This window comes from Oppia nitens, unplaced genomic scaffold (assembly GCF_028296485.1).
Source record: "Oppia nitens isolate AA-2021 unplaced genomic scaffold, nextdenovo-longstitch-racon4-pilon3 scaffold4_pilon_pilon_pilon, whole genome shotgun sequence".
Lineage (NCBI taxonomy): Eukaryota > Metazoa > Arthropoda > Arachnida > Sarcoptiformes > Oppiidae > Oppia > Oppia nitens.
In genome coordinates this window covers 5,120,821-5,238,040 of record NW_026533232.1, presented here as the reverse complement: position 1 = coordinate 5,238,040, position 117,220 = coordinate 5,120,821, and the positions used below count along the sequence as shown (strand labels likewise).

Below are 117,220 nucleotides of genomic sequence, written 5' to 3'. Positions count from 1 at the left end.
AAATTCTAATATGAAATGTAATACTATTAAATTAATTTTATTTTTATACTAATCATAAAATTTAGTTTGTAAAAAAATAAGCAATATATAAGTGATAAAATATAGAAATAACATCAAAATAATATAAACATTGAATAAAATGTTATCGGAAAGAATATTAAACATTATATATACTGTAAATAATGTTATATACGATTTTTAGTAAAATAAAACTTGATTTTTATGATCATATTATAACTATAAATGTACAGTAAATAGAAATAAATAGTAATTTAAGAAAATAGCTAATCTTTACAGTCGTAAAATGTCTAAACGATGCAAATTATCTCATATTAAATTATATTTTATACAATTGTTTGTTTAAAACATTAAGTTTAGCAAAATATGTGACGCAAAACATGTATAAAATAGATTTTTATATAATATAGTAGTTATACAGTGGTTTTCATACGGCGGCAATGATTTTGACATAAAACTCTTAAAACCAATAGATTAGTGACTGAAACAAAATTTACGTTAATATTAAATATTGTTTATCTAAAACAATAAGATTCTCGTTGTGTTTCACTGTTTTATTATTGTTAGCTCTAAAACACTCAACAATGGATTTATATCATCTCATAAACTAATGATAACAAAAGTACTGTATTTGGTTTTATGTGAAATATTTTACTCTCTTAACAAACAATTGTTTGATAAGTTTATATAAGAAACCGCAAATAAAACCACTGTTTTAATGTAATAAATTTTTTTTAAATATATGCTATATCACTAAAATAAGTGAATTATTTATTTACTTATATGTTATTATTATAAATATTTATTGACTCAATTTTTATTGCTATATTGTAATTGTATATGCAATACAAATATAATAATAAATTAATTCAAACATTTTTATATCAGCTCTATTGCATTAAAATAAGTTATTATTAAATATACTGTACACAACTATATTATAAATTGTTTATTGTTATATACTATAATTTTATAATACAATATATTTACTGGTATTTAAATGTTAAAAACATTTAATTAAATTATTATAGCAAAAAATAAGTAAGTTCTATTTATACATTTAAAAACATTTTTTAATAATATAGTACTTTTTCATAAATAATATAAAAATTTAAATATTTTGAGTAAATATTTATTATAGAAAACATTTTTGAAAATCTTAAATTTTTTATAATATATAAATCTTTATTAAAATTGAAAGTCACTGAATGTTTAGGAAATTTATTGTTGAATATTTAGAAAATTCAACTTAATATTCAATGAATTCAAAATAAATAAATTGATTTTCAAATTCCTTTCAAAACAACATAATTTACAGTGTATTTGAATCTTTGATTGCAACTAATTGTTTTATTTAAATTTAGACTATAATTACTATTAAAATTAAACTAATCAAAATATAGCATCAAAATTAAATTATAAAAATTGAATAAAATTTATCTTAATAAGAATAGTTTAAGAATTATTTTCAAATATTGTTTATTTTTAATTTAAGTGTATACTTCTGTAATAATTTACTGTAAGTAAACCACTGTAAATAGTAATACTTTTATAGAATTTAGAAATTTATTTATTTAATTAAAAATTAATATTATTTTATGATTTTTATTATTTATAATATTTTTAATATCACTGTAAAAATTAAAAATTAAATTAATTTTTTAATTTACAAAAATGTCAGTTGTATATTCAACTTTAAATTTTATAAAAAAATAAGCTTAATTTAAATAGTAGAGAGAATTAACATTATTTTTTTAAATATCAAAAATGTTAAAATTTATATTTCAAACTTAAACTAATTCTGTAACTATCAGAAAAATAAATATATTATATTAAATATAATGTATGAGAAAATAAGTTTATTTTTGATGAGTAATTCATAAATTTTTTGATATAATATATATTAGTTGAAAGAGTCTTGTGTTCAAACATCTGGTGCTTTATTGCTGTAAATAATTTTGACTTTGAAAGTAAGTCCTTATTTTTTGAGAGAGTAGTTCAGCGACTCTGGTATGAAACTTAGTGTCCTTCGACTGTAGCCAAGCAGTCTGTGATGTCTGATCACCGCTTTGTAGTAATTAGTGAAATACGAGTCTAACTGTTGGTAGGGGTGAGTGACGAGATGTCTGTGCAGTCACTGTAAATTGGATCCGATGTTTGCTGTGAGAGACCGAGTGTCGGCACTGAGACATATACACAGATCACCAAAACCAGGTGTCCTCTCAACTAATACATTATCTGTTCTCTGTTTGGTGTCATTTCTTAACCATCACTGGTGTTTCACTTCTTTAAACTTAAGCAAAAATATTGAGTTATTTGTGAGATTCATATCTTAAGTATCGTCTTAACTATTACTGGTATTTATAACAAGAAAGTCTTTACAAGTGATGTCTCACTAAAACATTATTTCTTTTTAAAGTGTCTTCCGGTAGTTCTGGAGTAAAGACAGTCAGTGGTGCACATCATTGCACCACAACATGACTTTCTATAAGGCATATAATATTAGTTTCTTTAACTGGGGATCACCACTACCATCAATGTGTCAATCGATAGCATTGGGTATTCACTTGTTATAATCAACAAAACTTTTAAAGACATTGAATTGCAGTAAACATTTTAGCTATCCTTTTGTTACCACAAAATTTAAACTTAATTAATAATTAGCAATAAATATACCGGTTTGTATAGTATTACTGATGAAATTATATATTTAATACAATCACATTAATACTGGTTTAGATTACGTTTACTGTTTTCTTATTGACCATAAATTTACACTATTGTATTGTACTTAAGTAATAACTTATTTGTTTTCTTAACGTTTATTAACGTTTTAAAGATTAGATGGAATTTTGGAAATGATAGGCTTATTATGAATATGTTTACTTAATTTTAGTAATAGTAAACCAAAAAAATATTTTATTGATTATTTTATAAACAAGATCTTTAATTTAATAGTTATATGATATAATAATATATCATAATATATGAATAAAACAACATTTGTTTTATTTTTTGTATATTAACTTAGTTTTGTATACAACTGAAGGCAGGTCTGTATGTCGTATTTCGGGTCAATCTATTGAATATACATATAATGTAGAAATACTATGGGATTTGTATGAAAGAGATGGAAGAGCTGGTGTGGTAATGGATCAGTAATAAAGGATCCAATTTTGCGGACTAAATGAGCCAAAACCATAAATACATAAAACTGTTTGTATGGCTTAGAGAGTGAATGACTTGCTGTCAATTATAATCAATCGCTAACTATGTTTTGCCAACAGATTTTAACATGTTTTTAGATATAAACAATAATTAATAATATATTTATGTTTATATAGTTATATAGTTTTTAGTTTGTAGATATTTGTAATACAAATTTTAAACCTATATATATATTTATTTGAGTTAAAAATATTTGTCAAATGATTTAATGTTTTCTAAAATAAAAATATAAATAAAATATTTATGTTTCAACTAAAAACTGATGGACACTATGATATGTTTTTTTGTCAATTAAGTTCTCAGAATTCTTTATAACTTAATCTGAATTTTTTTCGGTAAATAAAAAACAAACTTAAATATTGTAAATAAAAAATGACATCATTTTTCATAATACATATATAATAATCGCTTGAATTCATAATGAGTGAAGCGGTAATCATTAATGGATACAATTAGTTGTTGTAAACCTGACCGATGTTTGGCTAACAAAATATATATTTCCCGGTATTTATGTAACACATATGCTGTTCTCATGTATTGCTTGTGTTTTATTGAAAACAACTTTTTTACAGATTTTTCAAATCTTAAAAATTATTAAATTGTCGTTAATTTCAAAAAAATACATTTCATTGAATATTTATGTAATTATTTTTATAATTTGTTAGATACATTTTATCGTTTAATTTAACAGTAAATTATTTTTTTAGTTGAATATATTGTATTGCGATTTTCTTTGTAATTATTAATCTTACTAATCATTTAAGTCAAAGAGTATAAAAACTATTTAATTTTATTTATATCTCTTATCGTAAAATTGCGGTAAAACATAAAACCTATTGATATATTGATAATATATATATATATAATATAATAAATCCTGTGTCTAATTAACAAAATAGCGGCAAAATATATAATCTCTGTTAAAGTAATCAAAGTTATTTAACATAACTGTGTCAGTCATAGTGTTTGTATAGTAAACACAGTATCAAAAATATTGTTATAACAATTTTACAACAAAAATCTTCTAATATGTACTTTTAATAAACGCTTAATGAAAACATATTTTAATCCAATATTAAGTATATAACTCAATCCTTATTGTTTGGAGAGAAAACAATGAGTATTTAGTATTTCTACTAAACAAACAATAAGACTGATTACATGATTATAAATGTAATCTCTCTCTCTCTCTCTCTCTCTCTCTCTCTCTCTCTCTCTCTCTCTCTCTCTCTCTTTATTTATTTATTTATTTATCTGATTTAAATCGTAACTCATTTTAAGTTTAATTTTTGTTGTCTCCGATATTGATTTTACAAATGTTATAAGTTTTAATAGATTTGTAAGTTGTAATGTTATGTACTGAATGTTTAGTACAAATATTTAGTCACAATTTGTATCAGTGGATAATTATAACATTAAATCTAGCTTTCATTTCAAAATTTTAGTTAAATAGTTATCAGTTGTTTTAATACATAAAAATATACAAATAATAAAAATTTGTGTAAATTATAACATTTATGAGCGTATGGTTTGTATTTGTGTGTCGACATAACGGCAATGTATGCCAAATGAGGTTTTGCCAAACATTTAATCCAACGTCAACTCACATTCAGATACTTTTTATATTAAATTGCATTTTAAAAATCAAAACTTAATACAAATATAACTCATATAATCTCTTTGTATTAAATATTGAATAAAAATTTTTATTTTTAAACTAAAACAGTACATAGTATAGATATAAATAATTAAATAACTATACAAATAATTTATAATACAGTATATTAATTTGTATAAACTTTATTTTATAGACATTAATACAGTATATTAGATGTTTAATAAGATAAAATTTTTAGAAATTGTATTTTATAAAAATTATTTATATTACCTCATTTTATAGACTGTTTATAAAGTATATAGTTTTTTATAAGTGTTTCAAAAATAAATCTCTGAAAAATATAGAGAAATATTAAATAATAAAGACATTATAAAAATAAACATTTGACAAACAAAAACAAATTATTTTTAAGCGTAATCTTTAGCACTCAGTGTATGAAATTGATTAATGTATACAAAAATATTTGACTTATAGTTACATTAATTAATTAAACACAAATAAATAGCAACAAACTTTTGCAACAAAACTCAGATAAAAATAACAAATATGAAAAATAAATTTCAACTTCAAAAAATATTTCAAAATAGTTATAAGTATTTTTTGTTTAAATAAATAGTTGATTGAGATCAAAATGTATACTATGTTTTGAGTATATATGTAATATTACAGATCAAAATGTTACTATAAAATTTAAATTACGATTGGACTAATTTTTAGTGAGTAAATGAAAAAATTATATTGTAATTGTATTGTTTGATTTTAAATTAATAAATATCAATGTCATAAAATACAAAATACAATGTGTCAAAAAATAATATATTAAACACAATATATAAAAATATAAATAGATTATACTCTATTTAAACAGTAGTAACAATTGTGATTATCAATATACAGTAGATATAGGATAACTAATAACTACAGTGGAGTCAGAAACCAATTTTACTTCAAAGCGTTTAATGTATATAAATAAATACTCGAATTTCAATAATATATTTATCTTATTTTGAACAACAAATATTAAATAATACATTTAAGTATAATATTACATAATATTAATTTTATATGAAAATAGCTAAAACATACATAAAGTTAATTACAGTATTTAAACAAATACATGTATGAATATATTGCTTAAGAAATAATGAGTAAATATCGTGTCATTTATTTTTGTTGTATTTTATTAATACTGTACATTGCATTCAACTCTATTAAATTACAGCAGAAATGTTTGTCATATCATTTATATTATTTGTATATACAGTAAAAGGTATGTCTTTTCAATAGCTATATAATTAAAGCTTGAATTTGTTTGAATACTGTTAGGGAGTCATCAGTAAATTTGATGAAAACAAAATCATTGCAAATGTAATTATCGTTAAACTGTTTCAAATGAATTTCTGCTTTAATTAACATATTATAAATTAATTAAATCTTTGTTTAATAAGTTACTTATGCAACATAACTATAATTACTATATTTACACTTATTATTTGTTATAAAAGTAACAAAAATAATATACTAAATACTAAAAAATAATGTATTAAAACGCATTAACACTTTTATAGTTATAAAATTGCATAAACTGTCATTTATTTATCTTTCAGACAATAGATATCTTATTGTATTTTATGAGAAACTATTTGTTTCTCATAGTTTTTTATTAAAATTATTTTCTCATTTTTATATAAATGTGATTTTATCAATAATATGTCAATTTATTATAATCATATTTATTTAAAGATTATATTTATATATTCTGTATTTATAAATTCAATTATATAAGATAGGATATTGCAAAAAAAAACTTTATATAATTTATTGTTAATATTATTATTATATTACAGATAATTGTTATCAATATTATTATTATTATAGTAATTTATAAATATAGTATTATTTATAAAATTACAAATTTATGTCATTAATTAAATTTATTGTATTTTGTTAATTATTAAAATTTAATTGCTTAGATAAATACTAGATATATAGTTTTTATTAACTCTTTATATAATAGTGTGTATAACTTAAGATGAAATTTTAATCAAATTAATACATATCTAATAATAAGTTAAATTTAATAAAAATAATAAGTTAAAAATACAAAATTGCTAAATAAATGTTTTATAAAACAAATCAATACAAATAATTTTATCACCTATTGATATATTATAATTGTTTTATTTTAATATAATTACAAATTTAATACTTTGCATTAAAGTTTATAATTTTAATTTATTAATAATAATTAATTGTATAATGGTTTAAATTATTTATATAATGAAATGAAATTTATGTTTTATATCTTATACCGTAGTATCATATAAATATATATATATAATTTTTTGTAGTATAGCTTACAATTAAACACTATATAAGTGGCAATTTTAACTCATATTTTTGTAATTTAAAGCAAAGTGTTTAACACATAGACTAACTCAATAATGTAATAATTGTGCCCAACTTTTATAGTATTTATTTACTATGTTTTATTCTTACCATTTTATATAAACTGCATGAATGTATTGATTAAAATGAATAAATTTTTAGATTATATACATTACATAAATATTAATTAAGAATTAAATATATAATCAAAACTATATATAATATATATATAAAGATTTATAAAAAATTAATTACAATATTTACTTTTATTTTATATATTTATTCACATATTGTAGTAATGATTGACCATTTGATTAGTTATTAATATTTAAAAAGTTTTAAATTTGAAAACTCATCGCCAATTAGAGGAAAGAACTTTTTGTTCAAAGTTGAGATGATTTGCAACACTTATATTGTTATTAACTGATGCCTGAAGAAGTAGTAGATGTCTATACTTTTCCATATCAAGCGATGAATTCATGTCATTAATGTTACCATTGTTTGGTATCAGAGGAATATCATTGCGACCAAACATTAGAGACATATCTCCATTATTTCCAACCAATGAAGAAGAATTGATCGGTAGTCTAGAAAATTGAGTCAGTATTGTATTATGAATCGGAAGCACTGGTGGCCTAATCATTGTATCGGAGCACTGATTAGGTCGTGGCGTAAATTGAGGACAACTTATCATATTTGATGAATAGTTTGTTGACTTGTTTTTAATTTCATTTAATGATAGCTTATTAGCGCCGATAAGACTATCAATTGAAAAATTAGATTTCGATTTGGTTGGTGTCGTCACTAATGATGGCGAAGATGTATGCATTATATTTGATTGTGTCATCGGTGGTGATGGCGTAACATTTGGAGTCTCAATCATTTGTCCCATCAAATGATTTGTCATCTCTTGAGATTGGTTAATATGACTACTTGTCGGCCCAATTGTGAGGTTAATGGGTTGAAGCGGAGGTCGAGTTGCAAACTCATGAGGTGATAATAATGGTATTGATGGTGGCAATGGTGCAAGAAAAGGATAACCACCCATAAGTGCCGGATGATTAATAAAACTATTGGTTCGGTAGGGATCCATACCCGGCAAACAAAAGCCATCTCTCATAAACTCATTTTGATGTCGTTTGTATCGCTTTCTTCTTCTTAGAAACGATCCGTTATCAAACATGTCTTCAGATGCCGGATCCAGTGTCCAATAGTTGCCTTTACCGGGATTTCCCGGTTCGCGAGGAATTTTGATAAAGCAATCATTAAGTGACAGATTGTGTCGTATGCTGTTTTGCCACATCGGGTACTTCTCCCGATAAAATGGGAACCGACTCTTAATGAAATCACAAATACCACTAAGAGTTAGTTTCTTTTCAGGTGATTGAAGAATAGCCATTGTTATGAGCGCTATATAAGAATAGGCGGGTTTGACGACATGAGACTTCTTTGTGCCCGACGTTGCAGTTGTTGATCCCGCGTCTGATTCATTCATCTCTGATTTGTCTTTAGATTTATCATCAAAACTGTTATATTCTTTATCGTCAAACTCGTCGGTAATGTCAATATCAAGTTGTTCTTCGTCTTCATTTGAGTCGACGGACACCTCATTGTCGTTGTCAGCCATTAGAGTCATATCTCTGTGACCGGTCTGTCGAAACATTTCAAGAGATTGATTATAAGTGACCATATTTGTGATGACCATTAAAAAGTTGTTTTACTATTTGGCTTTTACACAAACTTTTTTAAAAGTCACCAAATTTTTGTCAGATAAGTGCAAAACTAAACAATTAGTTAACTTATACTAAAGTGTTTGTCACACATCAAGAATATATGGCATATATATTACTAAACACATACTACAATGTACTGTATATACTCTATATCAGTATATTTAAGTTATAAATACACACATTTGTAATACTGTTACAGAAGCCAAGCACTGGTAATAACAGTTTAGTTTAAGCTTTGGAGAGCCCACCCACTTGATGAACACCACCTCTTTAAAGATGGGAATCACCAATCAATTTATAGATGAGGACTGACATCCAGACAATGGTGTGGGTATGCGTTTCAGTATATATTTTCATTATTTTTGGCCTCATATTAAACGCTTGAATAAAAAGTAATGTTTATTATAACAATGATTACAATCATTAGAATCACAAATAAGAGAAAAATATGTGTAATTATAGCACTTTTGAATAAAATTTGATACTTTATTGTACATTGTTTTTGCTTGTCATCAAAGATGCCGTCTTTTGCTTAAATAAAGATATTAAATGGACAGTTGTGTGTCCATTAGGTGTGGACCACTACTACAATACTATATATAATGACCACTATTGGGATTCATTAGTTGTTGAATTACTGTATTTGCTAAACCCTTTCCCTAACAATTGTTATGAATTCTTAACACAAATCAATCTTTTGTATTGAAATATCAATAAATACGTTATGCGTGTTATGCCTTAAATGCCTGGATTACTACCAATACAGACCATTATATAAAGACCTCCCCATTGTTATCGACTCAATGAATACTATCAATGACCACACCGACTATGGGCACAGTCACCACAGATCCAGACATCACAAACATATTCATCATATAAATAATTTTACTTTTTTTAATTCATATTTATTTGTTCAAATGTTCAATCATTTTGCCAATTGCTTATGTCCATTCATTTTCATATAAAAATAATTTTTATTATATACATATTCTATAATCAATTATATATATAATTTTGAATTTTTTTTATAATATTATATTATTTAAAAATCAATTTTGAAGCAATCGATGCCTATTATAGATATCGATAAAGATAACGGTGTAGATAATTGAAATGCATTAGAGGAACAATTCAACATTAATGGAGACAATTATTTTAGTAAATTTATGTCACATAAAACATGTTTGAATGAGAATTGTTAGCATTTTTATTTGGTTTCAATAAAAAGTATTAGTCGTTTGAAGTAAAACTTTTGATTGTATGGCAAAAGCAATGATAGGAGAGATGTGTGTATTTGAGTGAATGGATGAGTATATATATCATGAATGTGTGTGTGTGTGTGTGTGTGTCTGTGAGTGTGTGTGTGTATGTGTGTCACATAATGTTGTTCTCATGTCTGTCACTCTACTTATACAATAAAATTTAGTAGCATTTAGTATAAAAGCTATATCTACTACTAATATATAGATATCCATAAATCTACAATATATAAGTACAGTATTTGTATGCTTTTATATACACTACTCAATAACTACAAAGCCATCTCTCTCTCTCTCTCTCTCTCTCTCTCTCTCTCTCTCTCTCTCTCTCTCTATACAGTAGATTGTGTGAACTATTTATTTGATTGTCAGTTTTGACTGAATAATGTACTTAAATAACTAATGATATTATATTGTAAATAATGTTTACAACTTTCAAAATATCTTTATATCTATCCAATCAATGATCTGACATTCAAGTCTTGACGATAACTTTACACAAATTTTGTATATAATTTTGTATATAACTGATAATTATCATTAAATAATTGACTATATTGTATATTTAACTTATTTCTTGCTTTTCTAATAATTAAAAATATCTTTATTATAGTTTGTATATAATATAATAATATACTATAATACCAAATTGAATATTAAAACATTAAAAAATAAAGACCTGACAAATCAAGTGGTATTTGGCAACTCTATGACACAATTGATTAAATCTATATTACTTCAACTAGTTTTCAAGTTAGTCTCAAAGCTTTTCACAATACAACAATGAATAATATTAAAAACATTTAATAAAACAAAATTATAATACTGTATTATACTGTATATAAATATTGTATATTTAATTTGGATGATTGGATTAGTCATCACTTAATTAAATTAACAATATATTGACAAAAAGCTAATAAAAATTTATATAAAATTGTGTTAAATTTGATACTTTTGACTGTAGAAAGTGAACTTTGAATAATAATTTTTAAAATATTTAAAATATTATACTTTTAAAGCATTGAATGATATTGTATGGTATGAATTGGTATGGTATGTGTGAATGTAGTATTGAATTGTGAATATTATTACAACAATTGTATAAATTGTATATAAATATATTTATTGAGATATCTGGCCCTCAATTCTGGTAACACGTCCTCAAACATGAATAGCATTGCAGGTGTAGTGAAGTGTTGTCTATGAATGGCTGTCAACTAATTTCAATGGTCTCCACAGCAACTCCTCGTCAGCGATGGTCTTCATTGCCGCCGGAATGCAATCATTGACTGAATACCAAAATTAATGTCATTTGACTTGACATCAAAACAAGTGTGTATATCCTCTAAGCTTTACATTATTAGTACTTTCAAACAGCTTATAAACCAACATTACTTTTATTTATATATATATATACTAAATATAAATATAACTCATTATTAACCATTGATGCAAATCTATTACATAGGATATAATGTATAGTTAATATTGATAATAGAAAAACATATATGAATTTGTGGTTATTTGACTAAATATTGAAAATCTGACATTTATTTGTCATTTAATTGGCGAGAATCACTATTATTATATAAACAGTTTATTGATTAAATGCAGTTCAAAATCAATTAAAAAATTTATCTAATGTCTGATACGGTCTAATGAATACTATTTATACAAAGTTTAATATATATATATATTATCATAAACTAAGAAACATCTTTTATTTAGTCTTATTTTTAATCACATATAAATATTTATATAATCTTAATAATAAATTGTGTTATACAGATATATACAGCTTTAAAATAATATAAATTAATTTTCAATTTTAATAATTTGAACAAAATTAACCCATTATTAAATATTTAAAGCACATATACTATATAAGCAATAAATATGGTGTATGTGTGTCGTATAAAATTGATAAAATGTATGTCAATAATGTGAATAATGTAGCCTAGAGTCAAGTAAAAGTTATTTCTAGTGACAGTTTCAATATATATTTTATTAAATGGTGTAATAAATGGTTGAAAAGTATATATTGTCTTAGAGAGAGATTGAGAGTTTGATAACATCTTTGTTGAGCAAAACATTGTATATATAGCCTAAAACAGCTGAGATTGCCTCCAATGTTAAGCAGTTTTATGTTTGCTCTCATATTCATCAATATTTGTTTTATCCGTTCAAATGTGTTGATTAAAAAATTAAATGATGAAAAAAGTGGCGGAAAGCCATTTATTAGTTCCTATATTATGTAACTAACATTATATGTATTTGCCATTTGCACTACAATTCATACAATTTCATTGTTGTTTATACTTTCACTTTAGCCTTTAAGGCATTCACACACATATTATATATAACTAAAAGATTATAGACTTTTAGACGAAATTAATTTTGATAAAATGCGATTTGACAAAATCCAAAATAATCAATAATTTTAGCAAATAATATTATTTCTATAAAAAAAATTGTTTTATTTTTATTTATATAAATCTATTGTTTAATTATTATAAATAAAATTTAGCACTAATAATACATGTAATTTAATAAAACACTTAAAATAAATAGTCTACACTTTAATTAATAGCACATTAGAATAAATAAAAAGCATTTACCAAATTATTTTCGTCCAAATGTAATAATACTTTTTTCCTTAACTAAATATAGCACATAATATATAAATTCTGTATATATATATATATTCTGATATATAGTATACTATATATTGTATATACAGTATATTATTTGGTAACAGATTATTACTTAATAAAAATTGTTATATTTACAAATAAAACTAGATTGAAAATATCAAGTGAAGCAAATATTGATAAAAACTTTTTTTTGACAAAATATAATATTTATTGAAGTAATTAAAATGGGAATATAATGTATATATAAAATGAGTGAAAACATTGTTTCCTAAATTTTCTCATAAAATCTTTTGTTATTATATGTCTTAAGCTAAGATTATTTAAAAGATTGAGATTTAGACCCAAACGGTTGAGTGGGTGAGCGGGTGATTGTTTGACAAACGAGTAAATAAGTGGTAATAAGAGAGTGGCTAATCGGCTATTGTGTTATTAAACATTTGTCACACTAAATAACTACCGGTGAAGTCGTTCAAGTGATAACTTAATATACTGTTAAATATTAGTCTATAGTATATGTGTACCAAAAAAAGCCAGTCCTTTGGTCCTCCAAAAAGTATATACAGTTTATTGATATGTATGTACAGTATGTTGTGATACTATTATTACACATTTAGAGACATACAATAAACTATTTATAAAATGTTGAGAGACTGCCATCAACTTCTGTAATATTCAACTACTCTTAAAGTTTTTATGAAACTTTATTTGAAGTGTCAGTTCCTCAATAAAAATGTATCCATACATTCATTTGAGTACTGGATTAATGTAATAATAGCACAGCACTCGTATTATATCTTCCAATAGGAACAGTAGGGACAGGTGGCCATAAGTGAGCTAAAAGTATAGCATTCCCGCTGATTGCATGGAGTGGTACTTTATCTACAAGTGCTCGGGGATTGGACTATACAGTATATATGTATATATGACTCGGACTTATTTTCATAATTTACTTTTATTTGATATTTTTGTATAAATTTTGTATCAATACTCAAATATTTTTTATTTCTTAGTATTTTTACACATAACAATAATATTTAATTCAATGCTCTAAATATCTCAAGTGATGTATGAAAATAAATTTATCAAAAGATCAAAATATAATATATGTTTAATAAGCCTATAGATTAACGTATTTGCAAGTGATTTGAAATAACAGGATATTATATGTTAAATATTATTTATAAAAACATTATTATTTACTTACATAATTTATTTTGTAATAATATATTGTATATATATATATCACATTTTATTATAGAATCAACTTGTTTTACAATATGACATACCATATGCGATATTATATATAACAATATGTATTTTATGTATTAAAATATATCATATTTGATATAATGGATTGCATGACCGGAACTACAAATTCATTGATTATTTTCACTACAAATGAAAGCAATGAGTATTTTTAAGAAATGCTTATCACTAATGAAGGCTACAATTTAATAGATGTTTGACATTAGTGTTAACAAATGGATGTGTCATATAGTTAAGCATTGGTCGAAACGACATAACTTCCAACATCTGGATAAGCCATCTAACTTAAGACCCAAGCTTTACATCATATAATAGTTTCATAGCTTTAATTGAATAGTTTGTATTCATCCAAAAAAATACTATAGATTTAGTTTTTTCACTAAACTTACCATTTATTCAAACAACACTTTTCTCTGTTTAGGCCTTATTTGTAAACTTTTTGTGACATTTAAATAGAGTCACAAACGGATCAACTTATCGTATGTTTGGGTCAGTATGTACTATAGATATGCGTTTTTATCCAAACCATTAATAAACGATAAATTATTTATTTGTTTATTAAATAAAATAATAATTCAATTTAAAATATCTTTATTAAATTTATAAACATTTTAAATATTACAGTATAATAAGCTTTAAAAAATAATATATAAAAACTTCCTTGAATTGCTAACTCTAATTTATAATTTTTCTATATCACAAAATTATTTTTATTATTATTAAATGTAAACCACAAAAAAACAATTTTTAAGTTAATTATATCAATAATTAAATGACTGTTTATAGAAAATAATAAAATTGTTAAAAAGTCATTGTTTAGCAAATTATTTAATAAAGAAAACATTTTTATTTAGTAATTAGTAAATATGATTAGTTTAAGATTTTTTTATATTTATAATTAGAATGAAAAATAATTAAGTATTTTATTAATAACTAACTTAATACTGAACTCTAAACATTTAATTAAATTATTAAATCTATTTTAACAATTTTTATAGATTAATATTTTTAAAATTGTAATATTTATTAAATTATATGTTTTATATCATTCATCATATGTTATCAATTATCAATATTATTGATATATAGTTTGGTTATTAAATGCTATAAATCAATATATTATTAAGATATAATATTAATTATATAATATTATAGAGTGTTTAAAGTATTTAAAGAGATTTTATTGTAAATAAGTGGAAAATATATATATATTCTGTATATAAAAAAATAAATGGCGTAATTCATTACTCGTTTTTTAATTACTTAATTATCTTATTTTTCTTATAATTAGATTAAAATAATTTCAAAACATGTTATTATAGTTTCAAAAAATTATTATTTTTAGCAAAAATAAACTGAAAGAGTCTTATGATTTATTTTGCGAACGCTTGTAGTAATGTTAACCCATAGTTCATATAAATAACAATTAATGTAAAAAACAAATTATTCATTAAAATAACTGAATTTGTTGTTCATATGTTTGTTCATTCATGGCTTACAGTCTACACTAATTCATGGTCTCAAATAAATTTATGCAAAAGTCGACAAATAATTTGTCTTAAAAGCAAAAATATTTCGATTTAATTAGCAATTGATGAAAATTAATCAAAACTTACTAACAGTCAAATGCTTTATGCTTTTCAAGTGACTTGAAGTCAACAGTTTTCACTCAAAATGTTTTTAGTTGTGATCTCCACCCCAAACACATAACATTTCGTTTCAAATGCCAACACATTTATATACCGTTCCCCTCGACAGTGACTTTCTTATTATTATAACTAATGAATTCAAAGTCTTTTTTCGCTTTTTAAAAGCCAAATATAAGCCCTATCTCTCTCTCTCTCTCTCTCTCTCTCTCTCTCTCTCTCTCTCTCTCTCTTTCTCTCTCTCTTTCTCTCTTTCTCTCTTTCTCTACTGTATATTTTTGTGTTGTATGGGTGTACAACATTTGTCACTAAATATATTTCACTTTGACTTATACTATGCAAAATTTCTATAAATAAGTTAAATATTATTATATAAGCAAATGTATATTTTTTTCATTTGTCTTTCAATTTTAATCATATTTTATATTTGTTTAAATAAAATAAACAATTGCTTTCATAAACGCATGTTTTTCATTAATAAATATTGATATTTAATTTTTATTTATTAAATAGAACTATTTAATTATTTTATTTGATTATATTATTTTAATAGCAAATTTTAAATACTGTACATACATTTATTAAATAACTAAAATATTTTTAAGTGCAATATTTGCATTATAATTAAATTTTTAAATAATATATCAAATAACAGTTTCTAAAATTTTGTAGAATTATTTAGATACAGTTAACAAAAATTGTTAATTTAAAATATTGTTTTTTATTTATTTAGTAAATATTTATTTAAGTACATCAAAAATCATATTTAATAAATTCACATATATTTAATAAAGTTATTATTATTATTAAATGAATACAGTGTTTTAACTATTATATCTTAAACTGTGTTAAATTTTTGCAAAACCTTCAATTTAATTTTTTATATTTTATTTATAATAATAATGAAAAAATCAAATAATTTTTATATTAATTTATTTTTGAATTAACGAATAAACTACTAAAACTAAGATACTTTTTATTTCAATTATTTCAATTCAACTATTATTTTATATCATTTTATTCTCACTTTATAACTCAAGAATTAGTTTTGGTGTGAAATAGACTGTAATAATAAAGTCCCGAATAAACTAACGAAATAAAAATTGTTGTAATTTTAATGTCCGATCTTTTTCTTATTTTTCTATTAACCAAATGTCGGATCCCTGTTGGACCCAGAGATTGCTATTTAATCCTAAATTAATTTTAATATTTATAATTACAAAATTTACATTAATATAAAGCAATTTATTAAGCAATTAAAGAAAATAATACTATTGTTAATTATAAATATTTATTATTTATTTAAAGTAAAGAATTTTTATTGATTTATGTAATTTTTTTTGAGATTTTATTTCAAATTTATCATATAAAAAATAATGAATTATAATGAAATATTATTCAAATATACAAATGGGAAATGCTTTATATATATTGATATAAACATAAAAAATATAAATATAAGGATAGGAATGAAATTTAGAAAAAGTTTGCACTTCTATAATATAAAATCATTCAATTCTATTGAACACACATTTTGATTAAATCTAACCATTGATTAAATCTTCCTATTGTTGTACAAAATATTTGGCCACAACTGTTAATGTTTGTCGTCATATCATTGATAATAACGATATACTGTATTAGTAAACCTTATTATCATTGCTTTTGTATAATAAAAAGTCATTTGACTATTGACTTGTGGGTCCTATTGTAGTCATGTTTGATGTAATTAAATAACTGCAAACAACACTTATATGCATTCAATACATATTCACTAATATTCTCTACTTTTTTGTTAGCAAAAGTGTGAAGAATAGCTATTCATAAGAATATTTGGGAACATATATTAGGAAAGGGAGAGTGAGGTTAGATATCAAATTCAATGTACCGATCCTTAAATTATTACTCTATTGAAGAGTCTTTCATTTCATTCATATACAGCAAACCCTACTTTATATTCATATATTATCTATTAATTTAGGTTATAATTTTTGTATTTTCTATATTATTTTGATTTAATATTTATATTTATTAGTATTAATATTCTTATATATTTTTTATATTAATAAAATAAATCTAAAGATTTATTTGTTTAAAAGTTTCATTTAAAAGCATTTTTTCAAAAATATAAATATTTTGTTTATTGAACTCTTAAAAATGATAATAATATCGAAAGTATGATGTATTTGAGACATTTTAAAAAATATTTGCATTCAATAAAAATATCATACAATACATTATATATTTGTTTCGTGTGAAAGCATTCAATTTAGTCGTTATAGCCCTACCATTAAAAATTGGTATAAATTAAGACCATATTTCATGCATTGATGCCTTTTTTGAGGGGAAAACAGATTAAATATGTGATTACTTTACAACAAATGGCTTTATTTGATTACTCTATTCATTACTACATTTAATATAATTATTCATATGTCGTACAATTAATTTATAACTATTATTATGGATAACACTTTTTATAGAATAATTCATACAAAAAATAGATAATTATTTAAAAAACGAATTACATTTTAATATAATATATAAATAAATAAGTTATAATCTGTTTTCATAATTCAATTTTTACAGAAAGTGTTATTATTTTTATGAATTCAAAATAATTTTAATATAATTATAAGTACGCAATAATCAATAATTAAGACTATAGATTAGTTATTATTGAGTATTTATAATATTAGTATAGTATATAATTGCAATTGTAAATAACAATTTATTTATATTTATTACACAGAATTTATTTATATTTTTTATATTAGAAGAATCTCTCTCTCTCTCTCTCTCTCTCTCTCTCTCTCTGTGTGTGTGTGTGTGTGTGTGTGTGTGTGTGTGTGTGTGTGTGTGTGTAAATCTCTAACTTTCTAATAATGTTTTACTATTTACGGCTATTTACTCATTGAAAAGATTTATGAGTACTTCAATATAACCAAACTGTTAGGAAATAGTTGTCTAACTAGACATGAATTGTGAGTAAAACTAATCAAAATAAAGTGCAGAATGTTTTACACACAAAAAAGTAAGAAATGAGTGTCAGTGGAGGCGTTGGTATGGATTAGACAAATGTATGTAATATATGTGCTTAACATTGTGTGTGTGTGTGTGTGTGTGTGTGTGTGTGTGTGTGTGTGTGTGTGTGTGTGTGTGTGTGTGTGTGTGTGAGTGAGTGTGAGGTGACTATCAATGAATGGCCAGCAAAGAGATTGATGCGCTGTTAAGCAAATAGTCAATTGTATGGCACATCTGCTACTTGTAAACATACCGCAGATATTTTGGTTCACTTATAATAAGCACTCATTTTTTATGTCCAAACCATATATTTTTGTTAATTTGTTTGTTATAAACAACAAGTTTATAATTTATTTATCTATTAGAATATATATACTAATTTATAATACTTTCCGATGAATATAATGTGCAAATAAAAATGGATTTTCATTTTAAATATATATATAATTCAAAACATTTAAAGCATCACATTTTTTTTATTATTAATTAAAATTTTATAATTTGTTTTACATTTTTATATATAGTATATCTATAACTTTTTTACTTTAAATATTTCAAAAGATAAGTTTTTATTTGTATAAATGATGAAAAAGAAATATATATTTAAGGAGAGGAGAGATAGTTTGCAGAAAATAAAACAACAACTCATTAATCATAAATTGGTGACAAATGACAGACATTTGAGAAATATATTTAAAGTTTAAGAAAATGAGACAAAGATTGGCTGATTTGCAGAAAAAATTGTTTTATATATTTATTTAAATCTCACTGTTTTTCTCAGTTTAAACTGACATAAAGTATACGATAATGTGTTTGTCTCTCACGATCTATAGGTTTACTGTATTTATTCAGTTAGTGTACAATGTTTTTGATTATGTAATTTAATATTCAATTGAATTTCAATGCTTATCACAAAATTGTCTTGTTTTGCAAACTTTTCAAACAATTTTGTTTATTATTGATAACAAATGTAACGTTGATCTAAACCATTAAATATTTATAATACAACTCAACCATTTAGAAGATAATTTTTGTGTAAACTAATCTTTTTGTATTATCTATAATAAAACATTTATATTATGACCGCTAATGAGTTTTATAAATATATTTAAATTGTTACATATTTTTTTGTTTAGTTAAGTTTAATTTTTAAATATATAAATTAAAATGACAAAAGTTATAAGTTTAGTATTATTTTTTTAGTCATAATATGTGTATATAAAACGTATAGTATATAATAATTATAATATCATTAAATTTATATTATACATTAAGAAGAGAGTTTTGCATATTCAATATTATAATTTTATTGATATCATTAGTACCGGTAATATATTTTTTATACTTGTTATATCAATTGAAACTATGCGAAAATAATACATATTATAAGATACTAATCAAATAATATGTATAAACTCATTGAAGCATTTAATAAGCGCACAAACTATTGCAAAATAGACACAAATTTTCAATTAGAGAACACTTTGGTTGTGAAGAATAGGAGATAATGTTATTGTATTAGTGATGTGTGGATGCAATCACGCGATCATCGATAATATGGCAACAAATGTGTGGTATTTTGTGCTTCTGGTTATGTAATCTTAATTAGATTCTCTCAAACATATCTTTAACAGTGATTGAGGTTTGCATTGAGTTACTATACATATCAAGTGGCATCTTATCTGATTGAATCAAATTGTAAAAAGGGATGTAAAGACAATTGTAGACAATTGTAGACAATTGCCACAATTCATAGTACAGTTAGCTTTGAAATAACGTTATACACAACTATAGAAAAATGTTTGGCAAAACAGTTGAGTGCCGCCAATGATTGCAATGATTGGTAAAACTGTGGAGAACTCATTGAAAAGATATCTCGTTTAGCGTTCAAGCGATTGATATATTATTTTCCGCTTAAATAACACTCATATTATGATTCCATGAATGATAACATACCTAACAATACAACAAAACACTCGGAATTTTGCTTTCAATAATACTTTTACTTTTTTAAACATTGATTTGATATTACAATTGTCTGTATATTTTAAGAAATAATACAAATATTTATTGCTATTTGTTGTTAAGCATTGTATTTAATAATAAAATGCTCTAAAAATACGATTTTCATATAATATAACAGTATTTAATATCAAATTTGATTACATAACACGAATAGCAACAAATATTAATTTAGTACAATATTTTTATCAATATTATCATATCATCTTTTATTTATGATATTATGTCTTATTTAATCAATATTTATTACTATAAATATTAAACTTAATTATTCAACTGTTTAAAAATGTTATTATCAAATCATCGCTAAATTGTTGGACAAATTGTTTCATTTTAGCTTAACTTGATTTCTCTGTTTTCGACATTTTTTGAACAAAAATAAATAAATTCTAGATTTTAGAGTTTATAAGATTAAATTTATACTATTTGTACGGTATATTAGACACAATCGTATGATATTTATTTGTGTGATATTTGTTACCGTTTTTTAAATATTATAATAATTATAAAAAGTTAATTTTTAAAAATTATTTTATATATACAGGTATAATATTTATTTAATAGTATTTATTATTAAACTTTATATTCTTAGTTTAGTCATAATAAAGTCACTAAAACTTCTAAATTAATATTCCTATTCCAGTAAATATTCTTAAAAATTATCAATAATTTTGTTATCCATTTATACACAGAGATGGAAAAATAAAAATTTTTAATAAATTTCCAGAAGAAAATTCTTCAGTAATAAATTTCAATAAAAATTTTATCTTATTATTATACTATAGAATCCCCATATTTATAACTATTGAACATAATAAACACTATACTTTTATACAAATTGTATTCCTATATATATATATATATATAATTATAATTATAGTTTTTGTAAAATTTTATTAAATATTAGAATATAATAATAATATTTAGTTATCTTTTTAATTATAATGTATTGTTACAAATATCGGGAGAACAAAATTAACATAAGATTACATAGAAAGAAATTTATTTTAGAAATTTTCTAGAAATTTCTCTATTTTATAAATTTCTCTTTTTTATCAACACTATTTATACAACATATATATCTATATTATCTATTAATAATATTATAAATTTATGTAATATTGTATTACTAGTAATATTATTTCTAATATTAATATACTGTAATGATGTAAGTGATTGAAAATTTTGAATATTCATAAAATTCAAATCAATATTAAAGGGTTTGGAAATTAATTGAGTTGTTTGTTGTGCCCTTTGGTGTCAAACTTTAAATTAAATAAAACTATGTATTAATTTGCGTTTTTAAAAATGTTTTTTAATTTAATATATTTTCAAATAATCTTCTAATTTAATCATTTTATTGTTCAGTTTAATATTTTTATTGATAATCTAAAATTATTTAATATTATTACTGTTTTATAAATTCAATAAAAAAATCTGAATTTTCAAAATTTTCAATTGAATATTCAACTTATAAATAAATTCATCTGAATTTTGCATCACTAATATACTGTTAAAATTATGAAGTTTTTAGAAAATGTTTTAGTGTATGTTTTTAATATTCATATATTTATTTTAAATAACAGTTATAAATAATTAAATAAATAGATAATTACAACAAATACATGTATAATAATTGAATATAAAAAACATTTAAGTGATAACAAACTTATTACAGCATTATATTATTGTAATTACAAAATAATTTTAATAATTGATTTTAGAAAAAATATTGGAGAAAAGTAAAGGCAAGAAAAGCGTGAATTAATATAATAATAATTAATATTAAATATGAAGTTTTAATAGTTTTTGACGGATCGCTTTGAACTACCGGTGCAAATGTAAGCACCAGAACACTACCCGATAGAATGGCTCCGATTGATAATAATATTAATTGAATTAAACGGATATTGATTACCCATAATATAGAAATGGGAACATAGATTGATAGGGAATATCCATAAATACAAATTGTCTCTAATAATGAATAGTTGGCGACACAGCCTCTGAACCAAAACAAGAACCACAAACACACGGGAACTGCCAATACATATGTGAAGATTGTCGACGCGGCTAATCCTACCTATTAATTGTCATTAATATCTTAATTAATACATTTATCATATCATTAAACATAAAAAGCACATTACTTTAGTGTAATCGTAATGCCATTCCTCATGAGTGGCATTGAGTCCGTCTCCTAAAGTCTTGACATAATTAGCAACATTACCACAGATAGCTGTGGCGAACACCAGTGTAATTGATATCCAAACGGGTCCATACAAATCGGGTCCCGACTGCAAATGTCTTTCAACATAATTGCCTTTCTTTGAGCCCAAAGTGGGTATCGATGACCACAATATCCGTTGCAACACTTCATTAGTGGTCACATCAAAGTATTGTCCAAAGTATTCAAGTCTCCAAAAACCAACCGAAGAATATTTAGATGACTTATCGGGACTCTGACCTAATAGTATATCTTCTTCATCGGTATTATTGTCATCAAAAGTGGCCGATGAGTACACCGATGATGTCTTTGTATTAGTTGTTGTCGTCTGAGTAGTCGATGGTATGAATGAATGAAATTGTAATTCATTTTGTGCTGAATTCACGTCAATAGCGGCCAATCGATGGCCCGATCCGTGACTACTGTTGTCGTCTATTACAAGAATTGCCGACTCATTGGCCGATGAGTCCATAGTTGTGGTAAATATTATCGGGTGTCCACCAAAACGTCCAGATGTTTGACAAATCACTTAATAATCAGATGTTTGGTTAAACTAATGATTTGTCAGTTATTAGTATTAATAGTAATAATAATAGCATTTGTTTTCATTATATTTACTTACGATTACATTGAATGCAATGTTTGACAATAGAGTGAGTTATTGTCTCTCTTGTAAAACATTATTAGTATTAATAACTATTATTTAATTTTACTAAAACTTTGTTTAAATTATAATTATTAATCAAATTGTTTTGTAAACAATAATTACAAAAAACTGAAATTATATATAATATCGTATAATATATAACACATATAATACTTGATAATCTATTTATTGTTAAACATTTGATTCAAATCCCTTTATAACTAATAGTACTGACCAGTGATATACATGTGCTTTACAAATGTAAATATTAAACTAATTAAATAAAATGATTATTTAAAAAATACAAGTTTTTAATGTATTACACCGTATTATCGTTATATAATATCTATTTATAATTCAAGTATTATTGATTTAATGTATTAATATTATTTCATTATTATAACTAGTGCGAGATTTATGTATATTTAAAGAAAATTTTGAATCATATTTCTAATATGAAATTTAATTAATTAATATTATGTAATATAAACACATAAAAGTTAGTTATTAGAAAAAATTAAATATTTATATTTAACTATCAAATAAAACAAAACATAAATTTTAAATTAGAAATTAGTTTCAAAATTATTACAATTACGGTATAATAATATGATAGCTATTAAATTTTAACTATGAATATCATCAATGGAAACAAAATATTAACATTTTATAATCAATATACAAAATTTATAAATGAAATCAAAACTCAAAAAATCTATTTTGTCGTAAAGTAATAATCTTTTGGATGACATGAGATGGTGGCTGAACACCGGCTGGTTTTAGAGTAACTGCCGGACGATCTGATTCAACGACTGGCCATTCAATCTCTTCATTTTCTTCCTTTTCAATCGGATGACTGACTATTTCAAGATGTCGTTCACATACCACTGCATTATCTACTTTTGATTCATTTTCCAATCGATTTAATGCTTTTAACTCTTTAAGTAATTTCAATCTTCTAATCTTAACTTCTTTGTGTCCGTCTTTTGCTTGATTTGCACCATTCATTTCTTCAATTAATGAATAGTCTTTCAATGAGTCATTATCCGAGTCGTTCACAATTATCGACGCATTGGACATACTGTCAGATAAATTATCGATATTAAGATCAACAGAACTAATAGAATCTATGGAACAATTGGATTCATTTAACTGATTTTCAGATGTTGTACTCAAATTACAGCAAAATTCTTGACTGTTATCAACTGATCGCAAAACATCTGAAGACTTTTTTAGATTAATTTTAGAAAACGGCGTAGACTTTGGTTTTCGGACACTAACATCAATCATCTCATGATTACTATAATTAATAGACTTATTGTCGATCTTAACGAGTCTTTTATCTAACAAATACTGAGCTAAATCTTGTCCATCGGACAACTCAATCGATCCTAAGAGTGATTTCTTGTCTGTTATAGAGTTATTGATTATCACCGAAACTTCATTATTGTTTAATTTGAAGATATCATTCAATGGCTTCAATGTCTTTAAATCACAATCTTCTTGATTTTGATCTTCAACTCCAAACAAATGAAAATCCATCGCTTGATATGAAACAAAAGCTGTCGGAGAAAAGTGTGCCTTCAGTTCCCGTATGAATGTCCTCTTAACGCATACGTCCACTCCGTAGTCGACAAGATATACATAATATAAATAAGTGCCGACACTCATGAAGATATTGCGAACCAATGCCCGAACCCACAGTTTCGGTGCTTTTGGTCGGTTTGTATACGGATTGAGATATGCGGAGACACACAACCCGATGTCCAACTGATCTCTCGATGACCAGTCGTCGCTCAATGAGTATGTCTTTTGCATCAAATCTTCGAGTTTATTGAACCTCTTGGCGTCGTTGGTGTCATTCTCTCTGACCATATAATGAGTGAATGTCTTGACGTGAAGTATCTTCAGTCGTATAATCTCTTTGTTTGACATTTTGTGACCACTTTTTTGTCTCAAATTTTCACGATTTACTCACTGTTTGTGTTTCGTCTCTCAAAATCACTCAAAAACATGACATAATTTCATACCTTTTTATACTTTCATATCTATTGAGTTCAATGTCTAAAAAGGTATTATTTTAAACACACGTGTTTTGCTTACAAAATAAGAGCTAAATTTAAAATTTTATTTTTATATATAAATAATGAGAAAGTCTTAAACAGCGGTGGAAGCGATGCTATTAATTATAATTATCTGATGAATAATATGTTGGATTTAAAAGTAACCATGGACAAAATTGTTGATAATTTTTAACTCAACAAAATTGTAATTGGTCATTTTTTAATTAATTGTGTGATTGGCCAGATAATTGCAGTCGACTACTATTTTTTAAAAATTTCAACAGTCGACTGCAATTATCTGGCCAATCACACAATTAATTAAAAAATGACCAATTACAATTTTGTTGAGTTAAAAATTATCAACAATTTTGTCCATGGTTACTTTTAAATCCAACATATTATTCATCAGATAATTATAATTAATAGCATCGCCGCTATCATCGTCATCGCCTCTGTTTAAGACTCTCTGATAAATAGTTATTTTTATATGAAAATGAATTTATTTTAAATATTTAAATAAATTTTAACATACGATATAATCAATAAATAATTTCAATAATTTAAATTAATTTAGTTTAGATATACTATTTATTATTAAATAGATGTCTATTACACTTTATAATAATTTTTATATTAAAAACTTGTAAATTTATATTTACTTATAAATTGTTGTAATTTACAGCAATACTTAAAATTAGTAAACATAAAAATATTTTATAAAATCGACATTTTTAACTAACCTTATAATTATTAATAAATTATAACAAATATAATACAATACAATTAGTTTATTCAATATTTTAGGAAATTGTATTAAAGATATTGAAATTATATTTATATAATAAAAAATGAGGAATAAATGGTTGTAAAGCCTCGTGAAAATTAGCATAATATCAATTTGAAAGCACAATATTACGCCAATTTTTACGATGCCGTCAATACAACCATACATTACAATCACCGCACAGACCAACTGTGCTATACATTAGCCTAAATGCTCTGAATCCGAGTCACGGCATAACTAATAATATATATATAACTTTAGCCACAATTTAAGAGACAAGTAGTTGACAGAAACAGATGGTCTACTCTTTCAATTTGATGATTACTATGGAGAGGCTTATCATCGCAAACAAAGTTGACAAACAATGAATTAATTTTCTAATTAATGGCAAAAATGCATTTAATATACAAACAATTCATTAAAAAAGTCAGATTCAAAGTGTTATTTAAAATTTATTTATGATATAAATAATTTCACAAATCAATTACCAACCTTTTAATTTGAATAAATTGAAAAATGATAAATTAAATAATCAATTAAAGTAAATCTATATATTTTTCTATCTTGAAAATTGATAATATTTCTATAAATTTATAAATGCATACATTAAAAATAAATTTTAATTTAATAATGACTATATATTTACTGTAATATAGTATTATTAAATTTATTATATATATGTATAGATAACGAATTTTAAACTATTTCTAAATAACTGAATTTTAATATAATATTAATAATTTATTAGTGTATAGTGTAGTGTATATCGAAAAAATGATGGTTTAAATTAATATCAATAATCAATAAGTCTGTCCACACCTGGTATTGAGTTGATATATTAAGATAAGTAAAAATATTAATAAAACTGTTGGTTATTTCAAGTTTACACAACACTTGAAAATTATAATGAAATATTTGTTACACAAAAAAAACGGTGCCTTATTTACTAAAAAAGGTATTATACTGTACACTACATAACTTATAACTGTATAACTTATTCACAAAATAATTTATTTAACAAAAACTTAACTAAATATAGTTTGCAAAACTTGTGTCCAAACATATGGCAAACTTATCGCATAATTTTATATTTGGATTAACGGATAGATTTTCTTATCACAAATATTTCATTTTTATTGTAAGTTAGTTACCGTTTATTTGATGTAATACTCTGGAGTGTGCTATTAGTAAATAAATAGTATTATAAAAATTGAAATAAAAATAAGTTCTGCCATTTTTAGCTTTTATTAGCTAAAAAATATTAATAGTAAATTATTAAATGTAATTATGTAAAATTTATTTTATATTATTAAAAAAACTATATAGTACTGTTTTATAATATATTATTATATAATGATATTTTTAAAAAGTTTCAAACAGTATCACATCTATAAAAATAAGTATACTTATATTGATACATTATATTAATATAAATGTTAATAATTACAAATTTAACTTGTGATATATATAAAAGATACTTTAAAATATTTTTAAATTAAAATTTTAACAAAATTAACAAATAATATATTTACTCATTTCTATTTGTATTAAAGTATTAAAGTCATATTAAAAAAATATTTAATAACTAGAAACTTTTTATAGTTTTTATATAAAATTATAGATTTTAATACAAATTAAAAATTAAATCATTTAATCTAATTTTAAAACTATGTTATAAAATTATTTTATTATCAAAACTTCAAGAGTTTATATATTTATTATTTTAAAAATATTAAAGTATTGATTATTAATTATTTAAACTCTATCAAATAGTTGTTATAATATTAATAGTTGCTAAAAAAGCCAAATAGTTATTGAAATATTTATTTATTTTTAAAAAATATTTACAAATAATTACATTAATTTTGATTATATTGAATAATAAAATTAAAATCTTAGACGTTTATCACTTAAAATATTTTTTAATTTAGAATAACTTCTCAATAATAATTATTGTATAATAGTTGCCATAAAAAGCCAAATAATTATTAAAATAGTTATTTATTTTTTAAAATATTTCCAAACGATTTATAATTTACTTGTTTTCAGCTTATCTACAAAAATGATGTAAACAAATATACTAATTATTTCTACTGTCAACAAAAATTAATATTAATTAAAAACATTTTACTATTATTTTGTATTTTTACATATATTTGTGCAATATTTTACTGTTTAATGCTTATACTGTATTTTTCAAAATCATTGAAATAGTTATCTATAGTTTTTATAGTTATAATAAAATTTCGGGAATAGCGTCCACTGGTTATGTTTAGTGGACATACTATTTCTCAGTTATCTATATAAGGGCTAAACCGATAAAATAGTTTTTTAGTTGGAAATCAAAACACTATTTATTAAATACGAATTATATACATGTAATGTTACAAATACTGTATAACTATAATAAACAATAATTTACATTATATTGTATTTCATATTATGAGTCAATTTTAACAAAACTTTATTTTAATAACAATTTTAACGTAAGATAAGAAAACAAAAGAAAGAAAAGAGAAATTTGATTCAAAATAATGTCTTAATCTTCAGCCCAAGCGTTCTCTCTCTTGATTTGTATAACTTCTTCAGGACTAATGTCGCACTCAATTCGCCACAATTGTTGTACTTCTTCAGCACTTTTGTCTTTGATTTGATTTGCCGCTACTTTACAGCCGAGAGTTAGCAGTCCTTTAATATTAAGATAATTTGCAGCCAAAAGTAAATCAAAAAGTGTATTGCAATCCATATTTTTCATGAAATTGTTGTCCCAATCACTTATGTCATCACTTTTCTTGATTTCAGGTTCTTCTTCATCATCCGAATCTTTTTCTTCAATTGGGTCTTCACTGTGATAACCGGTGTATTCAATGATTTTATCCAAAACTTTTGTTGATATAAGATTTAATGGAAGAGGCAGTTGTTGGTTGGCTGACAGATCAGCACCGGTAGTATCGAGCATATCCTTGAGGGTCAGTGACATCTTTGCCATCTCTTGTTTAACGACACGAATGTCTCCGTCTTTAGAAATAACTTTAATTAATATCTCATTTTTCTTTTCTTCTGATTCCGAAGTATTCATTTTTTAACTATTTGTAACCGATTTTTAAAAATATAATAAAACTGTTGAAATATTTAATGCAATAATGAATATGTTATTCAATTAATTAGAGAATCGCTAAATAATTATTGTTATTAAATAATTATCATAAATGGAGTTTATAATGAATCAGTAAATACATATAATTTTAATACATTAAATCAAATACAAATTGCACGAGACTATTGGTTTTTAATTGTTTTTTATCTTAATGTATAATACTAATGCTAAATATTAATGTAAATAAAAATTGATGTCTTTATATTTGGGTTAGTTTGGGGTGAAGTGGGGTGAAGTGGGGGTGAAGTGGGGTGAAGTGGGGGTGAAGTGGGTGGAGTGTGAGGTTTGATAGTTGTAATAGAAAGAAAACTTTATTATCTTAGTTTAGTTTACTGTAATATTAAAATAATTTCATGTATTTACTGTCTCCTTATAAACTCAATATTCTATACTAATTGTTGGTATTTCACGCATAAAAAAGACATTAAAATTTAAAACTGCATTTACAGCAAATTATGTATACCATTAAATGTTATTACAATTTGCAAATTTTAATATAATAATCTGCATAAGTTATGCCAGTTTTATGTTAAATTTAAATTAAAGTCAAATACATTTTGTTTTACATTTAGCTTTGCGTAAAGTATCGAACCCTTACATTAAATAATGTATTATATTATAAAATATACAAAGTAATGAAACATTTGCTTTTGAATGAAAAATATTTCCAACTAAAGATACAATTAGTTATAATATTATCACTTTCTTAATATAAATCAATTAATTGTTATATAACTAATTCAAAGTCTAAACTCTAGTTTTTATTTTATATGATTTGCAACAATACTACAGTAAGTTTATACAAGCTATTCTATTAAGCTATAAATTGATTTCAAATTTTAGTAATTTCTAGTTATCCTTAAATTTATAATTGTATGCAAATACTTGTCTAAATGTCACTTATAATTAGTAATAGAAATAATAATAATAATAATAACGAGTCATTTGTACTGATGTTAAACGCATCCATAGTAGCCATTGCTGTCCGCGAAGTCATATTTGAAGTGATTGGCCAAATCACAGACAGAGACCTGATTAATGTGATAATCTCGATATTGACAGCTATTTTGTCATTGTTTTCAATATTAAGTTTTTCATTGACTGACAAAAAGCTAGCAAATTATACTTTTGTTACAACACTTGTAAATATTTCAATTTGGACAGTCATCCTAATCACAGAATATAATTATTATAACTTATTTGTAAATGCAATTCAATATATCATATTAAGTACCTGTGCTCTCATTTTTCATTACAAAGAGATTGAACCCATACAACAATCACTATCTATTGATTTATATGATATCAATGATATCCAACTTATAATATAATCTTCAAAATATTAATTATTTTCTTGTTTTAAAATGTTTTATAGTTGTATTTCTTTTACCAAAAATATTAAGTAATAACATAAATAGATATGCAGTAAATCATTCAAAATAAATCAGATTTTTAATCTAATATTAAAGTAATTTGAATATCCAAATAATTAAAACTACTATTTAAAACAATTTATGTCAATTAAAATATTTATGATTAAAATATAATTTTTTACGTTTATAAATATATAATATAAGTTATTGACTATGATATATAAAATATAAAATAAACAATTAATTAATTTGTGTACTATTAGTCTATATAATTGTCAGTAACTATTGTATGATATTTTGTTGATAATAAATAAAAATATCATAAAAGTATACATTTATTTTGGTTTACAATAAAAGTAAAATAAACAATTAATGTAATATCATATAAACCATTTAATTAGTACATAAAATTAATATTAATTTCATCTGTATGTATGAATTAGTGTAATTTTATTACTTATATACTATTATATAATATTAACTTAAGTTTTATCATATAGTATTTTACTTAAATATTATTATTTAAAATTAGCGCCAAATAAGTGCAAACACTAATATTATTAATAAATTACATTACTATTAATATTACTATTAATATAATATAAATAAAACGTTTAAAATGATATTTAATTAATTTGTATTGTATTGACTATTAATTTACAATTACTTATAATTATATAATGTTTTAGTTTTAAGTTTTAAAATATAATAAAAATTTGATTTATTTAATAAATTGATGAATAAAGTAATGTATTGTATAATAGTGTGTGTAATACATGTGTTTGTCGTGTAATTGATGTCAAGTGTTGTCTATTGAGCGGCAAATTGTTAGTCAAAACAAAAGTCAATACATTTGCAGACAAAACGTCAAGACATCGACCAAAACAAGTAAATTATGGATCAAAGCGGAGGATATTTTGTCAGTCAATTTGATCCCAACACCAATGGACCCGCAAATGCCGGTCAGTCCGGTGGCCAAAGTGGTGATCGCAAGAATTTGGTGGCCGTTTCGTTGTCACAAGTGGTTCACTGCACCCGAAAAGATGACGGACTTGTGATTCACAGACAAAAGGTTCACTCGTTGACCACTATTGGACTTGTCGTTAGTATTGAAGAGTTGACCACTAAAAACATTTACCGAATCGACGATCAGACACGAGGAGCGCCCGTTGAAGTTCAATACTGGAAGAATGATGACAATGAATGTAATGATTATCAATAACTTGTTTTTTATCAATTGTTTTGTATTTTGACATAAATTTGTTTATTTGAATTAAAGCTATGAATAGTCGGTACATAAGTCCGCCGCCGATTAGTGAGAAGACATACGTTCGGGTGATCGGACAGTCCCGATATGATGACAAAAAGCCATTCATTGTGGCCTTTCGTGTCGAACCCATTACAGACCCGAACGAGATTTATATGCATTTTCTCGAAGTGATCACCGATTCAATTGTTCTCCAGAGACGCAAAAATGAGACACTTTCGGCTTCAATGAACAACTCGATGGATACCAACAGCTTCTCAATGAACAACTCGACCATAAATGCCGCTCATATGCAAGGATTTACTCCCATTCAGAAGACTGTTCTCAATCTTATATCAAAAGCAGATCCAATGAGTGCAGGCATTACTCGACAAGAAATTATGAGTTCAATTCCCGCCGTTGGTCCAAATGAAATCACTAAAGCCATTGACTTCTTAGCAAATGAAGGCCATATCTTCAGTACCACCGATGAGGACACTTTCAAAGCAACCGACTCTTAGATTTTTGTTTATTATATCAATTAAATCCTCAATTATTATGTTTTTATTTCAAAATTATTATCTATTTAATGAAAGTTATTAATAAATAAATTGTATTCAAATTATTTTAAATAAATACAGTATATTAATATTCACAATAAATTTTGAAAAATAGAAAAACAATTACCAGTAAATTAATTACATTTGTTTTTAAACTATGAAATCATGAATATTTATTTTGAAACAAAATATTTAATTATCGGTAAATATTGTATGTTTGAAAATTAATTATTAACATTATATTAACTTTGAAAAAATTGTTTTGCAATTACCGGTAATTAGATGCTGTATATGATATTTTAAATGTACAAGTACAAATTATAAATATTTATTATTTTTTAAATATTACTATTTATTATAAAAGTTTTGCGAACTAAAGTATGTATTAAAAGTTATTAAAGTTAATCGATTCAATCAATCAATTTACGAATACATAATTGTTTTCAATTACTGTATTTCATAAGTAAATTGTAAGAAATGCATGCAATGATTAATAATTTTTATTACTAAATAATACGATTTAATTTATAGTTTTGTATTTCATTAAATTTATAAATTAATTGAATATATTTTGTTATTAATATTAATAGAAAATTTTAAGACAAATAAAAATAATGCACTCAAGAAGGACAGGTAGATCAATGTGAAAGATATTATATAATGTATTAACACATATAGGAATCAATGAACAGGTTTGAAGATAGAGTTTAAATCAGACCTGTTTTGTCACTTTCTTTTCATTAAATTTTTAAAAACAATAAAATTTTTTATTAAATCTCATTTAACTTTAAATAATTTAGATATACTACAGTACTGTACAGTATATGTCCTTAAAGAAACACCACTGGAACTGTTGGAACTATATATTGAATTTCATTGGATGACAAACTATAATATATTATCTTTTTCATTATCAGTTTAATTAATTCAATATAATTATTGTATAAATATATTCACTCGACATTTCTCTGCATATTTTATTGAGATTTCTTTAAGTGAGTAGTGTGTATGTGTATGTGTATGTGTATGTGTATGTGTATGTGTATGTGTATGTGTATGTGTATGTGTATGTGTATGTGTATGTGTATGTGTATGTGTATGTGTATGTGTATGTGTATGTGTATGTGTATGTGTATGTGTATGTGTATGTGTATGTGTATGTGTATGTGTATGTGTATGTGTATGTGTATGTGTATGTGTATGTGTATGTGTATGTGTATGTGTATGTGTATGTGTATGTGTATGTGTATGTGTATGTGTATGTGTATGTGTATGTGTATGTGTATGTGTATGTGTATGTGTATGTGTATGTGTATGTGTATGTGTATGTGTATGTGTATGTGTATGTGTATGTGTATGTGTATGTGTATGTGTATGTGTATGTGTATGTGTATGTGTATGTGTATGTGTATGTGTATGTGTATGTGTATGTGTATGTGTATGTGTATGTGTATGTGTATGTGTATGTGTATGTGTATGTGTATGTGTATGTGTATGTGTATGTGTATGTGTATGTGTATGTGTATGTGTATGTGTATGTGTATGTGTATGTGTATGTGTATGTGTATGTGTATGTGTATGTGTATGTGTATGTGTATGTGTATGTGTATGTGTATGTGTATGTGTATGTGTATGTGTATGTGTATGTGTATGTGTATGTGTATGTGTATGTGTATGTGTATGTGTATGTGTATGTGTATGTGTATGTGTATGTGTATGTGTATGTGTATGTGTATGTGTATGTGTATGTGTATGTGTATGTGTATGTGTATGTGTATGTGTATGTGTATGTGTATGTGTATGTGTATGTGTATGTGTATGTGTATGTGTATGTGTATGTGTATGTGTATGTGTATGTGTATGTGTATGTGTATGTGTATGTGTATGTGTATGTGTATGTGTATGTGTATGTGTATGTGTATGTGTATGTGTATGTGTATGTGTATGTGTATGTGTATGTGTATGTGTATGTGTATGTGTATGTGTATGTGTATGTGTATGTGTATGTGTATGTGTATGTGTATGTGTATGTGTATGTGTATGTGTATGTGTATGTGTATGTGTATGTGTATGTGTATGTGTATGTGTATGTGTATGTGTATGTGTATGTGTATGTGTATGTGTATGTGTATGTGTATGTGTATGTGTATGTGTATGTGTATGTGTATGTGTATGTGTATGTGTATGTGTATGTGTATGTGTATGTGTATGTGTATGTGTATGTGTATGTGTATGTGTATGTGTATGTGTATGTGTATGTGTATGTGTATGTGTATGTGTATGTGTATGTGTATGTGTATGTGTATGTGTATGTGTATGTGTATGTGTATGTGTATGTGTATGTGTATGTGTATGTGTATGTGTGTATGTGTTGCATATGAATATCTATTTAATATTAAATAATTGAATATCTGTTAAACAAATGATTTTAACAGTGATCTTGAAATTCCTTCACATAATTGCAGAAGAGGTGGTACTTATGTTATATGTGACACAAGAGTTCGCTATCGAAATGGTTTGTCATTACAATGTATGGGAGTCTCTGCTAACTGAGCCGATGATTGGTTATAAATAGTACTAAAGTGAAGGCGTGTGTCTCGCGTAAGACTTACGTAACGACTGCACGCATTGAGTGCATGATATGCCTCTCTGTGCTCGTGGTCTGTGTCACCGCTTCTGGCATTGCATTGGACAGACAGACTGAGGTAGTGGTACTTCACATCATTACTCAAACAACACATACATAGCACTGACAGTACAGCTCTGACAACTTCTTAACCAGTCGTTCGTCTCCAGTCTGGCTCCACATCCCTTATCCTGACATCAATTTGTGAAACAAGAGTTGTCTCACATTTTTGTTAAAACTCTTCACACTATTTATTAGTGAAACGTGTTTTTCACTGTCGAAAGTCATTATCAGAAGAAATCAATCGCAAGAATGGGATTCAATAAGAATAAGGTATGATATGTGAGACAATCACCAGAATATGGGTTTCAATAGTTGTGTTCAACCATTACAGACACATCTACCCGAAGACTCATTGAATTGTAGTCCAGAGCACAACAATCTGATTGTTGTCGACAATATGATGAGCACCTGGAGTCCCAACAAAACAAATATCAATTCAGGTATTATATTAATATATATATATATATTTTGATTGCCGGCGAAAATCGTTTAATGAGAATATTCTTATGTTCAGAATATTCAATGATTATCTATTGCTTGCTTTTATCATATCATATGTTTTAACGTAATAATACTGTACTGTACTAATCAATACTTGTATGCTTTATATAAACAAATTCAAATTTTTTAATTATCAATTATTTTATTCATAAATAATTATCAAAATTTGTAATATTATGTTTAAACATACGAAATCTTTTTTTATGTAAAGTTAGAGTAAAATTATAATTGTTGTAATTATTTCTTTTATGATATATACTGTATTTATGAACAAAATTATTGACAAAAATCTAACCTCTAAAATCTAAATCAATTCATTATTTTATTTATTTTTATTGTCAACATTTATTTTGATAACAGGAAAAATAATTTTTTATTAGTACATTTAAAATGAAACTATTTATTGATATTTAATAATTTACATTTTATATAAATTATTTGATTATTATTGAATTTAATATTTATAAAATAAATTTTAGTAATTATTTTTATCATTTCAAACTATATTTCTTTTTGCTTATAGTTATTGTCATATCATAGTTATACTAATTAATATATCTATTTATTTTTATTACATACACTACAGTTTATATATATTCTCAGTATATAATTTCTCATTAATTTTATAATTTTAAAAATATTTATATAATCATGGAAAACAAACAATATGTAGTTATATTAGATCAATATATTGTGCACTATTTATAGCATATTTACATGTTATTGCATTATTATACAGTATTTGTGGTAAATTATTGTTTAATATATCTCACAATTAAAATGATTATATTAAACAGTAAATGATTATAATTTACATCTATTAATATGTCTCTTATTTTATAATGATAATGTATTCAGATATTTCCTGTTTATTGCCATTTAAGTTATTAAGTATTAATAAGTTATTTAATGAATGAATTGCTAAATGTGTTACAATATATTTTCTTCATAGTCTTCTTAATTGTGACAATAGTTTAATATATATAGCATTTAAAAAACTATTGCTTAAGTTAGAGATAATATAATTTTTTAAAAGTGTCAGACATAAAAAAATAAAGTTTTTGTCAAATTGAATCCCATTTGCAAACTATTCATATCATAAAATTGATGCGTTGAATGCATTTCTATGTTATAAATACTACAGTATGTATATATAATAATTTTATGTGTTAAATATGATACAGTAGATACACCACTTTAAACTACTCTATAATATGTACAATATTTAGTTAAATATTAAGAAAATGTTAATATATATACTATTTTTAAATACAACTTATGATTTGATGCTTATCTCTGATAGGAATTTCTTTAAATGATGTCTTTCTTAATGTAATAAATTATTTTAAAATATCCTAAAAGAATATAAAGATATTAATAGTAATATATTTAACTAATTGTGAAATACAATTGCATTAGATTTATATTTTATTAATAAAAAGGTTATATTTTGATATCATCACAAATGTCATTATAATATATGAATATATGTTAGACCAGTGTTAAAATAATTATGCAAACATTGGTTAGATTTACATTAATGTAAATCGTTATCAGTCACAGTAATAACTGAATTTTGAGTTTCAAATTACTATATTATTACTTGTATTACAAAATTAGAGTTTCTTTTTTAGTTTTTATAATATTTAAAATATATATTATTTGAAAACTGATTATTAATATTGATTTACTTTGATATACTTCAGTATTTAAAAATTTCAAAAAAGTTAGTAATAGTAATAATGTTAATTACATTTAAGATACATATAACTTGTGTACTAATAAAAATATGATTTATCTATTATTTTAAAATTATAATGTTAATTAAATTTAAAATGTAACAATTTTATGCATAATGTCACTCTATAGCTTATGTGAGAGTTTATAGACAAAAATTAGATAAACTATTATAATCACGTAATCAAAACTATTAAATATACGAAAACACATTAATGATATAATGATATAGCCATACGAGTCAATACCCTTTATTACCAAATTAATGCAATATAATACACAAATATATTACATAATGTGTATTCACTACCTGTCCTATTCCTCGCTATTGATATACAATAACTACTGGTTATATACCGAAATTTTGACACCTATTTCGGTGTTTTAACAGAAATGGAGCCGAAGTCAAGATTTGGAAGAATAGTGACAAATATATTGAAGATAATAGCATTGATAATACTGTTATATTTCTTCATTTGTTCGCTTGACTTCTTGAGTTCCGCATTTCGATTGGTTGGAAGTCGAGCTGTTGGAAGAATAATAGCTGATAGCGAACTACTGAAGAATCCGGTGGTGGGGCTCATGATTGGAGTGTTGGTCACAGTTCTGGTACAGTCATCGTCGACATCGACATCGATTGTCGTAACAATGGTTGGCTCCCATTGTAAGTGATTTTTCACTTATATATGAGGCTTTGGCCTCATTAGTAATGAACGAAAACTTTTAGTAATCAAAGTACGGAACGCCATACCGATTGTGATGGGCGCCAACATCGGCACCTCTGTTACCAATACTATTGTGTCACTCATGCAGGCGACCGATCGAAATGAGTTCCGACTGGCCTTCGCCGCCGCAACCGTTCACGATATGTTCAATTGGCTCACCGTTATTGTCCTTTTACCACTTGAAGTGTCCACTCATTACTTAGAAATTATTACCGATAATCTCATTCAAGCCAATTGGGAAAGAGATACCAATACCAACACTGAGTTCTTGGGCCGACTAACCAAACCGTTTACTAAACTGATTATTGAGGTATTCATTGAATGACAATTACTTCAAACTAATTATAATATATCGCCTAATCTAACTTATTTTAACAAAATTATATCTCAATATACCGTATATATATCATCATATATTTTATTGCAATTTTAATATATTAACAAATAGTCTTCAATTATTTTGCAATTTTCCTCTTTATCAATTATTCAAACTTTACAATCATTTTTATTTTCCAAAAGTAATATATATAAATTTTATAAAAATTGATACTTAAAATAATTTTAAAATATCTAAAATATTACTTATATTATATCGATATATATATATATATATATATATACTGTATATACGTTGTATATATTGTATTTACAGAATATATTATATACTTTATATACTGTATAAAGTATATATCATATATAAATTAATTTAATGTAAAAGTATTAATACTGTAGTGAATATATCTGTAATATAAGTATTAATATTTAGACTAAAAATGCATTGCAATGTATGGCGCAATGTGTATGAAATGGTGAGGACATCATGTCTTCATAACGATTACATTATATTCAAAGCCAAACCATAACATATATTACACGCTTATGTGTATCCGTTTGACTACCCGTACAGACAGTCGCTGTAAAAACTATTGATTTCTTGAGGAAATAAACTTTCAGTTCATATTGAATGAGACAACACGTGAACACTTAATGTTACTAATTCTGTGCCAATACTGACGACATATATAACACAAAATATCATAAAATATTTATTTCAAACACTTTTGCATCACTTTTCATTGCATTTCTCTATTTTCAATCATTTAGAGGCCTCTATTGGGTTCTCTATAATATAATATATAACAATCCCTTATATTTAATATACAATTATATAACAATATTAATAACAGTACTAATGTTATATTACAAATTAATTACTACATAAAGTAAATAATGGTAATTAACATGCGGTTTACATAAAAAGTAATTCATAATAAATTATTCAAAAGTTTTTTGATAATTTTTTAATTTTAGCTTCACTACCAAATATATTATGACTTATTATTTAGTTAACAATAGTAATGAATTGGTTAAATATATTTAATTCTTATAAGTTATAAGTTATAAGTTATTACTATTTTTATTTCATTTCTTAATTATACAGAATATTCTCATCAAAATCTAATAAACTTTTAATATAAATATTTTTTGTTAAATATATTAAAATTAATAAATAATATTCTAGTTTATACAATAAATTGTTTAAAATGAAATGTTAATTTAGGTTTTTATTTCTATTTTAAGTAAATATATATATATATATATATATATACTGTATATATATTAATTTATCTATAAAATATAACTTACATAGTATTAATAGAGCAAGTTTTGCATTACATACTCTATAGTTTAAAAATAATTGATAAAAAGTTATTTATATAATATTAAAAAATAAATGTTAAATATAATATAAAAATTTATTATATTAATGTACAATTAAATTTAAAAATCAATTTAAAAATTAACTTAAGTGAGAAACTATTCATTAAATTGTATTATATTTAAAGCTCGATAAGAAAGTTTTGGCGCAAATCACGAGCGGTCACGAGTCAAGTAATGTCACTCAATCTCTCATTAAAAAAGGTTTGTTTAAATGTCAAACAAGACACTAATTGATCCCATTATCAATTTGAACTAATTTATAATTTTAAATTGTTTATATTTATAAAAAAACATCTAAGATTTATTATCTAATTTATAATAAATATAACAAATTGTAATCTTATATTTGTAGGCAATTCCTTGTTTTATAAATTCAATTTGAGTGATACGATCGCTGGTATTGTATTACTGGCCCTATCGTTGGTCGTGTTATGTGTTTGTCTAGTTTTGATGGTTAAACTGCTTCACTCTATGCTTAAGTAATTATATAGTATATTATAATCTCATTGTTATTTAAAACGAATATTAAAATAGTAGTATAATATAAAACTTGATATAATAAGCATTTTGTGTTAAATCTTAAATACAGTATTAAGAAAGTATAAAACTTTTGTAAGTAGTTTTAAAATAAAGCAAATATTAAATATTTTTAGAGGACAGATAGCAGTCGTCATAAAGAAGACAATGAACAGAGAATACCAGTTCCCATATTCAATACTTGTTGACTATTTGGCAATACTTGTCGGATGTATTCTCACTATTTTAGTCCAAAGTAGTTCAATATTTACATCAGCTCTGACACCATTGGCTGGCATTGGAGTCATATCTCTGGAAAGGATGTATCCCTTGACTTTGGGATCTAATATTGGCACCACTACTACAGGTCGGCATATTTTATACTTTTATTATACTAAAGCATTACTAATTTATTTGTTACAAAGTTTTATAATTGTTAGCATAACTCACATAATCATTTAATTTTGGAAAATCTAACATAAAATGTAATTTCATTGACTGATAGGTCTATTAGCAGCTCTGGCGGCCGATTCAAGTAGTCTGAAAAGTACTCTTCAATTGGCATTTTGTCACTTATTTTTCAACATTTCTGGTATTTTACTTTTCTATCCGATACCATTCATGCGATGGCCAATAGGGTTGGCCCGTATGTTAGGCAACATAACAGCCAAATACCGATGGTTTAGTGTCTTCTACTTAGTGATGATGTTCTTCTTGTTGCCGCTCACTGTGTTTGCTCTGTCAATGACCGGCACGTGGACTCTCATAATCATTGGTGGACCGGTTTTATTGGTCTTCTTTATAGCAATTGTGATAAACTTAATTCAACGTAAGAAACCCAATCTTTTGCCTCTAAAGTTGCAAAACTGGAATTTCTTACCGCTTTGGATGCATTCATTGGAACCAATTGATGAAGTGATTGCCAAATGTGTCGAAAGGTGCTCTTGTCTGGCCTGTTGTGTCGGTTCGCAGTCCAGACACGACGCTCCCGCTCTCGCAGCTCTTAATCAAAACACCAATCAATCACAGCTTCATATTTTGGGTCAGATATCTAACTCTAATAGTAGTACTCAACTCAAACACATCTACGAAAATGATGGTTATATCTTGCACTGGGAGAGTGTCAGACTTAACCAACAATTAAATGATAAAGAAGTTACTAATCTTTGATAGAATTTAATCCACATTTAGATATGATTTGTTAAATTGTAAATATTTTCATATATAAAGTAATTAATTTCATATACTTTATTCATTATATTTAATATTTGATATTTTTTAATTTCAATCAATAATCTCATTATCATTATTTTAATTACAATAATGTTATCATTAATTTTGTCATATAAGTTAAAATAATGTTTGTTTTCACTTTATTAGGTTTTAATAGTTTACATTTAATAATTAATTTTAGTATTATTTTAATAGAATTTTTTATAGGTTTTTTAATTTAATTTAATTCATATTAAAATCATTTAATGTATAACAACACATAATTATTATCTTTACAACACTAAAAATTAACTATTATTTTATATACAACAATATTATCAATTACAATTAAATATATATATAATAATTGTATTGATTATTTTATAATTAATTATTATTATTAAATTAAAAATGTTTATACTGTATATTGTACTGAATATGATAATAGGTGCAAAAACGTTTCCTTGAAGTATAAAAATATTTTTTTTTATATAAAATATGTATTTTTAATTATAAAAGTTTGCAATTTAATATAACTTACTTTTATTTGTTCGTATAATTTAAAATCTGGTAATTTGCTGTTTTTGAGAAATTACTTTTTTTAATTTAATAAAAAAAATCATGTAATGTTTGAGTACATTCCGATAAATTCATTATTTATTTTTTTTGAGATATTGTCTTCCGATTAAATAAAAATAAAACACTTATTAATTATTAAGAATATTTATATTTATTCATTTAATATTAAATTTTATTATCATTATTTACAATATTTAATATATTGTATTGATTTTTAAAAATAAATATACATAATTTATATTAAACCCTAAATTTATACAATTTTATAAATTTTCTTTTTCGTAAACAACATAAAGATTATCATAGCGTTTGTTATCGATAGCCGACCGCATCATTGAATATGGGGTTATATTTTCCAAGTCATCGGCTTTTAAAATAAGAGATAAGAGTTGACCCGAATATCCGGACAGTAATGCGGTTCCCATTTCGTTCATTTGGACGGGTGTTGACATCGATGTCTTATCTGACCTGAGATTCCAGAATATAATTGGAGGCAATTTATAGCCTCTTTTTTCAAACTGTTTTTTGGCCATTTCATAGTTAGTCATCTTTGTATTAGGAAAGGCCTGATTAAACTCCATATCTGTGAACACAATCAAAACTTTAGGTAATTGATTGTTTTTGAGGCGCTGTTCGACCGCTTTGTTTAAAATCAAATTGAATACTGAGTTAAAGTTTGTGGTTCCGCCCCATTGCATGTTATGAAGTGATCTCAACTTTTGAATAAACGATAATTTCTTGTCCACGAAATGAATTTGTGGTTTCTCGGCAAATGTAATACAGAGTGAATTCCACGGTTCAGCCGATAAATACATTACTAGAAGTGTGAGACCAATGGCTGCACTCATTGGTGTGCCATTCATTGATCCGCTGACATCACAAACAGCAATGGCATTATCAAAGAGACCTCCACCTGATTAATGATATAAATTATAGACTTTCTTTAAAAATAACATTAAGTAAAATCAAACCTTTCTTTTTGATGTTTTCGCAAATAGATAGCCATTGTTTCTCAATTACCATTCGCTCTAATTTTTCTTCTTCGGTAATTTCTTGCTTATAAACCTCAAATAAGAACTTATCGCCTCTATTGACGAGTTCGACGGGTTTAAGAACAGCACCGGCAATGGTTTCCTTTGATTTTAAGTATTCTTCAAATCTTTGTTTATCGTATTTAATAAACACAGACTTATTCTTTTGCATACATTTGGAAGCGACTCGACTATAGTCGATGTCTGACCACTGATTTGAAGCCATAAAGACTTCGGGAATCTTTAGATATTTGCGAATCGGAGCACAAACTTCCTTCTGATAAAACTCTGAAATATCTTTCGGTTTGTCTTTCAATTCGAGTTTATTCGTCAGTTGACACAAACGTTTGCCAATCGGTAAACTAATTGAAAGATATTTATCGAAGTGATGGGCATTAGTTGGCGCCCACTTCCCGGCCAATGATATCGATTTGATATCTTTTGCCATTTTCTCCAAATCAATCTTCAATTGATTAGCAAATAAATCAACAATTTTATCATAAAGTTCACGATATTTAACATTAGATTCATATTTCTTTTGTGCAAATATTTTTCGACTCTCTTGTAATGCCTGAGCTCTGTTCGCAACGGTTTGCATAACAACATCGTTCACCGATTCTTTGGTCACATCTTTCATCTCAATGTCCTCTGAATCTGTTTTAGTCTTTTTGATGGCAGCCTTCATCTCTTTCTTTCGTTTTTGTCTTTCTTTTCTGAGACTTCTTAACACCAATCGATCATATGTTGGAAATAAAAACTTCTTTTTTTGTTCAGTTCCTCTTTTGACAGATCGATCACTTGATTTATATCCATCATCTTTGGCCATATACTCGGGAATGTGTCCGTCAAACAGTAAAATCATAAGCAAATGAAGCAAATCTTTCCAATAACCAAATGAAACCAATTCTTTAAGATTAGCCATTAGTGTTGGGAACTGATTGTTGAAAAGCCAAACCAAACACATGTGATATTGTCTGCGAATGCCTTTCCCATTACGACAATCCCTCATATGAGCCATCAGTTTCAAAGTATCCAACGAATGACATTTCCACGACTTCTTCACCAATTTTAATGTCTTGTCTTTTTGTGCGTCTTCTATGATATGGAAGAAGAAGTCAACCCTTGGATCAGCAGAAGTGCCAAAAGTGGGCGCTTTGTTCTCAGTGACAGTCTTTGAGGCCATTTGTGAATCAAGTCTTCAAGTGCTGACAAATGAAGAGAAACCAAAATATAAATAACTTTTTGTATCGTTTAGTAAACGTATAGTTAATATACAGTATTATATAATACAGCAGTTATTACACAATTGTATTGCAATTCTATTATATGCTTATTATTGTTCAATCAATTCAATTGATTGCATCACTCATGAGATTCAATGTAAAAGCAATAACTGTTTTGACATTTATTTAAATCATTTATTAGTATTGTATATAAAAATCAATCTCTAGTTTTGTTTTCAATTAAATATTGAAATACAATATTATAGCAATTGATTCATTAAAATAGACAACAATTCAACAATATATCATATTATAATTTATTTTATATTACAGTAAAATAATGATAAAACAAAATATAAAATTAATAATTTAGTTAATAAATATCATATGATATATTGTTCAATAAAATATATTATTAATATTAATTAACTTTTATGAGATAATATAGATTAAGATATAGATAAATGTATAGATTATTGATACAAATTTTCTAGTTATTTATCTAATTTTATTTAATAATTTAATATAAATTAACTATTTATAATAAATTTAGTAATGATATACAATATTATAAAATAGTATTATTTACATACTTTAATAATACTGTAATAATAATTAATTAATTAATTAATTAGCAAATTATAGTAAAATAAAGTTAGAATTCAATGAAAACAATTGGTCACCAATTGATGTCAACTTTATTATACAAAATGTATAAAAACAATAATTATAATAATTATTATTATTATTGTATTAATAATTATAACGTATTTTATTGATGATGTGTTGTGTCATATGTTGTGTGTATTATTGAAATAATATTATTATAAATGCAATGAATGAGTGACTGATGTGTCACTCAAATGCTTTTCGATATAGAGTTCAATGTTTTGGTACTCAATGTAAACAAATGTCAATAAATATTAATATTTATAATACTTTTGATTGCTTTGGCTATTAGTAGTGATGTACCGATTGCAAAATGCGCAATTGCATTGGTCGGAAATTGCGTGAAATTGCCGCAATTGCAAAAAGCTCGATTGCGAAAATCGCAATTGTAACATAGAACAATTTATAATTTTTTAAAAATTAACAAAATTTAAATGGTAAAGCAATATGAATAAAAACATAAATTAATTATATAAATTTTAATCATTTTATCATAAAATGTTGCCATCTAAAACCATGTTAAAAATAATAATAAATTAGTAAATTATCTTAATCTATAGTAAATCAAATTTTTAACGTTGTCAAAGTTAATTTTTATACATTCCCTCATGCGCGCAATTTCAAGCAATTTCAAGCAATTTTCAGCAATTGCGGCAATCGAAAATTGAATTGCAAAAAATTACCAACACTAGCTATTAGTCTACCATTTGTTTGATTGAATACAATATATAAATACATTCAATGTTTTAGACATTACTTTCACTTTACAACTAATCTCATGTGATATCAAAAACTAAACAATTTGTCATATTTTTAGTCACTTTTCTATAATTGAATATTGAATTAAATTTAGTTTAATTTTTATATTGTTTGATGTATTGAACCAATTTTGGTGATAAACAATGAGTGAGTTGAGTGCGAGTGACCGCAAACTTGTGGACACAATTGAACAATACTATCATCAGTTGGCAGCCGAGGCCAAGAAGAAACACTCGCCGGTCAAAGAGGTAATCATTGGTAATACCAGTTATTAAAGTTAATAATAACTCTGATTGTGTCCAATAGGCGGCCGAATCGGGAATCGTTAAGATCCGCAATGTCTGCAAACGACAACAAAATCTGAAGACCGCTCTTATGAGTGATAGTCCAGAATTAATGGAACCATTCTTCATGGGATGTGATACTAAAGTGTCAAAAGTATGTCTTATTTGTCTCAATGCCATCCAGAAGCTCATCATATTTGAAGCAATCAATCAAGTATTGTCATTAAATCATTTTTATTTTAAACTTTTTATTTTATTAATATTATAAAATTTGATAAATTCAATGTTAGTTATATTTTTAAGCATAAATTATTTTTAAAAATATAATACATAACCAATTATTTGTCGGTAATGTATAGAAGTTTTAAAAACATTTACTTTTAGTAATATTATTACAAGTAATTTAAATTGAAATTTAGTATTATTTAATATTTTATGCAAATTATACATAGATTTAAAACCATATATTAATGTTTAGTTAATTTTATCTCAAAATAAAGTAAAAATGTTTGCAGTGATGAACTAAATTTAGTACTAATAGTCTTGTGATAAAATAATTTGTATATTTTGATGACTGTTAGACTGCGGCTAATAATTTGTTGAACTGTTTATGGAATCTAATGGAAAGCGGTGTCGAAGAGTTAAAACTTTTACAAACCATCACTTTGTTGATCACAACCAACAGTATAGTTAAAGGCGAGAGTTTAGCCAAAGCATTGTCTCTCTGTTTTCGTCTTCACTTTACGAAGAATTCTACCACTAATAACACCGCTTCTGCTACTATTCGTCAATTAGTTTCAGCTATTTTTGAAAGAGTTCAGATCGAAGATAAAACATTACCCGAAGGTATTGAAATAATATATAATTTATAAATTACGGTAATAGTAATAGTGATGTATTGTTTTTAGGGAATAAAAATAATGACATTAAGTTTGACGATATAAAGACCGGAAAATACACTCCAAGTTGTTTAGAGCCATCAGCTTCAGACGCTTTTTACTTTTTTCAGGTATTTTTGGTTTTATAATATATTTTTAATATAATAATTCTAATTAAATCCTTTAAATAAAATAATAATTGTCAAGGATTTGGTACAATTGGTTAATGCGGAACAACCCTTTTGGTTGACCGGATTGACGGAAATGACGCGAACTTTCGGTTTAGAGCTATTAGAGCTCATTTTCTTAACATTTCCGGATGTTTTCTATAAGGTTTTATTAATTGTTTTTATTATCGGTTTATGATTTTTAATAATAATAATAATATATTATTTTATATGAAATAGCATCAAGAGTTTAGTTTCCTATTGAAAGAAAGAGTTTGTCAATTAGTTATCAAATTATTTTCTCCAAACACTAAATTACGGACTCAAACACTGAATTTGCAAACAAATGCATTACAAACTACTGACAAACCCTTTTGGCCCATAACTGTGCGTTTGATGCGAATTGTTTCAGTTTTGATCCAAAAGTTTTATACAATGCTTGTATGTTATTAATGTTATTGTTTAAAAAATAATTAATTAAATATTTTTTAATTTTAAGATAACGGAAAGCGAAATATTTTTGTCACTTTTAGTAAAATCATTAGAGTCTGACAAACCTATTTGGCAACGTATGACATAACTTTTAATTTTAAATAATATGTATTATTATTTATTAAATTGTTTAATATTTAATTATTAGGTTCAATGGCTTTGGAAGCATTTTACCGTATGATTCAACCGAATTTGATAAGGTTTTAAATTATAATTTGATTAAAATTTATTTGTAAATTAAATGTACAGTATATACAGTAAAATATAATCAAATTTATTTTTAAACAGTTGTTTATGTCGCTTCTATGACATGAAAGTATGTAAATTTTATAGTTATATTTTATTATATATAATATTAATAATTAATAGAAATGATATAAACAATATACTATATATATATTTTTTAATAGCCTCACAGCTCAAAAATATTTCGTGATATTGTAAACGCTTTGTGTATATATATAAAGTCTCAGTTCCTGTTTGTTGATTCGTCTACCACTCAAAGTCTAATCGCTTCAATTGTTAACAATAACAACACTTCAAATCCCAGTGTCGTTACATCCAATTCTTCGATAACTTCTTCCTTAAATCCCATTTCAAACACAAATAATTCAAATCCAGCTTTTCTTTTGAGGGGTGTTTATATACCACTTCTTTTCAATACAAATAAACTAAAATATAAGCCATACTTTATTGAACAATTGGACAAATTAGAGGCTCCCACTGCACCTGAAGGACATGGATTATCTTCAGCATTTGCATGTGTTTTGGAAATAGTTGACAATATAACTAATGTTATTGAATCAGATGTAAAAAATAAAGTTAATAACATTAATGAACACATGGATGTTGTCGACACTCTCAATGATGACATACGACTTCTTCATGAAAATCTTTTGAGCGCTTCGTTAGTTTTAAACACAATTTATTTTTTTAGATAATTAATTACAATTATTTGTTTTTAGTTGTTGTGGTATTTTGGGTGCATTTTCATTGCTATTGGATGCCTCTACCGATGAAGCAATAACTGAATTAATTTTAAGCAAAATGAAAAAATTAGGTATTTTTATATTATATCAATAGTTAAAATTTATTAATTGTTTACAAAAAATGTATTTATATTAAAAGCTGGTCTCTACGGGATATACGAATTAGATGAGGCCAGAGATGCAACCCTTACATCAATTTGCAAGTCATCTCTTCCTCCAAATTATAGTTTATCTGTTCTTAATTTAAATCAAAAAAGTGATAATAATTCAAAGTTAACTAATCGTAAAACAAGTTTAGATAAAAGCGATTCAATAAATATAACAAATTTAATTTCTCAACAAAATTCACAAAATACATCTGGAAATCCATATATGGGTACAAATGAGTCGAGTGAGACTCGACAACAGGTGATTGCTGTGGGAACTCCTTTACCGACACAATCGCTTACTCAGAATACCCAACCGGGACCTGTTCTGGTCAGTCATTTATAAATTATATAAAATCCAAATTAAATTTTTATTTTAATTAAAAATATAGCTAACATCGAAAAATCTTCAGTGTATGAATGGTAATATTAAATCTGATTTATAGTAAAATTTAAATGATTATCTTTAACTTATTGTTAAACAGCAATATTGACAGTGGCCAACATTCAGGGATCCGTCTTAAATGAAAACTCGTGGCATATTATTTTGACAACTTTACAACATTTAGTGTGGATATTGGGACTTAAACCAACTAATGGTGGTTCACTTAAAATTGGCAGACCTGGTACTGAAGCGGGTGTTTCGACAAACACATTGATAACAACTGCTGCGATGTCAGATCTACCAATGCTTTCAACAATGTTATCCCGACTCTTTGAGTCTTCACAGTAAGTATTTGAATGCAATCTATGGTCTTATTATTGTGCCTTTCATTTCAATTCTTAAATCATTAATAAATGTTATTGTCTTTAACCCAATCCTATTCCTACTGCCTCTACTCAGCTATGCTTCTGTAGGCGATCTGTTGTCTCAGGTTTTTCATAGTTCCCAGTAAGTGCTTAACGCTTTATACCGGTCATAGGTTTCACAAAACCATTTACATAATAACATTTGCTAATATATCATATAAACTATATTTTAAAGTGTTTATTACATAAAAAGTTTCTTATCATACGTTTATTGTTTCAAAAAAGATACTTAAAAACTGAGTCATTGATGCATTTGGTGAACGCTTTGGTGAAATTATCGCAAGAATCGATGGATATTGCATATAACAATAGGGAACCATCACTAGTAATAATTGATTTATTATAACATTTCAATAAATTATTACTAATTTATGTATCACATACTGTAGTTTGCAGTCGCAAAGCTTATGGAGACAGCTATTGTTAATCTCAACAGAATTGATGTTATTTGGAAACAAATGACTTCTCATTTCTTGGAAGGTTTTAATATATTTTTGATAAATAATATTTAATTTTAATTAAATTTTTTCAATAGTGTGCGCTCACCCACACATTAAAATGAGGGAATGGGGTGTTGAAGCGTTATGTAATTTAGGTAATAAATTGTGTAAAATAATAGAATTATTAAATTAATTGAATGAATAATATTTATAGTAAAGTCAGCTCTTTCTCAAACACAATCGGAGACTAATTATAAACCAGAGTTTGAAATTTCTGAGACAACAATAACTAATTTAACTAACAATTCGGGTCCGACTGTCAAACAATTTATGTTTTTGGCTCCACTTCAGGAACTCTCTGATATCAATCATTCAGATATACGACAAAAACAATTGGATTGTGTGCTTCAGATTTTACAATCAAATGGAGACATATTAACATACGGTTGGACTCAAATCTTTGAAATAGTTGGCGCAATAAATGAAACTCAAACAGAAAATCTTATTAGACTATCCTTTCAATGTCTTCAGTTAATAATAGCAGACTTTTTAGCTTTGATTCCAACTAATTGTTTGGTATTATGTGTGGACACGACCGCCAAATTTGGTTCTCAAAGTCAAGAACTAAATACATCATTAACAGCAATTGGTTTACTCTGGAATATTGCAGACTTTTTACATACCAATCAAAACAAAATTAAGTCACTTATTGAACAAAATGTTAATCAAAATGAGTCCGAAAAATGTGATAAAAATAATTTAAATCTTTTTGATGTCTTATGGATGGCATTATTTATGCGATTGGGGTAAGAAATTAGTATATTTTGCTTAATTGTTAATATTTTTAATTACTAATAATTTCTGATTACTTAATTAGTGATCTCTGTACTGATTCTCGAGCTTCAGTACGTAAAAGTTCAGCTCAAACACTGTTTGCAACGCTTTCAACGCATGGATCCACTTTAGAGGCTAAAACATGGAAATCCGTTATGTGGGATGTCTTGTTCACACTTTTAGATCGAGTTAAACAACTATCTGTTTTGGCATCGAGTGATAAAATTACTGACAGTAAAACTATGGGAAGTGCCAGTTCTACTATTATTATGCATCATTCAAGAAATACAGCACAAAAACAATGGTATATTTTTTTAATTAAAAATATTTTATATAATAATAAACGTTTATATTATAAAACAGGTCTGAAACTCAAGTATTAGTTTTATCGGGTGTTTCAAGGATTTTAAGCTTAAAAATAGATTTATTGGTTAATACCGATGATTTCTACAAGACTTGGATACTATTATTAGAGTTTATAGAGTCATCAGCTCTTAATAAGAATAGTGAGGTTTCTCTTTCAGCGCTTAAATGTTTTCAAGAAATATTATGTTTGACTAAAAGCGCTAATAATAGTAAAGAATCCAATTGTTCGCAAACTTTATGGGACTCCGCCTGGAATTCATGGTATGATTTCTTATAATAAAAAGTTAATAATTTTAATATAAATTAGTTATATATTTGTTTATTTTTATTACCTGTAGGTATAATATTGGATACACAACAACACAAATGTCAAATGATTCATCAGATGCTATAAATAAAAACATTGACATGTCTTTAGTTTATGTGCCATCGCAAGCATTCTTGACATCACTCATCCAATTATTTCCTTATTTGTTTATTTACATAAAACACAAATTTACTGAAAGGTAACAAATATACTGTTATATATACCCACACATTATGACAAAATAAAGATACAATGTTTGCGGTTTTGCACCTCAACAATGGTATTGCTAAATATTATCAAATTATGCTAAGATATAGAGAAACTCCTCATAAATTTACCATAAAATTTTCATAAAATTATAATTGATAGATTTGCAGTAATATAATAATATCTGAAAATTTTCAATAAAAAACAAATGTGACCATCAGTTTAGAACTTTAGTTAACAGCATTGGTCTCACTATTAATTAAATATTAATTTATTCAAATCAAATGTCTAACCCAATGGAGTTCACTTGAGTGCTCAACTGATGGACACATGTTTGTCATTGTTAAGCATTATATTTAATGTAAGTTTTCATAATTTTTTATAATACTCCAAAACTACGAATTATAATTTTATGAAAATTTTATGGTAATTTTAGGAGAGTTTCTCTATATTTAAGCCAAATTTGATAATATTTAGTAATACTATTGTTGAGATATAAACCCTCAAACATATCAACTTGATTTTGTCACCATCTAAATAGAGTATATATATATATATTGATATTTTGCACAAAAAATAAATGAAATATCAATTTTTCAGTGATTTTCACAAATTGTCTCATGTTTTACAAAACTCATTATCGGTGCCATTGGTGAACACCGACGCGAGTTTGCCGTATATGTTATCACTTTCGATGTCAGAATCGTTAACTCCATTACAAGAGAATATTTTATTCGTTTTGGAAACTCTTCAAAAAGAGATATTAGTCGACTCTGATCTCAATTCACTTTTGCCGTCCATTTTTAATCAATATTTAGCCCTTTCATGTTATGCAGTTAACATAAGTAATCTTATTTTCATGAAATTATATAAATTTCAATTTTTTAAAACAAAAATTTCATTATTTTTATAGCTCCGCCTCAACTGCCGGTGTTTGTCAAAACACAAATTTCTCCGCAATTAATAACTGTAACAAAATAACAATTTATTGTTTGAAAAATGAATTAAAATTTTATTTATTTATTTATAATTAGAGTGAACTGTCAACTCTTAATTCAAATACTTATACAGCATTTGGAGAAAGAGCTCTGAAAAATGCATTATCTCTTTACCAGAAGACTGCTAACGAAGAAATTGTTATTAAGTCCCATATTCTTCATTCAATTATAAAGGTTTTATATATATATATATATTAATTATTAGATTATTTTATAATTTTTAAAATTATTTTAAACAGACGTTAAAGATATCATTGTGTCTGAAATATTCTTGTCATTCGCCAACAACTTGGAAATTGTCTGTAAATACATTATTAACTGTATTACAAATAGGATTACCAGTTGCTCGGGCTAATGGTACTATATATGAGTCTGTAGTAAATTAGCGGTAATAATGATTTTAATTTCTAAACATATAGTATCAGATTTTATTGGTATTTGGGCTGATTTAGCCCTTTGTTTTGATGGCTTCCTATTTCCAGTATCGAGACCGCCATCAACTCAGACTCTGGAAGAGCAACAGTTTGATGAATCACTTGACGTTAAAATAGTTGAATTAATTCGTGACACAATTATGCCATTTGCCTCTCAAATACCAAAAGAGTTTGTTTTACAAATTGTTTCACTTCTCAATAAAGGGTCGATTCACTCGGCAACCAATAGTTCACCCGTTGGTCAGTATTTTAATTTTTATAATGATTTTTATTGAAATAATTTCAATATTTTTTATTTGATATAATTATTCGAAAGATACAGAATCGTCACGAAAATTACGCGAAGAGTTTGCGAGGACTTGTTTTGAGACATTACTGCAGTTTTCATTTTTGGCTCAGAAGGACAATCCGGGACTTTTCATGAAGACGTCAGCAAATGAATTAACTCCGGATCACAACATAGGAATTGTCAATAAACTAGCCGTCACTTCAATACTTCAACGATTTAATGATGTGGTTATTAAATATGTAGAGGATGAACGACTTTGTCCCTGTCCTCTACCCCGGTATGCTATTATTATTATCAATCGTTATAACTGTTCAAGTATTTGATTATTTTATATTTAGTCATCGAATGGCGGAAATATCATTTGTTTTGAAAGCATTGGCCACTTTAATCGTGTCATTAAAGAAAGCACCGGTAGATAGTGTGGAACCACATGTTTGGGATCTATTGATTCGATTATACCCTCACATAGTTGACTGTACGACATCTAACTCAGTACAAGTTAATCGATCGCTTCGGGAAGTATTACATCAATATTCAGACCTATTATCACCACCGCATCCTATTCCCCAAAAGTCATTAAACAATGGATGTTAAGTCCCCAATATTATCTGAAATCTCATTTTGATGTAACTATCAATTGCATCAATTTTATAATAAATTATATTATTATTATTATTTAATTAATTTATATGTAAATATTTTAATTATAAAAATTTTATATGTATATTTTCAAAGCAAATTATTTTATAAAAGTTGACTTATTTTTATTACCGTAAATATTATGAAAGTGATATCTAATATACAGTACGTATATGTATGTAAATATACAATAATTATTTAAATAATGAATAATAAACTATTTACGATAATAAATTGTTTTATAATTTGTAATAATTTATATCATATAGTGTTATGCAATACTTACTCAAGACTTCCTAATAATAATAGACGAAATATATATTACCGGAACAGTAATTGCAATTATTGTCAATTGACTAAATTAAATACAAATGTAAATTCATAATAATATTTTGTAATTTACATATTAATAAATAAATCAAAGATATTAATAATATTGTTAAAATTAATATTTATTTTCTGTTAAAAATAATAAAAACAAAACTAAAATCAATATATTAGTTAATTTCATAAAGAAAACACAAAATTGTTATTTTTTAAATACGCTTATAAATATTTTGCAAAATGTATACAATATATTTTAGCTTGTTAAAAATTTGACCTCATTTACATAATAATGACTAGTGATATACATATAAATTTAATATTTACAATTAGTTTATGTTAAATGACAATAAATATAAAAGTTACAAAAAATTTCGGTAAATTTATAGTAAAAAATTAGATTAAATTATAATCTAAATAAAATTTAATTATGTGTATATAAGTTTTTATAATTTGTATTTACAAAATGTATATAAATCGACAAAAACATTCATGACAATTAAACTTTATATCAAATAATTATATAAATAAAAAAATTGCAAAAAAGCACAATAAACAACTAATAAAAAAAGATTTTCAATAATAAATATTGTTATATAAAATTTGTAATAATTTATGTTATATTATTAGTAGTTATCTATAAAAGTATAAAACTTGTGCACCCGATCCTCTATAGTCAGAGAATTTTTTATTTTCACATATTTTTTAGTTTAAGTTGAATATAAATCTATAAATGACTACATTTTTAAATACTATACAATAATTGTATATAACATCAATTGCAACAAATGTTACAAATTAATTATGTTGTATATTATGGCATTTGTTAAGTTAATTAGTTTATATAATAATATCTTACAATTTGTTAAAAAGTGTTTCGCTTCATAAGTGGTTCATAATAACTGTAGAGATTCTCAACATATATATTAATAATTATTTTTTTATTATTAAATTATTAATTTATATAATCTTTGAAATATGAAAACAATTAGGAATGTAATAATTGGTTAGCATTTGCACCAATCGATACTTTTCTGGTGTTAGGAGTGTTGGGTCGACTCGAAGAACTCGAAGAATTGTGAAAATTGTTGGTTTCGTGAAAGTGAAACATTGAATTCACGTGAGTATTATTATTAGGAAGTGGTTGACCTATATTTGGGAAACCATTTCTCAGGTTTGGATTGGGACTATTGAAATGATGGATCTGCTGGTGTTGGGAGTGATTAGTTGAATGAGACTGATGACTCAATGGTGGTGTCGGTATAGGAACTGGTGTTGACAGGGGATGGTATGAGTGGAAGTGATTGTTTGCTTGCGTTGTATTATTTGTGCGATTAGTTATGTAATTATTCAGATGTTGAGGACCCGAATGGACACTATGGCCACTGTTATGACTGCTATTAGTTGAGTGTAGAGTCATAGTCCTGCTGTGGACGGCCTGCCACGATCGCAATCGGGTGTGTAGTTCATGAAATGATGGTCTCTTGTTAGGGATCTCATGCCAGCATTCAATCATTAATGAATAGATATGCGGCGGACAGTCTTCAGGACAGGCAAGTAGTTGTCGCGATCGTATCATATCAATGACATCAGTGTTTGTAAAGCCATAATAAGGTTGTAATCCGTAACTAAATATCTCCCAAAGGACGACACCAAAAGACCAAACGTCACTCTCAGTCGTGAATTTTCCGTATAAACAGCTCTCGGGAGGCATCCATCTAATAATTAATTCATTTATTAAAACATTACAGTATTGTCTTATATGTTTGTCAATCAGTACATACCTGACAGGCAAAAGTGACTTAGACTGGACTCTATAATAATCACTGGAATAGATATCACGAGAGAGACCAAAGTCTGATATCTTGACAGTCATGTGTTCACCGACTAAACAATTTCTTGCGGCCAAATCTCGATGAACGAAGTGATGTCCGGCCAAGTACTCCATTCCGGCAGCAATTTGTGTAGCGATATGAAGAAAATCTTGAATCTCTAAAAGTTGGTGATTGTCATCTTTACGGTTTGTTATGTCAGATCTCGGAGAGTGACAGATGAGATACTCGTGAAGGTCTCCTTTGGACATGTATTCAAACAACATAGACATGGGATCCTCTCTCAGACTGACACCTAATAGGCAAACAATGTTCGGGTGGTGTAAGTCTGCCATAACTTCAGCCTCTCGTTTGAAGTCGAGTTGTGTTTTTGGTGTAGCATTTTCTTTGAGTGTTTTGATGGCAATGGGCACAATGGCACCGGCAGTCATAACCAGTTCTCCTCTATAAACTTTACCAAAGGCTCCCTCACCCAACTCTTGTACAAAACGAATGGATGACATCGAGTATTCTGTGACCCGATTTGTCGTTTGTCTGGTTTGTGGCAATAAAGCATTCATCTCAAGAGTATTGTTTCCCCGATTACGACGGGCACTGTTAGTACTAAACCCAGGACTGGCCAGAGTTCGACCAGTTTTGGTGCCATTAAGTGATACTACCGGTGATGAAGGCTTATTGCGATTACGGCGACGAATACAACAAATGCATAATAAAAGTAAAAATAAAGCCAACGCTCCGACTGTCGGTGCGATGTAATACCAAATGAAGTATTGATCGACTAAATTGACACCAAAAACATATATGAATATAAATTATTGCTTTTATACTAAAAATAATATATTATCCATTTGTAGACACATTATATATACATCTATATTATGTTATACTTAAAGACAGAGTTTTGGGAACTTATTTGACAACAAAATTCCATTACAAACGATAATAATAATCAGTTATAAAATGATAAAATGTGTTATAAATGGAAAATATAATTATTATATTACAATAGAGAACAATAGATATATCTATAAAATATAGTAATCAATACTCACAACACTGAGGAATATCGCAATACTCTTTTCTAACTTCGGGATCATTGATGAAACACCACGGCTTCGACTCCATGTTTCCCGGATTACGACAATAGTTATGACCACCCGTTAGCTCTGGATAGTCGGCAGTCCGTAAAAATATCTGGTGACTCCAATATGAACATTCCTGACCCGATACGGTACGCGATGACGTTCCCCTATAACCCTCACCAATATTTGTATAACATGTATGCTCTATAATAATAGTAACATTGTTTAAGCAATTTTGCAACAAATTATTAATGTTTTTTGTCATACCGGGTGACACCTGAACAGTATTAGGTATTCCCAATCGGACACAGTTTTCACTTTCTTTGGAACCAATTGGTGGTAATTCTTCACAAGCCGGCAGTATCTGCTTCTGGCCTATCAATGGATGCTTTTTAGCGATAGTGTACTCAATCCTACAAATGTTATTTTCAAGTACTTCACACTCGTCCCGACAAACCTGAAGTTAAATAAAACAATTTATATAATATGAGACTTTAAACTTTGAAAAATCTAAAATAAAATCTTAACTAAACCAATATATATTTATTGACTAATTTTATCAGTAATTACTTTATAAATATTCATAGAAATTATAAGCATTTCATTAAATAAATAAATGTAAATTATCTTTTATGTTAAACAAATAAAGAAAAACATTTAAATTATATAATAAATACACAATAAAGCAGTTAATATAAATACAAATTATTCATTTGATTCATTTCAAAAACTCATTAGACTGTTATTACATACTATTTACTATAGAGTATATTAATAGTATAAAACAACATAAAACATATAATTTATAAATGTTTACAATTCTTAAATTTTAGTTAATTTTTATGTAATTAACTTAAATTCTTTAAAAAAATCTTCTATTATTAGTAAAAGTTTTTAAGAAAAAATGTTAACAAAAATTTAATTTAAATGTTTTAAATGATAGCTATATTATAATTAATAATAAACTATTCTGTTTTTGTGAATTCTGTATACAAGTAATATATTGTATATTAATGTTGATTTGTATTAATATTGATATACTGTACACTGTATTAGTATTAGTATTAGTATTAGTATTACAAGTATTAGGGCTTCAAAAATCTATACAGTATTGCAAAGTTACTATGGCTTCATATTTCTAAATAGTTTTATTTATTTTGAAAATTAATATTATGCTTTTTGTATAGTTTCTCTGTTGCATTTAAATTTATTATAATAAATGATAAACAATATATTTTTGTTGTTTGTCTTTTATGAACAAAGTGTATAAACTAAACACAATTGACATATACTGTACACCCACTTTGAAAACAATTATTTCCAATTTATGTTTCTAAACAAATGTCATTTAATTGTTTTTTGTCTCTCATTGTTATAAATTAATTCAAGTTTTTTTTATAGATATTATAGAAATTTTATATAAACTATAAATATATTATTATAAAATTATATTAAATAAATATTTTATATTAATGTAAGTTAATCTATTTATTGTAATTAAAAAAAATAAATAATAAATAATTAAATGAAAAAATAAAAAATAAAAACATGATTATTACAGATAATGAATTTAATTATTTATATTTACAACAATATATTAATTCCTATTAACATTCTAAGCTATTTGTTTCTTTAAAATTAATTGATTATTTTATTTATATCATATATTAATAAATAAAGTATTAATATAAAATTATATTAAATAAATTATATGATATTATCTTTTTGTAAATATTATAAATATTATGTCACAACTGAAACCGTAGTATTATTTATATTAATAGTTAGTTTAGTTCAATATTATTGTTTCATATTAAATAGTATTATAGCATTTATATCATAGTATTATCGCATTTATATCATAGTATTAGATGATAACGTATTATACATTTAATATTTATGTTAATCTTACGTAACAATCCTTTGGTGATTAGAAATAAATTATTTTAATATTTATGTTTTTAATTAAATAATTTTATATTATAATAAATTTAATTATTCATTAAATAAAACTGGTTTTTAGCATAATATTAATATAATCAAAACATTTAATCGGATAAATGATAATATTTTAATTTAGCAAATCGTGTATAAATAATATAATATGATTACCTGTCGGGGTGTAGGTTCAGCCATATTGTCTTCACAGAGAGGAAAGGCAAAGAAACAAAGGGATGAAATGGCATATCTATGACATTGAAGTGAAACGTCGTGTGAAGTGGCGATAACAGTGAAAGCTTTGGCCAACTTATCCTCCATAAAGCCCTGACTAGTCATTGACCGCACATATATCGTCCGGTTTTGGATGAACTGAGAACAGGTAACTCCACGGTATACCTGACAGAATCCTTCGCCACTTTCGGGTGGATTGTCATCACTGACACTCGGAAGACTGTATAACACAATCATTTAAAATTAATTAATTTTCATTCAATTAGTTTATCATTAATATAGTTTCACTATTTTCATAATATTTTGATAAAATAAAACTAAATCTTTTTCTTTAATTGTATTTATAAATATTAAGATTAAATTCTCAAAATATATTAATATTTTATTAAACATTGTAAACCATTTGTGATTTTTGTAGAAATAATGTATGAAAATTATGCAAATTATATTTACATTATATATTAATAAATTTAAATAAAATCAATGATATATTCAATATTTATAATATTAAACAATGTATAAAACGATACAATTACAGTACATTATATTATGTTTAGTACTAACTTATACTGTATACAGTATAATACACTAATCTTTAAAGATAAACCAAGTATTAAACATTAATACATTTATTTAATATCAACAAAAGTGACAACATTTGCATTTTATTCCTTATATAATATATTATATAATATTTGATTTTCATGTAATGGCAGTTATTATCTATGATTCGCGTGGTCTTCACTATGCAAATGGTCTCAAACTAATAATTCAATGATTCATTGAATAGCAAATTCAATGACTATTATTTAAGAGTAATATCTATTAAACAGTTGCATAATATCCAAACAATTGCACAGTAAGTGTTGCATTTGGTCTAACAATTGAATTACTTTGTCATTGAATTAGACATTATTACTATTAATTGAGTGAAAAAACACATTTAGTTTTATAGAAACAAACTATTGAACAGAAAAAATAACATGTATTTGAATGTTTCAAATGTAATAGTAATTGCCATAACTATTAGTGATTCACTAATAACAGTTCAGATGATTGAAAGACTCATTTAGCTAAAGGTGTGTTCATATTAGGCATACATTAAGATAATTAGCAATAAATGTTTTGATTGAGAAAAACTGCAGTCAAATGAAGACAAGTTGTTGTCATATATAATAAGCAGACATTTAAGCAAACCTTATGTTCTTCGCGTGATTTACTGATCTCCACTCGTCATCAATGGATAAAACCTCATCACTGTCTTCAACAACAATTGTAATGTCGGTCTCATTAACAGAATTGACAGTAATTATCAACTCAACCAATGATAATGTAATATAAATAAACAAAAACAGACTCAAAGTATTTAACGCCATTTGACTCAAAATTGTATGAACTGAGAGAATAGCCTTTATTTTTGGCAGTTTTCCTACACTTAGTAATGCCATCACCAGAGTCTGCAGACTCTGCATCCCTATTAGTTAACATTAAACACACGTTTTGCGCACACTTTCAATATACAGACAGTCAGATAGTGAGTGAGTGAGTGAGTGAGTGAGAGAGAGAGAGAGAGAGAGAGAGAGAGAGAGAATTGAGAACAAAACAACTCATAGTAACATATATATGAGTAATACAAAGACAACATTTGGAAACAGGGATTCAACAGTACTGTACTCTTGGAGTACTTATATTGAGTTGTATTTGATTTGAGTCAACCAAAGAGCAGATGGAGTTTTGGCGTATTGTATATCATTGATCATTGCTTACAAATATCTGGTTGTTTATGAGTTTAGTATTGCATATATTATACTCAAAAGTACATTATGTTAACACATATTATATCGACAATACATAACATATTGATTATCATCACAAATGATTACACACTCTTTAAGTTACAATTTTAACACTTCTTTTAAATATCAATAATGAAATCATTATTTGAAAGTTACGAAAAAAATAAATGAATGCTAAACATTACTATATTATAGAAAAAAATATTAAGTAAAACAGTATTTATTAAAATTTATAATTTAGAATATTTAATAAAAATTATATTTATAGTTATGAAAGTTTTGAATTATTTAAAATTTTTAAGTTTGCAATATTTTAACTCATTTTTAAAAAACCAAAACAACAGTTAGGGTAACTGTATGTTAATGAGTGTGAGGGTGAGGTACAGATAGGATGCCTGTCCTCCCAGTCTTTCAAAATTTACAATATATTCTCCGAATAAGTATTAGTGCCGACAAACAATAAATCATTGACTTTTAATTGCTTAAAGTTTTTCACTGGAATTTTTGCAATGAAGTATAGAATTGGTATATTAGTTGTATGTTAGCCAACAAAATATGTTTCCTAACATCACATCCATACCCTTCCCTTCATTTGTCTCCCATTTTTGCGGCATTTCTCTTAATCTCAAGAAATAGTTTGATTGAAAAGCACTTATCTCTAGAGTTATAACGAGGCGTTTGTCTAAATTTTAGGTGAAAAGCTATTATCCGTATAAATGAATGTAAGATCTCATTATAGCAGTAAATGTCAGTCAATACTATTAATCTTTTTCATTGCTTTCCAATCATTTATTGATACAAAAACTCATAACTTGTGTGGTTATGAAAACACAGAATATTTAGTATTCAATGTTTATTGAGTGTAGTATAAGATAAGGCACTTAAAGTACACATTGATTTACAGTATAATCATGTGATAGAGCATCGCATCCAACATATCTTATCATTTGTTTTCTAAGTAAAACTTAAATCTAACTAATCATTGGTTAAAGTATTTATAAAATATATTTCAAAAGTAACCAAATATTCTGAAATACAGTGAGTCTGCAAACAATCAACGAGTCATAAACACTAATATTGTTAGGATTGCTGTTTGGCTATTAGTTTGTTATATTGTTAGGACTCAGATTCAGTCGCTTTTGAAGCAAAAAAATCAAAACACAGTATGAAATTTGACACTTCCTTCACTATTTGCTTAGATTTAGTGCCAAAAACTGGTTGACAGTGATAAGTGGCCGGTCATCTGCACGGACTCTATCGTCTATGCCATCAACCGTTGGTCTTAACTCAAGCCTAACAGTGCTTATGTGTGGTATTGGGTGCCACACATTCACCATCGCTTCAGTTCATTGATCTGTAATACTCCTAAAAGTTTGCAAATATTTTATTTGAAAGCAATCAATAATAGTTTTTTCACCGGAAATCTAGTGTTATGTAATGTAACAATCAATAGATGGAGTTTAACAGTCAATGATAAAACTTTGTCTGACAAATGTATTTCATGTTTTTATTTTATTTTATTTAATTTATTATTTATTTCATACTAATAACTTTTAGTTGACAATAATTTAGTTACTATAATTTCTATGTCAATAAGTAAATTTGTATAGAAAAATAAACTTAAATATGAAATTTTAAAAATTAAAATATAACAAGTTTTATTAATACTGTATTTATATAAATACAAGTATTATAAATTAGTTTATAAATCGCATTAATTATTTAAAATAATTATCAATAAAACACAAATATTTGGAGATTGAGTTTACTGTATGTACTAGTAGTTCATTTAAATAAAAATTTCCAATTAATTTATTATTGTTAAGAATTTTAGTTATAAAAAATTAATTATCAATTTTAATTAATTGATGATTCAATTCAATAAGTAACCAATTGAATGATTGATATACACTTTACAAATATTTTGCATTACAACACATACTGTATATACAGTGTGTATGCATATTAATGATGGATTTGATTGCATGTAATAGTCTTTCAATCATTTGTTGTCTGAAATACACTATTTATATCATATATAATATTTAGTCGAAAGCAAAGCAACGGAAAAAAGGCTTTTATATAGTGACCAAACAGTACTACAGGTATATATAAATTTTTATAATACAGTATATAATTATAACAATACAGTATTATATACATTAAATATACAGTAGTTGTAGATAATAAAACTTATATATAATAATTTTATTAAGATTTTTAAAGTTAATTTCACAAATTATAATTAATTTATCAAAGTCTTTGACTACCAGTGCAACAGTGCTGATGAAGTGGTAGTAAGTGAGTACCGAAACACTAGTGTCAACAAATCAACACCAGATAATTGTTTCTATCAAATCATGTTAAAGTAAGTTAAACATACAAATTAATTATATACAGTATATATATATATATATATATATTGCAGAACATTTTATATATTAATCTATAACTTGAATAACAATTAAATCTGTAAATACATTATAGACGTGGATATATAGTTGATGTAAATATTATATAATAATACATTTAGAGGTAAATCTCACAATTTTGGTCACTATTGATGTGTATAGTGTTCGTGACTTTTGACTTATTTTGAAATCGTTTGCTTTGTCTCTGACTCTCGTTATATACTATACTATAATACGATAATAATATGAAGCAAATAATTGATCCTTAAAAATATGAGACAAACACATAGATTGTAGACTACACTACAACTTAAGCTTTTCATATGGTTTTGGCATTAGTTTCCTAATAATCATCTCTTGTTTGGACTCTTTTTAAACATTTAATCGTTGATCTTATCGCTAATAAGCTCGTCATTTGAATCGTAGGATAAATACAATAAATTTCAATTAAAACTAATTATAATTATTAGATAAAATAAATCATTCAAATTTACTATTAATAATATTAATGAAGACATAATTATTATGTTTATTATATTATAACATATAATAATAAATTTTAAAATGGCTATACAAATAATTCAACATTAAATTAAAATAAAGAAAAAATATTTATTTGATTGATTAATATATTTTGTAGAAATTCATTACTTATAAAAAAGACAATGATTTTTAAGGTCGGATAATATATCAAACAAAATAATGATTTACTAATATTGTAGAGCAAAGGGATTTGAATGACGACTGAAAGTCGGTTTGATATATAAGTACATTATAGATGACTATTAAATAAAAAACTAATATTAGTACAGATAAAATATTTTGTGTTTCAATATTACGAGTTTACTAATAATTAGTAATAAATGAGTTTAAAATTTCTATTAATTTAACAATTAATCTTTTAAATATAACACAAATAAATGAAAAATAAACATTGATTTTATAATTTATAAAGAGTGAGAGTATTGTGACAATCGGAGAGTACAGTAATATAATCTATTTGTAAGACTTAGACAGTGAGGAATACCTGAAGAATAGAGAACTGAAGAGACAGAGACATAGACATCAACAAAGACAGGCGGAGCCAATCAAAAAACGATTAGAGGGATGGATAAGGGATAAGGATGTAATTCAGTTGAGATATCACTACTGGAAACGTGTGCTGAATATCTATAGCAAAGAAACTGTGATCCAAAGGGATTTATATCCCAAATGTAATCGTTTGCTTTGATATAATAGTAATACATATATATTATATACCGTATAAACTATCACTACTTATATAACTACTACTGCTTTACTACAATATCTGGAGTTTTGATATCAAAATAACAGAAGCGTTACTATTATGTGTCGGACATATGATTTGCCAGCAAAATACAAAACTCCTCGTTTGTGAAATATATCCGTTATATCTGTCTTTCCCCTCATCTAAAGTGGATTGAGTGATAGGTTTCCACTGTTTATTTGAAATGAAAGAAAATCCATCATTTCGTAGAGTATGTGAAAAAATGTCGTGAATATATAAATAAAAAAAATTTATTCGGAAATTACTTTAAAAACAAAATAAAATACGAAATATTTACAATAAATAAATAAATATATATATATATATATATATATATATATATATATATATATATATATATATATATATATATATATATAGTATAATAGTCAACTAAATTTGCAAATAATGTTTTCAGATATTTTGTTTTAAAATACTCAATAATGTTCAATACTATAACAGAATATTATATCTTCAATGAATTGTTATCAATGATATATATATAAATCATTAAATAATTGTTATCATATATATATATATATATATATATATATATATATATATATATATATATATAGAGAGAGAGAGAGAGAGAGAGTTAAATTGAAATAAAAACAAACTTATGATATACTTTATAAACGCAAATATTAATATAAACTTAAAATTTTCAACAAACTATGACAAAATTTATATGTAATAAACTTAATTTACTAAATGTTCAAATAAAAAAATCATGTTATTTTTAAAAATAACATTTTGATCATCATTTTGATCTATGATTACACTGCAAAATATATGGTAAATTTATGTATTTTTATGTGATTTAAGATTTGTTTGATATTAGCAAAAAACGGCATATAAATGAAAATCATTATTTTTCAATAAAATAAATGGTAATAATCATGATTACATTGCAATGCATTATATAAATTGTATAAATATGACAATAGTTACAATATATAATAAGTAAATGACTATATGAATAGCATCTGTCATACAATTTGTTAGTAATGTATAAACACTTTGAGAGCATTTCTCAAATATTGATTGTAAAAAAGGAAACGTAAACGAAATAAACGTATTTTTCAATCTTTTTGCTTATAAATATTTAAAATATTTTTATTATATAAAATAGATTATTAGCTTTACTGATATTAAAATTCAATATAGCAGAAATAATAATAATAATATTGTTTGTGTTATAAAATTTTTATTTAATGATAATAATATTATAAAAGTTTATGGTATAATAACGATGCTTATACAATAATAAAATATAAACTAACATAACCACAATAACGGTATGACAACTAATGTGACATTAAATTTTCAATTTAACAGACAGTATATACTATATACTGTATATGAATAAACAGTATATATGTATTTTATATTTCAGTTTTGTAGAGCTTAACATAAAAATTGCAATCAAAGTGGCATAAAGTACTTATTATATAACAAGAGGAGAGCATCGGTAATATTATAACACTATTTTTCCAGCAAAAGACTACTTCACTCAACTAATACTTCCATCAAAACGGCTACTTATGTATGAAAACATCAATATTTTTAATGACAATTTCTCTAACAATTTACTAATCTAAGTGTAAATACACTGTTAGGATAAGTATTAACAGATAATAAAAAATATATAAATCATTATTTTATCATTTAAATAATTGGACGCTTTTACATAATAATAATAATAATACTAATCGTACAATATTCAAGTTATATCTAAATTTAATGTATTGTTATATATTTAATGTTTGACATAAAACCAAAAATAAAGTAGATTATTAACTTGTCTTAAAATGTGACTCTAGTAATACATACTATACAGTATAATACGGTATATGGTTATTAAAAATAATTAGTATATTAAATAATAAATAAAAACAAATTAATTATTTCTATTACTTTATATAACTAATTATATTATTAGTAATGGCTATTCTTATTTCTTAATATATATGATTTAATGGTATAAAAAGTAATAGATATTTTAAAATATGAAATAAGAATAATATATTTCTAAACATAATATCACTTGTCTTTGATCTCATTTTTTTGCTTCTTTACTCAATTTTCATTGATAAATATGTTAGCAATTTTGTTGTGATATGAAATATGAGTACAAATAAAATCTATTTATTAGATTTATATCTTTGTAATATTTTTTTGGTATATAGAGACTTAGTGCTAACTATCGATAAGAAAATATATATTTAAATATTGTTTTATTTTATTGCTATTTTTATTTTGTAAGAAAAGTCTATTTTATATGAAAATGGTTTTTATCTATTGGCAATTCTGTGTAAATATTTATTTAAAAAATAGATATTTACAATTTTATATACAATAATATTATTTGATTTTCTAATATTTGAAATTGAATTTATATTCATAAGATATATCAATGTTATATATAAATTATACATTTATACTGTATATCGTTTGTAATACATATCTGTCAAAATTGTTTTGAAATTAGTTTTACATTATTTTTTGGGAAATATTTTTATTTCATAAACACTCGACTATTCAATAAAATATTATTTCTTTAATAATATTATATAACTAATACTATGTTTGATGTGAATTAGGGTCTAAATATCTAATGAGAAATGAATTGAAAACACGCCATAAAAACTGTCACATTTGCCTCACTAAACACATAAAAAATATTTCAAATTTTATGTGAATTACTGTTTCAAATATAGTATTATTCAAGAATTTGTTTGTTCCCTAACTGTTAACCAATCTGTGAAACTTTCAATAAATATAAACTAATAATTTTATAAACATTTAGATGTCATTTAATAATCACTGCATTGATATAATTAAATTAATAAAATCTTTTTTTTAATTTAAATTTTTGAAATTAATTTGTAAAAATGTTCAGGGTAATGAAATGTTAAAACTCTATAAGACATTTCATAATATGCTCACAATTATGCTATTAAATATTCAAACACATGTTATCTACCAAATAAAACACAATTTAATCTAATAATAACAGTACAAAAAAACTGTACTTTACTGTTATATTTCATTTAAATTAGAAAAATAATTTATCGTATAAACAAAGACCGATTTCATTTGATATAAAATTGCTTTAAAATATTAAATTGAAAAGTAATAAAATACTTGAAAAGTGGATAAATTACTTTAGATTTTATAATACAGTCCTTAATAGAAAGTAAAGAATTAATATTGTGTTAATTTAGTTAATTTTCTTACTATTGAATAAATAAATTGAATAATTATATTTCATTTATACAAAAATTAATGTAAATTTATTTGAGTACAACATTGTTGCAGTATATATTTAATGCTAAATAATTTTATATTTATAATCCTAATTGATATAACTTATTGATTAATAATGTAATATAAATTACTTAGAATAAGATATCTATTTAGTTTCCATTTAATAAATTATACAGTAAAATATAAATTTATTTATTTTTAACATTATACTATTTTTATACAGTATTATATATAATAAAGTTATTTTTTAAAAATAAATTTAATTAAATTTATGTTGGTGATTTGTTGTGGTTAATTTGAAATTCAACACAGGATAAAAAATAGTAATCATAAAATAAAAATACACAATTTGACAGTTTTAATATTAGAGTTTAAAATAGATGATAGATAATAATTCATAAGTGATTATTTGCAACTATGCTATGTATATACTATAGTCTATATGATAAGTAATATATATTATAAATATATACTGTTTTGAATGTTTGCTGTTTGGCTGAATTGCAAATAAAATAGTAAATCATTTTAATTAAATATAAGCTATTTGTATGCTTTTGAGATAATTTATGTGTTATAATAATTTCTAGCCTTGAGTTGAGACTTAAGTTTTTGCAAAACTGGACGGAATGCTAGAGTTGTGGCCAATGATCTAACAAACTTAATATTACTAACTATTGAGTACTGAAACCCAGACACCAACTGAGACACAGTACATACATAAGCCAACAACACATGGGATATACAGTATATTGCAATCTACAGACTTGTATTCATAGAGAAACACTTGATTGTGTTGATTATGTTAATATGGGTTTAGTTAAGCACCAAATCATCAAATGTCTCACTTTTACAATAGCCAGTCAACAATATTTATTTTATTTTTAAATTATTATTATGAATGCGATAATATAAATACCAATTGTTGATAAATATACAATACATACACTCATTGACTAATACTTATGCATAAAAGTCTTTCAATTATCACTCAACACTTTAAATGTTGTTATTATAAGATTTGTTTAATGACTTATTTTCTACTGTTTAATGTAGTAATTGTTTATTTTATTAAATGTTTAGATAGAAAGAAAAAAGAGAGAAGAGAGAGAGAAAGAGAGAGAGAGAGAGAGAGAGAGAGAGAGAGAGAGAGAGAGAGAGAGATGTGATTAGAAATGCAATCACAAGTATTGTAGAAATAGTTGTCTGTTTTGCACATATGATGTTAAATGTATTGAATTTGATTTATTGATTTGTTTTTATTTTATATTTTTACTCAACAATAGTAATAAAAGCAAAGTTTCGGAAATTTGTTGACAACTGAGTCATCCATGTCTTGTATCCGGACGTCTAAACAATTGATTTACGACTAAAAGATTTTGGTATCTCTGTCGCAGTCAATGTATTAATATTAGATCAATAGATAGATATTATTAATCACTATTATAGACATTGCATTTATGGCTCAATTATTACATATAATTTGATGATTATAGCAAATATCTATATCTATTCAATAATCCCTTTGATTACTTAATTATATGATAATGACTGTCCAATTGTAGTGATTTGTATTATTTGCAATATTGGCATAACTTTTAATATTAGATGCAATAAATCAATAGTAAATTCAACACAAGGGTTGGGCACCGGTTTCTAAAAGCAATTCTTCTATAGTTTCCATAACAACTCCCGTAAGAAAATATGTGAAATCATTCAACAGATACATGAAGTGAACCGTATATTTGGCTGTATATATGATATTACTTATAAATATATTGAAATCATAATAATAGTATTGTATTTATAATAATGGTGTTTGTGTTGTGTAAACTCTAATATTCTTTATAAATGTTTTTTTTTTAAATTTTGAATCAAATCTTTCAGAAAAATTCTTAAAATTTTTTATTTTATTATAATTTATTAAAATATTATACATCTATAAATATTAAAATAGTATTTATTAAAATTTTTAAAAAATAATACACAAAATTATTTTTTAATTAGTATAGTTACTAAAATGAATAGCTTTAATAGAAATCTGATAAAAATATTTTATTATTTTCTCAAAAGGTTTATAATTTATCCAATACTTGCTTAATATATTAAAATTTTAAATCTTAATTTACTAATAAAAAGTTGATTTATTTAAATTATTTTAGTTATTATCTAAAACTTATGTATCATTAATTATTAAATTTTTTAAGATAAAATATTTGATTCAATAAAAAAGTCTTAAAATATAAAACGATTACTTACTAATAATCTAAAAGAAATTAAAATTCAAATATTAATACAATACAAATATCTATTTCTCCTTTTTGATAAAAATCAGATTTGAAGAATAAATTATAGAAAATTGTATTATATTTTTTAAATGTATATTTAAAACGACAAACATTTTACTTTGTTTTAATTTAATAATAAAATGCCATTTTATCTGTTTATTATATAAATCTGTAAAAATTTATTTATTATATTAGTAGCTCTTAAACATTAAGATTTGCAATAAAACAAATACTAAGTCAAACTTCGAGATAATGTTTATACAATAAATTGAAGAATCGGTCAAATATTTGATTCAATAAATAAATGTTTTGAATAGTATAGTGTATCACAAGTCAAGTCTAAAATTGTGATTCAATTGAATAAATGGAGAGAAAGTGATGAACGATGTGATGGCAACCCATGTGTTGGATACCATTCCTCACTATTTACTAAATATTTTTATTTCAATATATTATTAAATAATACAAATAAATTATATACACAATTCGTTTAAATAAAAATTTATTATATATTATATAAATCATCACATTTGCTAAACATTTTATAAACGTTAATTATCTCATTTAACATAAAATCAATATAATTTAATTATTTATAGCTTTATATTAATAGAAAAATGCTTTAATATATTAGTAAATACTTTTATAATTTATTATATTAGTTGAATTAATAATAGCAATAGATTTACGAAATACTGTATACTTTGAAGTTATAGAAATTATGTGTTACGAAATATTTTTTACTATTTTCTTAAAGCAATATATTGATAAACATAATGTTGAAATCATATGAATATGAGATACAAAATAATGACATTTTCTCTTTTTTTGTTGAATTTTTATTGTATTTTTAAAAAAGTTAAATATACTGTATTGTCAATAAATAATTGATTAAAACTTATGTACTGTATATAGTATATAAAAGTTACAACAAAATTGATTGCTATCTATTTTATGAGTTTATATAGTGTCACCACTTTTCATATATTGTATTGATCAACACTACTATAGTAAAGTCTTTTGGTCTAAAATATGATTATTTATAAATATAAAAATGTGTGGTATTTTATATACTGACTGTAGTATATAAAAATTTTCAATCAATTTTAGATATTTCAATAATAGATTTCATGGATAAATAAATATATCAATATATAAAGTAGAAATATTGTATATAAAAATTAAATACTCTACTGTAAGTTACTTTTGTACTAAAATTAATTTCAATTTCCTTATAATTTAAAATACAAAATTTTTAAATAATTAAAAATAAATATTAAAATTACAAAAAAAGAAATATTTTATATACAGAGTTTATAAGTATAAAATGCGTTTTAATAATCAATATACTATATAATATTATATATTTATATATATGATATGATATGATACTAAGGCTAAGAAATAATTATAATTATTGATGTCTTTCAACAAATCAAATAAATCACAAATAGTGGGACTGATGTATGGATACAAATCACAAGTAAATGTCTTTTATAACAACAACTACATCGACTAAAAACAAGATATATGTTTTATTTGATCTAAACATTACTAGTCCTCTACTATATACCCAATGTCCTACTCCTATGTTATCATCAGTTTTGAGCACCAATTCATTGAATGGTTTTGGCAAACCAAGTCCTCAATGATTAATGATAGCATCAATACATTTGCTTTAGTATTGGGAGGCAATAGAGTCATTGGATTGAGAGTTGCAATAACTGTGCAAAACTAATGAAATATCAATGCATATCACAGTATTAGTGGATTAAAAATATTACAGAAATATTATATAAAAGACAATCAATATTAAGCAATAAATAACTTTAAATGCATAATAATTTTAATGTGAAATTTTAATATTAGTATTTTTGAAATATATATAATTTATATAACGATTTCTTTATATCACACCAATTAACACAACATTTCTAATTATTATTTCTAAATATATTAGTAATAATCAAATTATATTTTTTAAATCCACAAATTCTGTTTTATGTAAACGTAAGGACAATAAAAAATGTTGAATCAAACAATTAAAATGATAAATATTTTACTTTTATTCTTCAATTATTCCATAAAATTATAAAATTCATATTTTTACTGTATTTTTATTGTATATAAAATTATAATAAAATTTACTTTCATTTTATACTGTTATTTTTATTAAAGTAACTTTACTTCAAAAACTTAATATTTTTAGTTCAAATGCCTCTTTTAATTAAAAAAAAATATTTACATGTTTGATATTACACTATAATATATATATAGTACTTAAATTATAAATATATATATATATATATATATATATTTATTTATTTATTTGTACTGTGTTTATGATTTGTTAAAAAATATTAATTTTTTTCTTTGATTATATCTTTATTTTATTACTAAAATATTTTTTGTAAAAAATTTAAATACAACCAAACATATTAAGTTCCATTTGTACTCTAGATTTATGAGTAAATTACAATTACTGACCAAATGCATCATTAATTTAAGGAAATGTCTGAAAAGTAAATAACTTTACTTATATGTAAAAAACTAATTCATTACTTCAAAAGGAAAAAATAATAATTTATTACAAGTAGTATGAATTACACAAAATAACATAAAATAACACAAAATAACACACACTAACACACAATAACATGGTTTACTTTAGTTCAATTATATCTTGATAAATATGTGTAACATTTATACCGTGATAAATATTACATTATTCAAAACCATACATCAAATCTTTATACAAATATGCTCTCCTTTTACTAACATTGGAAAACACAGTACTTTAGTATAATATTACTTAACTAAATAAAATCAAAATCATTTAGCTTTTAACTTAACTTAATTTAACAAATAATATTTATCAAATTTTTAATCCATAGTATATTAATATTTTAGTAAACAACGACAAATAAATTATTTTAAAAGAATGCAATTTTATTAAAGTTTATCTTTATATACATAAATAAACGAAAATACAAACTATTTAAGATATTCAATATTTACAACATTGTATTTAATGCATAATTAATATAATATAATATTATCTCTAAAACATTCATATATTTTTACTTAAAGTTGAATTAATATTTTTAAAATTTATATTAGTAATCTTAGATTGTAAAACCATAATATGATATGCATTTAAAGCATGTTTATTTAAACGATGATAAATTTTGAAGTATAAATTATCATTTACTGTAGTTATCATTTTAACTTATTTATGTAAAACACAATAAATAAAAAACAAAAAATAACTCACTCAAACGTATGCTAATTTTACTATATATTTGCTATATTAATATAAATATAAATTTTGTCCTAAAGTATTGCATTTATGCACACAATATATGAAAGAATTACTACGATATTAATGCAAACATATAAAAAACAACATATAAAATACATTAAATGGATATTAATGACAAAAACTTGTAAATACAATAAATATAAAATATGTATTTGTTATGTATTATAAGCTATATATGATTGAACAGTAATACAGTACTATATTTTACATAATCCTATATTTATTTGTTCGACATTCAGTACATTATTATTCAAATATATGCAATACTGTACAGTAGTATATAATTCTAGTTTAAATAATTTTACAAATTAACACATAAACATATTTCTATACATATTGTGAAAATAATATTTGAGAAATAATAATTTGATATTTGTTGTTGAAAAAAATATGATATTATATAATGACAATAAATCTCATTATTAAGAATAGTAAATAATTATTTCTATATTAATTTAAAATGTTATGAAGAGATTTTTTATAAATGCAAATATTTGTATAATACCGGTATATATACATTACGGTAATTTGTCAATAATATTATAGGTAAATATAGTAATAAATATATAATTATTTTACATTAAAAAATTGTCAATTACTTTGTATTATTGTTAATAATAAATTTAAAAACAAATAAAATTATATTTATAATTTAATATAAAATAATATATCTTTGAAAAATATATTAAAATATTTGTCAATACTTTTAACATTTATGAAAGATATAAATTTAGTAAAAGTAAAAGTAATCAATTAAAGTATATAATGATAGGTTTGAATGTTTTAAAGTATTTTAAACTTTTGCTTCACTTTATTACTGTTAATCTGTTATACAATAAAACTTTAAAATAATTTTTTGTTGAGTGTCTAAACTTAAAATCTATTTTTAAATAACATAATAATAGTTATTTTTCTTTATTACTTATATCTAATACTTACTTATATAAAATATCTAATAAATCGAGAGGACTACTATTACTATTATTATTACTACTACTAATAATAATATAAACCTTTACTATCATATGTTAATATCATTTATTATCATTGTATTGCTGACTATGGTTATGGATATATTGTTACAAGTTTTGATAAAACTTTTATTACTATTTTGTATATAATAATCAAACTTTATATAAAATTACTGTATCTATATAATAATAACTTTAGTTTATTGTATAATTTATCATTGTTTTTAAAGGCAAAATGACTCAAATCTAAAATTACTAAAAAGATTTTAACCTAAAAATTCTTTATAAAAAATATTTGATAATAATTATGGTTAATGACTAAAAATTTCGAAACTAAGATAAAAATCAATAATAGTTATAAATGTTAATCAATAATAATTCAATTGAAAAGATTAAAATATTCTAGTCTTCTATCACTACGTCTTATTAATGAACAAATACACTAAAAACTAATAAATAATTTTAAATAATTAACAAAAAGTTTTGACAAAAGATATTATTATTAATCACTAATAACAGAAACAACATATTTTACTAAAGAAAAATGTTTTAATGTTAATTTTGAATTGAATTTTGAATTTAGATCGCTTTATTTATACGTAAAAATATTTTTTTAAAATGATAATCATACTATAAAAAGACAACATATTAGACAAATAATTTTCTAAAATTGATGTCTATTATCTATAAAATTATAGTCTTTATTATAATAGTACATAATTAACAAATATATACTTTTACAATAACTATGAATATATAAGAGTTTTACAAATTTTGATACAAACAGTATATAAAACAAACTAATATTTAATAAGGATTAATATTATATCGACAAATATTAATGATTAAGCTTTGAGGGATACAATAATCAACCATAAATGTAAAGATTTTTTTACTTTCTTTATAATACTTAATATAATGCAATTACTGTATCTATTAAATATGTAAATATATATAATAATTATTAATCAATTAGATATTTTGTTTCTTTTTAAAATTAATTTAAATTAAATTAGTAAATATACATTTGTCTAAAACTGAGAGTCGCTATTGTTTAGCCGTTATTTTTCAATGAAATTTAATCGATTATTTCAAATGAATTGTTTTCAATGACAACAAAATGTGATAAAACTTGTTGACTAACAATCAATAAGACTATTGACAATAGTCTATTGTAAACATGAAGTGTATTGAAACAAATAAAAACAACTATTGTTTTATTTATATGTTAATATACTTTATAAATATCATTTTTCTTATTATTATCATATTATTAAATTTTTTATTGTATTTTTACAATTGAATAAATGAATATTTTGAATTTTAGTCTTGAAAATGTTTCATTTTTTAAATATATATCATTTTATTGAATGTTATAACATAAATATCATAATTTAATTTACAAAATTTTCTTTATAAGTAGTGATATTATATGACATAAGTGCTGAAATAATAATACAATTGAAAAGATGACACACAAAATAAGATAACAGTTTATAACAGTTTTGGTGATATATATAAAATGCAATTTTCATATAATATAATAAATTGAATTAAAAACACTTTTGAAATATGAATTGAATTAAAATAGTGTCACTTATTGTATGTAATGCTTCTCAACTCTATCTGTCTCTAACTATATTGTATTGCACTGTAAGATACATATTATAAGTTTATAACATTTGTGTTGTTGTATTAAATTTGAATTCACTTTTGCAGACAATGTATGACTGAATGAAGCTTAAGATTAAATGAGAGGCAATACTCTCGATATACAAATATTGTTCACTCTATTGAACAATCAGTGTATATATATATATGTGTGTGAGGGCTGTCACCATATGCTTGAAGGCCAGACCCATCACTGGATACGACAAAGAATAAGGACTTATTTTTATGTGAAATCAAATAAAATGTTTTGAAATGAAGAGTCAGAGAGAGAGAGAGAGAGAGAGAGAGAGAGAGAGAGAGAGAGAGAGAGAGAGAGAGAGAGAGAGAGAGAGAGAAATAATCTATAAGTGACACTATTATGGAAAATAGACACGAGTTTTATTAGAAAGATTGCTTTCTAAGCGTCAGTAAATTGCAATCACAAAAATGATGATTAAATTTTCATCATTTGATAGCAAACTCTTGGGACAACTCGTAACCATATATTGTATATACCATTATAGTATGTAATACAGTGTGAATGAATACTGTATTACATTATATAATCTATAAATTTATACAAACAGTGATCTCTCATTTCATATATAATAATATACAATATTTTGTTTGCTTCACTAAAATTGCTATAAAATGATTTCTTTCGCCTTAAAGTTAGTGTTATATTATTGTTATTATTATAGCGTTTTAAGAGATAATCAAAAGCGTCTTTTATAGTGTATATTAAAGTCTATGTAAATGAAACTAAAACAGAAAACACCCTTTTATTTGCTAAATTAGTTTTAGTTCTCGATTTGCACCAAAAATTGTTTGATTAAAATTATGAAAACATAATTTCCTCATTAGATTGCATGTTAAACATATGAAACTTACGTTTTCATTATATTTAAGCCTTCATTATATATTCACAATTATTTTATTGATTAATATCTTAATTATAGAAATATTTTTCTTATAATTTCGAATTAAGTTATTCATTAAAATTTTGTACAAAAATGCAAAATATAAATATAGTTTAAATATTGCTTTTTACTTAATATAATATAACTATATTGTAGTACTAATGAACACATAACAGTTGATTATATTGTATTGTCAAATATTTTATAACATAAAATTAACGTTATTTTTATTGAAGAAGTTGTCAAAATTATGAGCTCTTTTTGGTTCAAAAATATCAAACTAAAGCGTCCTTAATGTCAAAATTTGACAAACAATCTAATATTTTCATGACTTTAAAAGTGAGTTATTATATATATAAAAGTCTTACACAAAACTCTTGACTGAATTTGTATTTCTTATGTAACAAAATAAAGTAAAAATTGTCAAAAATCTAAAAAATTTGATGCTTTAGTGTATTGAGAGTTAGCAATGAAGCCATACTTTCTTTCAGTGATAATATGTTTGACATAAGAGACGGCAAATCGGGAATCAAACGAATCATTGAATGAGAAAGTTATTGACTTTCACTGAGTTATCTCTCCTTAAAATATTGACTCAAATATAGCTCACTATAAATGGTTATAAATTTGATTCACTGATTGAGTTCAAAGTTACACTAAAAGGTAAACTTAAATAAATTGAAGACTGGCTTAAACTCCATAAAAATGATGACCAATTCATCAATAAAATTGATTTATACACCAATCCGAGTCAAACTTAGCTTTTTATTTGATTAAATGTTAGATTTGTCACCAGAAATGCTTAAAAATTGATGAATTGTTTAATAATACATGGATTAACTTTAAACTTAATAACAACCAATTGATTGTAACATAAATATCTCAATCTAATTATATTTTTATAAATACAATATATTGAGTTACACAACAAATTGTATAAAATGTTATTTATATGATATAAGTATCAATAAAAAAGATCACACAATGCTATAATTATGATGTTAACAACTAAAATATACTGTAAAACAAAAAAATCAATATATTATTCAAGTATTGTTTGAATGGCTTTTAATATATTGAATATGTATAAGTATTTTCAAATATTATAATATACTGTATTAATGAATTTATTTCTAAATTAGCACTTCATCTATCATAAGAGATTATATATAATGTGTTATTTAATAAATAATTTGTGTTTATTTTTCTATTAAAAATATATGATTGATTTTAAAGTTATTTTTAATTTTGTTTAGAAAATGGTTACAAAATTTTTGTTTATAGATTGAGATTTATTCATGCGTTCAATGAACTCAACGAAATTTATAAAACAATATTTAAAACAATTTAATTAAATTATTTTGTTAAGCAATTTTTGGTAATAGTTACATTAAATAATATGTATATTTGTATACATAAAATTGTGAGACAATTAATTTTAAAGTTTGAATTTCACAATCAACTTTGTTATTTAATTATTGAACAAATTGTTATAAACAATGTTTGAAATCCTACAAAAAGTTTTTTAAAAATGTCAATTAAAAATTTTAGCACTATTATGATGCTATTACAACTGTATATAAGTTATATATTTCTATTAACAATTTAAATTACAATATATTTAATATAATGAATTAGTTTATATGAAAGTTGTAGCAATGATTGTCTAATATTTAATGATTGCCTCAATTATATTGTTCAACAAAATGTTGATAATTCAAACTAATGGCAAAATAGTGAGAAATACTGAAATTGAAGGGTCTATTGAATGAAGTGTTATCAATGGCTTTCATAGTATCTCTATATTTGCATCTCTAAGCCACGGACACAGTATGACTGTCTGTCAATAAATACAATAGTCGTTGATTTGAAGGCCAGGAATGACACATATCTTGTACTTCACTAGAGATGCACTCAATTGTTGTTAAGGACTCTACCAGTGATGAAAAAGGGGACCAAATTATAGGGAAAGCATTGTTTGAATAATAGACAGTCAGTGATGAACTCATCCCTTCATAACTAAGTTTTCGATCATTGATTTTATATGACAGTCACTATGTGAGGGACTCCTAACAAATAATATTATAAGTGCCGGCACTCGCATATGCACAACACATATTCTACTTCAATATAAAAGTGCCGCACATTTGCACTGGGATTTTGACAACAAAAAGTTGGGCACATAATGTAAGTGCTATTTAAAAGAGACAGACAAACACACATCAAGTAAATTAGTGCAAAAATTTCATAAACCATTTCTCTTTATTAATACAATAAGACATAAATCTATTTTGTGTACCAAAAATCACTGAATAACCACTCTATATGTTAGCCATTATAACACTTGTTTTGGCCAAAAAATGTTTTTTGACAGTTATTACATAAAAGAGTGATTATTTGTCCAAATTGTTTATTCAATATTTTAATAATATTTTTATATATAAACGGATATATTTACCCAAAATTTTTACAGAATTTTAGTTACAAACAAATAATAATAATAATTAATTTACATTTATTTTTATAAAATTTAGGTTTTTAATTATTAAAAATTTATTTTTATTATAAAATATGATACGCTAAATTAATAGTCTATTTTTAATATCTGTATTTTAATAATTAAATAATTAATATTTATTAATATACATTATTAAAATGTATATTTTACTATAAATACTGTATTATATTAAATTGTGTTAAATGTAAAATAATAAAAATATAATATAATCACTTCTTGACCTTAAATTTTTAATGTTTCTAAAGAAAAATGCATAATATTTACATTTTTATTATAAAAATAAATCATGTTTTACTATTATTTCTTAATTATCTTAAATTGTGAATAAAAATATCAGTATATACGGTATATATATCTTTGCATTAATTAAGGATCTAATCTAATGTTAAATTGCTTTTACCGCAAAACAATGGTTTATTGTCTTCAACAACATAGAAGTTGATCTAATAATATAGATTAAGCAATCAATTATGGATACAATAGACCAAACAAACAGTGAAACTAAATTTGTTTAATGTGCTGTAAAGTCATTTCTACATTAAACATAAATCAATTATTTTAAAACCAAAACCAATTCTGAAAGTCACTATATTTTTTATAAAATAAATTTTCTATTGTATAATAATATTATTATATCGAAAATACAAGAAACAAATGATTGACCATCAGATTTATTACAACTTATATAAAAACAAATATAACAAATAACAAAGTGAAATATTAGTCAACAAAAATGATAAAAACACCAAATATTAAGCATTTTTAAAAAATTGTATAATTCCTTGAAAACATGTAACATACATATAAAAACTTAAACTCATAAATGATTCACAAAATAAGCCGCAAATATAAAGTTAGAGTAATGTAAGATATAAAAAATAGTTTGTAAAACCATTGAACGCTAGTAACTAATGGAAATAAGTTTTTCATATTTTTTTAGTTATTATTCAGTATATTATGGGCCCATATGTTGTACATTACTGTACAGTATTTGTAGAGATGGGCTGGAATTGCATTACAACAACACCAACACATTTTTTTATAGTTTTTTCTGAGCTTTTGGCCACAAAAACATTTTGATTACCGCCCAGTCCTGTCATTACATCCTCTCTAACTTTAAGCAAATACAGTATATCCACATATTTCTCATTAAAACCCAAAACTAGTTATAAGAGACGCCAACAAATAATCATTTGATATATAGTACTGTTAGTGTTTTTTACTGAATTATTAATTAAATATTTTTATACATAAATATTTTTATTTGCATTTTTATATGTAATGAGTAATACTATGAAAGAATTTATTTGATTTCATAGGAAGACCTCACATATGTTGAACTAAATTATAATAACGAATATCACAGTTTCATAATATAAAAAAAAACTTTATTATTATTATTTGTACTCAGATTTATATTTTGATGACTTCTTAAGTCATCAAATGATTGAAACAGCAAAAGTTAGTCTATTTATATCATATTATATCAATTGCCTAAATGGCAAACTCGACGATCATATATCACACACTTTCTAATATTGAAATGCGTTTTCTTATGAAAAAATATGATACTCTCTATCAGTGTTTCTTTTATCATTTGTTAAAACACTTCTTATACACAGATTTATATCATTGCATTGCATTTAAAGCAAATCTACATTTTATCTAATATTAATAATAATAATAATATAAAAATGTGCATTATATTATACAGAATTTAACTATAATATAAAAATATAATGTTTTTTCAGCAATGATAATATGAAAGTAAAATAATAACAGTTTGACTTAAATTTCTACTCTTATGTATTCAATGTCTTATTTATTTGACTTTTAAGCAAACATTTGCTTTTATTAAGTTTTATTTCAATGTTTTTAAAAGCGTTTGCCAAATTAAATGTCACAAATTGATAGACGTTAAGAGGTAATACACTATTATTACTTTTTGATATATAAATTGTAATAAAAAGCTTTGATAAAAACTGATAATATTATTTGAAAAAATGTAGACAAAGACAAACCAACTGTATTTTATTCATTCAATTTACTTTGAAAAACAAAATCAATTTTTAAAATTTATTTACTTATTTAAAGTACAAAAACCCTAACCATTTGTATTGTTATCTCATTAGCAAACAAAACACACCTACGTTTAGGTGAGTTTTTAGTAATTGTCATAAACATAGCTTTCAATTGTTATATATTTACTTTTCAGTGGCTCTGAGAAAGAAAGGCTATATAGTTGTTGAACCACTAAATTGTTTGTCTGGTTATGCCTGTTATGGCTGAGCCATCCAACAAACCCACCACACGTTCCTTTCATAACCAGTGCATAACAATTTGATAACAAATAAGTGAATGAATGTATTGCATGAATGTTGTTATAAGCCCTTAATTGTATGGCATAACATATAACAACTTTTTCAATGAGTCTCAAACTCATAGCACTATATTTAACTAATTGTGTAATTATAGAGTCGATCCCAACATATGTAGTAAAGCACTCATTATATCAAAACTAGAAAAACGTTTATCGCTTTTCACAACTAAGTTATAACTATAATGACAACCATTTGGTTTGATATGAAGACATAGTTTACAACAAACTATTTCAATGAATACCTTTATTTAGATTTATTACTCCATATGTTATTAACTTTTATATTAAGTTTTCTGTTGTATTTTACTGAACATTAAAAAAGTAATTGAAAAGAAATGAATGAATAAATTTTAATCTCAACTGACATATCGTTCAACACATTGTATTAGTAAAGGGATTTCATTTCAAAAAATATAATAAAATTTCATTTTATACTTTAATCAGATTTTAGACAAAAATGCAAATTTTTTTGCTGACATTTCTGTTTGTTTCAATAGCAACACAATATTTTGTAGGTTTCTTTAAAACATCATTATATTATATTATATATTATACTACAGTATATACATGTATTAAATACTGGTTTTATATAAACAACAAAATAAACACTTATATAACTTATAAGTTTAATGATACAAACTCTTCATATTTTAAAATAAATGCTAATTTCTAAGGATTGCCGATAAGTCGAGAAATAAACAACAATAAAAATAAATAATTAATTGCATGAAATTTAGTTTTAAAATACTAAACTTAAAAGTTAGTTCAAAATAATTATTCATTGCATTTATAAAAAAAACTATAACTAAGAAAATAGAATGAGATTTGAATTAAAAAATCAATTTATGTCAAAAAATCGTATTGAAGGTCAATATTTTTATGTTTAAATCAATTTCCGCAATCTTTTAAATTTTGTAATAAATCTTAAATTAATCTAATACTTAATTGAAGTAAATATAAATAAAAAATCACGTTTTAAATCTTAAATTAAAATTTAGTTTATAATATTGTAAAAACAGTCGTTTAGTGTAATGAATAAATAATGAATTGTTGCTAACCTTCCGCCGATTCCGGGAAAGTCGACACTCGGATAAAACGGTTCGTAATCGGGTAATGGTATGGGAGCACCAGCTGGATGTATATGACCTATTAATACATAATGCACAGTATTTTATTATTAATATAAATATTTCAGATAAATTATTTTATAAAAATATATGTAAAATGTGTAATCATTTAAACAACATACCCGGTCGCACAATAAGCACACCAACGGTCTCGAGTGTAGCGGCCATATTACTGGCCTCACATTTATAGTATCCCTGGTCATGAGTGTCCACCTGATTGATCATCAAACGTGATATTATTTTTCCATTTACTGTTTTTTGTTTTATCTGAATCCTAGGTCTCTCCTCATCTACCGGAGCCTCATTCTTAAGCCATCTAATAGTTGGCACCGGATTTCCACGAAATTCGCATTTCATCCTAATGTTATCGTTTGTCTCTTTTGTCATATTATATAAAGGCTGCTCTATCTTCAAATAGACACCTAAAATACAAATAAAACAAACAATATTAATCTCATTATCTTTCACTCACTCACTCAGTTTTTACACATTAATTAACAATTTATTTATATTGCAAATGAATTTCAAGCAATTATGCAAATTGTATATATAAATGATATATAGGGTCAAACATTAAATATCTTTTTCATTGTTAAATAAAACTTTTTTCTCGTTAATTAATACTTTATTTTTAGACAGAAAAAACTTTTTATCCCCAAAAAGAGCTTATTTTTGTTACCAAAAGAGAAATATTGGGTTAAAAAAGCGATTACTAGTCGTATATTTTATTTGTCAGAGAATAACAAACTCTGTCTTGAATTAGGAAAAAGAGGAAAACAAATGAAGTTTATATCTAAGTCTATACATAATTCATGAGATTTAAAATAAACTCTTCTCTCACTATGTTTTTTATATAAATATTTTTATTTAGTTAGTTCACATTGAGTACAACTAAAATTGAATTAAAACAATAGATAAAGAATTTGATGCAAATTTTAACTATAATTATTAGATTACATCTAAAATACAGAAATTACAATTTAACTAAATTAAATTAATATATTGTTTTATCTAAAATACAGTCATTATTAAAATATCTAAAAAATACTTTATTATTTTACAAAAAAAATATTTTTAATTCTATATTCAAATAAATGAGTAAATATTGAATTACTGCAATATAAAGTGTAAACTACATAAAAACATAAAAATATAAAATAATAATATGCAAATAATATATAAAAATATGATATACTGTATAAAATATTTTTAATGTAGAAATCTATATTTATAAATTCACATTTTATATTAGTTAGTATTGTATTTTATTTGCATAAAGTAATGGTTCAAACATATATTTTCTTTGTTTAGTTAATCATAAAGGAGTCGTTTATAAATGAAATAAAATATTTTCTCATATAATGTGATTAATATACCACTAATACAGTTATGCATATATCGCTTGTGTGTTAATGTGGTAGTCATGCAATTCATGCAATTTCTACATAATGTTCAATATTATTGATAAATATATTCCTTGTTTTGTTAGATTAAAATACAAGACTTATTTTGAATATTATAGAGTTGAGCCAAACCTTTATCTTTAGGCGAAATTGATGGTGAAGTAGAAGCAGGTGTTATGTCATGTGCTGATCCCAGTGCTGATGGATTACTATTGACAGATACGCTCTCATCAGTAGTGGCCATATCTCTGATTATAATAAAATATATAGTTATATAAACTTTTATATAAGAAAATATATTTTAAATAATAAATTAGTCTTACTTTAAAAATTGGTTTATATTTGTAGAGTATGGCACATGGATTATTGGTGTCGAATCATCATCTCTATTGAAATTGTCATCTAAAATAAAGTTATATATTTGAATGTATATTCAATGTGCAAATTGAGTGAAGTAATGCCTAAAATATATAGACATACAGTATATTATATATTAAATATACAGTACAACACTAAGTGTGACTCATTCACCAATTACTACAACAAATCAAACAATGAGTGTATAAGTCTAGGGCCAGAACTGGACCATTACTTTCCATACCAATAGGGCTTATATTTATAATTATAGGCAACAACTTAGGAGAGAGGGATTGGGATACAGACTACGGGTTACTGGCATTACTGTCAAAGTCAGAGAAAGGTTCACAAAGTTATGATAATCGGAGTTCACTTTATTATATTTGTTTAGCCATCGCTGTGTGGTATCTGAGACCCTCTCCTATGTAATGGTTGGTTGCCTTTCAATTGCTAGCTATCAGTATATGTGTTGGTCTTATTATGATTTCTAACCCATCATTATTATCAATAATATTATCATTTTATTACTTTATCCAAAATGATGTTTTTGTCACTAATCTATATAATAATTAATTTTTTTTGTCAAACTAATATTTAATATTTGTATTCAAAATTATACAATTATTTGTATTAAATATATGCTAAATTTATATATAATTCTAAATTAGATAAAAAATTAATGAACCAAATTTTTAAAAATTATTAATATTTTTTTAAATAGAAAAATGTTAAAAAATGTGAAACTGATCGGTCAATTGTAGTCATTAATTGTGTCAATTGTTTCTTAAAATGATTTCTTACATAATAAGCTATACATTAATAAATCATATGATTTATATTATTAAATTTACTCCACCGATCAAACGTTTATAATTTGTTTTTTGTGTATTTTTTCAATCACAGTAATAATTATACAAATCATTTATTATTTGGATGTTTAAACACAGTGTTACTAAAAAATATAGCAAATAAAAATAATAAAAATTACTCATATATTTAAATCAATCTAAAGTGAATTATAATTTAAATTATTTAAATTTTTTAATAATAGTCTCAATATTTATATTTTAAGTTTTTATTCATTACAATTACAACTGTTGTCAAAACAGCTTATGATTCAAAATGTGTTACATTTTAGTACAAACTATGAAACGGGAGTTTTATTAAGAATAATAGGGCCCTAAAGCTACTGAATATTCAGTAAGAGTGACTCAATGAGTGAAAATAGGGCCAAAAATTTATGAAACATTATATTATGCCTTTGAGAGCAATGTTTTGGATCGCACAGGGATTTGACCGTTTAGAGCGCCTTTGGTTTTTCATAGCTATTGTTGAAGTCATTATATCATACGATAATCCCGGGTGTAGATTATTATTTTTTTTTTTGGTTATAATAAATATTTCAAATTTTATGGTAAGTTTAACAATAAATCCAATTATAGTACACTATATAAAGTATGAATTCTGTAATACAGTATTATATCGCTTACATAAACACCAGTAGACTATTGTAGACATAAGTCTATCGAATTATGATAACCCACTCTTACTAACTAATCTTTTATTATAATTACTGAAAATATTATTATTAATATGGGTTTATCATCATCAGTGTAGACCATTAAAGTCATCTAAATCATCATAAATGTAAAAATAAGGTATAATTTTTAGTGACAGTGGATTCAGTTGTAATAGTCATCAAATTAGTCACCAATAGTTTTATTGGTTTTGACTGACAACCTCTCACTCACTGATATGAATCAGCACTAAATGTGTCACTAAAATGATTGCTTAAAATAGAGAGAAATGGGATGGAGAGGGATCACAGCACCGATAGCTCAACTGATCTCAAATGATTTTCATTAACATTTGGTTTGTGTGCAACACATGCGGAACGGGACTAACTGTTTAACCGTAGCCTTGATTCAGGAGATAACGAGTTGGGTGTTTGGGTCTATAGATTGATAGCAAACTTACAGAAAATTTTCAATAAACTTATTTTTCCTTTGAAACTTAAAAACTCATTTAACTCTTATTTAACATGCAATGATGTAAATGTACTAAAACTTATTATATATGTTATATATTAATAGTATTTTAAAAATATTTATCAAATTAAAATATATATATTAAAAATTATAAATAAATATAATATAAATTGATATTAAATAAAAAATAAACGATCTTATCTTAGTTAAATAAATTTTTAAAAAACATTAAAACATTAAATAATATATATTAAGTAAAGGGTTTGTTAGAGTTTTTGTAGAAATAGGGTTTTGTTGAGTACTGTTAATACTTCAAAATTTTTGAAACATATGTATTATAATACCAAAGTTACTGAACTATTTGTTAGCATTATTGTTATTTTTATTAAACTAAATTTATAACTTGCATTAAAAATAAATTATATAAATATTATAAATATTACCTCTTTTTCCAATGGATTGACAACATTGCAGTAAAAAGTTTATATAAAGAAATCCAAAAATTATATGTCGATAACACATGACTTTTCAATTGATTTCAATTTAATAATTAAGTTGATATCACAAAAATCTATGGCTTTAATAATTACAGAAAACACAGTTTTCAAAAGCATTTAGTTTTCAATAATGTGTTTAAAGTTGTGCCCAAAACTCATGAACTTGTTGTGCATCACAACAAACAGTGCTTTCAATGAATTCAATGCATTCAATGAGATCTTCACTCCTGTGCTTACAAACAGATTCTAACTCTGATTCTCAAACCAACGACTCTCTCACTGCTTGAAACCAAATACCATACCATAGGAGACCATAGGAGACGACTCCATACAGAGTTACTGAGTCAGTGAAAAGTGAGTGAATGAGGGGAAGAGAGAGAGAGAGAAAGAGAGAGAGAGAAAGAGAGAGAGAGAGAGAGAGAGAGAGAGAGAGAGAGAGAGAGAAAGAGAGAGTACACCTATAAATAAAGGAAAAATAGTCTCGCGAGTGATGGCACCGGAACACCACAAGAGGCGAGGACTGGTAGGGGTTTGGCTGTATTGTTGGCATAAAAACAACATTCAGTAAAATAAGTGTTCAACTATTCTGTTTGAATACCAATCGTGAATAATGTGTTTTGTTGTCAAATATTTAAGATTATTATTTACATACAGAAGATCTCACAAAATCAATGCCTAAAATTCCTGTATTGTATTTACAATACATAAAATGTCCATTCAATTAACAATATGTCATTCAATAACTATAGTAATTTTTATGTCAATTCTAGCCTTAAAAACATTCAAAATATATAATTTATATAACTTTATTTAACACGATATAATGTATTGCAATTATATTGCAATTAATTTGTTGTTATCCAATACCATACTATAATTGCTTTTAACTGTAAAAATAATAATTATAATACAGTATATGAGCAAAATACTAAATACTAAAAGTTTTATCGAAAATATATACTCAAATAAAAAACAATTTGAGTTCAATAATGATATAGTTTTTTAATATTTAGTATAATTTTAAGTCATTATAACTTATCATAAATATAAAAAGCTAATATTAATTTTTATTTTTATTAATATCATTAATATGAAAAAATGTATTTTTACGGCAGATATTTTCCTATCGTTTTCTTAACACAGTTAAGTGCATTATTTTTTCATTTATTTAAAAGCATTTATATTACTTTAGGAACAATATTTGACAAAACATTTGTATGAATTTCACTGATTGATATCACAAATAATTTTTAGACATAATATAATAGTACTGTAATAGTAAAGTACTGTAAGATTCAGTCACAAAAATGACTTTAAAGACAGCTTTGAGAAAACAGATGACTTAAGCTTTTTTACAGTGAAATCTGATTCACGACATAACTGGAGGTTTAGTCTCTTGTTTTTGTCTCCAAAGTCTCGGTTTTATATTTCCGTTTTAAGATCATTACGACTAAAAAGATGATAATTAGAGACCACAACATACTTTGGTTATACTGTACTATAGTTCCGTTGTCTAATTAAAACGATATCATATGTTTGATTCAATTCATTATATTTTCAGTTTAATTTCAGCACAAAAAATCTTTATTTTATTTATTTATTCAAATAATTAATAGAAATATTTTCAAATTTAAGTTTAATTTAAAATTATAAAATATTATTAGTAATATTAATGATAAAATTCTTTATTAATCATAATATAATTAAAAGGCAGTGATATTTTCAAATTGATTTAATTAATAAAAATAATTATTATTAAAAATTATATTTTAATTTAAATCATATGCTCAACGAGTTTGAGGCGTGAATAGTCAAATCGCGAAGTTTTTTCATTTCTATAGTCAAAGTGTTGTACATCTGAAACAATAAAATGAAAGTTTGTCTCAAATTATGTCACAACTAATTAAATATAAATACAATTCAATACCTTTTTATATTTATCAACACTTTTCTCTTCATTTAAAATTCGTAACAAAACGTTAAATATATGATAAGGAATATAAAGAGGACGAGTGTTGGGTAAAACAGCAGACTAGACAAGAGATTATAAAAAATAATAAATATTTTTTTTTATAAAAATATGTTATTTTGAATTTAGATATAATTACCCGAATATCAAAATAGTCGGTTCCCTTTCCCATAAAAGCGCGAATGTATTCAATTGACAAATTGAACGCCTCTTCAATGAAATTGTGAGTTATTAACAACCGAAGAAATTCCGGACAATTTTGTTTCTGTAATATAATTAACTAATTTAACAACTTTTCTAAATCTATTAATGAACTTATAATTAGTTAGAAAATACAATATAAACTTTAATGAGATATAAATTATGTTAATACCGATATATATATATATATATATCGTTAAGTACTTAATATTATTAATGTAAAAAATATTTTAGATAAGCCAAACATCTAAATTAGTCAATTATGCTTTTTCTGAATTTTTGCCAATTATTGCTATTATATAATATTTTTTATATGCTTTTTAAAACTTAAAAGCATTAGGAAAGCTATTAAATAATTAGTATTATTAAGTACTAATTTTAATATATTATCATTACAATAAAAACATTATATATTGTTATATTAATATATTAAATAAGCTTTAAATCACCTGATAATTCAATTTAAGACACGTCGGTATCATTAATCCATTTGCTAATAATTTTTGTGCCACACATTTCTTATATGTTGTTTGTCCGGGTGTTTCATATCTATTCAAATAAGTAGTGATCAAATGCCACATTTTATCAACTGGTGTCATAAGAGCACAGGCAATAAACCCAAGAGATGGTGTGTCATTGTCCACAAAACAATCGTAAACATCTACCACTTCAATGGTGTTTCCCGATTGAACTAAATATATATATTTTGAAACAATGCCTTCAAATATAGGTTCATAATTTAGTTTAAGTAATTGACATAAATTAAAGGCTATGTCATAGAGTGATCCCTCAATTAGTAATCGGACAGTTTGACTGGCGGTCAGTGATGTATTAGCGATAGCGTATGTCTTCTCATCTTTTTGTAATAATCTAAGTCTTGATTTAATCAATTCATATTCACATTTGATATTAACGCTGTCAAGTATTTCAACTTCCAGTTTGCGATTGTTATCCATTTCATCCAATGACTGTTCAGGTGATCCGTGTTTGCGTTTTGTCATCGGAGACGAGTTATTCATTTTATATGAATGCTTAACAATCCACGAGTATTTGGGATTAATTATTTTAAGACAATTTAAGACAATAACATATGAATTCACTTGTTTTTCAATGCTTTCAATGCCATTAGTTTCCTGACTAAGTCTTCGACAATATTCATACATAATAGACGCGGCTCTGCGATAGTTACTGTCTCTTACAAAATATGAATATAAAAGATGATAATAATTGATATGATTAGACAAATGCAAATCAGTAGATCTGGCCCTCGACTCTATTATATTAACAAATTCTTCTTCAATATCTATATAAGTGAATGCTGTAAGCGATGATAACTGTCCGCTATCACAGTGATGGACAATGAATTGTCTCAAACATATCTTCTTCTGAGACAAATCTGGATTTGATATCATTGTCTCGTAGGCTTCAGTTGTGTTTCCGAGCTCTAAATGAGCCATAAATTTTGTCGACAATAACGAAGATATGTGTTCATTATAATTATCACCAGTATTTGGATTAGTCAAAGCAGACAAAGCGCTGTCAACTACTTGAATGACATCACTTGGATTACCATAAATAGCAAATAATTGTAATAATTTGTTGTAATATTTATAAATCACATTCAATTTGCTATTTTCTAAATTATTTTCAACTTCTTCGTCGATTTCAAGTTGAAAATTATGTCCAATAATTCTCTTAATAAATAATTCTTCATCTTTTTCAGATGCTATGACACCAAACAAAGCTCTATTAAAAAGTGAGACTGACTTATATGACTCTCCGGTAATCAAATAAGAGAGTGCTTTCAAAAAGAGACGCGAGTATGAGTTCCACTCACACCAGACGTCCAATTTATTGATATATTCTATAAGAAGATTGTATTGTCCAAAACCCAATAAAAATTCAGGCAAATGAAAATGACTGGTAATTGGAGAGATCAAGAGTGCAATTGACTGAATATATTGCGGTAATATTGTTGACCACAACTCTAAGTTGGCCACAGTTTCGTTTTCGTTTTCTAACTTATTTGTTAACAATTTTTTTGCTATAATTCCGCCATTATTTTGAATAAAATAATTGACGATAGTTTTAGGTCCGCAATCAAATAAAAATGATGTCGAAGAGAGACCACTTCTGTTAATATTAATATATTCGTTAAGTTCTAAAAGTGATAAAAGAGCGACACTGTCTTCATTAACAATTGATCCGACATTAGTTAAATTCATTGGTGTCTCACAAATCCATGTCATCAAATAATATGCGTTTAATAATTCTGCGGTAATCGGTATTGTAGTCGTATTGATCTTTTCAATCACTTCAAGACTTTCTTTGTTTCGTAATTTAATAATAAATGATTGAAATAATAGTAAATCGCGACAGAAATTAAACCTCAAGCGTACCATTCGCTTAACACTTTCGCTCAACAAATTAAGTCCGCGATTACTTGAAAAGCAATTAACAAAAACTGGAGAAATAATTTGTAAACCATTTGATAAAATAGTTTGTTCTTCATTAGTGTCTTTAATATATGATTCAAGTGCTCTAATAATTAAATTAATGGCATCTAAAAGTTGTGGTGCTTTTGTTATTATATTATTAAATGCATGTTTTAAAGGCTCTCCATTTGCTGATTTAGGATCTGTTGCTAAAATCAATGAGTTATCAATAAGTACTTCGGCGGCAATGATCGGTGATTCGCCTCTCAATAAATATGCTTCAAAACAAACCAAATTGTCTTCAACGAGTGTCTCATTAATTAATGCAATACTTTTTAAAAGATGTCCTAAACTTGATTCCAGTGAAGGGTCTTCACAGACAACACTCAAATCATACTTGTAATCGTCGACAATAGAGTTCACTATTATTTCATCCAATGGATCGCTTTTAACCGGGAATTCAATGTTTGATTTTTTGATAATCCCTTTAAACCCAGTTTTGGGATCAAAGAAAAGTCCGAGAGGTTTATTCTCATTGTTGTCATATTGTATACAAAATGAGTGCAAATTACGCCACGACTCCAACTCTAGTGCTGTATATTCTTCAGCAGAGAGTTCGGCGGCTCCGACAACGTTCCGGATCTTTAAAATAATAACATAATATAATAAATATATATATCATACAACTATAGTACATAATTTATAAAATTTATTAAAATATTTTTATAAAACAATATAACTATTATTAAGATATAATCTAAATTTACTCATTAAAATAAAATAATTAAAAAGTTTGTTTACCTTATTTTCAACCACTTTAGTCGCTTCTTCAATAAGTAACTCAGTTTTACATCCAATTAATGATGATTCAGAAATTCGGCTCATTATCTATGATTAATATTAAAATTTATTTTTAAAAAACAAAATAATTGTATAAAAGTATGTTTTAATTGATAAAGTGGGGGATAAATGTTTATTATTACTGTATACACTGTATAGTGTGTAATAAGATATATATATATAAATAGTGTAATCGCAAAGTTATTTAACTCACACTAATTGATTTGGCAATTGTTTGCATTGAAAAGTTCCCACTCATGAAAATGTCTTGAATGTATAGCTCTCTTGGATCCACAAGAATTGAGTTAATGTTAATCTTATGTGTGAACTGTGAGTGTAAGGCAAGTGATCTCCAGTCCCACGAAGAATAACTGTGTTAAACATAATTCCGATTAAATACTTCTTTTATACCAAAGTATGTCGTCTTAACTCAGTTTCCAATATATTAATTATAACTGTTTTATGAATCAAATCTCAACACTAAGAAAAAAAGGGAAAACACTTACTTATCTATTGGACAATACAAGAGTTTGGAGACATTGTTTGCATTGATCCAAAGCGACCAAATTTGGTTATTGATAATACAAAAATCAATTAAATCAACTTCAGGTGCATTGATTACAGCCAATGATCGAAGACAATACTGATTGTCTTCAAGTATGGGTTCAAACAAAGCAAACTGTCTTTGTTCGCCAATTGCTATAAAAGCCGCCAAATATAGTGTCGAATTGTCTCTTGAGATCCATTTCTTTAAAATGATAGGCCGTCGCACTATAATATCATATTAATGTCATATTCAATGTATAATGAATTACTATAATTTCCTCAAAAAGTTTTTAGAAATTTTACATTTTGTGATAATTAAATTTATAATTATAGAAATACAAGACATTCAACTGGAATAATAGGTAATACAAATAAAAAAATGCAATTTATTATATAATACATACCACTCATATTTGAATACAATTTATGTAATGTCTGACTTTGCGGTACTAATGGATGAGATAGTAAGCATTCTTGTCGTTTATATGACCACATCTTTATCTTTAAATCTCTACACAATGCAAATATCAAGTTATCGTTATGTATTGAATGCCAAACCAAACTAATAGCTGCTTCTTCGCCTTCTTGAGTACTTCTAATTAATATTAAAGTCAATCAAACAGACAATCATTATTTATTAAAAATTATAAACAAAGAGTACAATACTTCATAATCGATGGTACGATTCCACTCCAAAGACGTCCTATAATTGTTGTCTGCTTTAACTCATAACTAATTACTTTTCCTGTTTTTGAGTAAAATATGCAAATCATATAACTTTAATAACTCAACAATTATTTTAGTTTATATATATATAAATGCATTATTTTAATCAAATAATTTTATTGTATATTATAATAAATCTTTAGTTTTTAATTAACAGTATTTTATTTATTTATATTTTTATATTTCAATATAATGGCTGATAATATGCCAAAATTGATTCATTAAATTTTAAAACTAAAAGTTAATTAAAATTGAAACAATTTTTTATTACATATTTTTTTCTATAAAATGACAAAATATGCGCCAAAAATGTGAATCATTTGATGGGAATCATAGAAAAATGTTAAGAAATTTTCTCAACAATAATAACCGAACCGAATAGCTATACAATTCATACAATACTATATCTGTTGAGTCATTCACAGCAAATTCATTATCACTGATAATGTCATGTCTTCATTAAAAAACAAATAAATAAAATTTAATAATCAATTACCTGCATCTTCTGGTGCACCTAAACGGACCACCAATAATGATCCCATATTATTAGCGATTACAAAAACTGCCTCTTTTTGTGGTGTAAGCCAAGAGCAAGAAGTGGTAGGTATAGGTAAACCCATTGATGACCCATAAGTTGATAAAACACTACAATTGCTCGGATCGTCCAAATTCATTGTATAGGCGTTATAAAAGATAGAGACTCGGGATAACTCTATACCAGTCATTGATGTTATTAAACTTTGAGGGGAACTGCCGGTAGTCTGTTTGGATAATTCTCATGATTAGTAAATTATGTGCAAAATAACCTTTTATTCAAAAAATTATTTTTTTATTTAAGTAAAAGTTTAAATATTAACTTTTGTTAGAAATCATAATATAAAATGAATTTCATGAGGAAGTCTGTGGTGACTGTAATTTATATTTCTATTATTGCATTCAATATGAGTGATATGTTTCGTCAGATATAATTAGAGTTCTGGCAACTTTCCCAGGAAGGGAAGTTCCCTAATAAAATCCTTCCAATTTTCCCGGAAAATATTTTAATTTCCCTCCCTAGCCCGTTAGAAAGAAAAATATATTTTAAATTTCTAAAATTAATAATATCAAAAATTATTTTTTTTGCAAAAAAATTTAATTGTAATATTTAAAAATAAATTTTAATTCAATGAATTTACTGATATTATATACTGTTTAATGAATGTAATTCAAATCTTGTAACAAAATTTGTCTAATGTTCAATAGGTGGTAGCACAAGGAAATAGATTCCCTGGGAATTCACAGGAAACATAGGGAACTTATGGAAAATAAAACGAGAGTAAATTTGTCCGAACCCTAGATATAATACAATTGAAAAAATTCAATAAAATCAATTCAAGAACTCTTTTCTATTGATGTCTATATGTTTGTTCAAAAAGGTTTCAATGACTTAAAAACTTTTTATTATTGCTGTCGTTTGATATAAAATATGTTATAAATAATAAATATATAATAATAATAATCATTACAAATATTAACCACAATATCTATTATAATTTAAGGCATTGACAACTAATGGCATCTTAATTATGGGAACATTTATAGCACTTGAAAAACAAGTCTTTCTCATAGAAAATAATGTTTGTTGGGGTTTAGGACAGGGAGTAATGTATTGTCATATCTATGGACTTTACATCGGCTTCAGAAATGCAAAACAATATCATATATAATATTATATGATATTATTGGTTATTAGATCTAACAAAACAATCAATCAATAAATACTAAGACTTTGGTCGTCAATATTATTCAATAAAGACATAATTGAATGTTGTTTAACCTACCGGTGCAATAGATCCCAGTTTGCGGGGATGATTGAAGATGAAGCGGTGAACTGATGACACGGTGGCCACCAATACGTATACCTTATCAATCGTCTCATGAATGCTGACCCCCTCGAGAACAGGGCTCTTCTGGAAGTGTAGTTTTAGTTGGTTTCCCGTGAGGTTGACATCCATAGAGAGCTCTGTGAGCTCAAGGATGTCATTACTGGTCTTCCAGTATATGAATCGATTGCAAGTGTTTGTTGTCCACGCATTTGAGTCGTGATAGGTATAGGCGCCCGCACTGTCACATAGCTTGAAGTCTTGTAGTGTACTGTTGGCCGCACCTGAAAGTAGACAACAATATTAATATAACTCAATCATAAAATCATTATTAATATCATTAAAATATAAACTATTTATATAATCATATCATTAAAACCAATTAAAATCAATTATATTTACATTTAATTTGAATGTAATTTGCAGTCATTTTTAGCGCACATGTGTTGTCACTATAATTCGTACATCAATTATGTCATCAATTGTTATCTAACTCTAAATGTCAAACTATAGGTTGTCTTTGTCCCTATTGTTACATCATTTATGGACATTTGGTTCGGGTATTAATTATTATCAATTAATAGTATTAATAATATAATACACTATTAGACAAAACAAGACATTAGTTAGTAATAAACCGATTAAAACTAATTTAATTTAATTATAATTTATTTAAATTTTTTATAACATATTACAATTTTCATTTAGTATATATAATAAACTTTAGTTAAAGCAACAGGTTAATTTTAATAAATTATAATTTATTTTATGCTAACTTGTTATATAATTGGAAACATTATTAAATTAGTTTTAATTGTAATTAAACTTTGTTAAATTGTTATAGTATTGTATATTAAAGTATTTATACAATGTATAACATTTTTATATTAATATACTGTATAATAACAATCATAATGTAGTATTATTATACAGTATATTTATTTTTTGAAAATGCATAAATTGTTTTAAACAATTTTAATGTTGAGAAAATTTACAATAATATGCAAATTTAAAATGTTTTATATATTTTTGTATGACATATACAGTATATGTTTTTATTATTAGACATGTAATTCCCGTCAAGTTATTGACACTTTATGATAATTTATTTAACATGTGTTTAAGTTGAACTATATAAATTTATATTAATTATATATAACATAATTAATTACACAATAAACTAATTACTCTTAAAATTAAAATTCACATAAACTAAATTTTTATTTTATTTGAAGCAATAAAATCAATTGTAAGTGAATTGATTACAAAAGTAAAATTGTCCCGTAAATGACTTTATTGATTGATAATCAAAAGTTTTAATATTAATAGTTTGTATAAATGAAATAAAGATTTGGCAAAACAACAGTCAGTGAGAAAAATGATTGAAATAATTAAGTCATTAGATGTCTATCGTTTGGATTTTATTTCATTTAAAAAATATAGTCAAAACATTTTCACCAGTGAAACAAATATATGCCTTAAAATGATTGCTTTATTAATATTATTAATATTAATATATCATATAATGTATAGTAATATAAGTACATTTGGATCTAAAAGATATTGTTTAATAAGTTTTTTGATGTAAGTTTTACATATACTTTATGCAGTATAACTTAAGATATAGTACAGTACTAATTGATGTTATAAATGTAAACTATTTATATTTTTATAAAATAATAAATATTTTACTGTTTTTAATTTGTTTGTGACATTAGTTGAAAAGTTCATACAATACTTCTCTTATACTCAATGAATGTGTTTTATGTTTTGGCTAATTATAAATAATTTGATTATATTATTATAATCATTAAATAATAAAATAAAACTTTAATTATAACAATTAATATATATAATTTTATAAAATGCTGAAACATTAGCGAATTAAGTTGAAAATAATTTTGAAAACACTATATTTTGCATTATTACAATAATTCCCATACATTTCCCTTATTTAATTAAATACATTAAATTCGTAATTTTAAAATAATAAATAATACTTAAACAAAAAAAAACATTAAACATTATACATTAACAATATATTTTATAACTATTATATAGCTTTATATATATTTATATTTGCAAATGTTGTTATGTTTTATATGTCTTTAATAAGTTAGTGTTTTTTTAAATATTATTTCAAAAAAATCATTTAAATTAGAGAAACCTTTTGATTGTCATCAAAACATATGTCATGACTGGAACATCAATTTTCACATACAATCAAATCATATTACAAATTAAATCAATACTTTGTACGTTATATTGTATATACATTTGATATACCGGTATAAATTGTATATACTGTATAGTCATTATTATAACAATATTTGATTCATTTAAAAAAGAAAGTATTAGTATATCTTTATTTTATCAGCAAAAATGTGTATGTGTATGTGTATGTGTATGTGTATGTGTATGTGTATGTGTATGTGTATGTGTATGTGTATGTGTATGTGTATGTGTATGTGTATGTGTATGTGTATGTGTATGTGTATGTGTATGTGTATGTGTATGTGTATGTGTATGTGTATGTGTATGTGTATGTGTATGTGTATGTGTATGTGTATGTGTATGTGTATGTGTATGTGTATGTGTATGTGTATGTGTATGTGTATGTGTATGTGTATGTGTATGTGTATGTGTATGTGTATGTGTATGTGTATGTGTATGTGTATGTGTATGTGTATGTGTATGTGTATGTGTATGTGTATGTGTATGTGTATGTGTATGTGTATGTGTATGTGTATGTGTATGTGTATGTGTATGTGTATGTGTATGTGTATGTGTATGTGTATGTGTATGTGTATGTGTATGTGTATGTGTATGTGTATGTGTATGTGTATGTGTATGTGTATGTGTATGTGTATGTGTATGTGTGTATTAGAGGTAATAATGTTTTGTAATAATTGAATGAATCACTTGAATAAATGTAATGATTTTTAATATTCATTACATTTTTCCCTCGGGATTACAAACTGGTGTAACAATTGTTATATAAGATGACAACAAACTCAACGCCTATACGACTAAACATTAGTTTAACGAACGCATCACAAGAAGTCACAACTCGTTGGTCTAATCATTGGTTGGTCTTTAGTTTGTTAGCGCTGTTGGCTTTTGCTCTGGCATTTGGACCGCCGCTGACTACACATCACTTGCATTATGAACAATGATTTGAACAAAACATTTCACACACTCGTCAACAACAAAAGTCATGACAAATAATATAAAGCAAAGAAATTGCAGAATTAATGTTTACTTGATTTTCATTAGTTGGTTAAAAATGGTTAGTCTAAGACATGTATAAATTATATGTTGATTCTCTATAACTATCATAACCTACCACTATATGACCCGTACCCTCAATACTACTACCAATGCTTCCTTACTTTTGAATGAATTTATATTCACTTAAGACTTATAAAAATTGCAAACAAAATAATTTGTTGAATCAATTGTTTGAAAACTTAATGTAAACAGTTATTTCTCACAATCAATTGATTTGTTATAACAAATATTAAACAATAATATTATAGTTATTTCATCAACATTATTACACACTATTATTATACTACTAATCGTTATCATCAATGGACGGATCACATAATCTTCACTTACTTCAAGTGAGACTACAATTTTTATGTTATAGTATGAAATAACTTATCAAATGTTACTATAAAACAGTTAATATACTGTTTTAAATAAAGTCTTTCAAAATTATCTAAAAAAGTCAAAATTATCAAATGAAGTCTTATAATTAATATTAATACATTTTAGGTTATAAATGTTTTGAATAATTAAATTTAAAAACTTATAAAAATATTAAAGTTATTTATTAGATTTATACTAAAATAATCATAGATTATAATATGGTATAAATCCCAGTCATATAATTGAATTTGAATTTTAGATATAATACACAATTTTTCTATAATTATTATTACAGTATAGCTATTAGCCATTAAATGTTCAATAATTTTATTATCTGATAATATATTATAAATTATATTGGTACCTTACTGAAAATTTTATTAATTATTTTTTATGATAATAAGTATAAAATTACAAAAAGTTATTAAATAATAAAATAATTAACAAAAATTTATTACTTGTTATAGTTTATTCAATTATAATTAGCATAACATAATTTGTAATATTACTTAGCATTTAAATCAATCAAAAATTCAATATCTTTTTATTATATGTATATTTTTATTTATTATAAATACTCGCATTTCTTAAAAATATTTATTTAAAATTATAAAAGTTATACTAATTACAATATTTATTTTTATAATTTATATGAGAAATAAATGTAATGTATTAACGTATATAAACGTATTACTGTAGTAATAAACATTATGTATATACAGTACAATACTTTATTTAGACTTAAGTCTCTATTAGCGCTGCCAAAGCTAAAGATTATTATATCATTAACAGTAAATTTATTGGTAATTCATCCTTCAATCGCCACTATTATAATTATTATAATCACTATTATATCTATTAAATGTTTATTTGTATAAATTAAGTGAAATCAATGAGTTTGTACAAAATGTATTGATGTAGTAAATTGAAATTTATTGATAATTTAGTATTTATGTGTTTTATATTATTATAACAATATTTAAATTATTATAACAATATTTAAATTATTATAACAATATTTAAATTATTATAACAATATTTAAATTATTATAACAATATTTAAATTATTATAACAATATTTAAATTATTATAACAATATTTAAATTATTATAACAATATTTAAATTATTATAACAATATTTAAATTATTATAACAATATTTAAATTATTATAACAATATTTAAATTAGACATTATAAAACTAAATAAATATTAAATCAAAATACGTAAAATCATGTTTATAATAAGCATTGATCATCTGCTAAAATAGATTTTAATTTATCATTTTATAAATTAAAAATAGGTGCAATATTTGAATAAGTGTATGAAAAGTTGGTAATTTAATTAATAGCATATAAGTTAAAAATCATAATTAACTTGTAAGTTGTATCACAAAATGAGATTTACAATCAGTATAAATGAATTATAATATAAATTTATTGATTTTATTTATAATATATATTTAAAAACACAACTTTCAATATCTCGATAATTTTATTTATTACTAATAATGTTTTTAAAATACTGTAATAATCTTTATTGAAAATTGTTAAAATGAATATTATGTTAAAATCCTTACTACATATAAATATAGTTTACTTAAGATATTTGAATAGATTTTTTCTCACACATTACTTAATGGGATGAGAACAGCAAAATGGGAACATTTGAGACAATTGTGTTGTCTTTACATACAATTTAGTTGATTGCTTGATATTTGTTCACTACTGTAGTTATCATTTAATGCAAATACAGTAAATCTTATACAATATTTACGTTTATTTATAATCTATTGAGTGTTGTATAAAATTTTATAATGTTATATAAGTTATTTAATGCTTTCTAAGTTTTGTTATCTAAACGTGTGATGAGTTTTTTTTGTATGAAATTTTTTAGATTTCATTAGATTAGAACAGATTTATTATGTGTTAAGATTAATATTAATTAAATAATTAGTTTATTGGTTATAAAAATTTTAAAAATATAATTCTGTTTAATTTGTTTTAGCATAACATTTAATATTAATTTTTATTGTAAATTACAATTAAATGTATAACTAATAAAATATTGAATCATTTTTTTGAAAAACTAATTTTTTTGTTAGTTTTTGTAATTAATATATAATATAAATAAATAAATTAAATATTTAATTTATATTCAAAACATTTCTATCATAAATGAATTTTATTCCAATTTATTGTTATATTATTTAACATACGTTAACTGATTTTGAAAAAGATATACTGTACTATAAATTATAATAAAAACTAAAAATTAAGACAAAAGTGTTAAGCTATATTTATTACAAGCTTTATGTGATAAAAATAAATAAATTTTAATTTATTTTGTTTTAAGTATATTTTAAAAATTTTGCAAATTAAAGACAAATTTTATTTAATAAATTAATTAAATTTGTAATAAATTTTGTTTATAGCTAAAAACAAAAAAAAATATTTTATGGATTTTAAGAAAATTTTATTACATAATTTTTAAATCATTTTAAACAATTTAAAAATCACAACATTACAGAAATAAATATAATCAAAAACCATAACACAAACTTAATTTAATTAAAAAATTTCAATAATAATTATATCATATAAAATAGTAGTTATAAACAATATCTTTTAAAAGATAATTTTATTTATTATACAATTTATAATAAACACAAATCAATCATTCATCTAAAAAGAAATGCTAAAGCAATGTCTAACTTAACCTTAATTTATATTTAAAAATAATTTTTATCACAACAAAAATTTATTCTTTTTATTTTCAATAGTAATTAAATAATGATAATAAAAAAATAATAATAAAGAATATAAATAATTTATAATATATTACTAATATTGTGTTGCAAATTAAAACAATGAATGAGCCGATTATTTGTGAGCATATCTAACATACATTATATTATAATTTCAATGCTTTTCTTTATGTTTAAAGCTATGCATAATTTATTTCTATTAATCATTTTTTGTATAGTTTTCAATTCATTGTATTATATTTAATACATCGTTTATCTCATTAGTGATAAACGTCTTTTTATAAAATCATAATATAATAGACAAATCCAGTAGTAATAAGTTTTTAGTTGAAATTTCATTTCAAATAAATATTATCATAAGTTAAAACCGATATTCTTTTGGCTAATTATTTGACTACCAAAAAATTTATTATATTTTTATTATACATTAAGATTATGGATGAAATTAAACACCTGCTGTGTAGATAATATGCACACAAATTGGTCCATAACTTAATACTCTCCTAAATCACAAATAATGAGATATAAAACGTATACACATAAACATATTATTTAAATTAAGTTTACCTATAATTTAATAAATCAAATGTTATTTATATTATAATTATATTTTTGTTTTATAAATAATATAAAATATTGGTTCCGACTGGGAGCTCATGTTTATAAAAATTTACCTTTTATTTATTAATATTTAAATAAAAATTTAAATAACAAATTGATATTATTCATTGATACTTGAAAGTTTATACAATTTATGGTTAATATATATTTATATAACTATAAGTTATATATATATACTTTATATTTAAGATTAATCTAAGATGATAATTTATATTCATATATATAAATATCTTTAAAATATTTTGAATGAAAATTATAAAATTGAAGACTAATTATTTAAAAGTACATTAAAAGATTTAAATGATTAAAAAGAAAAGAAAAGAAAATAAAATAAAACTATTATAAACATTTGTTTTAAAATAATTTTAATAAAGTTTTATAAATATATATTTATAAATTTATAAATTTATAAATATATATATATATATATATATATATATATATATATATATAGTTAATTTACAAATTAAATTATTTATATAATTTACTCTATTAATCAATAAAAAGTAATTATTTGTTTATTTAAAATTATTTATTTTTAATAAATTTAAACATAAATTATTTTATTCATATTATTATAAGCAAAACTTATAAACTTATATTTTATAAAACTAGTTAATTATTATAAATATTTTTTGTCTTTTTTTAAAAACAATTGATTGTAAATGAATCTGTTTTTAATCAAATAAAGATTGATATATTCAATAAATAATATGATTATTGCTATTGATGTAATAATGGATGATTTGGATAAGTGAGTTGAAGTATAATACAAATGTAATGTACAATACATACATACCTTACAACCAACAAACTAATCATTCAAACTGTTTATGCAAATGAATATTTGATAAGATCTTTAAAAATCAGTCCTATTTTGTTGAATAAACAAAGTTTAATATAAAAGACAAAAAAACCTTTCACTTTGATTGATGGCAACTGCAGTCAGTCTATAGTATTGATACTATGATTTCATTTTTGATTGTTATCACGTATTGTATATAATTATTATTATATTTAATATTTACAATACTATTATTATTTTTATTCATAATATTGCATAATAAAATTCAAATATAATACTAAACGACATAAAATTAAGGACAAAATACTAAATTATTAATTAAAAAATTAACTATAAAATATATAAATGTGTTGAAATAATTTTGCTAATTAATATTATTATAAAAACAATATCAAGTAAAAACTTACATATTTTATTTGAAACTTCGTATTTAATACTATTTAAATGCAATCAATTATATAATTGAATTATTTTATAAGATTTATCTTAATTTTAAATGTTTTTAAATAAAATGTATAAAATATTACACTTTATTATTTTTAATTTGTAAATTGCAAATCAAAATATTTTCCCAGACTTAGTATAAAAACCATAAAAATCAAAACTTTTGACGCGTTTAATATTATATATTAAATATACTGTATATATATATATATATATATATATATATATATACTGTACTGTATAGTATGTGACTGTCACTCAATTCCTTATAAAGTCGACAAATGTATGACTTTTAAAGCAAAATTGTCATTAGTCTACAAAAATTATGTAAACTTAAAATAATTTGTTTAACTGCTTACTAAATAATATATTATATAACATTTTATTTATTAATCTTTTATATATGTATAAAGAAAAATAAAAATAATATAATTAAAATAACATAAACTATACAATATTTATAAAGTTATTTTTAAATGTTAAAAATAAAAATATGTAATCAATCACTATTACCGGTTTTATCTAATTTTCAATAATAAATTTTGTGTATAATGATTAAATTTTATATAAATTTTAGTAAATTTGTTTAAAAATAAATTTTATTTTCATACTAATTCAATGTTACGTTTGTTTTTGAATGCTTTAATAAATAACTTAAAAATTGTCGCAAAATATGTGAAACAAAAAAAACAATTTTTTTAGTGAAAGTGACATAAAAGACAACCAAAATCAGAGTTAACATTGAATTGCGTGCAATATTGGTGTTTGAAGTCATTTATGGCAAATCTGTTTGCAAATGAAGTCTACATTCCGTCACATTATTCACATACCGGTGCTTATCGTAAGCCTATATAAGTTGATTGTCAGTAGATTTTACGGTATATAAACTTGTTATAATACTGGGCTGACTAAAAAAGACATGTATTTTGCTTATAATTTGAGTTTGTGTCTCAACCAATGTTATTATAAATGCGTACAATATATACACTGAATTATATACAACTCTACGTGAGAGCACTCATCAGTGCCTATGATATGAGTATAAGCATTGTATGTAAGCATTGAGTCTATTAAAAGAGTCAATTGAAGTATACCTAACACTTGCATATATATAGTGATTCCCACGGAGTCGGAAGTTTGAGTCATTCCCAGGCCTTTAGCGCTCAAATCATACCAATGATTGCTATGATATCCATCCACCCATCACTACCATTATATGGCCATAATATGACAAACATTATCCGATAGATATTTTATAATTTTATATAATGTTACTTAATTTATTAATTTGTTTTTAAAATTAAATTTTTGCCTGATAATTTTACTATAAAAATAAATATTATACAACTATAATAATAGTGTGTGATTTAATAAAATTTATATTTTATTTAATATTTGATCATTGCTTTATCATTAATCAATTATTATTATCTGTGGATAACCAATGTTTAAATTGTGATATTCAATATTTAAACCAAGAAATTATGTGTAACCAAGTTTTATAATATTAATTATTTATAATTTTTATCACTATCTGCTTAATAAGTAATAAAGGTTTAGTACAAAAATAAATATGAACTTTTATAATTAACTAACTTTTAATAATATATTAAAATAAATTATTATTTATAATTTACTGTATATGCAAAAAAATATATTGTATAATACAGTAGTATCATATAAATTATTGTTAATAATAATTTGACTCTCTCTCTCTCTCTCTCTCTCTTTCTCTATATATATATATATATATATATATATATATATATATATATATATTAGTTTTACAAATATGATTAATGCAATTATTAATAAATGTCTAACTGTTTGATATTATATGTTTAGTTTATTTTAATATTCATTGTGATTAATGATTTAGCTATCAGATTATAGTAATCAATACATTGCTTAAAGTGATGCTCTAATTAGTAAATATATTATACACTAAAAATATATTTTAATATTAAAAAATCAAATCAATTGATATAAAATCGTGTCCAACATTTACTGTACATATTATTATATTTGGTTTTGATAAATTATTATAAATTACTTTGAAATTGATGTTTAATATCATAAATATATATTATTCAAATTGTAGGTTACATTCAAATACTTCGTGAGCGCCTCTGAAAAATACAAAAGTAAAAATATATATAATATTATATACTGTATAATGTTTAATGAAGTTTTTATACAAAGAAACTGCACTAAAAATCAACATTGAATTGATTGCTAAACATATGAGTGACCTTTGGCTTTGAAAAGCTGTTGTCGATAACTTGTCTAAAAAAATAATGATATAATACTATATTATAATCTAACATTGAGGTGTTTGCAATATTTTTTTCAATATAATAACATAATATATTTGACATAAAAAACAATTTAAAATTTTATTTCTTATTAACGAGAGATCACAAAAATCTCATCATTTAATATAATAATATTAATATTACATTTTAATTTTTGTTTTTATCATTTAGTTAGTTATTAATATTTATTAAGTTGGTTGTGAATTGTTTGTTAGATACATATTAAATGACATTATCTAACAAATTAAACTAATTTTTTTAATTTTAAGAATAAATTATATGAATAGATATATCAGTGATAACTGTGTGAAAGCATGTGAGCCGTGAGATCATTGACTATTCATTGACTTATTATAGCTATTCATTTCCTCATTTGTTTTAATCCAATTTATTGTAAATTGTATCTAATGTCCAATTTTGACTGCTTTTAATGACCAACATTGTCATCATTTTTGTTGATAACAAAAACTAACTGTTAGGACATTTAATTAACCTCTTGTCGATTATAAAGAGTATATATAATATTATTTACTGCAAAATACTGGTTTCAAGCATTAGGTGATGTCTTGAGAACCACTTTATAATCACTTTCTCGAGATGTACTTTGGATGTGAACTCAACTCTAAAGGAAGTCCTATAATAAGTCATCAAATGTTATGTAAGCGGTGTTTATATTGACTCCTATTTTGGTTTGTTTACTGATGAGGACACTATCACACACTTATTGTTACTATTTATGAAATACACTAAATGAATATAATTTAATATTGCTATTATAACAATAATTAATATTATACAAATTTAAATATCATTAGTAATAATTATAAAGATTCATTACATTGTATGTTAAATATTTTTGCAATCAATTTTATTTTTATTTATTACTTATAAATTAATAGAAATTTCTTATTTTTATTATATTTTATAATTTTGTATAACATTTTTAAATAAAAAATATTTTAATAATTAAATATAAAATTATTATATAGAGTATTAATAAATTATTTCTAATACTAGTGTTGACACCATCAATGAAAAGTTGTGCTTATGTGTGGCATATAATTACATTCATTGAGTTTTTAAAGTTTATACACTGTATATATATTTTTTATAAAATAGCGACTGAATTATTGTATAATAAACTATTAATTTCTTATACTTTCTCTAAGTTTATGAAAAGGCAATGCAATTGCAATTTATTAATACTATAATCAAAGATCACACACACATACAGACAATATATAGTAATAGTGTATATGAGTACAACTTTTATAGATTTTTGTGAATAAGTAGTATTTGTCTCATTTATTGTACAGCACTCACACATACATAGATTATATATCTATATATGTTTAATGTTATACAAGTGCTGGGAAAGGTTGTCATTGATATTCTCACGTGAAATTATGTCCAAATTTGTGGTGCGTGTAAACATTAACCGGTGTGTCTTACTATGTCTTACTACTATGTCTTACTATAACAACAATTACCCCCAAAAAGGTGACTCTCACTCACTGACTGAGCGCAAGCATATCAATGTGAAGCACTGACATCACACCTAACCATTAGAGAGACAACTATAACACGATTACAAATGTTATATATATTGTGATTACATATTCTTGACATAACAACCACTATTGTCTTTACTTTAAAAGTTAGTAACCATTTAAATATCCCAATCATTAGCATATTTGAAATGAATGGGAGAATTGAATCTCTAATTAAGTTTTATTTTTAATACAGTAGTTATAAAATTAATGACAATAATAATAGTAATAATCAAATTTTCTAATTGTATTTTGAAAACCATATAAATGTTTTTGTTGTTGTGTTTTTTACAAGTACTTTAGCGATAGTTTTTATAGTTATAATGCTTATTTTTGTCAATCATTTAAAATGTTTTATTTTAACATAAACACTAAGTTTAAACTATAAAAATCATTTTCATTATAACTAACAATAAAAAGTTGATCTTTATTTAAGAATATTATGTTATAAGAAATTGAAAATTGTAATAATTGATTTTAAATTTAATTAATAATTTTAATAAGCATTTAGTTTTACTATTAATGCTGTTGTAATGTTAAATCCAACAAATAGTGTAATAAGTTCAAGGATTATATTAAATGTATGTAATGTAATGTACATAATAGTAATTTCCAGGTTTGACCTCAACTTTAACATAAAAGTTAAATTGATTTCAAGATAAATACTATTAAATATCATGAGTATATTTTTAATTTTTTTTAACTATATAATTGTCTCAAATGTCTATTTTTGAATCAGAATTAATATAAATTACTTTAAAATTTTAGGAATTTCTCATTAATTAAAACTTAAAATTAAATAATTATTTTTTTTACATTACTGTTTAAGATTAATAATATAAAATAATCAATATTCCAACTAAAATTTTTGAAATTAAGATTTCAACTATTGATAGTTATTGTAAGTTTATAAATAAAGTTTATACATAATTTATAGTATATTATATTTTACTTTCATTGCATTTTTAAAAATAACATACAATCAATTTTATTAATAAATCATTCAAATAAATAAAATTTTATTTTAAATTGAGCAATATTAAATTTTATTGTCAAAAATTCATAGTATATATTTTGTAAATATATAGTATATAAAATATATTAATTGGCATTTTTTATTAGCTTATTATAACTTTTGTAACTTAATATTATAAATATTAAAAACAAAATTTGATAATAAATAGAAAGTTTGAAAAATGTTGTTAATTGTTTGACATTCAATGCATTCTTCACATAATTTTTACATTTTTACAGATGACTTAACGCGCTCTCCCTTTTCATTATAATGACTCTCCAGGTGTTTATATCAATGACAAAAAATACATTATTATCTAACTGTTAGTGTTGGAAAATATTTATAAAATTTCGTAAGAGAAACTTTCTATAAAATTTCTCTACAAAAATATAAACAAATAATATTTAAAAGTATAAACTTTTATACACATTCAACTCTTTTACGGAAATACATTATTGTTGTTAGTTATTGCATCATATAATTATTAAACAGTGATTACAGAATTTGTATTTATATAAATTATATTATATTAAAATTTGTAATTGTTTTTTATACTTTTTTATTATCTTTAAAAATACAATGATTTTGTCACTATTTATAAATATGATGTATTCATATATTTAACATAACTAACTATATATTGAATTTTGATTTAATAGTTGAATGATTTTATAATTTTGAAATTATTTTTTATACAAATTTATCTTTTGCTGTTTGTTTTTTATTAAAAAACAAAGTGGTCTTAACTTTTATAACATATTTATTTTATTTGTCAATAAACAAACAAAAATCTAAACACATAGAAAATAAATCAAAAATATATTACATTTTTTATGTTAAATTTTATAATATATTATATTTAATAACATAATCAAAAATATGACAAATAAAATTACATGTTTGATATTAATGTAAACGTAATTATGAATAAATGCCATAAACCCGTGAAGTCTGTGTCCGTATTCATATACAATTCAAACGGATCTTTTGGACAAACACTTTAGGATATACTGAAAATAACAGGATATAAATGCATTATATTATATTAATTTAAACTGTATATGATATCACAAAACTAAGTTATATTATATATATTATTTATTAATTTTGAAAATTGTACACAATAATTATTTATAACTTTAATTAAATCTTATCATGATTAATTAATTTTAAAAATAATTTTTTATTTATTAAAAAATGAAAGTTATTTAGTGTTTAATATTTTAACCCAATTTATATTCAAAACAATGAAACGGTAATATAAAAAAATTCAAATAAACTTTTGTATTATTGGCATCAAATAACAGATACAAACATATAAATATATTGTATATAACATTGCGTTACATAATACAGTATTAGAGGCATAGATATGAATGCAATGATTGAAATCTTTGATCCTATTGTTTCCCACGACTGTCGATCTGCCGGCGCATCGATCGCTTACACAACTTTCCCACGAAATCAATGCATTAAAGCACGAGTCAAACAATCATTTCTATGTCAGTAATATTTAAATATATTGTATTAATAACTAATTTTTAATATTTAATATGTTTAATACAAATTGTATATTTGTATACAGTATTTTTACAAATAATATAATAATTAATATGTATTATTAGTTTTAATATTTTTGCTTTTTATTCATATTTTGCTATTTAAAAAATAAATATATTTAGTTTTAATAAATGGCTTAAATTTAACGATTGAGTAAATTTAGTTGCATTTATTTATTTATTGTATAACAAGAAATTATATTTTATGTTATTTATATTATTTGTAATCATTTTTTTTACTATAAATATAATATAATATGTTTATAGTTAGAAATTGGTAGTAAAGTTTACACATAAAGGCCGACATAAAATCATCGCAAATAAGATACCGCTCAAAATTATAGCTACTAGTCCTCAACTATTGTGCAAATTGAGAGACATTCACTCAGTGAGTAAGTAAGTGAGTGAATTAAGAGAGCGAGAGAGAGAGAGAGAGAGAGAGAGAGAGAGAGAGAGAGAGAGAGAGAGAGATGACATGAAAAGTTGTAAAACAAGAACAGAAGTAAAGGGAGTATGTGATCATTGGATGCAATGGTCTCACAGTTGATCCACTATTTGCCTATAGTTTGCCATCAAATAAGACAATATTACTCTTACGTAATGCAAATGCAATGAATTTTAAAAGATTGTATCTTTTAGTTCAAGTGTAGGCTTACATTACTTGTTTGGCTATCTGTCCTCTAAATAATGACTATTATTGTTTGACTACCGGCGCCCCTCCCCATACAGAATCAAGTTTCCAATCGTAGTATTTTGAATCGGGAGCTATGACTCTGACAGTGACAACCCCTTGATTTAAGTAAATCTTTTGATTTCATTAAAAGTGATGTGTTTACAGCTTTTTTAGTTGATTACTAAACTTTATGTATTACTGTTTAACGCTTTATTATTAGTGTTGTTGTTGTAAACAAACAACAAACAGTTTTTAAGTTTTTCAACAATTTAGTAAACTTATTAAATCAACATTTACTTTACTTATATTATTATTATTTAAATTTATAACAAAAAGTTAATCAGAAAAATAGTTTTTGATTTTGTTTAATATAAATATATAATCATTTGTGATATTAATTAGCTTTTTCGTTAACAATTGACTTATATTTAATATAGATTTTAATAACTAACTGTAAATTTCTATATGTATTATTCAATACATTAATTCATATTAACTAAAAATTAACATTTTTACTGACATTTGATTTGGGAATAAATATCATAATATAATCGTTGAGATGAATGACGTCTATGTTCCTCCTGAGGTAAGCTTTGAATTATCAATAAATATAGTTTTTAAATGTTTTATTAATATGCCTTAATTTTATGGTTAATAACATAATTGCCTCTAAATATTGTATTAGTAAATGACAACATTACATGACAAGCTATTTGAAATTGTAATGATTGAAATTGTAATGATTGAAATTGTAATGATTGAATGTTTGCTTTTATGACATATTGACACTACATTTGTTTATACATTTAAAAATTATATTCAATTTCTGTTAATTTATTATTATTATTATTAATTGGTATCACTTTTATTTCTAACAATAATATTGTATTATTTAAAAATGTTTGTCTCAAAACTAAAAGAAAACAAATTGAATTGAGTTTTAATATTACTATTTTTAGATCAACAAATTATAAAATAAAATTATTTAAACTTTATATTTATTATTGCTAAATTAAAATTGTCATAATATTTTTTAATAATAACATTTATAATTATAAAATACAGCTATATCTTAATTTAAATATTTTTTATTAAAATTATATAAAAAAATTATCGTACTTGTTATAATATTTAAAAATAACATACTAACCAAAAGATAAAATTGAATTTTTACAATAATTGTCCTGGACCAATTTGGGACCAATTTGGGACCAATTTGGGACCAATTTGGGATCAATTTGGGCACAGTTTTAGATGCATTACACAGTAGAGTAATACCGAGGACTGACTCTCGTGAGAAATCTGTGTTAATGATCCTCTTCTCGATATTTCATGTATTAAATGCAAACAAACATAACATTAACAAATATTTAGTTATTTTGTAATGTATTTGTATAATACTTTCAACATTTCTAATATTTCACTCACAATTAATCTAAAATAACATTAACTTATTATTTTAAATTAATTGTAAGTGAGATATTAGAAATGTTGACAATATTATACATTTAGATATTATTTAAATTAATTTCTGTGTTTGCATATTTATATAATTTATAAATAAAAGTAAAATAATAACATCTAATTTTAACTTAAATTAATTTAACTATAATAAAATTTTAAATAATGTGAAATTTTAGTAATATTTTTTTAATTTAAGATTGCAGTTGAATAAATCATTTTTAAAATTCAAACTTGTTTAACTACTAATAAAAATATCGGACAAATACCGTAAAAATATATTTTTATAGTAATTTGTTATTTATTTGCATAAATGCGATATTTTTAATATGTTAAGTTGCATTTTGGTAAAACCGTTATTTTGAGTATTTAAAATACAGTATATATTTATATATGAAATAATATTTTATATAATATAATTATTATTAATATATAAATTATATTTGTTTCTGAAGCAAGTTATACTGATAATTAAAATATTTTTCGTTATATAATAATTTATAATATTTGCAATTAAATTTATTGTAAACCATTTTACACACTTATTTAATACTGTAAAAATGCTGTATATCAATAGTATATATTAAGTATACAATTCTAGTAATTGAAGTTAATATACATTTATTCTAATAATGAGAATAATAAAAATGATTGATATATAAAAATTTGCACGATATTTGAAATAAAAATAAAATATCACATAAATATCTTTACATTACTGTATATTTGATGATAAGGTATTTTAAATATGGTTCTCTGAATTTTATTTTAAAAATACTAAAATTTGAAGAAATTTTTTTTAATATCAAAAGAAGATTATAATACTAATTAATGACAATTTGATAGCAATTGAGTTTAAACAAACATTAAGTGCCGCCAACATTTACTTACTATTAATTAATAAACATTTTCATAATAAACTTAATTATCCCAATTAAATGGTTAAAATTGATGTGTCACCTACTGAATACATAAAATATTTACTTTATACACTATTGACAAATATAAATATTTATTTTTCAATCATTAGTAACTATAAAAATGTATTATTGTATAATAGTTAAGCATTAAAATAAAACAATTTTATAAAGCTTTAAATTTTTAAAGACTACTTCTACAGTATTCTATGCGTACAATATAAATACCGAAATAAAAATTTGTGTTTTTAAACTAATTTTGCATAATTTTGTAAAATAATATTAGCACAAAATTTTTCGTATTTTTAAAATTTTTGGTGAATATTTTCACGCAATATTACAATTGAACAATAAATTGATTTATATATTGATATAATATAGTCGGAGATAACACATAGAGTAAAAAGCGGCACAACTTTAAAGATGTTTAATGTGAAGCAAAACATAGATTTGCTTTAAGATTTTGTTTGGTAGGCTTTTCCCGGGCCTCCCATGTCGTGCCCACAGAAGTTGCCATAATTTGATTTTTTGAATTATATCTTTGATAACTCAGGTATTATAGTAAAAGGCGGAACAAGTATTAATAGGAGTGTGTAATCAAACTCAAGGGGTGCTATCAATTCAATTGAAGCGCACTATTATTTTACTATTATTTTACGTTTCATTGACTTTCACTATGTTTTCAATAATTTTTAATCATTTTTTGGCTCACTATATGAGAGACAGAGTACGAGGAACGACACTTTTAGTGTGTCGGTGCCCAACCATTAGGTCCGCCCTATAATGCAATTTGAAAGTTCCCATCAAAATATTCACACAAATAGATAGACACTGTTTTGGCACTTATTTGTGAATAAAGTTTTACTCGAATTGATATTTGAAACTAAATATAACTTTAATGAGGACTTACTATACCTGTAGAAGCTCTCCATTGATGCAAATCCTCACCGATTCACTCACTATATTAATGTCTAATACTTGACACTCAACTTAATTGATAGTTATTACCGAATAGATGTATACATATAATCATAATTATTATAAGTAACAAACATGTCATTGCTTTAATATTAAATACATACTGTATTTCAGTAAAGATATGTATAGATATGTTTCAAAAATATATTAAATACAATATAGATGTTGAAAAAAGTGTATATTTTATGAGTCGGCAATTCGTCAATCGGTGGCGTTAACCAAACTTTACGCCAAAACATGTTTTTATTGCTTTCAAATAAGACTACTAAAAGAAATGATATCTTTAAGAGATAATATATTATGGATTCTTTTAGTGTCATTATATCCTCTCCGGAGGTCTGGCCCACCAAAGCTTTGTTTAATCAATAAATGATAATAATCTGTACTTTTCTTAATAAATAAATCATTTAATACTAAATATTTTGGTAATCTCTTTGATAATATTTTGACAATTAATTAGAAAATACAAAATTAATTAAAAAATCATATATTAAAATAGATAAGAATTGACTTAAAATTGAAAGTAAATTGAAAGATACAAAGCATTTGGAAATTGTCGACTTAATATTGACTTTAAGTTAAATATCATATATAGATCCCATAAAAAGCATATCAAAAATACTATTTGATAGGAATGTATATAAAAGGGTCACAATTACAATGACAGCCCCTTTGTTTGGTACAAAACTCATATTATAAAACATGAGGAGGAGTTTTATAACTTTAATATTAAGTCACAAATTATTATAAAATATAGTATAAACTAATGTAATATTTCTGTATTATAACACTACTATACTTTAATATAGGAAACTTGAAACTCCTCCTTATATATGTATGATTCATATCAAATATTATATATAAATTATAATTTAATATTCTGATTCTTAAGAGATCAAAATAAATTATATGAATTCAAAATGAATTTATTATCTTTTATAGGTTTGTCTTAAAATTTGCATTTTAAAAAATTTGATAAATGTTTTCACTTTTTATAAAATATAATTTAATACTACATATCTATTATATTTATATATGTTATTAAATATAATTCCATAACAATTACTAAAACATTAATAATATAACTACATATTCTATTGTAATTTGTTTAGTTGTTTTTAGCTAAAATCATAAGTATATTATATTTTTATTTATTATATAACTAAATGAGTTTTTAATTAATATTACCTAATTTTATAACTCATAATAAATTATAGTTCAAGTTATATTTAATTTAAACATTTCAAATGATTACAACATTTATGAATAGTTTTCATTAATTAGCCTTTTAATGGCAATAAATGTCTACATTTACTTTAAGCATTACGTTTTCAATCTTTTCATCAGATTAATATAATATATAATATAATTTATTAAAAATGTTGCCATATAATAATATTGATAATTAGATTAATTAAATAAATTAATTAAATGTTAATTTTATAAATAATTTTTTATCATTCAAAATAATTATTATCTATGTTGGATTAAATTATCACAATCCGATATTTAATATTTAAATAATGTATGTTTAAAACTTTTTTAAATTGAAGCTAATTATATACATCAATATAAATTTACTGTATATAATGTTTGTATATATCCTATCAATAAAAATTTTATATTTATTTTTGTATTTCGCATATTAATGAAAGAAAAATGTAGAAAATTCAATAATTTTTATTTTTACAATATATTCAGTAAAAGTTTTGCTACTTAACTAAAAT

The 117,220-nt window shown here is 24.0% G+C and overlaps 9 protein-coding genes across 13 annotated transcripts; 3 read left to right on the top strand and 6 right to left on the bottom strand.

The window, feature by feature from the left end:
* Positions 1–7,604: 7,604 nt before the first annotated feature.
* LOC128960297 (forkhead box protein D5-A-like) lies at positions 7,605–9,064 on the bottom strand. Its single transcript, XM_054306370.1, has one exon. It carries the CDS (start codon positions 8,955–8,957, stop codon positions 7,605–7,607), a length of 1,353 nt encoding a protein of 450 aa, XP_054162345.1. The 5' UTR covers positions 8,958–9,064.
* A 13,518-nt stretch (positions 9,065–22,582) lies between these two features.
* On the bottom strand, positions 22,583–23,754 carry LOC128959997 (protein YIPF1-like). Of its 2 annotated transcripts, XM_054306052.1 has the most exons (3): positions 23,712–23,754; positions 23,013–23,642; positions 22,583–22,945 (listed from the first exon to the last, which is right to left on the bottom strand). In XM_054306052.1, exons 2-3 carry the CDS (start codon positions 23,559–23,561, stop codon positions 22,583–22,585), a joined length of 912 nt encoding a protein of 303 aa, XP_054162027.1. In that variant the 5' UTR covers positions 23,562–23,642; positions 23,712–23,754. The 2 variants fall into 2 exon arrangements, with proteins under 2 accessions (XP_054162027.1, XP_054162026.1); XM_054306051.1 differs by lacking the exon at positions 23,712–23,754 and having other exon boundaries at positions 23,013–23,671.
* Positions 23,755–29,121: 5,367 nt separating this feature from the next.
* On the bottom strand, positions 29,122–29,661 carry LOC128960296 (S-phase kinase-associated protein 1-like). The gene has a single exon (XM_054306368.1). It carries the CDS (start codon positions 29,659–29,661, stop codon positions 29,122–29,124), a length of 540 nt encoding a protein of 179 aa, XP_054162343.1.
* Positions 29,662–31,860: 2,199 nt separating this feature from the next.
* LOC128960001 (replication protein A 32 kDa subunit-like) lies at positions 31,861–32,978 on the top strand. Its single transcript, XM_054306058.1, has 2 exons — positions 31,861–32,317; positions 32,392–32,978. Exons 1-2 carry the CDS (start codon positions 32,008–32,010, stop codon positions 32,877–32,879), a joined length of 798 nt encoding a protein of 265 aa, XP_054162033.1. The 5' UTR covers positions 31,861–32,007; the 3' UTR covers positions 32,880–32,978.
* Positions 32,979–35,452: 2,474 nt separating this feature from the next.
* Positions 35,453–41,978, top strand: LOC128960295 (sodium-dependent phosphate transport protein 2B-like). The gene is made up of 8 exons (XM_054306367.1): positions 35,453–35,877; positions 35,939–36,047; positions 38,237–38,509; positions 38,573–38,880; positions 40,418–40,493; positions 40,645–40,771; positions 40,946–41,175; positions 41,314–41,978. The coding sequence occupies exons 1-8, from the start codon at positions 35,857–35,859 to the stop codon at positions 41,976–41,978; spliced, it is 1,809 nt and encodes a 602-aa protein (XP_054162342.1). The 5' UTR covers positions 35,453–35,856.
* An 870-nt stretch (positions 41,979–42,848) lies between these two features.
* LOC128959988 (uncharacterized) lies at positions 42,849–45,512 on the bottom strand. Its single transcript, XM_054306041.1, has 3 exons — positions 45,447–45,512; positions 43,571–44,835; positions 42,849–43,512 (listed from the first exon to the last, which is right to left on the bottom strand). The coding sequence occupies exons 2-3, from the start codon at positions 44,811–44,813 to the stop codon at positions 42,863–42,865; spliced, it is 1,893 nt and encodes a 630-aa protein (XP_054162016.1). The 5' UTR covers positions 44,814–44,835; positions 45,447–45,512; the 3' UTR covers positions 42,849–42,862.
* Positions 45,513–46,258: 746 nt separating this feature from the next.
* Positions 46,259–54,578, top strand: LOC128959979 (protein MON2 homolog). Of its 3 annotated transcripts, none has more exons than XM_054306027.1 (29): positions 46,259–46,529; positions 46,588–46,779; positions 47,147–47,411; positions 47,474–47,574; positions 47,651–47,776; positions 47,851–48,051; positions 48,110–48,179; positions 48,251–48,302; positions 48,391–48,418; positions 48,513–49,009; positions 49,068–49,162; positions 49,231–49,568; positions 49,630–49,660; positions 49,723–49,966; positions 50,082–50,129; positions 50,273–50,372; positions 50,437–50,527; positions 50,583–50,642; positions 50,702–51,293; positions 51,365–51,625; positions 51,685–51,948; positions 52,026–52,193; positions 52,802–53,046; positions 53,115–53,170; positions 53,236–53,373; positions 53,439–53,556; positions 53,619–53,873; positions 53,956–54,199; positions 54,261–54,578. In XM_054306027.1, exons 1-29 carry the CDS (start codon positions 46,425–46,427, stop codon positions 54,514–54,516), a joined length of 5,241 nt encoding a protein of 1,746 aa, XP_054162002.1. In that variant the 5' UTR covers positions 46,259–46,424; the 3' UTR covers positions 54,517–54,578. The 3 variants fall into 3 exon arrangements, with proteins under 3 accessions (XP_054162002.1, XP_054162001.1, XP_054162003.1); XM_054306026.1 differs by having other exon boundaries at positions 53,950–54,199; positions 54,261–54,577; XM_054306028.1 differs by lacking the exon at positions 50,082–50,129 and having other exon boundaries at positions 53,950–54,199; positions 54,261–54,577.
* A 1,248-nt stretch (positions 54,579–55,826) lies between these two features.
* Positions 55,827–88,405, bottom strand: LOC128959982 (inactive tyrosine-protein kinase transmembrane receptor ROR1-like). 2 transcript variants are annotated; one of them, XM_054306032.1, is made up of 10 exons: positions 88,104–88,405; positions 85,639–85,717; positions 85,448–85,563; positions 84,035–84,334; positions 83,844–83,931; positions 59,912–60,191; positions 58,067–58,256; positions 57,770–58,003; positions 56,670–57,495; positions 55,828–56,603 (listed from the first exon to the last, which is right to left on the bottom strand). In XM_054306032.1, exons 1-10 carry the CDS (start codon positions 88,180–88,182, stop codon positions 55,874–55,876), a joined length of 2,922 nt encoding a protein of 973 aa, XP_054162007.1. In that variant the 5' UTR covers positions 88,183–88,405; the 3' UTR covers positions 55,828–55,873. The 2 variants fall into 2 exon arrangements, with proteins under 2 accessions (XP_054162008.1, XP_054162007.1); XM_054306033.1 differs by lacking the exons at positions 83,844–83,931; positions 84,035–84,334; positions 85,448–85,563; positions 85,639–85,717; positions 88,104–88,405 and adding an exon at positions 61,169–61,395 and having other exon boundaries at positions 55,827–56,603.
* A 1,487-nt stretch (positions 88,406–89,892) lies between these two features.
* On the bottom strand, positions 89,893–97,231 carry LOC128960601 (nuclear pore complex protein Nup160-like). Its single transcript, XM_054306721.1, has 12 exons — positions 97,139–97,231; positions 96,695–97,020; positions 95,371–95,635; positions 94,815–94,893; positions 94,553–94,743; positions 94,109–94,373; positions 93,817–93,973; positions 93,564–93,650; positions 90,777–93,404; positions 90,266–90,391; positions 90,085–90,189; positions 89,893–90,014 (listed from the first exon to the last, which is right to left on the bottom strand). Exons 1-12 carry the CDS (start codon positions 97,164–97,166, stop codon positions 89,937–89,939), a joined length of 4,335 nt encoding a protein of 1,444 aa, XP_054162696.1. The 5' UTR covers positions 97,167–97,231; the 3' UTR covers positions 89,893–89,936.
* Positions 97,232–117,220: the final 19,989 nt, after the last annotated feature.

What these genes read in the sequence shown, in the direction of transcription:
- LOC128960296 (XM_054306368.1), bottom strand. Translation starts at nt 29,661, where the DNA reads ATGAATACTTCGGAATCAGAAGAAAAGAAAAATGAGATATTAATTAAA.
- LOC128959988 (XM_054306041.1), bottom strand. Translation starts at nt 44,813, where the DNA reads ATGGCCTCAAAGACTGTCACTGAGAACAAAGCGCCCACTTTTGGCACT. An exon ending in CGAAAACATCAAAAAGAAAG is followed by an intron (nt 43,513 to 43,570) that starts GTTTGATTTTAC and finishes ATCATTAATCAG; the next exon opens with GTGGAGGTCTCTTTGATAAT.
- LOC128960001 (XM_054306058.1), top strand. Translation starts at nt 32,008, where the DNA reads ATGGATCAAAGCGGAGGATATTTTGTCAGTCAATTTGATCCCAACACC. An exon ending in GAAGAATGATGACAATGAAT is followed by an intron (nt 32,318 to 32,391) that starts GTAATGATTATC and finishes TTTGAATTAAAG; the next exon opens with CTATGAATAGTCGGTACATA.
- LOC128959997 (XM_054306052.1), bottom strand. Translation starts at nt 23,561, where the DNA reads ATGGACTCATCGGCCAATGAGTCGGCAATTCTTGTAATAGACGACAAC. An exon ending in GGCATTACGATTACACTAAA is followed by an intron (nt 22,946 to 23,012) that starts GTAATGTGCTTT and finishes GACAATTAATAG; the next exon opens with GTAGGATTAGCCGCGTCGAC.
- LOC128960601 (XM_054306721.1), bottom strand. Translation starts at nt 97,166, where the DNA reads ATGACTGCAAATTACATTCAAATTAAAT. An exon ending in ATCGTACCATCGATTATGAA is followed by an intron (nt 94,744 to 94,814) that starts GTATTGTACTCT and finishes AATATTAATTAG; the next exon opens with AAGTACTCAAGAAGGCGAAG. An exon ending in CTAAAGTGGTTGAAAATAAG is followed by an intron (nt 93,405 to 93,563) that starts GTAAACAAACTT and finishes ATTATTTTAAAG; the next exon opens with ATCCGGAACGTTGTCGGAGC.
- LOC128959979 (XM_054306026.1), top strand. Translation starts at nt 46,425, where the DNA reads ATGAGTGAGTTGAGTGCGAGTGACCGCAAACTTGTGGACACAATTGAA. An exon ending in AATACAGCACAAAAACAATG is followed by an intron (nt 51,626 to 51,684) that starts GTATATTTTTTT and finishes ATTATAAAACAG; the next exon opens with GTCTGAAACTCAAGTATTAG. An exon ending in ACCAGTTGCTCGGGCTAATG is followed by an intron (nt 53,557 to 53,618) that starts GTACTATATATG and finishes CTAAACATATAG; the next exon opens with TATCAGATTTTATTGGTATT.
- LOC128959982 (XM_054306032.1), bottom strand. Translation starts at nt 88,182, where the DNA reads ATGTGTTATCGACATATAATTTTTGGATTTCTTTATATAAACTTTTTA. An exon ending in TACTGTTCAGGTGTCACCCG is followed by an intron (nt 58,004 to 58,066) that starts GTATGACAAAAA and finishes CTATTATTATAG; the next exon opens with AGCATACATGTTATACAAAT. An exon ending in AAGTCACTTTTGCCTGTCAG is followed by an intron (nt 56,604 to 56,669) that starts GTATGTACTGAT and finishes ATTAATTATTAG; the next exon opens with ATGGATGCCTCCCGAGAGCT.
- LOC128960295 (XM_054306367.1), top strand. Translation starts at nt 35,857, where the DNA reads ATGGGATTCAATAAGAATAAG. An exon ending in AACAATGGTTGGCTCCCATT is followed by an intron (nt 38,510 to 38,572) that starts GTAAGTGATTTT and finishes GAAAACTTTTAG; the next exon opens with TAATCAAAGTACGGAACGCC. An exon ending in CTGCTTCACTCTATGCTTAA is followed by an intron (nt 40,772 to 40,945) that starts GTAATTATATAG and finishes AAATATTTTTAG; the next exon opens with AGGACAGATAGCAGTCGTCA.
- LOC128960297 (XM_054306370.1), bottom strand. Translation starts at nt 8,957, where the DNA reads ATGGTCATCACAAATATGGTCACTTATAATCAATCTCTTGAAATGTTT.